The following is a 144,179-nucleotide window of genomic DNA, read 5'->3' as shown; positions in this document are numbered from 1 at the left end:
AACTTACTTAAATTCGGGATGGTCTGCAAGCGCTTGCATCGACAGTAACTACCGGCGTGAAATTGGAAATTTACACTGACTCAACGACAGCGATACGTGATCTACGTCGCGTTGCGCGTAGCACCAGCATGTCGGCACGTGTTCACGAGATCCTGGACACATACCCATGCCCTGTGCGTGTTTTGTGGGTTCACCGGGACATGCTTCCTGCCCACATAGCGGCGGATCGCGCCTGTCGCCGTGTACGGCCGCTACCACTCCTTCCGGTGTCCACAATAGAAGAACTGCTGGTGGAAAAGGAGAACCTCTGCCGCGCCGCGCGTGCTTTACTTCCACCGCGAGGAACTGACCTCCCCAATGGGCTCGCTCGCTGGGAGGAGGTCCTGGTGCTTGGCTTCGAGTTGGGGTGGCCTTATCCCCAGCAGTGACCCACGCTTGGCCTGCCTGCTATCACGCACATTTTGCGGACATCTGTCCCTTTTGCACGGTCCCTGCGTCCGAAGCCGACACGAGCCATTTTCTATGGACCTGTCCTGCCCTTCAAACCTCTCGCCTGCAACACCTCCGGGGCACAGGGCTCCATCCTGGGAGACCCGCTGACCTACAGCGGTGGATATGGGCCCTCAGTACCGGTCAATGCTGATTTTCTGCGTGAAACGAATGTGATGTTGTACATATAACTGTTATGCCGTAAGGCAAACTATCGCAAATAAACAAATTAAGCGCTATTAAAGGACGCAAAACACGCACCAAATCACACGCACAGCATAACCCAACATAGCCGCATACACGCCGCGGGGCCCCGAATATTTACATACGATCATCACTGACTGTGTTGCTTTTCTAGTGCGGGGGTCGTCAAATCTGAACGCCGACACGACAGTTTTGACTTTAAATGGAGTTAGACAGCGAGACAAGAACAGACAATTGGCGTCCTCCAGTTTAATTGCCCCCCCCCCCACCCCATGTTCACACTTCGCCAGAGTATTGTCAAATATTATTTGAAATTCGCTGAATTTTTTCTCTTTGCATTCAAAGCACCCTCCTCCCCCCCCCCCCCCGATTTGCCGTCCAGCCCTCCGCCGTGTCGGCTGCATGGAACTCGGCCGTTGCTGACCCTCATTCTAGGCTATTAAGTGCGAACTGGGAATGTATGCTGCAAGAGCATAAGTAAGTAAAGTGAGAGCAAACAAGGAAAGCGAGCGGCCTCTTAGTTCGCTAGACCACTTTGTTTTACGGCCACTAATTTCGGAATCGCAAAACAGATTTCACGCTTCTGACGGTAGCGGCATTTTGTCACTGAGACACGCAACAAAACGACAAGCTAACGCTGCACCATGTATTCGTAACGGCGACGCAAACGAGCACTGTTTAATGAAAATGCACGCATAGTGTGCAGGTACACAAAAGAGCGGCGCACCGCAGCAGGAGAGCCTGCGGTCCGCCGGACTCGCTGGCTTTTTAAAGCGCGATCATAGCCGATTGCGTAACTCTTCTTTTTTGATCGGCTGTTTTGAGAAGTCTTTGTCACCTAGAGTATTAGTTGAAACCAGAAATTTTACTTAAAATTTCACTTCGTACGACCATCGAATCGGTGAACCTGCGAGTAGTAGACGCCGTCACGGTACCGGCACTTTCGTCGGCGCTGTAAACGTGTTTAGCGCTGCAAAGCCTTTTCCCCTAATGCCAAGTTGATCGCTGAAATAGATCGGACGCGTCGGGGATGAGCTGGTGACCACGTCGCAAAATAATCGGGAGCGTCGAGCTCATTTTGCTTCTGTTAACACGGGATCAGTGTTGCCAACCAATGTCGACCGGATCGCCCCACAACGCAGCTCAAAAAGCCCTACATCGCCCTACACAATATTCCCGATAGCCCTACGCTCCGCCCTACGCCAAAAAATTGCAATTTCCTTATTTTAAACGGTTTTACTTGTATTGTTTTTTTAATCTAATAATTTTTGTTTGTACTACTTTTAGTTATTTAGCTTCGGCTACCAAATCTCTCTCTCTCTCTCTCTCTCTCTCTCTCCATATATATATGTATGTATATATATATATATATATATATATATATATATATATATATATATATATATATATATATATATATATATATATACACAGTGTGTTGCAACGATAACTGGAACACTTTAAAATTTTTTCCTGAGCGATCCGCCGCTCTGTTCACGCTCAAACTTCACACAAAGGTCGCATTTTGTGGTCTATTTTGTTTGACACCGGGAACAACAACGGTACTTACCTGTTTATTCTGAAAATAAATAAAAACGATTTTCGCCTATGGGAAAATGGCGGCGATTTGTACGTGCGAGCCCGAAAACCGGGTTTTCTGATCGTCTGTTAGCTCATTTCTAGGTGCATTTTCTGATCGTCTGCTGCACCATTTGGCTCCGTACGTGAATCCCAAACGTGCGTTTCACTCTGCAGGTGGTTCCGTCGTTCCAACATCAACTTGCGCTGGCTCGCACGTTCAAATCAGCGGCCGTTTTCCCATAGGCGAAAATCGTTTTTATTTATTTTCAGAATAAACAGGTAAGTACCGTTGTTGTTCCCGGTGTCAAACAAAATAGACCACAAAATGCGACCTTTGTGTGAAGTTTGAGCGCGAACAGAGCGGCGGATCGCTCAGGAAAAATTTTTAAAGTGTTCCAGTTATCATTGCAACACCCTGTGTGTATATACAGTCGAACACGGATATATCGAACTCCAAGGGGATCGCGAAATAGTTCGATATATGAAAAATTCGATATAAAAATATGGGCTGCGAGACCTCACCTATGGCGAACGATCACTTACCGATGGGCGCATTCAACAATGACAACTAACTCCGCACTCACGACGCAACAGGACGCCTTATTTCCGTGAAAAAAAAATCGCTGATCTTGGCCTGCTTCTTCGTCCTGGAAATGAAATTAAAGACGCTGGTCTCAATCTTCTCGAGGCCGTCCAGGTGCGACAGCCCAGTTCCTTCCATGTCGCCGCAACAACGGCGAATCAAGCTGAACGCAGCGGCCACTTCACCCGCGGAGTACGATCGTGTAGCCGCCTCCTCGTCCGGACGATCTTCACCACCCGAGCTATCGGCCTGGGTTCATGCGACCGCAGCTACAATATCCTCGTAACCGAGGCTCGAAACAGCCTGGACATTGGTGTCAGCGTTCACGAAGTCGTCGGCAGACACTCCGGCTGGAACAGCAGCCGGGAAAAGGGACGACAACTCACGAAACGTGTCGCCCATGCACTCGTCGTCGTCGTCGCCGTCTTCGCAAGCTTCGGAAAGTTCGGCCGTCACAAAGCCTGCCTTCCGGAAGCAGTTGGCCACGGTCTCCTTCTTCACGCCGTTCCAAGCGCTTGTCATCATATGTATGGCTCCCAGCAGGTCAACCTTAAGCTCGGTGCCCACGCGGAGGTTCATCAAAAGCCTATCGAGGAGTCGCCTCCTGTACCCGACCTTCGCCATGCCCGCGCATTCCTCCACATCCTCCTCAACCTCAATCGGGGGTGCAGCGACCGCCGAAGAGCACCTACCAGCTCCCGCGGCGTTCGATATACCCGATGCCGAGAAAAATTCGGTTCGATATAAACGTACGAATTCCTATACTTTTACACAGAATTTTCAAGGGGATAATTTATGAGTTCGATATAGACAATAATTCGATATACCCGTGTTCGATATATCCGTGTTCGACTGTATATATATATATATATATATATATATATATATATATATATATATATATATATATATATATAAACTGGAAGCTACAGTGAAACCTCGATATATCGAACAGCGCGGTTCCCGCGAAATAGTTCGATATAACCAGAATTCGATATATAAAATCATGTAAAAAACGCGTCATAAACTGGTACAAATCAATAAATGAACGAATTGTGCAGTAAATACTCACTTGGCGCTTCAAAGTATTTATTCTTTTGGCTTAAAGTACTGCAGCAGGGTAGCCTGGCGTGTTATACACGACTTCCTCAACGTAGTCCAAACGTTCCACAAGCGAAAGGCCGGTGCCTTCTATACCGCTGCAGTAGCGGTGCGGTAGGGCCAGAACCGCTGAAGCCCTAGTCGAAGTCGGGAGCGGCGCACTATCAGCGCTTGCGGGTGCAACCTCAACAGCGTCTTCGTTTGTGCGCTCAGTAGTAACCTCCGCTAAGATCTCCACATCCGTCAACTCCGCCGTCGTTCCGATGCTGTCGTCACCGCCAACAAAGTCATCAATGCACATGCTTCGTGGCTCAGCACCAACAAAGCGCTCTAGCTGGCCCCAGGTTTCTTCAAGCTCGCATTCTTCTTTTGCACCGTCCAATTCTGCTTCGGTGCAACCGATGCGCAGCAGTCGGGAACGCCCATCGCGCCACCGCTATCCTCGAGGGTACCGCGGGATAGCTCGCCGCCTGTCAACAGAGCGCGAGCGGTCTGGGCAGTCTGGGGTGGGGAGTTCGATATACCCATTTCATGTCCGTCCCAGTTCGAAATAAAAAATTAAAAATGCATGTAATTTTCCGCGTGATATTGAAAGTGTTTGATATAGGCAATAATTCGATATACCCGTGTTCGATATATCGAGGTTTGACTGTATAAAGTTTTTCAATGAGCTATTGAGAAATTCTTATGATGGAAGCATTTCTCTCGTACTTGGCTTGGCTTGCCACATAAAATAACAAAAAAGCAACGCCTCCTAAAATGAGGCATGAGTTGCATGAGTTTCGTACTGGACCCTGCGCAGCGAGGCAGTTGCGCTGCACGCAGTCAACGTCCGAATTGAGCGCGAACGCGATAACTGCAACGAGTAATAAATGTTTTCACCACCACCACCACCTCGCAAATGAGGCAGATCACAGCTGATTTATGGCGCAACTAAATTGTGATATGTCGTTACTTCGAATCTCCAACTAATACGGCGCAGAAATTCTAGCGGCGGGATGCGGCCAGCTAGGCCTGCTTATATTACGGTCACCGTCAGGGTCGTCAAAGATATACCCAAAGTGCGCCTCGCGGCTTGCTTCCTTCGTGCCCCCCCCCCCCCAATATTTTAAGGCGAGAGTCTTGTATGTCTCACTGGAAGTTGATCTCTAATGGCCTCAGCGTCGGCCTGAATGATGCAAAAACCTAACTGAACCAAGGAAGGACGGAAGCGAACCAAAACATGCCAGCCGTGTTTGAAAGAGAAATAATGATTACTAAATGCATTAATGATCCATTAGTGATTAATAGTAATGATTAGTGGGGTGGGATAAATGTGGAATAAGATATATTACGGTGGATAAAAATGATAGAGTGGAATAATGCTTGATTACGGATTGGTACTAATGATCGCTAAGGTATAATTAAAGTAGATTAAGGTGGATAAACGAAACAAACATGAATCAGGATGAATTAAGGTGGAACAAAATTAATTAAGATAGAATAATGACGTATTAATAATTGATACCAGTGCTTACTAAGGTGGACTAAGATGAATAACGCGAATTGAGGATGACGGTAGGACAAAGGGGGGTTAGCATAAATTATGGTGGATTAAAATTAGGGTAGAGAAAAGTTGACTAAGAATGATTTGATTGGATTAAGTTGTATTAGGACGACAAAATAGCTTGGCTGCTGTGTCGATGTGTGGACGTCACAGTAGTACGTCATGCTTTCGACTAAGAAGCTAATAAAAAGACTTGAGTGTCCGGATATTTTTTTTTTTTTTCCGAGCAGCGCTCGTAAGCGCGACGGTTATATCTGCTGAATGTCTCCCTTCTCATCTTCCCCGCTTCGGTTACTACCAAAGCAGCCTGTCAGCGGCTTGAGGAGATGGAGGAGGAGGAAAAACTTTATTGTGAGCCTGGTGATGTGGGTGTCCATTGGGCGACCGTGCTGTCTCGGCCCTGGACAGATACTTATTCCTCAAGTTGCTCAGCGCGCACGCCCCGGAAGCCCAAGCAACGTGCTAAGTCGCGAAAGTGCACGCCCTGTTTGTGAGCGCAAAAAGAGCACGGGATCATTTGAGCGGAAGGAAGCAGAAGCAGCTGTGGAAAGCCGGGCTAGATGAATATGGTTCATGGCTGGAACTGCGCGAAAAAAAAAAAAAAAAAACTGGACCGGGTGTGTGTTTTCTCCCCTGGTAGTTTTTTTTTTTTTTTTTTTTTTTTTTTTTTTTCAGTGTGTGTGCGCAGTTTCAGTCATGAAAAAGACAGAATGACGGCTGAGGGGAGTTTTTATTATGCACTGGCAAGATATCGATGTGCTAGCCACTAATAGCGCACTGCTCATTTTTTGAAGAAGCCGCCATTAAGAAAACTAAGCGAATAGTGCAATAACCTAGGGGGAAAAAACGATACCCTTCCCTCCGCTATGGAGGTCGCCGGCGGCGGTGCAAACCGGTCATCGCCCTCTCCGACGGGGGAGAAGTGAGCACTGCCAAGCCGGGAAGAACGGGTGACGGGACTCTGCGGCGCCGCGGCGTCGGCGAGCAGCTCGCCGAGTCGCCGACGCCGCGGCGCGCCGAGGCCCGAGGAGCGCACGTGACTGACCTCGTAGTCTCGTGACCCGGGCGCTGATTGGCTCGTTGAGTTTGGCTGGCAGAGAAATCTTGCCGCCAAAATGCAACCTCCCTCCATCTGCCAAGGGTAGGGCGTTTTGCGGCGCGCGTTTTTGCGCGTGCGGCGCCGCGAGTATGCTTCATAAGTTCGTAACTTATAAATGCCTCCTTGCGCGCCAGAGAAATCTTGCCGCCAAAGTGCGACCCCCCTCCATCTGCCAACGGTCGGGCGTTTTGCGGCGCGCGTATCTGCGCCCGCGGCGCCGCGAGTATGCTTCATAACTGATAAATACAAAACGTCATCTTCGTTCATTTTGCGTGGTGAAGAGACGCTCCCATTACCACGCGATGAAACGGGTCGCCAGGCGCTCTCCCACCGCGCCGCGTAAAAGTTTGAACGAGAAAGTTGTGGCTGGGGAAGGACAAAACAGCGAGTGGCGGAGTGCGCAGAAGCTGCAGGCTGCGGCCATGAAGGAAAGAAATTTTCTTCCCCTATGAATGCAAGTTCAACCACGACCAGCAGCCGCGGGCGGCGGAGACGGAGCAACGTCGGCTCGCAAAGTAGAGAGTTTTAGTATAGCGGAAAGCACCACTTTAGCGCGCCCATAGCGTTAGCGGGCACGATAACCGTAGCCTAACGAGGCGCTATCCGTTTGATTGCGGCCCGCAAAACGTTAACGCCACAGCTAAAACGCTATACTAAAACTCTCGAGTGACTCCGACTCCGCAGCCGGCTGCTGCGCTTACGCGCCAAAACATGCGACAGCCCCTACCAATTGGTGCCGTCCGAAATTAGAAAAACATAAAGTTCAGTTGAAAATTTTGTAGCCGGTGCCCCACGATGTGCAAGATCTCCAATCGGCGCCTTACCCGGGTGGACCACGAAGCAACCCGAACGCGCTTTGCCTCAAAATCACACTCTCAAAATAAACTGGCTATTTCCCCTCGTGTTCAAAATCCCTCTAACAAAACAGCGCGAAGCACGGGACAAAGGGAAGAGAATACTTTGTGCCGTGCTTCGCGCTGTTTTGTTAGAGTTATAAACCAACTTGCCCAACTACAAACCCTGCTGCGAAATCCCTCCTCTCATTGCACATGTAAGCAGTTGCCCCCTCTCGTGTCCCGTCGACGTCCTCCCTCTCCTCGGCAAAAACGAAGGTTGGTTCGGCTTTTGTTGCCGCCAAGACGAACAAAGGGGCAATGGCTGCCGTGGGGCGCACGCCGTACAATGCGTGCGCGGGGACGTACAGTGAGTGCTTCCCTGCTATGAAGCGCTAGACACATGGACGACAGGTGCATGCGATTCGCATGCGACTGATCGTTACGACTGATTGTTAGGACCGGTTTTGGCGGATCAGTCGCACGCGAATCGCATGCATGATGAGGGGGGGTATGCTCTCAGGCTTAGCAATCAGCCCGTATTTAGGCCGCGTCCTCAACGTGTAAGTTACATGCTATTATAGATTGACTGTAGGGTTTCACGCGCCGACGCAACGCAGACGACGAGGCGCGCCGGATAAATTTTGACCTCATGAGGATATTTAACGTGGGCCGAAATCTCGTACACACGGGCGTTTTGGTTTTCGCCTCCATAAGAAAAGCGGCCGTCGCGACCTCTGCTACACCCGGGAAAACCAGTTCCGAAATGGTTTCGACAAGTTTGACTGCGGCGCTGGCTCGAACAGACGCGCTGCACCGTGGGAGTAGCCCTACGGACATGGAGGAAAGAAAAGTATTATTTCCTCCATGCCTACGGAGGTCCCATGCTAGCCCCCATAGCAACCGTTGTAACTTGTACCGCTGCGCCGGTAGCAATTCAAATCGTGCGCGCGCCTCCCGCTCCAGCAGGGCCGTGCTGGCCGTGCCCTCGCGCCCCCAACTATTGCTACGCCCCCTACCAGCGGTGGAAAACAACTTTGCGGCGCAGCAGCCTGTGCATGCCACAGCCACAGGCCATTCACAGGGACACACCAGAGCACGCACCAGAGTTTGATCTTTTGGGGCTTTCTGCAGAGTGCGCTCCCCCAATGGCTCGCCATCTTCTCCCTCTCTTCCGAAAGATCGGGTTCTGGAAACGTAATGTAGCGGTCAAAATTTGCGTTACAACCAGTTAGATGAGGACATAATTTCAGATTTTCGCGGCTTCATATGCTTAAAATTGGAAGTTGAACAGAAAAATTCAAAATCGCCCTACGCTTGGCGGAAAAATGGCTGAACGGCCCTACGGCCCTACGGCGAGAAAAAAAATTCCCAAAACGCCCTACATGTAGGGCGAAAACCCTACAGTTGGCAACACTGCACGGGATCCTATGGGACCCACGCAGCTTTGTACTACCCGGAAGTACTGCCCGGAAGCCGCTTGCGCAGCGCCCCCTGGGCAGCGCAGGAGGCCTATACCACGCCCAATACCTCTTACACCGTCACCACGCCGATGACCGCGCGACAGTCCACTCCGCCGCCTCTCCTTTCCGCCGGGGATCTCTTTCTTTCTCTAGTCATGTCGCCGCTGCCGCGACTGAAGCCGTTCGTACGTGCTCGCGTATGCGCTGCAGCTGTGTATACTCCACAACTTGTTGGATCACGGTCAAAGAAGAGAGCTGTGTTCGCTACAAGGAGCTATACCCAGCTTTCTCGCTCAAAATTCCGATCTCTCAGGAACCTAGGGAAACCACTTCAGGACAGTGATATTTGGCACAAAGCAAGAAGTCAACGTGGAGATGAAAACACTAGAAGAACTTTCCAGGTTTCTGAATATTTTATGTGCAATTCGCTGTCAAATCTTACTCCCCATGCATTTCTATGGGATAGTTTCCATGGCTCAGGAACCTAGCCGCAAAACGTGCAAGACTTGAAACTGTGCGCAAAGCAACTTTTCACCCCCAATATTAGCAGCGCAAAATAACTTTCAATTACGATAAATAACGGCAAAGTAATCGCTGTTGAAAGGACTGCCATGAGCGGGAAAGCTGCACCGCCGCGGCAGTAATAATGCGGATGTTATGGATGAACCCCCGGCGAAAAGACCTCTGTAGCACGTAGAATATGCATATACATATATTAATGCGTACGTGGTACCGCATTTTCAAGAAATTTGGTGCAAGAAAAGTAAAATTGATTTTTGTGGCGCCTAGGAGCCACCCAGCCACTCGCTGTTTCAAAGGAAATTTTCCATACAAAGGTAGTTGCTTCTCAAAATCACGCAGAAAATGATTCGCGAATGAGATACGCAAACCATGCCCCTTAAAAAAACCGCTCAAAAAAAAAAAAAAGACTGACCTCACCAGGAATTGAACCCGCAACGTTGAGCGAGTGGGCGCGACGCTAGATCGAGACCACTTTGCCACCGCACAAATGCGTTTTGGGGGCGAAGCTCCTAAAGCCATGGGTCTGTCCATCCTTTTTTGTTTTGTTTTTTTTTGTTTTGTTTTTTTTAGGCCACGAGCCTTTTTTTTGTCTTTATTTCCTTTTTCTAACATTTTTACAAGTCAGCGATGTAATAAAAAGCGCCTGCCATGTTTTGGCTGGCAGAAACTATTGTAAACATCAAATGATGTCAATTTTTGAAGCACTGGCAAAATTCCCGCGTCAGGATTTTCAACTTCGTACCACTCGCACAGATAGTTCACTTTTTTCCTGAAATATGCGCTCACAGTTTCCGCATTGACATCCGCATGGCGCACCGCCATTCGAGAGCGCCAGATACTAAATAAAAGCATAATCATATCATGATCATGATCAAGCATGATCATGATCAATACTAAAAGCATGATCATATCATGCGGTACATCGTCTTCATTGTTTACACTGAGGAACCTGATTCCATAGGGTGTCACCGGGTACTCCTTCTTTAGGGTTCTCATGAGGACGTCCCAAAAGAAAATGGCATCCCAACAGTCTATAAACACATGTTCTGTAGTTTCAGGTTTTTGACAAAGAACGCACAAGTTGTTCCAAGCAACAAAAAAACCTCGCTCTTCCATCCATGTTTTCACAGGGAGTGTGTTGGTGTGCAATTTAAAAAAGAAGGTTTTCACAGAGGCTGGGATTACCATAGCTTTCACCCTGGACAACACATCCTGTCCTCGGCCTGCAGAGTACACTGCTCGGTACAGAGGTACAGGAAAGAGAATTTCATTCAGATCTTTTTTCAAACCCTTCCTGGTAACATTTGAGAGATAATCCAAAGAAAAACGCACAGAAAGGAATCTAACTGCGTCAACTACTTCTTTCAGATAACCTCTAATTGTAGGCCGTTCCTCGTTGCATGAAGAAACGATGAACTGCGGTAAAGCATTGGCAAGTGCAACTTGGAAAAAACTTCGCAAGAAAGGGTCATTTGAGTCCCTGAAGAACATAAAACGATTAACAATTTTTCTTACGTATATATGCGATGGCCCGAGCCCTCCCAGCTTCACTCTTCGAAAAAGAGAACTTCGGCTCGTGCGTTCCCATGTTGAATTCCAAATAAAGACAGCAAAAATACGATGCAACTTATTCAAATGAACACGGGAACAGTGAATTGCTTGCATAACGAACCACACTTTCGCCAGAAAAAACAAGTTGCAGACAGTGGCCCTTGCAAAGACGGACAATGCACGGCCTCCCCACTCTGTCTGTCCATCCCTTGTGTCTCGTGGTACGTGACCGCCGCATGCTTTCGGAGATGTCGCAAAGTGGGCCGCGTTGCACGCGCAAGAACCGGCTGCAACCGGCAGCGCAAACTCGGCACCGGGAGCGCGAGCTTGTCTGTGTTCGCCAACGGAGGCGCGAGCGCACGTGCACTGCGAGGGGGAGATCACGCAAGAGATCACGACACGAACGCAGGCAGTCGTTCTCGGAGATCGAACGAGACGCAAGGACCTTTGCTCGTTTCCTCTCGTCTTGTTCGGGCACAAGTTCGCCCTAAATAAAAGTTCTTTCTTTACCGTTGTGTCCCATCCTACGTGACAAATTGTGGTGGAGGTGTGGGGTAGTCCTCGATGGCGCGGGTCTTTCACCAGGTCTGGGCCTGGGAGCATTGACTCCGAAAATAAAAGTTGATTTGTACAATGTACGCACACAGTCTTACGTCTTTCTTAATGATGTAATGGGCGAACTTTCACGGGAGAGTTACGGTTACCGATGATCTCCCCCTCTCGAGCTTCGCCCCACTTATCATCATTCATTCCGTGGATATGGCGTGATTTTTTTTTCTTTACTGCCGGTAGGGGCGCAGCCAGGTAGCCCTATGGAGCCCCATCCTTCGTATCATACTATCATATAACAGCACAAAATGGTACAAACAAGAGTGTGATCACGCGAATTTTGCTTGCGTCCATGCTAAGAACAGGCGCCAATTGTTTAGCTTAATTAACGACGTCGCTGCTTTGAAACCAATTTTTATTGTCAGTAAACAAAACTATTTTTCTGCGGTATATACAAGGAAAACAAATTTTAAAGGAGTACTGACACGAAATTTCAAAGCTGAGATAACTATGTAAAACGCTTCCTTTTTATCAGGAGATATCTCCCAGCAAGTTTCAACAGCAACCGTTCAGCGAAACATATTTAAAAGCCATTTTAATCTTCGCCCGCACGAGAAAGCCCAGAGCGGGCCGACGTGACATCATCTGCTACGTGCCCCAAACTGCCGACGTCGGGGCTCCCGTGACGAAGCCGACGCGCTGGCTGTGGTTGGCGCGCGCTGCTCGGGCGTGTGTACACGTCATGGTTTTGGGACTGACGTCATGCTGCCCGGGCCTGTGGGGACGGCGAAAACCTCGGCCGGTCTGGGCGCGCGCGTGCGCTCGCTCGCGCGCGCTTCCAGAGAGGCAGCGATACGGCAAGAATGGTGACGTCATGTTATACATGCTGTCATGGCGGCCGCTCGGCGTTTTTCAGACGAAACCGAAACTGGCACGAATAAACGACGCCGTAAATGAATGTTTACGCTGCGCTCGACCGTCTAATCTGTCATTCTATGATTAGTGGGCTGGTAGGCACGCATAGCAGCGAAAAAAACGTAACATAAAAATTTCGTGTCAGTACTCCTTTAAGTGAAGAAAAGTGTGCGCAGGGTGCTTTTCTTTCAATAAAAATAGACATTTGTACTATTTACTGTGTTCCATTGGTACACTTTTACTTATTTCGAACTTCTACATGAGCAGTTTGGTATCTCATTGTGGGTGACGTCCTGAGTGTTTTCCTCCTACTGTTATTACACCATCGGCTTTTGAAAATGGATTCAAATAATTGTACGTTCTGGACTCACACTTCGAATGAACACTCGTTCAAATGATGTGTTGGTCAACTTTCTGATGTGCGCTGGTGCTTTTGTTCTGTGGAGAAATCGTGGTGCTGCATGTCTTCGAGCCCGGCCGCAACGGGCAATCCGGTCGATTCTGATGAGTCATTTGGAGCATGAGTTGGCAGCTCTAGGGGAAGAAGCCTTCCTCTTGCGTTGGTCTACGCTCTTTATAGTGGTCAGGAGTAACATCCTGAGCGTTTCTCTAGTGCCGTACTGAGCTGAGTTAGTTTATGAGCTGTTTTTCTGAACACTGGTGAAGTTTGTGTGACTTGATTTGTAGTGGCTTGTTGACCACGCCAAACATTTTGTGCAGTGTGTATAATGACCATGTTACATGCAGACTGATTGGATAATCTTATGTTCTTAGGGCAGCGCTGTTATCACTAGTCGCTGCGCCCTGATATGTGGGTTATAATAAATTATCTTTATAATTGTGTAACCGACCCTCAGCGTGATGTACGGGAACGTGGGCAAGGTAGACCCTATAGCGGTGCCCGGGAGTTAAAGGACCTGATCGGTCAATTCCATCTGTCTGATGCGTGGGTGCAGCTCCACGGCGACAGGTTTGCAGCTACTTGGGAAAGGGGACAATCTGGCAGTCGGCTAGATAAGTTCTATTTCCCACCCGAGTTGAGCTGCTACTTGGAATGCTGTGCCGTCCTCTCCTTCCCAACTGGGGCTCGTCGAGTGTCCGATCACCGGCCCGTGTTAGCGACGCTTAACCTTGGCAACTGTGCGCCACGCCACCAGATGTGGCGAATGGACGAGCGTCTGCTGACCGACAGGGACAGTTCAGCAGCACTTAATGCTTCGTTGACCGCTCTGTGCGAGTTCGGTTCTCTGCCTTGGGATGAGTTGAAGGACCACTGGCGCGTGCTTTTAGTAAAGGAGGGTCGTGCGCGCAAGGCGCGCATCACAGCCGCGCTTAACGACACGTTGTGGAGGCTTCGCATCGTACAGAGAGGGGGCACCTTAACCTTCGCGATGCGGGACTACGTTAACCTGCTAAAGGTACGCTACGAGTCCCTCTTATGGCAGTCATCGCAAGCGGTGAGCCGGGCGCAGACCTTGGGCAGGCCCGTCTCGGACCCCTCTGTACTCCGGCATATTAGAGCGGGCTCTCTTGACGAGGGTGGGCTAGCTACGGTTCCAGAGGTTACACTCGCTGACGGGTCGGTTAGCACGAGGGCTGAAGATATAGCCGAGGTCTTCGTGAGACATTCTGCCACCCTTTTCTCGACCGAGAACGCGTCGTGGGATGCAGAGGATTTTGAGGACAAGCTTAGTGCGTTTTGTGGGGTGCTGCCGTGTGTGCCAGACCACCTTGTTAATTCGCTGTGTGCTCCCGTGGATGCTGACGAGCTCGGCGAGTGTGTTAAAAAATTGAATGGTGCGTCGGCGCCTGGGCCTGACGGGATTCCTGCTGGGTTTTACAAGAGGTTTTTCCCGGCCATTCAGGGTGCGCTCCTCGACATGGTGAACGGCTTTTGTCTCCATGGAGTAAGGCCAGAATCGTTCCGTGAGGGTCGCGTGATCTTGATCGCGAAGCCAGGCGGGGATCCCACGCAGCCCCAGGCGTATCGACCGATCACACTCCTCAACACGGACTACAAGATCGTAGCATCCATTTTGGCTAGACGCACCAGTGCCGTTTTACCCGACATTATCAGCCAAGCGCAAACGTGCAGCGTGCCAGGTCGCACGATTTTCTCGTCCCTTGCATTGACGCGTGATTTATTCAGCTATGCGACGAAGATTGGCACCTCTGGCTGCTTCATCTCCCTAGATCAAGCGAAAGCCTTCGACAGAGTGGAACATCGAAACCTGGCAGGCGTTTTGCGTCAATACGGCTTTCCCGCCGACTTTGTAACGCTGCTTGAGCTGCTCTACTCGAACGTGAGGGTTAGACTCCTTTCAACGGACTATTAAGTAGTCCGTTCTCCGTTACCCGTGGGATAAGGCAGGGATGCCCCTTGTCGCCTCTGCTCTTTGTCATTTGTCTAGACCCGCTGCTCCGCCGTATCGATGCAAACACTGCCATCCGCGGCTTCCCGTTGCCTGGCATAGGCCAAGTCAAGGTGTCTCCGTATGCGGACGATGTGTCCCTGTTCATTCGGGACGAGGACAGCTACCAAGCGTTTATGCGACTATTTTACGAGTACGGTGAACTGTCTGGAGCTCGACTGAACAGGGGCAAAAGTATGGCGGTGCGCTTCGGCACATAGCGGGCGATATAGAATGGGTTACGGGTGTTCGAGTACTTGGTGTGGTTTTTCATTCCTCGGGTGAAGTGGCGCGTAGTACTTGGAAGCGCCTCCTCGAGACAGCGGAGCAGCGTCTTGAGGTTGCGTCAAAGTTCAGACTTTCCCTCGCAGAGCGCAGCTACATAATTAAGTCGTCCGTCCCGGCGGCGCTTTTTTATGTAGCACACGTAGCGAAACCGCCGCGCCATTTCACCCGTCAGCTCGCCACGAAGTTCGGGTCGTTCTTTTGGGCGGGCAAGACAGAAACAGTGTCGCGTGCGCTGTTGAGACTGCCCAAGTCAATGGGTGGTTTCAGTCTGCCTTGCTTGCAAACCATGTGTAGCGTGCTGGCCGTACGCGCAGTGTTCGACCTTGTGGACTCAACTGAGTACCCAGGGAGAGCGCTGCTGGCGGCTGAGCCGTCTTTTGAGACAGGGCAGCCTGGATGTAGTGTAGTCCTGGCAGTGAGGAAGGAGAACGGGAACACACTTCGGTCTTCGCGTGCCGAGGCTGTCGCTGAAAGCGCGAGGGACGACGAGGTAGTGACTGTTGGGAACTACAAGTTGTCTAAAGAGCTCGTCGTGCCCGTTTCACTCCCAGCTGATGCTCCCGATGATAGGCCAACATCGGCGGAGCTAGTTGAGGTTGCGGTGTCGACTGCGGCTGAGCCGAAGTCGGAAACCGACCACCAGAGCAGAGCAGAGAACGTAAACGCGTTCCGACGTTTGCTTGCCAAACGCGTTCGTAAAAAGGCGAGCAAGAAGGATAGAGGGAAAACCTCTGCGCGCACTTGCGGCGCGTGTTTAAAGGAGCCATGAAGAGAAAACACAAGTTTGGTTCATTCGAAAGATTGCCTCGTTAGAACCATAGCGACACCACTTATAACGCAAACTTCGCTCAAATAAGCTACATAATTAGGAAAAAAGGAAATGACCATGCGACCCACCAGCTCATTGTCCGCAACAGAACCTGTGATGACACTTGAGAATGCTCTGCGATTGGCAGGCCGGCAAAAGCAAACGCATGTTAGGCAGGGCTTACAGTTTGCATAGCGAGCTAAATGCCCGTGAAACATACTGCACATTCTTTTTATGACAAAGAACTGTGGAGTAAACAGTTGAAGTTCCGAACGAACACGCAAGCGTGTATGCCAATGCGTACGAAACTACCGTTGGCCGAGCTCGACATCTCGCCGTTGCCACCGTCGCGCAGACGAATGTTCGGGTTCAAGGCTCTTCGGGGCCAACGAACCGTCCAAGCACGCACAGCCGCGACCTTACTTGGTATCGTAATCCCTTCACAGGAGGTTGGCCGTCATATCGCCAACCAGAAAAGGTAAAAATAGAAACAAGGGGAGTAAGGAACACAGAGCAGCAACGAGATAGTGCCACTCGTCGCACAGGTTTCGGTATGGAGGTCGTGTTGGCTTGCTGCTATCGTTACGAGCTCGTTTACAGTTTACAACCACTGAAAACTTCAGTTTGTTCGAGTACTTTACAATGAAATTTCGTTGCTGTGTTTTCAAATACCCATGTAGTACGGGCCAATCGTCGAGGGAGTGCGACGTCCCCGCCGGTGAGATCTCCTTTCATGTGCTGCCCAACGACGAACCTCGGCGAAGCAAGTGGCTACGTTTTGTGAACTTTGCAAACGGAGGAGAAAGAGAGCTAAAGGAAGTACGAGTGTGCTCGCTTCATTTCCGAGGAAGTGATTACGGCAGGGACCCGGACATGCTGGCGCTCGTCGCCGACTTCGTCAAAGCGCTCTGACCTTGGGGAAAAAAATTGCCGTACACACCGCGCATTGACGCTCGAATCTTTCTGGTCGGAGCAGAGAGCTCGAGCGAACGGCTTTCCATACACGACACCGGCCAACTGACATAAGCGATACTGCTACTGAAACTGAAAATACGGCACATACGTACCAGTCTGTATTCGTCCGTCGCGACGGGGCTGACGAGGCAGCGGTGCCGACGGCTGGGCGTTCGTCTGTTGTGGCTATCGCGGAATGGTCGCTTTCCCGTCCACCGCGTATCCCACAACTCTTGCCGCTCGTGCACTTAGAAGCATTGAGCGTTAAAGTGGTGTGAGGTTGTTAAATGCAAGCCCGAGCTCCTCGGCGAGAGTTTTGTTCTCCGGATCAGGCGATTCCATGACTAGGTTTGCGGGTGCACTAGGTTTTACTAGTATTTTTAAAATGGCCGCCGTCTCGGTCGACTTCCGCGTGTGGGTGCTATATGGAGTCGACATACCGTATAAACCGGATTATAGGTCGACCCGGTATATAGGTCGACTCCCTACCTTGAGATGGGAAAATTTGACAAAAAAAATAATTCGGCACAGAAGCGCACTCACAATGTCTATATTTATTTTCGACGCCCGTCCGTCACTGCCACTCACTATGCCTGCTGAAGTCACTCGTCCGAGCTCTCAGAGTCGTCCGAGGATGGCTGCTTCGCACTGTCATCTTCCATGCCATCAGACGCGTTGCTGATGGAGCACTTCCTGAACACTCGTGTAACCATGTCGTTGGGCAGCGACTGCCCAGAGAAGGACACCCAGCTTGACACGGTCGCAACCGGCCCGTATAGGTGTTTTTGTTGTCGCCGGCTATCCACTCATTGTACAGTTCGCGGAGCCGGTCCGCGCATGGCCTCCGGAGCGATCGTGAGCGAAGTTCCCGGACAAAGTTCCCGGACGAAGTCCGCCACTTTGTTCTCCAACTCGGGATGCACCGCTTGACGTCCACAGAACGATCGGTTTCGGGGGTTGCACGCGCACAGCTTAGCTTTTTGGCTCCGCCAGTACCGCACACTTTTCTCTGAAACGCACAGCTGGCGTTACGCCGCCATATTCCCATTCTGCTCGGTGACTCAATCGCCGTCAGCTTAAACGCCGCGGTAAACTGGCGTCGACTGCCGCCACTTATCTCGGAACAGAGACGTACAGAAATGTACGCACGCAGGCGTAATAGACGAGTAAAAGACGAAAAACTAGAGAAAAGCGAAATCAAATAAAGGCCTGATAGAGCGAGAGAGCAGTCCGACACGAATGGCGATGGCGATTGGCGACGGACTACGCTTGCACATTGTTGCCAGACAACGATTTACATTCTGCCAATGACCGCTATATAAGACGGGGGGTGACTTTTGTGCGGATTTTTTTGGCAAAAAACTCGACCTATATTCCGGTTTATACGGTACTAAGTATCTGTTTCATGGACCGGCTCATGTGACGCCATTGTTCACGTGACAAAATGTGCAATTTTAGCGGGGGATTTAAAATTTTGGCTTAAATTGCCTTATTTCTCAGTGAATAAAGCATCATTTGCTTCCGGGAAAGCACTTGGGGTACTATGAAACACCTAATCTTTCGAATAAAACAAACTTTTGTTTTCTCTTCATGGCTTCTTTAAGGGCAGGCACGGGAAGGGGCAAAGCCGTGAGCTCGCATCGCGCCAGGGGGACGCCGCCTCCAAAAAGGAGTGCGCGCCTCACGTTTGAACGTTGGAAAATCTCGTTCGCTCCTCCGCGCGCGCGACCTTTGTCGAACAAGACGACCGGTGTCCTTTCACGCGGTCGCAGCAGCGTTCAGAGAATGGGCGCACCTAAAGTACGGTACAAAAAGGGGAAACTGAATGTCAATGCTGATTGCTTAAGTCGGAGTCCTTAAGGCAAGAAATGGCCTGTAGACGCCTGACTTTCTCAAGTTCATTGTTTTTCCTGACGCAGGTTTCGCCCTTTACGATTACATTTTTTTTGTGTGTGGGACATTTTCAATCACGCGAAATGTCACCTTTCAAGTTTGCTCACTTGTCTAAAGTACTGCTGGGCAAAAATATAACTAGAGTAGTTAGTTATTCGCGTACGTTTTCGCAACTAAAAGCCTGGTACAGCTTCAGTGTGGATTTGTCTTCGCACTTGCCGGCGATGCGGTTGTGTCTTCCTGTGTTGTTCTGTTGCTTGCCTGACCAAGCCAGGGACGTTCTTGGGGAGCCACTACTCGTCCAGTGACCCGCCCGGTGAAGCTCCAGCACGGTGTCGTACAGACAAGGCCTGGAGTCGAGCGTCTGCCGAGCACTTCACTTCGAAAGCATCCCTCCGGACAACGGTTTAAGACCCTTGTCCATCGGGATCTCGGACCCCCGGCGGAGAAGCTGTTACGAATCGGCCAGCGCCGCCGTACTGTCCCGCACCACTCCTCGGCTGTGCGGCGAAGCCCCTGCGTGCTCCTTCGAAAACAGGCGCAACCATGTCGGTGGCAAGTTGCGACAAGCCGCGTCAGACGCTTCGCTCTCAGCCCATCAAAACTTCGGCGGCTGGCGGCGTGGCTCGTCTCCACGCTCTTCAAGGACAGAGAGGCCCCGTCGATCGCAACGGAGTTCTCCTCTCTCCCCTCTCTCGGACTCAACGTGCCCGAGGCTATGAACGGCTTACGAACTCTGGAAAGAGTGTTGTGCGTGTTCCCACTTGTTGCGTTTGACCGTTATCGCTTTTTGGGTATAAATAGAGCTGCCCAAGCGTTGTAACTCATTCCTGTTAGAGCAGCGAATCGATGTTGTCGCTCTGCTCGAGTCCTGTTTTGTAACCTCGCCCGTCGGGGCATTGTTCTTTGGCTTCGGCTCACCTCTCGCTATGAAGTAAACCGTTACGTTAGCCTACGGCTTCTGGACTTCTTCACGGCTGCAACAGCGGCTGGCCGCTCACCTCATACACGCTACAACTCGTATGTCGGAGGCCACGGAGCTCGGATCGGGTGCCCCCGCCCGGTCGCAACAGACGTCAACGCGGGTGACATCGTGAGTTACTGAAATGCTCTGCATTTAAAAAATAGGCCTATACAATCAGCCTGCAGGTATTGGGGCGTGACGCTCGTTTAATGGGTTAGTCAGAAAGTCATATTAATGTGGGTCCACGCAGAGCTTGGAGGAAATGAGACACACTGAGGCGGGTGAAAAACATTAACAATTAGTTTAATGGGGTGCCTCAGTGGTGCCGGCTTCCTCAACAAGTTGGGCGGAATCGTTCGGGTTGCAGGGGGGGTCAATCATCGACGGGATGCCGACGGGCCAAGTGGGTCTAGGGGCCAGGAGATGGAGGCAGTGTGGGGCCGGTGGCTCGAAAGGTCTGCGCGGTGAACCCGAGGGCAGGAACGGGAGGCAGTACCAGACCGGTAGTTCGGCGAGCTCGAGCTGTTGGCCACGGTCAGGAAGGGGAGGCTGGGCAGGACCGGTAGCTCGGCGGGCTCGAGGTGTAGACCGGGGCAGGAAACGCTGGCAGCGAGCGGACTCCTGGGAGGGACGCGCTTTCGGATGGCTCCTACGGCTGCGTCCGAATGGCAAGACGGTCGTCCCAAGTCTAACTTCGATCCCCTCCGTTCGCTCCTCTTTATCTCCTCCCCCTCCTACGTCCGAGCAGTGGCGGGGAAAAGGGGGAGAAGGGCCGGCTTCAAGCGGCGGTGGACGATGTGGCTGTCTGCCCTCCCGCCAATGACGCGTCGAGCGGAGAGAAGCCTGGCTCGCCCCGAGGAACCATGTCTCCTTAGCGAAGCGGCCGCGAATTCCCACGGGAAAGCTTCCTGCGGCCAAAGTTCTTCCATCTGGTTCGTAGTAGCCGGGGCAGACACACGACCGTCAAAGGGGAAACGGTTACCGAATTATATAACAGGTCACATAGACATCTCAGCACGTGCTCACGCGACCCCCTTCGCCTCAGAGCGCTCGCGATCCCGCTGCGAGACTAGGAGGGCACGGGCTGGTGCGACTCACATTGCGCCAGTGCTTGTGTCAATATTTGGTCCTGCATGAAGTCGAAAACGGAACTCCGTGGTTGATGCTTGTTGACGTTCACGGTCAGTTATCTCTCAAAACACAAAGTTGAGCTTTATTATCATCTTCTGTCTCGCAATTGTAGCCTTGCTTGCAGGAATGAGGTGTGACGCGCTAGAATCGTGCCCTGCAAACTTTGGCCGAGCAGCTGTTGCGCGATAAAAAAGATCAGCACAATGAGCCTTCTCTATTGCAGCGCCATCTAACTTTTTTGAAATGAAACGGCACAAAAACTTATCGGAGACTGCGTCCCAATAGACAGTTCAACTAAGCAGCAATACTAGACACCCGGAGATGCCCTCGTGTGGAAACGAAACTGGAAGGCGAACAGCTGGCAGTGTGTGTAAGGCCGGTTTGAAGCGCTGTCCTCGTCGAAACAGATATCTGGCGACTGGGTGGGATCTTTTGACTTGCATCTGCATTTCTTATCGCTGAAATCGGGTTATGGTGGGGGGAAATAAGGAGCGGCTTGCTTTGTTCGAGGATCAGTCGCGGACGCTCAAGACGCCATGGCAGGTAGCCTTGAAGTTGTGTAACGCGTAGTAGTGGTAGTAGCGCTAAATATAAATTTCGCGATGCAGAAACGAAACCGAAACTGTTGTAAACTGTTAGCGAATGGTCCTGGGGTAAGTACAACTACCACACAACTTAGTACAACGTGTGCAAAGGCAATTAAACTGCCTAAAATCATAAAGTAGCTTTGCAAACAGGCACTGCTTGACATTTTCATCTGATTTCCATGACTATTACTGTCAGAGTGCGAACATGATGATTGAAAATCGTTTGCTATGGTTTGCTAGTTCTCCATTCATGCCCTAATATATAATGGGGCCGCGGGGCGGACTCCGAGTGAGCGAAGTATCCCGGCCCGAATTAGCCGAGTCGTCAAGACGGCAGCGCAGGTCAGCGCCATTGATGCAAGAGACGATGTCATCTGCCTGAACAACCAGCAGAACATTATAATCGTGAGCACACCGGTAAAGGAACGAGCGGACAAGTACGCGGCCGTGGAGGGCATCGATATACGTGGAACGTCCCACGCGGTGAGCACCTATGAGTCCACCCCTCGAGGAACCGTAAAAGGAGTGATACGCGGCGTCCCGTTAGAGGACACGGCCAAAAAAATTCAAGAATTGATAGTGCACGAGAACAACCCGACGGCGCTGCAAGCGAACCGGATCGGGAAGACATTGCAATGTCCGTAGTGATCGCCTTCGCGGGCCACAAGGTCCCGAACTACGTCCGCTACGGAAACGCTCTGATGGAGTGCACCCTCCATCGGAAGCAAATCGACGTGTGTTATCAGTGCGGGCGCGTCGGCCACCGAATGGACGTGTGCCCAAATCCTCAGGACCGAATATGCCGGGGTTGCGGAGCGGCCAACCCGGACGAAGACCACGTGTGGAACCCCAAGTGCGCGCTGTGCGGCGGCAAGCACCTGACAGCCGATCGTAAATGCAAGGCAAGGTTCAAGACGCCGTACGTGGTTCGACGCCGGAGGTGGGAACGGCGCCGGGCCGAGGAAGAAGACTACGGCTACGGTAAACAAGCGAAGAGAGGTCATGCAGGGCGACCCCAACGCAGCTCCTCGTCGCGGAACCGGTCAAGAACGCCGACCCGCGGCGGCCGCCGCCGCTCGCGGTCCCGCTTCCGCGGCCGAACGCCATCATCGGCCGGCCGCAGGGGTGGCGGCAACCGCCGCTGGGGGACGACCGGAAGAGATCCAGGCTCGAGCGGAAAACAGAGAGCTTCACGTTCGAGGTCCAGGGGAAGCTCCAGGTCCCGCGCCGGTTCGAGGTCTCGGGCCAGTTCGAGAGCAGCATCCACTAGGACGACGAGGGATTCTCGCCGAGAAAAAGGTGGGCTGGACGAACGGGTCTCCCGTCACCCGAGTAACGAACGACAAGAACTTCCCGCCCCTCAATCCCAACCCCTCCCCTTCCCACTCTAACCAGAACGTCGCGAAGCAAAGCGACGAAAGTGCAGAACTAAAGAAAATAATCGAGAGGCAGAACGCCCAAATTCAGGAGCAAAACGCGCAGATCAGAGCGCTTATGAACAAAATAGATGCGCTAGCTAGCGGTAGCTCGGCAAACGCAGTAACCAAGGCGAGTGTAGCGTCGGAGGACGCCACAGAAAAGCAACGAAAGGTGCCGCGGAGGGACCTCCCCTCGACCCGCCTAGCGCAGGGAGAGGCGGCGAAGCCCACGCAAGAGGCACCGGGAACGCAAGAAGCGATGGACGCCGAAAACACCGTCGACCGTGAGACGGTAGCACCGGCACAGCAGATATCGAGACAACCAACACCGCCGCAAGAGGGCGACAAGCTGGCAGCGATACTCGAGGCCATCAATCATATAAATGTCAGGCTCGAGGGCATCGAAGCAGGAGTAGGGAACGTGTGGGCAAAGGTCAGTAAAGCATGAAAGACTGGCGGCGGAGGTCGCCAACCTAACAGTACGAAACCGTTTCGCGGCCATGAGGAAAAAGCGAATGGATAAAATCAAGGAATCGATCGCGTACAGGCGCGGTCACATCGAAACATCTGAAGATGATGAAAAAGACAAGTAACAAGAAAACTAATCACGGGGGGGAAACCACGATCATTTATCAATGGAACTGTAGAGGCATACGCAACAAGGACTGCGAATTGTTATTTCATATAGAGAGTCTGGACCAGAAGCCGGACGCGGTGGCGCTGCAAGAGACTCACGGCAGACCGCGCCTGCCGGGATACGTGACGTACACGGACCCGACAGAGTGCGGCACGAGAGTGCGGCACGGCGATTCTGGTGCGGAACAACGTCGCCGCAACGCAGCACGTCACCGCGCAACACGGCTGCGATCCCACTCTGGTCGAGTTTCACTCAAGAACGATCGGTAATGCTGAGAACCTGTTTGTAATGAGCGCCTACTGCAGGCCGTCACAGAGGCATAACGATTTTGACAAGACCATGAGGCAGGCGAACAGCTTGGCGGGGAGCAGGCCGCTCCTGATCCTCGGCGACTTCAACGCCCCTCACCCAACGTGGGGCTACACCTAGGCATCAATCGAAGAGAGGAAAAAGCCTAGCCATGGCCATGGAGGATCACGACATGACCCTCCTGAACGAACCGGGCGTCGTCACCCGCAAGGGGAACAGCGCTAGCCGAGACACCACGCCGGACCTATCGTGGCTCGCAGGGACGGCGGCGGTAACCTGGCAGTGCGAAGACGTGGACTTGGGCTCCGACCACAACATCATAAGCCTAACGATCAACGGACCAAGGTATCGGGCAACCCTGGGTAAAGCCAGAGTGACCGACTGGGACCGAATGCGCAAGCAGACGGACCTAGAGAACGAAGAGTCGTCCGAGGGATTGGAAGACTACAGCAACGAAACGTACGCAGAATGGGCGCGGGCGCAGAAGAGCGCGCTTGACAAGTTCACCCAAGAGATCGTGACGACAGCGCGAACCCCTTTCGTGGACGCCCGACTCGCACACATGTGGGCAGCGCGCCACTCCCTAACGCGGAGGTGGAAGCGCCAACGTCACAACAAGAAGCTTGTGAAACGAATCGCGGTCCTGAACAAGGAGATCGCGGAGATCGCAAGCAAGCTCTGCCGCGAAAACTGGCTGAGCATGTGCGACCGACTGCAGGGCAAGCTGACGGCGCGCAAGACCTGGTGCCTGCTGCGGCACCTGATCGGCCCGCTGAGCAGCAAGACTGCGAGCAACCGTAATCTGACCAGGTCCTCGACGCTTACGACGGGGACGGACAGCGACTGCTGAAAGACCTGGAGAAGACTTACCTCAAGACGGAAAAGGGCCAATACCAGATACCCGAAGAGTACGCCGGTCCCGAGAACACAATTCTGGACGAGCCATTCACAATCTCGGAGATCCTCTCAGCCATTGACGATAGCAATAAGAAGAGCGCGCCGGGAACGGACGGTATTACGTACAGGCTGCTCGGGAACATGAGCCACACGGCGGCGCACGGGCTCCTGAGTCACATCAACAAGGCCTGGGAGAGCTCACGATTGCCTGCCGAATGGAAAGAGGCCGAGGTACGTTTCATACCAAAGCCCGGAAAGCCACTGACGATAGAGAACATGCGCCCGATCTCGCTCACGTCCTGCGTGGGCAAGGTCGTGGAGCGCATGGTTCTCAGGAGACTTCAAGCGTTCTTGGACGACACGGACCAAATGCCGGCGACCATGTACGGGTTCCGGCAACGCCTGAGCACCCAGGACGTCCTCGTCCAGTTGAACGAACTAGTTGTCAAGCGAGCCACGAAGAACGCACCGCGGGGGATACTGGCACTTGACCTCAAGGGGGCCTTTGACAACGTGTCTCACGCGAGCGTCCTGGAGAACCGAAGGAAGACGGGATGCGGCCGCAAGACCTTCGGCTACATCAAGGACTTCCCCACAAAGAGGACGGCTACGATACGGGTAGGCGAGGAACGGTCGGAACCCGTGGAGCTCGGAGACAGGGGCACCCCTCAGGGGTCGGTACTGTCACCTCTGCTCTTCAACCTGGCCCTACTCCCCCTACCCGAACTACTCAACCAGATTGAAGGCGTGGACCACGCGTTCTACGACGACGACATCACGGTGTGGACGAGTCGCGCGAGTTCAGACGCCTGGGCGGTGAGGTACTGCAGAGAGCGGCAACGACTGTCCACGAGTACGCTAAGTCCTGCGGCCTGAGCTGCGCTCCACAGAAATCGGAGCTGCTCATGGTGCAACCGGGCAGACCGAAGAAGGAGGCGCCGCAGAACATGACCATCTCCATTGACGGCAGGCACATCAAGCCGACCGAGCAGACCCGCATTCTGGGCCTGTTGCTGCGAAGCGACGGCAGGGCGGCGGTGGCTTTGACAAAAATCAAGAACACGTCAGAACAGATTACGAGCATGATCAGGAGAGTTGCCAACCGCAACAGACGACTCAAGGAAGAAGACACCTCGCGCTTGGTGCAGGCTTTCGTCGTGTCGCAACTCACCTACTCCGCCCCGTACTTGCGGCTGACGAAGGCGGACAGGGAAGCGCTCAACGCGACCATGAGAAAAGCAACAAAGACCGCCATGGGCGTGCCGATGTACTCGTCGACGCAACGTCTGATGGACATGGGCACGCTCAACACCGCGGAAGAGCTGATCGAGGCTCACCTGTCGAACCAGCCAATACGGCTGAGCAAGACCGAGCACGGCCGGGCCGTCCTGAGAAAGATCGGATGGCAGATCGAACCACAGCCAGACGGTAGCGCTACCCAAGGAGTGGCCAAAAATTGATCGAGACTAAACCCCTCCCCCGTAACATGCAAGCGGGAAGGCACGACGAGAGCCGATCGCGGGCCAAAGTTCTGGCCCGGCAGCCGGAAGAGGACCCTCGGGTACTCTACGTCGACGCTTCGCTCCCGAAGACCGTGGTAACCGACTCCAAGACGGCATACGCGCGCTACCGGAGGGGGAGAGTCTCTCCCGCGGCACTAGCCATTCTGAACAAACGAAGACCACCGGGACGAGCGATCAAGCTCGTGTGGGTCCCGGCTCACTCGCAGGTGGAAGGCAATCTCCTTGCCGACCACCACGCCCGAGAAATGTCAATCCGGGCCGAGGACGAGCTACCGCACCCCGCCACGAGCTACAAAGACATCGTCCAAATCTACCGAAACGAGCGATGTAGGCTTCCCGGTCCGCATCCGCAGCTGGACAGCGACAGCAGACGATCGTTCGTCGCATGCAAGCGGGGTCGCTATCCTGTGCTCCTGAACAGGATGTACCCGGCCGAGCACGACAGCTCGTGCCCGTTCTGCAAGGAGAAGAGAGGCACTCTCGCGCACATCATAGGGGAGTGCACGAAACTCAAGACCTCCCCACCTTCCCTTCCACCCACCCCTATCCCCAACCCCCTCGAGCGATGGGAGACCTTGCTGTCCAGCCCCGACCTCGCCACTCAGTACGGACTGGTGGCCAGGGCCCAGGAGCTGCTGGACACATATGGGTCCCGTGACTAGGGAACCACCCCATCTGGTGCCTGCGCGCACACACCTTATTTAAAGGGCTCAGTAAAAGTTGATTCTCTCTCTCTGATATATCTACAAAAAGAACGCTGGTGCAGAGTAATTACGAGTGGCACGCATTCTTCGTTGGTAGCAGTGACGCGCGATGCCCACGCCCCTTTTCCACACCCAGGGGATTCAAACGCGTGTCAAAAATCACGTTTTTGTTGAAAAATGAAAACAAAACTGATTTTGAAAGGCCATTTTATGATCTAACTCCAAACAGCTTTACTTGTTCGAGCAACGCCTTGAACGCTATGAAAAGGCGCTCCCAAAGTATCGTTCAAGTTGAATGATTTTGAACAGGCGCGGTCGCGATCGAAAGAGTTAACGCGCTGAAGCAGCACATCGGGTGTAATTAAGGCGCGCCGTTGTGGAGGGCTCTGAATTAATTTCGAGTCTCGACCACATGGGGATGTTTAACGCGCGCCGAAATCTCAAACCACGCGAGTTTTCGCTTTTCGCCTCCGTTTGAAAAGCAGTCACCGCGGCGGGGATCGAACACCGCGCATTTGGGCTGGTCAGCAGCACAATGCCTTGGCAACTGCGGCGGGTGTTTTCGCATGGTAAACCACGCATGAACTTGGCAAAATGACCATGTATAAAAGCGCTAATACACATGTTGGAATATGTACTTCGTATGAAAACAGTTTTCGTGCTGAAGTCTGTTTGGCATCAAAAGTTGTTGCCCAGTTGTAACTACGCCCGGTGCATCGACCTGTCCTGAACCATTGTAGAACGAGCTAGGTTATTACCTTACATTGCGCCCCAAACAAAGGTGTGTGTGGTTATTTCTGCGCGCAAAAAGTTTGCAGAACTAAAACGTTTTCATAAGCGGTTAGTTGTGAAATTGATGCGATGAGCAAGGCAGCGCCTGCTCTTCACGTGTTTCGTAATTAAATTCGTCTTGTTTGCTCCTTTTTGGTCATCTGTTCTGCTTACTTGCTTTCTGAACACAGTACGAACGTCTGCAGAATTTGGGCTAATACTCAGACTGAATCCCCCGCCAAACATCGGTGACGAGTACAAAACGTGGACACCTGTCTACGGCGCAAGAGGTATATATAAATGAACGACAGAGAATGAGCCAAGGAAAAGTACGAATAAGGGCATGTAGGGCTAGTGTGAAGCGCTTTCCAAACGCAATTGAAACGCGACGCGGTTATGACAGCGTCGACTGGTCTATTTAGGCACGCAGGTCATACACGTTTTGCGGGACCATAATCTAAACCTAGCTGAAAATTCACTCGAAATGAATAAGCACGAGCGAACGCTTACACAGTCACCGCGAATTGCCTTTAAACCACAAAGACGTCAGAGTTGTTTAATGATACAAATCTCAGAACGCGACTTGGAATGGGCCTCGCAAAACACGGTCTATGAAAACCGGGGGAAAGTCAGGCGTGCACAGATATTTTCTAACTCGTATGGAAGGAATTGTCTACATTGTCTACACGCGCAAATCCACCTACGGCGAGCTCTTTAACCATAGGCAGATAGCGGAGCTTTTTCTCCGCGTCTTCGGCGCTCACGGAGGAAGCTACGGACGCGTTTTTCCGAGTGCCCATTGGTTCTCGCGAAAGCGCACCAGGACCGACGTATTGCGCACGCGCGCAGCCCGAACCTTGGCCCTTCTGGGACGACACACGATTTCTTACAAGATGGCGGCGGCTTGTTACATGGGAGCCGCGCACGTTGGAGAGAGAGGCATCGAAGCATTTTTCGACGATGCTATGCCGGATTGACAGCACACCCACTGTTCGCCATTCTCCGGAGGTAAGTGCGACGTGGTACAGCGCCGGGAGAGAATAATTCTCCGTATCTTTTCGACCGCAGCCCGCCATTCAAACGCCGTGCGGACGCTTCGTTTTGCTGGCGCGCAGTTATGACTTTCCGACCGCTTGCCCTAACGGTCTCCTTTGTTGGTCGAGTTTGGTGAATAACTGCGGACAATCTTCAGCGGTTATTGTTCTGCGGATGCGTGTGGTTTTCTGCGACAAGTCAGTTTTATGGCAGAACATCTCGAAAACAGTTGCTTCGCGTTTGCAAAACTTGTATCTGTTCGACGGGAAGCTAAGTAGGCATGGCGGCGTCGTGAATTCGCCATGACGTAATTATCGTATAATTGTGCATCACGGTGTGTGACGATTGGCGGCCCGATTACTTCGGACGAAAACATCTCGGCTTAGTTAGTCGCAATTTACTTGGTTTGCGGTACGTATGTAACATAAGTCTAGTTTTAAAACGGACCAAACGCCTGACTTTTAATAAAGATGTGAATCTAGGAATTGCACGCGTTCCTCGATTTTTGCGTCTTTCCGACTGAATAATTGCTGCAGTTTAATTTCTTAATGACAATAAACCCCATCTTGATATTTTAGATTGAGGCCCTTTACTCCCATATGCATTCAGTTCTTTTAGTTATAGTATCATAGTCATACCATACACGTGTTACACTTAAAATGACAACACCGAACACAGCTTAGGCGCTCTGTGGCATTGTCTGCTAGCTTTTGCGCCATAAACACACGCCTACATACATACAATACATTTTGCTACCGTGCCGTAGTCGTTTTGGTACCGTGCCGTAGTCGTATGAGTAATTTTGTTGGGGAACTCGTCGCATACGCCGAAACGTGCCTGCGAAGGTGTGCGGGTGAACAGCTGCGACAGACGAATGTGCACGGATTAAGTGGGCGCTAAGCAATTTGCTTTGCGTAGTTTGGGTGTCGTCGAAAGCCTTTGTGGTGTTTGTGTGATGAATTACGTGATGTGTGATCAAAGTGCTCCAGTAAAGCTATCTGAACTTCGCGGCAAGGTTGTGTAGGCTCATAGGTACCCCGTTCCCTGCTTTCCGTGCCGCTCGAAAACGCAGCGCGGCCGCTCCCGCCACCGTAGAGCGCACAGCTGCAGCTTGTTAGCGTTTTTCCGGTGGCTGAATTTTGAATGGGCTTATGGAGCGTTTGTAGCGGTATGAAACTGTACGGCTTTTCCTCGAAGGCGCTTTGCCTGGAAGAGTGTCCTATGCATTTGAACTTGCTTCCACGACACCCATTGTTTACGTATGTGTGTTGGTGTCGACGACAGTCATGACAAAAAATATAAACGTTGGTCATGACGACAGTGGTACCTTGTGCACTCGATCGATGTTTATACCACCGTACGTGGATATTGCACTTTTTCTGTTCTCTCCGATGAACACATTTGATGATTTCCGAAGCTGCAAACGCAACGACCTACCCGCTGGCCGATAATTTTTCATGTGGCTGCGGCCGAGCGCACCTTCCGAAAACCACGTTGTAGACGCGACGGGCGCACTCTTGACGACGACGATGAACGCTGCGCGTGCGTCCGCGTGCCGCCGCACTAGGTAGTTGTGGGCCAGGTGGTGCCTGCGTCGCCGTCAGAATCGTGTTCTCAAGATGGAGGACCCCTGTTCGTCGGACGCGACGGGGTCGCCAGGGCCGCTGCAAGGACGTAGTGATGGCGCCCACTCGGGGGTCGGCGGCGCGGAGGCGTGCAAGCTGGCCGCCGTCCACCACGAAGGGCTGTGCGTCGGAGTGTGCGACGAAGAGCTCTGCTCCAAGGCGGCCGCTGAGTTCCTGTCGCTGCGCTCGAGCAGCGGCTATCCTTTCCAAGATGGCGATGAGGCGCTGGACGACGCCGTGTACGACGGGAACGCCGAGGCGCTGCTGTCAAAGAAGGCCCCGGACGAGTGGGCCCGCAGCAGCGACCTGGCCAACATTGTGTTCGGGCTCAAAACGGAGGAGGAGGAGGAGCTCTTCGACAACGTGGACCGATTTCTCTGCGAGCGGGACCTGTTCGAAGCGGCCGGCACCAAGGCGGCGGCGCCTTTCGCTGAAGCCGACGCTGCTTCGGCCGATGGTGCTGCGGACGCAAATGACGCCGATGTCAAAATAAGCGAGTCTGGCGGCCCGACCCTCGAGGCGCCGGAAGATCCGGCGCTTTCAGAAGGTAAGCAATGCTGCCTCCTGTGTTAGCGCTCCCGTGCAGTCCTTCAGTAGCAGGGCCATTCTCGTTCCAACGAGAGCCCGAAGCGCATCTTTTTTGGTGTGTCCAGGTAGCCGCGTTTTGAGTGAGGTATGGGAATTCGCGCACACGCCACACGGCCTGCGTTCCTACGTCTCGCGTCAGACGTGCGCACTAAGAAACGTTTTTTGAACGCACTCATGGACGCGGAGTCCGTGTGTGCGGTTCGATTGGCGGTTCAGTTTTGATAACCCGCAGTTAATGTACTGCGTTTAGCCCTCATTCCCACAGCCGTTTTTCACCCCGTCACGTCACCGTCTTCCCTTATTCCCACAGCCGTTTTTCACCCCGTCACGTCACCGTCACGTCACCGTCTTCCGTCATGGGCGCCGTTTTGCGGCCGATTTCTCGCTGAAAACGGTGCGACAATGACGGGAGGCCGAGCTCTACGTTTCTGTCACGTCAACAATGGGACCGGACCATGCCCCGCGCTAAACCAGCTAATCAGAAAACAAATTTTTACGGCTAAATTTAGCGAAAAGTGAGCACAAACCATTTTCTTTACTTTTCAGATTAAAAGCGCTTAATTCTAGGCTAAACTGATCACTAGGCAGACGACCCTGTAATCTGACGGAGACCTCCAGTACGAACGCTACTCGTTTACGTCTCCGTCGCGGTTTCTTGACGTGACGGTGCCGTGACGGAGAAGGTGACGCCTGTGTGAATGAGGGCTTACGCTGCGCGGCCACTGTGATCATATGCCACATGACCAAGTGTGCCATGTTTACTGCACGTTTTTTTTTCCAACGCGCGTTCGTACCCAGTTAATACCCCTCTAGGGTGAGGACGAGACGCCGTTCTTGGAAGTAGTGGCGGGCTTTCATACATAACCAATGGTTGGATGAAAGGATGAAACGTCGAGCCTGTTATTGAAGAACCCATTGACCTTTTTGGGTTTGGGGCAAAAATATATGAATTATGTGATTGAAGGCCTTTTTTTTCTTTTTATGGTATTCGAGGGGGGGGGGGGGAGGTGCAGTTCCTCTGGCCTTTCTCTGTTGTGTGTAAATCCATATGGGATAGCAGACAGCTAAAAGCTGCTTCTGTAGCTGGTCCTTTTTTCGCTCACTGGACCAAGCAGCGACATAATACCCTTTGGCACGTCGATGAATATGTTTCGATGACGTGGCAAGCAACGTGTCATGTGCTGTCACTGATAGTACTTTAAACTGCCAGCCTAGTTTTCAGGCAACTAGAACAGAGGGAAGGGTACATACTAATCCTGTGAACCAAAGGTTCGGCTCTCCTAGATAAGTTCGTCGAAAAACTGTTTGGACTTGTCCGAACGTGTCCTCAATCTCGGAGGTGTTTGGGGTGGAAGAGCAAGTGAATGCCTGCTTTCTTGGACATCCCCCCTTAATGCTGTCCCAAGTCATCACAGTATGTGATGAGTTGGGTCACAGGGTGAAGCAGTTGGACAGCTGGTGTGCGTATACCACTGACTAGTACTTGCTCAAGCCCTGTGTGCCTACTGCTGCGTACGTGTGGCTCTGGAATTTGGGGGTGCATTTTTTTTTATTAGCGGTTTCCTGGAACACCAAGGTGGCATTGTTATAGAGACGGGGAAATTCACAGGTATTCATGATGCACGTAGGTAGCAGAGACTTAAAACATCATTAATACCATCACATACACACACAAAATATTACAGGTCTAGCAGAAACTTCGCTACACTATCAACTATGCCACTGTGTCTGCTTCGTGTGTGCAAATGAAATCGGTTGAGAGCATTGTTACGGAGCTGTCAAGGGACAGCAGGTGTCGGGCGCGCTTATGTTCGCACACCTTTGTTGCCGTGGAATGGGCCCCCTGTACGCACCTCCAACATCAAGGCCCAAGAACCAAATTTCCTGTTCACACTTTGAACCGCCCCGGGCATTTTTTTAATGGCTGCGTTCGCACTGAAGCACTGGACTGCGCACCTGGGCAGCTTTTCCGGCGTGCCCGCCTTGACTTGCGAGGCGGCCCGTTTGCAGTTGGCCAGCCGCTGTTGGCCATCCCAGGCCCCAGTGGCATCCGTGGGCGCACTTTTTCCTGCCCCGTGGAGGACTGTGACCGGGTGTTTGAGCGCAACCGCCAGCTGCGTGTGCACCTGATCAGCCACACGGCACACCGCCCCTTCAAGGTGAGCGATGGATGCCTGCCCCCGGTGATGTGGCAGGGGGCTCGAAAAGTGTGGCCAACTCTATAACCAATGCGTACTGAACCACTTTGCGCCTTGGTGGCCCCCATCAGAGCCTCTTACTGGGTTGTTTTTGAGCAGTGCAGCTAAAGGGGTCGCTCGGGGAACGCTCAGACGGTCAGGCAGGGTCCTAGTGGGTTCACTGCAAGTCGCTGGTAGTTTACTTTCTACGTCCAGGTTGCGTTTCTGCAGTGGCCCCAATGTAGCTTGCTGAATATGTACTCTAAAGGGGCTGGGATAGGATGTCTAAGACCAGCGTGTGTTGTGAAGCAGTGCTGTGAGTGGGAGCAGCCAAAAGCAGCACACTATGTGCAATCTTGTTGTGCCACCAGTGAGCAAGGTGCAATCACCATTGTTTATGGCAATGCCGTGGTGACAGCTCCTTCCCGCTGGTTTCCTTTTTTAAAAAGGGTACCATGTTGGGCTAGTTGGTGGTGAGATACAAGGAAGGAACAGCACACATTTTGACAAAGGACGGACAGAAACACACGCCACAGTGCTTGTGGTGTGTGTTTCTGTCCATTCTTCGTCAAAACGGTGCGCTGTTCCTTCCTTCCTTTACTTTTTTTTTGCAGGTGTTTATCGCATGATAAGAGCCGGGTGTGAAACGGTGCTCAGAAATGACCTTTCTTAGTCGTGCCACTTGGTGTATGCTGTATATGTGGCCGTAGTCTATGGGACATGGTTGCAGCTGTGATGTGGCATTTCTGCGTTGCCTGGTGGTACACCGGTTTGCTCCTTGGCTGCCAGGTTGGGAAAAACGTGATGTAGATAGCCAAAACCAGCCCCTACAGGCTTTTGTTGTGGCCTCCCCATCTGCGATGTGATGGTGCAGCATCTGGAGTGAATCCTCCTCCTCCTCAAGGAAACTGTGCCTCAGTTTTTCTCCTCAGCCACACTTCAGAAATGGTACGCGTCTGAGCTGTGACTGCACAAGCAGTGTCAACACTGGCATGTGGCATCTCATTCATTGGTGGCGTTGATACGCTTAGCGGCAGAATTTTGCAACTTCTCGTGCGAACAGAGTAAGTAAGCTTAGTTTAGCTTAGGCTAGCTTGCCCACTGCTGTGCCACATGGGATATCCTGAGAGTTTGCTAAAAAAAAAAAATCTAGTCTCCAGATCTAGTCTCCAGATAGTCTCCAGCTCCGCTTCTTCATAGCACTGCCAGCTGTAGGCCTGGACCGAGCCGTGCATTGACCTGCCTGCCTACTTTTCTTTTTGGTGGACAGGTCTAGGATAGGATGACAGCGCGTGTCTGCCCTTGCGGGCAGAGATGCATGTACATTGGTATTGCAGTATGGGGAAATTTTATTAATGCCAGGTTACGACGTGTCGGTACTGCAAGTAGCAGCACCTTTCACATTGGAGCACTGCATCACTTGCCCTAAGCTGTGGCTCGTAGTCAAGCCTGGGCTTGGAAGTTGCAGGCCGCATACTGTATTTTGTTCACATCTGTGGTCTGTTTATAGTTTTGGGAGAAGTTATGGTGGCTGTCGGCCTGCGGATTGATTGGGTGGGTGGCTGCGTTGTTCCCATGCAGTGCCCCGTGGATGGGTGCGACTGGGCCTTTGCGACAGAGTACAAGCTCAAGCGCCATCTCGAGACCCACCAGGGCAAGAAGGCTTTCACGGTGAGCCTGCCAGCATAGGTGGCTGTGTCTCTGAAAACAGGGAATTCTTAGGAAAAAAGTTGGGGAATGTTTGACTTTCTTGTGGAAATACTCTGGGGGCAGTGCATCCTTGTCATTTCTACCCAGTTTGTATGGCAACCTTGAAGTATGGCCTTTGCTCTCTTCCTGCTAGCGTTGAGGGGCAATAAGGGCACCTCCTCTCCGAATGCGAATGCCTATATGAGGTGCGGTCTTTGCGGGAGGGGTGCTTTTTGCACCCCCCCCCCCTCTTTTTTTTTCGCGCCTTGCATTGCCCTTGTGCCTGTCCCCATCTTTGACTGTGCAAGCCATGCACTGTTTCCACCTTACCCTAACATGAAGGCTGTTCTGTGGCTGAACCAGTGACCAGCAGAAAGTTAACCATGATGAGTTTATTTTGGGCCTTAAGGCTTCTGTGCACAATTGGGGAACATTTTCAGCTGTAGCTTCAGTGTTTCTTCCTGTGGCTACCAACCAGAGATAAGGCATGCAGATGCGGGCACAGTGCAGGAACGGTGTGCATGACACACGTTTCAGTGGTGCCACTCCTGCGCCAAATTGAACCAAATGGGTGTTCTTGCACCATTCTGATAAAAATCTATGAAATTGTGCCGAAGTGCTCCAAATGAACTGTCGGGGCTTTAGAGGGTGTCATTTTGTGCCTTCACCGCAACCTTGAAGGGAATCTGGAGGCAATGAGGAACTGGGGGAAGCTACTGGAGGACATCTAGCGGCACCGTGGTCAGTCGGAGAGATAGCAGAGATAGCACGTAGTGGCATGTAGAGCCACAAGATAGCATTTAGGGGCCCTAGTGGCATGTGCACGGCTTCAATTGGCTTTGTTGCTGCTGTCTGGGCTGTCGGCCGGGAAACGACTCTTTACTACTGTTTTGAGTGCGTGCCAACTGTGATGGGATGGGGTGTCATTGAAAAAAGTTTAATTTATTTACAATTTGCTCTCATGTTTTGCGTCAGTGTACACATTGGGCCGACGCCGCAGCACACCACAAGCGCCATCGATTTGGGCGCTAAAATTCGCAAGGATTCCTACGGGTTCTGGTCTGATTCAGGAAAAGAAACAAATAATTGAGGCACATAAAGGTCAAAATGAAACATCCTGATCCCTTATTGACCCTCGATAACATTTCAGTTGCTGACCTTAAACCTAGCATGCCTGCATGCAGTTCCTGACTGGCACTGATTTTCGCTGACTAAACTTTGGTCTACCTGATTAGGAGAAGACAGCGTGGTTTATACACGGACACAGGGAAGAGTACTTGACACACATGAGCACAAGTACTCTTCCCTTTGTCCGCGTGTAAACCGCGCTGTCTTCTCCTAATCATGTTAAACCAACACGCCCAGATAGCCACGTTTAGTCTACCTGATTTTCTTGCCTAGCTTTCTTGCCACAGAAGGTTCTTTTGTCAGGATATCACTTCCGCATGCGAATTGTGTACAGAAGTGCCGAGCGGCAGCTCAACGAGGAGCACCAGTGCCTTTGAGGCTTGTGTTTAACGCAGCTGTTCTTAAGCAGCCTGCTGCGTAGATTGAAAATCATGCAGCGCTTTGTTTTGATGTACGTGCTTTCGTGACTGTCCTTGTAGTCATGCCTTATCGCGGTGCGGGTGTGGAAACCTCGTGCACAAAGTGTTCGGGATGCCGTCAGGTTTGCACGTACAAAGTGGTTATCTCTGATTTTAGACTCTCTGCCGACTCCGTGCTGTTATACACCGCTAACATGCAGATAGCTCAGGGATTGCGGGCTATTTTTGAATATTTGCCGGCTGTTAGTAGGTTATAACGTAGCATATAGTACCACCGTGCGCGGAGTAGTCGCGACTATGATTGACGTGCACAAAAATGTGAAAGGTGAGGTGACGCTGTTTTCGGACTATATTCAACATCCCAGGCACCTGCCAATAAAAATTCCCCGCATTTCCCAGAGGGGAAGAATGTGAAAGTGCGAATGCACGAGTTGAATTTGCGCAGTTCGGTAATGTTCGCGAAAGAGAGATCACACACACACACACACAACTACAAAGAAAGAAAGATGCATTTATTCACAGACACCTATTTGTGTTGTCGTTGTACTTGATTGCTAGAGCGGATCTCAGCTTTGAAATTTCGTGTCAGTACTCCTTTAAGCGGGTGCATTAGCCCTTCTCACGCCCGATTCCTGGCCAATCCCCCACGTGGGTATGTGCCATGTCAGCGGCCAGGCAGCGCGCGCCCATCTCCCCCCGTTGCCAAGGAAGACGAGGAGATTGCTGGCCAATCCCCCACGTGGGTATGCTATGCGGACATCGCCGGTGGACGCAGGTTCAGGGTCGCTTAAGAAGTGCATCGCACTTAATAATGCTCGTATCAGCCATGCTAACATAACATGAAGCAGTATGCAGTAGTGTCGGGTATCTAAGACTTCTTTATAAACAAAATTCTTTGCAGACAGGGTCGTCATTTTTTATATTATTGCAATTGTAATTTTGCAGCGAGAACATAGTTTTTTAAAAAAATATTTAAAGGGGGACGAGGGTCTTAAAACTAACTTTTTTATTTATGGGTAGAAACTTATGAAAATTTGCACACAAATGTATTTTTCTCTGTAGATTTCAAATATGCAATTATATTATATTTGAGCTGCTGCTGTTAGTTTGAAAGTTATCATGCAAAGTCTAAACCGTAATTAGGTAATTTCTTATGCAGCTTTAATGAACTTTCGCATTGCATTTTGTAGCTTTTTATTGCATGAATTGATAGCCAGAGAGTTCCCATACCCGATGACATTGTTCGTTTTTCTCTAAAGTCATGGCACCCCAAAAAAATATGTCAAGTATAATAGATGGCAGTATTCAATATTTTGGCTCATCAAAATAACTGCAAGTTATTATTTATGCATGACCTAAATAGAAAAACGAAGAATGTCATCGGGTACCTCAGGTTGTACTGAAAGAAATGGTACCAAGATTAACCTTATGAAGCAAAAAGAAGTTTCCAAAAAGCTGCGTAAGGCTGACGTAAACGACCAAAAATATGAAACTGAGAAAACTGCATTTGAAGTTTGGCCATGTGTTATGAAATGAAGGTCAGTAGTATAACTGCAGTATTTCCCTATAACAAAGACATGTTCTCCCCATTCCCAAATATGTCTTTGGATTCCAAATATGTCAACTACAACTGGAGATACCAGAGAGATTTTCTCTAAATCGACATTTTGGCCATTTCTGACCATTCTAAGACCCGCGTCCCCCCGCATCGTGTCTGGACACCTTTAAAATAGAATATATTTTTTTTCACACGGCTGCTCAATTGGAATTTTGTTTCACATTTATAGAGTTAAAGGAGTACTGACACAACTTTTGAGCATTAATATTATTGCACAGTTCGCTTCCTTTACTCTGAAATATGAGTGGCTGAAATATGAGCGGCCTGCGACGCGAAGAACATACTTCAATTGGATCTCATTTATCGCGCCGACGGAACAGCACGCGGAGCGGCACTCAGCAAATGGACATCAGCGTGACATCATCCCGTGAAGCCAAAAGAAGTGACGCGACAGCGCTCGTCAAAAACTCGTGACGTCACTTCACGCGCGCGGCCCCGTGAGCGGCGACTGGGCGCCGGCGCATTCTCAAACGGTTGCACGCAGCCAGAGCTACAGGCATACCGCTGCCCAGAAAGGCACTGTTGGCAAAAATTAAGCTACACACATGGGAAAGGAAGCGATAATATAGCCCAGGATCGCAGTAGAAGTCGCTATCAGGACTTTTATATCAGGAAAGCGGTCATCGAATTACCGCAGCAATGGTAGGCCTAGCACCTTCAGGCAGCTCAGCCGTTCAGCTTTGGTGGCGGCGCGGTCGAAACAACGCCCCCACCGGTCTCCGTAGTGTTTTGACGTCAGCACAAAGCGGTGAGGTCATGCCGGGATTCTGTCATATATGCCTTTCGGGATGAAAGCGCGCAAATTTGAAACAAACGATTTTCAGGCCGTTCAGTGTAACAGGGTTTGCACATGTCCTTGAAAACCTTGAAAACCCTTAAATTTATAAGTGTCAATTTCAAGGCCTGGAAAGTCCTGGAATTTTTAAATGGTCCTTGAAAACCCTTCATTTTTCTGGCGAGAACCAATGGCCCTGTTTTTTCACAAGAATTTAAAGTGTTTGTCGTGGATTTTAGGTGCTATCAAATGTAAAGAAACATTGTAACAATCAAGTTTCAGTGTACTGCGTGAAATTGCAAGTTCGGTGGATTTTCATTATTACGAGAGAACACTTGGGAGCAGGCACTTCTCAATCCAATCAATGTCATAATACAATCCAGTGAAAGCCGGTGTCTGTTCTCTATCTTGCTTCTTCCATCTAGTCTGTGGACGCTTGCTCATTGCATGTGTTCTGTGTTTGCTCTTACGTGCAAATGGTGGACGTGTGCTCCTGCCTTGCAGCAACACTTGCTGATTTAATTTCAGCTGGTACCCTTGCTGACGAAGCAGGCGATGCAGGCAACATTAACCAAGTTTTGAACTCAAACAGCCTGAGAAAAACACTAAGAAAAAAGAAAAACCTCTAAATACCAACCATGAAATAAAAATAAAGCTGGGGGAGCATTCACTTACCCGTTAGCGCCTATATAAATGTGCACTAGTGTGCTTAGGTATTGTGCAATAAAAAACTGTTGCATTGCGTTGAAAAAGTTATAAATAATCCCAGATAAAACATTAGATGGGGACCTTGAAAATGTGTTTTCTGGTCCTTGAAAGTCCTTGAAAACCCTTGAATTTTCGCTTTTGAAGCCTGTACGAACCCTGGTGTAATTACTTATCGCGCACTGAAGTATTTAAAGTGCTGTTTGGGGTTCGCCAGACCATTAAGCATCGATAAAAAGCAATAAAAGTGGAACATAAATTTTCGTGTCAGTACTCCTTTAATCTGTTTCATTCCTTTTCGGTTTAATTTTCCGTATCTTTATGGTGCTTTTCCCTGTTCCTTCTACCTTTTTTAGGCATTTATCATAATATATAACTTACCAAATAATGTCATCTTTCTGTTCACTACCTTCCTTTCCTCATTAGCATGTACTCCCCCTTGCCTTCTATGTTGTACAAATAAGATAAATTCTATACGTTCACAATACTAAATGATTCTCAGAACAGCTGTAAGGCTAGGTTGTAGCCCTTGTGGGCTTCTTTTACAAGTTATACTGCCAGGCCATGTGATGATTGAAACTACCGAAATCCCCTAACAACGTTTCTCAGAATTTCTGGTTGGGAGATGCTTTGGTGTGCATTTCTTCTGGCACTTCAACAACCTCAAAAACTAATATTGGTTGTTCGAAACTGTGCCAAAATTGGCTTTTTGGTGCTCCAAACTGCTCCAAAATAACTTTTTGGTGCTCCAAAAGAATGGTGAAGAAAAGGACCTTTTCTTCATTGTTCTTCGGGGGCAGAAAAAAGTCGTTTTTTAAATGGGAAATGCAGGAATAGATGTTTCCCCTTGTCACCCTTCCTCAAGCCCTGCCCCCACAAGCTACGCGGGTCAGGTGTTTCTTATTTGGGCTAATGGCATGCACTGAGGATCAGCCAAGATTTTGGCACCAGCTACTGTTGTGCACTTGATTTTCATGAAGCCTTGTCTCTTTTATGGTGGGATGTTCCATTATTTTTATGGAGCTCTGGCTCACCGACATCAGGCAGCAGAGCGATAAATCAGTCGCTTGGATGCGTTGCAGTTCTTCGAACAATGGTGGTGGAAATACTGTCACTGTGACCCAGTTGGGCTTGTCGGGTATACATGACAATACACATGGCACGTTTTCTTAGAAACACTGGTTATCTGGCATGACTTACATCGACATATTATGTTTCAAGTTGTAGAGGGTGTCTGATGGGCAACGTTTGTTTAATTGTTGCGATCATAGCTTGAAATAAGTGCTTGCCTGTTGCCGGCGACACGAACAGGCAGTTTTTCGGCGCATTACCTGCATTTCCCTAGAGGCTTCTGCTTTGTGCGGCTAGGTATGTGCTGTTCCTATAGTCTTCAGTAAGACTGCTCTGTAGCCTAGCATGTGCACACTACTCAGGAGAGCCCACTAGTCTGAGTCTAACTTTCAAACTTATTGTAGTCTGTGAACTAGACTATACAGCCGATAAAACTACCAATAAGCAGGTTTGTTTGAGCAAGCAAGCGAGCCCAGGTTGACGTATATAGCCCCGTTTACATTGACCCGACGAGGGCGCATTGAATAGTTGAAATAAGCAGGTTTTTTGGACTCGACGCACTCATGTATAAGTGGACGCGGTGAGTCGAAAAAGCCGTCGGGGCGAGTCCGTTGGACTTGCAAACAGGGGGTGGGTTGACGCGCTCGTCGGGCTGAGTCGGCGGGCCATGGGGAACTGAAGACCGTATTTGCACGATTATAACGCGCCACCGATTGTGCCGCGCGGGTAGGTTCGCGCAGGAAAATCCGAAAAAAATAATTGGACGTCGGCTTTACCGCGCAAGTGTAAAATACATGACACTACTTACCCAGAAGAAGGAGATTTTATTTTGCACACGCAACTGTGGCAGCCAAAATTAAATTGTGCTTCGTAATCTTGCTTATCCAGCTCCTGCAGGGAATAAAACTATAGTGGGAAATATTAAAGCTGTTTGCGATTTCAAGTGTCTTGACCTTCATAATTCTACGTGTGACGGGCTAATTGCAATAGTAGAAAAATGAGTTACAGCTGACCAAGGTATGTCATTCAGGAATGAGTGTGCCGAAATTCACTCACGGGATATTGACGGATTTTTTTATTGGATTGAGTTAGAGTTTGGGAGGACCTCGTGCCCATGGCAATGTTGCTGGCCGATTTAAAACCTGTTTCGGTTTTGAGCCCGATTGTAACGCGCACACAGATTTCAGGGCTGGCTTTTAGCAAGAGAAGGTGCGCGCTAGAATCGTAAAAATGCGGTAGCTCCTTCTCCGGCAATCCCCCGGACCCCTCGCCTCGACTCTTTGAATGGGGCTCATATATACGCGTGAGGGTCGAGGTAGCTGAACCCGCCAGTCGACTCGACCCTCCCTCGTCGGGTCCATGTATCTGGGGCTTATATAGTGTCAATTAGTATTCTTTTATACCTGAAGGCAGAGAAGCTCGGAGGTTCACGACCTAACGTCATGGCTTTTGAGGGATTGCAGCAGTTGAGTGAAGACCGCAGTGGAACTGCGGTCTTCTTTTGTAGGCCTTAAATGTTGAAAGAATAAAAGAGCTGGGAAAAAGGCATCAGAAGGGGCCCATTAAGGCAGGCCCGTGGTTTTGCTAAAATTCGTTCCATTAAATGCCTGACGTTGAGTTTTGGTACGGACTAGCCTTGAAAGGGAACAATCTGGTTAATGTTAGTTGTCCCTTTGGCGACAGCATTCCGTATTGCCCGACATAAGCCACTGTGCGTTATTAGGACCTTGCCTGCCTGGGTAGCATAAAGAAAGTTGGGTGAGACAAGCAAGTGCTCAACAGGTGTCCCCGAGCAGCCTGGCCTTGTGGGGCAGAGGAGAGAGAGAGCAGTCCCCTCCCTCCTTGGTACAGTGCGAGGTGGACGGCTGTGGGCAGAGCTTCACGACGGTGTACAACCTGCGGTCGCACCTGAAGCTGCATGGGCGGCCCACCTTCGAGTGCCCTGGCTGTGGCTGCTCCTTCGGCACCCGGCGCAAGATGGAGCTGCACCTGCGTGAGCACAAGGAGCTCGACGCCCCCTACAGGTGGGCAGTGGGTACTTTGCCACAGGCGAAGGGGGGCCAAGTTACGTCAGCTGACCCAATCGCAGGATACGTTTGCGCACTTGTCCCCACTCTTGTGGTCCAACCCACACGTCCTTTTCCTTCCAGGGTACTTTCAGGGAGGGCTGTGTGGCCGCTGCTGCCCCTGTGCCGTGGCGAGGGGGCTTGCGTACGCTTGCACCCTTTTGCTTTTCGTTGTATAGTTGTGCTGCCAAGTCTGAAAATAGCAGGTGACGCGCACTGCCTTGCTTCCGGTGTGCGATGATCGTAGTGGGTGAGAGCACGAGGAATGCAGAGGAGTGAAAAACTACTTTCTCCCTGCCGGTATTCTGGTGGAAGCTATTTGGCTGTAGTGGTTTTTTGTTGAATATTCAAAACCCTTTGTTGTTTTTTGTCATTGCTACTTCCCAAGTGCCATCTGCATATTTCAACATTGTGTTTCCAGGGTGTCTAGCGACAGGGAAAACCGGGAAAAGTCAGGGAATTTTGTGCCGCCAGGAAAAGTCAGGAAATTGTCAGGGAATTTTTTAATCAAGTAGTGTCAGTCAGGGAAAACCACTTCGGGGCCTGCCCACAGTTTCAGGATAGGGGAAACCAGTGTTGGGGGCCCCGAAGAAGTTACCGAACGTAACACGTTCGCGCGCGACGAAAGCGTGAACCGCATGAAACGTTTTCTGGTTTTTCTGCAAGCGAAAACGCGCCGCGCACGCCTGAGGCGTGCTCAGCGCGCCTCAGCACGCCGCGAGCTGAGGCGTGCAGCTCGCGGCGTGCTGATGCCGCCGCGAAAACCACCCGCACGGTGCGTGCCGAGCGGCAGGCGCCGGCAACATGGCGGCTGCAATGGCCGCGGAGTAGTGCGGTAGCTCCAACGACTGCTTCTAACCGCTCTTTAACCCCTTAAGTGCTTTATTTTTTTTAGAATTTCCCGACCAAAAGTGCCTATTTTTTTAATTGCTGGTTTCGAATCTGATTGTACTAAAAAGTAGCTAGTCGATGTTGAAAAAATATTTGTACCCCACAGTTAGTCAAATCAACACAATAAAGTTTATTTCTGAAGAATACATAGGAAACCAGCTACCTGCTGCTAACAAAATTAAAAACTTTATAAATAGAACAGTTGCAGATGCCACATCTTTCTTCACTTATGTAGGCTAAGCACCTTTGCAATAGCAGGAGTGCAAGGAATACCCACATCTCTTCCTTTGTCACTGGTACCCATTTTTTGAGGCGGGAGTGATCACTGGGAGGAAAGCATTTCAACTTTTCAGCCACTTTGCGATTGGTTTCATCTACCACAAATGATATAAGTTCATCGTCCAGAAACTGCTGAATATATTCCGTAATGTCACCCGGCGATGAACATATGAAAGTCTTGCCTGGAATGGCCAAGAATGGAAAGCGATGAGGCTTCACAGGAGGATTGTCCACATAAAGCAGGATCCACTCGCGAGCACTCGCGATGTTCGCTTCCCCGCTGTCTTTATCATCACCGGAGGAGCTGCTCAATTCACCGTCATCGCTGTCTTCACTTCCAGAGACAAGATAAACATCTGTATCTGAATCAGCATCACTTGAAGAAGATGACGAAAATGAAAAGCTTCTTTTTCTAGTTGACAGGCCAGCTATGCATGGGTCGGCGCCACCGCACGCCATCTTTTCATAAAAAAAGCGTGCCTTGCCGCAGGAGAAAACTAATTCGTCGAGTAAATGCTGCCATCTAGTGGATGGCATGCAATCTAAGCCGCAGACGAGCGCTTCTCGTCCTGAACAGTATAGGGCAGTACCTATTCCGCTAAGACGAGCTCTGCTCGTCCAAAGCACTTAAGGGGTTAAAATGCTACTCAAGGCACAAACGCACTTGCTTGTGCAGGAAAGGAGCCACCGCAGGCACGAAATCCTCGACGCGGCCGTGAAAATACCGCGCACGAATCGCGTGCAGAAACTCGCCGTGCGGTTCACGCAGCTGGCTTAGGTTGCTGGTTGCACTTGCGCAGAGGGGCGATGTAGGTAGTGCCCAAATCGCATGCACACCGTGCTTTTTTTTTTTCAGGGAATTTTAAAAGTCGGCGCTTTTTGGGAGCTAATCTTGAAAGAACTTCTTTCTTATGACATCAGGAGCCAGAATTACCTAATCAAAAAGGAACATGGCATGGTTTAGCGTGAACTGCGTGAGGCGTTTTCTGCTCGCGAAAATGCGCTTCGCATGTATGCTCTGACGCTGCCGCGGAACCGCCTGCACGCTGCGCGCAGTGCTGCCGGAAGCGGAAACATGGCGGCGGCTTTGACCACGAAGTGGTGACGGGAGCTCGAGCGACCGCTTCTAAGTGCTCTCTAGCCGCACAAGGCACGCACGAAGTTGCTTGCGAGGTAAAGGAGCTTATAATGTGGGCGAAAACGGTACTATAAAACATCATCTGCGCCGCTAGTGAAAGCACCCATGCAATACCTGCCGGGGTGGTAAGCCTAAACATCTGTGGCGGGGCCATCCGGTTGTCTCGAGAGCTTGGAAACTGCCTCCATGAGGCGTGTGGCTCTCCATTGGCGCAAGTCGGCAGGCTCCTCCCACTGCCTCGAGCAACGTGCGTCATTTTCTGAGCGAGGTCACCACCCCCCCCCCGCTCCGCTCTCAAAAACCTCATCGCATATCGCATCGCATTGCAGAAGCTGCCGCGCGCGCGAATCATCGTCGTGGGCGTCAAAAAATCGCACGCGCAACGCCGACGCGCCCGAATCGCGTGCAAAAACGCACCATGGGGGTCACGTTGCATGTCAAACCAGGGGCGGTATTCTCGAGTTTTGTCCCTTTTGCGTCCCTTTCAAAAGTGTCCCTTTTGGCGAGCCCTGATTGGCTGAAAGCAAACAACAGGAAGTGACGTAACGCAAGCGCAGCAAACCTACTGCCAACGCCGGCTGCTTAATTAACCGGAAGTACGTCACGATGAAAGGGACTCAAAAGGGACGTTTTCAAAAGGGACAGTTACGAGAATACTGCCTTAGGACTCTCTGAAGCCGTAACAGAAAGCAAGCAAACCTCAAACTGAACAAACTGAAGTTAAAGTGCATTTTGAGAATTAGGGCACTTGCAACAAATGTGTCTTTCCTTATGATAGAATGTGTTTTGCATATGCTTTTTATATGCTTCACGGACCATTTCCACAGAATGGCGCCTGTTGTATAGGTCAGGGAATTTTGTTTAAAATGGTCATGGAAAACATGGAAAAGTCAGGGAAATTGAATTAGGCAATTTGCTAGACACCCTGGTTTCAAGAGTACCGAAACACTTTTCTTCGATTTTGAGGTGTTCCAGTCATGCAATAGCAATTCGCTGCTATTTTTGTCGCCAAGCATGTTTACTTTTTGCATTAGAGATAGAGGACTGCGCTATTGGTATTTTATTTAGTAATGGTTTAAGTTTCTGCCAATGATGTGTTACAGCATGTAGTGATGGGAAGTGTGCATCCCAGGGTCCTAGTGAAGAGCAAAAAAAAAAAAAGGCCCTGAAAGAGACTACACCTCCACAACTTCCAATAGTTTCCTTCACGCTTTTGCAAAAGAAAATTTTGGTGCTAGGGAGCTAAGCACTAAAACACCATTGGCACAGCACAGGCTTTGCAGATGTCGCAGGCTCTCCCTTCACAAGCAGGGCTGGCATCGCCAGTCGGTTTTGCATGTTTCCAACAGGCGGTCTCTGACCTTAGTGTCTGGCACGCAGTCCTTGCTAGCAGTGAGGAGTGTACTGGGTGTTCGTTTGCCTTCAGGAGGATAAATAGCCTGACTAGGCTCAGTCGAAAGGAACGGGGGCTCACTGCGGTTCTGTTCCCTGTGCCTTGCAAAGTGTTGTGTGCGTCAACAGTTGCGAGCAAAAAGTACTGGGCCGTGATGTCCACGAGCGACGTTCAGTTGCAACGTCTAGGTGGCGTACTCGTCCAGCTGCCGCATCTCGCCATGCACACTGGGGGAGTCGCACCAGTCACGTTTCTTTTGTTTCTTTTTCATTTTTGTACAGTGACATAATTTTCCCCATGTTTGATGCAGTAAGTAGCATTGCCACAGTTGTCTGTCCACTTTACGGCGGCATACCCACGTGTCAAATGCGTGTTTGCTCGCTGCACCGTTTCCGTTGATTTAAAAATGGGTGGCAGGTTTTCCTCCTGGAAGAACGGCTACCCCAAAAGTCCATTTTCGAAGCACCTTTGCATCAACCAACTTTATGAAAAAGCCCCTGCCAAAACCGAGACAAAATGCCCAGAGACTGAAACAGAATACAGAAAACAAAGTTTCAGAACATTTTTAAACCTACTGTGTAACCACTTTCTTTTTTTAAATTTTGATAGGCACATAGAGCATTTGTGCGGCATGGGACTTTTCCGCCCTGCTTATACAACACACCCACATTTGGTGGGAAGGAAAAGTAATTACTTTTGGTACATGTTTTGTTTTTCTGGTGTTTTTGTGCGACACTATGAATTTAGTGTCTTCATTCTGCGCTAAATGTGAACCTCAGAAGCATTTTTTTTGTGCTTGCATTGGTGCAGGCTGGGCGATTTTAAATTCTGTGCGTGTTTGAAGGTGTGTCCTTGAATCAAACTACATTTATCACTTCGTTTTTCCTTTGGTAGAAGTGCTGCTAACTTGCACGAAATTGCTGAATGATTGGCAGCCCATGATCAGCTCAATAGCAGCTGTCTCTTCAGTACAAACCATATCGACAGTTCCTGAAATCATCTTGTGTAACAGCGCTGCGCTTAAAAGTCAAATGACTGTTGTACAAACCCATGAAAACATTGCTACGAAGCACTGGTGCCCTGTTCTGAGGGATGGAATGCAGTTTTTCTCACTATGGCTTGGCTCTTGCTGGACACAAGAACCGTTTTAGAAGTTGACCTTAGCTACGTCACAATTTCCATCACACAGGGGCGCTCTCCAGAACAGTTAAGGGGGGACGTGGCTTTCAACTTGGGAAACATAACAAAAAGAACGTTTTTTTTTTTTTTTTTGAAAGCCACATATTAGGCTTCTATGTTTCCTATTCTGTGCGTCTGCAAAGTTTTGCGCTGAAAAGCGTCGCAATGTGGCATAAAAAAATACTTTTGCAAGGCGCGGTGACAAAATATCAATGCAGAAGGGAGAAAAAACTGCAATTTTTGGAGCGCTGTATCTCCGCAACGGTGCCACCGAGCGCAGCCATTTTGATATCGTTCGATCAGCCGAGTGATCATCTTTCCTGTTCCGCTCGTCTCTTTTATCTTCGTTCATTCACAAATGCACAAATGGCAGAAAAGAAACGGCGCACAAACGGAGCTAGAAATAGATGCTGAAGCGCTATTGGCCCTCCGGTTGGGGCGCGCTAAAACGACCCTCCTGATTGAGCGTCGTGGCGGCAACGCAAGATGGCAGTCCCCTGAACTACGTAGTGTGCGTTCCTGAGTTCATTTTCGCTGCTTCGCTCGGCCAAGTTTCTGTTCAGTCTGTGGTATTCAACACGGAAGTTATCGCGATGGGGATGCCTGAGATCATGAGCCAGATTACGGGAACTTGTGCGGCTCAAAAGGCGGAGGTCATCGAACGCTTCGTGGTGTGCGCGACTCTACCGTCGCCAGACCCCGAAGGGTGACACGTGATGTGCGCGCTTGCGATTGCGGTTCGCGAAGTGAACTTTTAGTCAGATTTGCGATGTTTACACGCTTAGTTATTGCTATGTTTGACTGTGGGCTCGCTAGCCTTTGGAAAGAAAGGGCCGACGCGTCAAACTCCGCGTTGCGCACGGCATTGCCGCTGCGCATTGGAGCATCACCTAACTGTGCAACCGGCTACGATTGAACGCCAGTAGTTGTAATTAGTGTCTGCGACGATAGATATAATCTTGAAAGCGACCTGACCGGCCATATCAGGGAAAATCAAAGTACGATATGTCGTGGTAAGCGTGCTCTGCGATGCGCGTGAGCCAAATCGCCTTTCTTGCGCAACGTTTCCTGTGCACTTCTAATAATCATGCGAACAGGTTTGAGTTAGGAATATAGGAATAAAAATATGTTCTCTGCGTTAACAATGTACCTTACTGTTGCAGCATGTAACAGTGAATTATTAGTAAAATTATTAATATTGATGCATACATCTATGGCTTAGGGCAGGGGTTCTCAAGCATGTTGGCCCCAGGGAACCCTGCTAAGTTCCGTTAAGTGCCAAGGAACCCTCCCGCCATTCTTCATTCCGTTCATGCTACATTAACGTGCAATAAATTTAAAAGCAAGCTAGGGTATCGTTTTTTTTCCCGTCGACTTAACGCGAATACGTACGCTAGCGGCACCTATCTCCAAACAGGAGAAATGCACTTGGGGGTAATATAAGGCCGAGATTCAAGTGCAATACCGTAAAATTCCGAGCAAGCGCCCCCCCTCAGCAAGTCGGAATTACCGGCAAAGTGGAGGAGGGGGGGGGGGGGGGGGGGGCGCTATCCAGGAACGGCACGGAAATTCAAGATGGCGGCGACAATTGTTTTTACGAGAAAAAAAAACGCAGTGCGCGTGGTTTTAAACTTTCATTAGGAAGATGAACTTTATTACGCAAAAGATGTTACTGTTAGTTACTTTGGAAACCATTGCAAAACTTAGCAGCAAAAAAAAAAAATTGTTCGCAGCACTCTGCTGCCCCAGTCTTTGGGTGCCACGGCTTGATCTTACTGCTGTTCGTCACTTTCGAAACCATCAAAAGACTCCTCAGAGTCTGTAGCAAAAAAAAAAAAGTTCGGCGCACTCGTCTTCCAGTTCGCCCCGGTCTTCTGGCACCACGGCTCCGACATCTGCCAGCCCGGCGTGCAGGTTGCCGTCCTCGGAGCCATCGAGTGTGTTTGCAATGCCGCACCCCTTGAAGCAGCGCGCCACTGTTTCCGGTACAGCAGCCCACGCCTCGGCAACAAAATCAAGGACCTGCTGCCACGACGGCTTCTTAAAGTTGCCTTTTGGCGTCGTTTCGCCATCGCGGGGAGTTCGCGGCAGTCCGGAAGGCGCTTACTGCTTCCGCAGATTCCTCGGGCGTCCTCTGGCTCTCGTTCATGGCGCGGCGCATTGCAATGCCAAATCGCTGCTTCCACCTGCTTATGTAGTGGCTGGAAGCTACAAAGTTACCCAACTGCATGCTGCTTGCTATTTTCACAGCCTCTTCAGACAGCAGCCGGTTGCTAACGGCACGTCCCGCGCTTCTTTCGCGCGCTAAGAACTCGAACAGTGCATCCTCCACGTACTCGCTGAACAGTGGGACGCCGTTGCTTAGCTTCCGTCGAAGTTTTGCTTTTCCGAAGTTTTGCTGAAGGAGATTGTCGAAATTCTTCACCCATTCCCGTATGCGCTTTCGGTCGAGCTTGAACTGTCGAGAGGTCTGGTGCACGTTTTTCCCGTGCTCTCGGTGCCATCGGATCACCTCGATTTTCTTTGCAACTGTGTAGGAATGCATGACCTACCACTGCCAAAACAAAGTAACAAATGGCGCGTAGCGTTCGGTTGAAGCAGGATTGGATTGGATTGGATTCTTAGACTGGCTCCGGCAAGCCAGTGTTGCCTGCACGCGGTGCGTGATAACTGCGCGGAGGGAGGGGGGGGGGGGGGGGGGGCGCTTTCCCGGAACGGCGCGGAAATTTTAAATTTGCCCTGAAGTGGTGGGGGGGTGCTTGCATGGGTGGGGGCGCTTGTTCGGAATTTTGCGGTAGTTTAACCACGTGGGCCGTTTTCGGAGTCTGGCTGGCTACAAGCTGCTGGCGAGATTTATTGCGCAGCTCGCGCGTTTCTGTTATGCGCCGAGATGTGCTTACTGACACTGGGCGTGAGTAATGGAGGTTCCTTAGATCGATCGCACCTCAAGTTCACCATATAAGGCTTTGCGACTGCGGAACCAGGGAAAATTTATCAGTGGCTCGCGGAACCCTGAGGAGGGGCCTGCGGAACTCCAAGGTTCCGCGGAACCCACTTTGAGAAACCATGGCTTAGGGCATACTGGCTGTGCTGCGAGAAATTTTGGATGCCTTGAATGTCAAAAGTAGTAACAAAATGCTCGTGTATTGAAGTTAGAGTTATGCAGAATATTATACCAAGCTTCGAAGCACCTCATTTGCATCCTTGTCGATGCGAACTTAACTGCACGTATGAGTACTAAGTTGCTGCGCCAGGCAAAGTAATAAAACATAAAAGAAGCCAAGAGTCGTTTTCAAATTTAAGTAAAAAAAAAAAAGAGTGCTTCACTTGTTGCCATGGTGACAACACTGCAAAGGGAAGTGGTCCAGAGCGATAGAGCCAACCAGATAACCTACCTTGCATTGAAAGCCATTGAAAACTATATCCCCCTCCATTTCAACTGCAAACTTGGCTATGTACTCTTCAGAGAGGATCTGAAAATGTTTTGTGGAAAGAGAAAGGCTGTAAAAGGCACTCCAATGTCAAGGCAAGGCCTTCCAAAAGCTCCACGTTCAAAAGGACATGAAAGGCTACAACCCTGACAACTTTTGATAAGTGAAACCTATGTTGCAACTTCGGAAGCCGTTTTCTTAAAACAGCTTTTTTTTGCCACCTGTGTCGCTTGTTCCTAGGATTTCTTCGTGACCGCTGGGTCTATTTTGAATCCGTTTTTTGCATTACATTCCTTGATGAGCAGTTCAGGTTGTGACACTCTTGGTTTTCCAGATTTGTTTTTTGTCATTTTTTTATTAATCTAGTCGTTCACAGTTGACATGCCTGTTGTGCATTAACCTCTAAAAAAATGAAACTAAAAAAACGTTGTGTTGTAAAAAAAATTACAAGACTGTCACGACCTCGTCCATTCATTTGGGAATTCAAAGCACTTTGAACAAGTTTTCTATCGTGTTTTCAGGGGTGGAACAGCTGCACCATTTGCTCCATTGAGCGCCAAAATTGTTTACCTGCGCCATCCTGCGCCGAACACCAGCTGTTGCGCCAAACTTGGTTATCAGCACCGTCCTGCGCCGCAGCGCCTGAATTGAGCCGCGAGATACGACGGCCATGATGCCCAGCGCGCGAAAACTTGGCCGAAACATCGCATTTTGTGTTTCATCAAGGGGTTTATGGGTTCGGTTTTATCAAGGCTATGGGCGGCTATGGAAGTTGGCCTTGGCTTAGCCGTAAGGCCGCAGGCACTGCCCGCCTTCTCCGCATACTCTTTGCATTTCTTTGTGCTGCATTTGCACAGTTTCGTTTGCTGATGTCGACCGCTGCGTCACAGTCAATTGAAAATGACCAAAAGTTAAATGTTTTTGTGTCTCATCGCGAACAGCTAGAATAATATTCACATGCAAAATTGTAGTTTATTGGAGGTGCACATCAATTTAGTCGCCCGTTTTTGGCGATCGTAGCTTTGCTGCCCGCAACTTTCTGTAGCTGCATGTGTCGAACAAACAGGGTCTTGGATGCTTTGCCCGCGCTTGTTAATTCGGTTTGCTGTTGTGAGGTGATTACACATTTTCGCCTGTGAACTTTTGGGCTAACTTTGGTCAGTTAGAGGATGGTCCAACATTATACATGTCTTCTAACACGCTCTAGTTACGCAGTCTACGACCTAAGCTCGTCGACTCTCGCAACCCTGTGACAGGCCAAGACAAAGCTATGTTCAGCTTCGCACGCACTGAAACCACTGTTCGATAGAGAAAACTGCATGCAAACACCTTGTTTTCCGGAATGCCGCAGTGTGTTCCCATAAACACTGCCGTTTGCGTGACACGAAGCAAGGCCTGTTATCTGATCTCTTTCGACTCTGCGTATTAGGTTTGACATTTGAACGGCAACAACGTGGTGTGCTCGCTGGGGTCGAGGGTAGAAAATCTCTGCATTTTGTAAACCTCCAGATATAGTGCAAGAACTGCGTTCCTGGTTCAGAGTAGGTTCTAGTGCATGGTAGAAAGCCTGAAATAGTAGATAGATAAAACGTAATTGGAGGGGGACTTGCACAGCGGCCTGTAGGGAGATAAAGAAGGCACCATAATGCTGTGGAATGGTGTTACATCTGCTCCAAATGGCATTTCTGGCGGCTCAAAGCCTGCTAGAAAAGGCCTTTCTGACTGCTCCAAGCCTGCTACAAACGGCTCTATTGCCTGCAACCAGGACTCTTCCCAAACCCATGGACCTTGCCACCCCTGTGTTTTATAAGCTGCTCAAGCTCAGTACAAGCGGAACAGAAAGAAAATTTAATAAATAAAAAAGTTCAAAATATTCCTTTGAAATTTCTATGTTGTTATCACAGAATCATTTCCAGTTGCTGTGCCAATTTTCATCGAAATCCACAAAGAAATAAAAAAGTTGATTTTGAAAGCCTGGGGACTGTTACTGTGGAAGCTGCTATGCACAGCAAGTGTACAATTTTAAATGGTTTATGTCAAATATACGGAAAATTCTAACTTTTTCTTCACGAATTTTGTTGAAGTGAAATTGTCTAAAGAACATTGGAAAATAAATTTTTGTGCATTACTTCTTGAGGCAACTGATGCGAAATTGGAAATCCTTCATTATAGCCTGAATTTCGCTCTACGGGACTGTTGGGGCGGGATCTGATTGTACAGAATATTAATAGTGTTAAAAAATACTATGATTGCAGCATGGTTTAACTTAGTTTTTTTTTTGTGTGTGAAGTTTATTTTTCCTATGGCTATGCTGTGTCCCCTGTACAGTTGAACTTGCAGCTGAAAACTTAGCGTGAATTTGTGGTTAGTACATTTGGGCATTTCAGATATTCCAGCAAGTTCTTCGAACACTCCTGGCATTAGCACGAACAAATTGCCCAAGAATTGATAGAAGTGAAGCTAATAACTAGGGGCTGTGTGAGTTCTTGCTGTAGACTCGGGCAGTGGTGTCGGCAGTCTGGTTTCAGTCTTGTTTCACATGCACTGGCAGCAGCAGTGCGACATCCCTCCAAACACTGGTGGTCGATCTGTTTGCTTACGTTGTTTGCTCACGCCTCCTCCCCGCATTGCGTGCAGGTGCCCCGAGGAGGGCTGCGGCAAGGCGTACTACTCATCCAACACGCTGGCCTCGCACCTGCGCGTCCACCAGCACCGGCCTGAAGAGCTGCGCTGCCCTTTTGTGGACTGTGGGAGGCAGTTTGGGCGGGCCTGCAAGCTGCGCCTGCACATGCGACAGCACACGGGCGAGCGGCCCTACGGCTGCCCCGTGAGTGCGCTTTCTTCCTTCCTTCCTTCTTTGCTCCTCCTCCCTCGTCCCTTGCCATGCGGAGGAGCGTGCTGAGCTTTCCGGTCTGTCTCCCCTTTGTTTCCCTGCCGCAGGAGTGCGCCTGGACTTTTGCCAGTGCAAGCAAGCTGACGCGCCACATGCGCAAGCACACGGGTGACCGGCGCTACACATGTCCCGACTGCGGCAAGGCCTTTATGCGCCCTGAGCACCTGCGCGGGCACATGGTGGTGCACTCAGGTGGACGACCCTTCGCCTGCACCGAGCCCGGTAAGGGAGGGGGCCTTCCTTCCTTCATTCCTGGCTGCATTTTGCGCCACAGCTTGTTTTCTGACCGAGACAGGTTGGGCCAACACCAACTGGAAAGGAAGAAGGCCTTAGCTCTTTCCGTGACATCACACGATAGGGCGGCTTGGTAAAGCTTTGGAGCGCTGTTCAAGAGTGGGTGTGGTGCAGATGCACAGCGCGGAAACCTTTTTTTTCTTGAAGAACGAGCATGCGTGTACTTTAAAAGAAATTTGATGCAAAGAAAATTATAGGAGCAAAACATTTATTTACAGAAACCAGTTTCAGTTCGTGTCTGTGCTAGATTGGGTGCAATACTTTTCCGCAGCGTCGACAAGTTTGTCGTTCAGTTTGCCATTTAAGTTCTTCGGCAAAACGTTCGTGCTGCACCGCACAATGTGTTTTAGCACTGCTTCACTCGTGGGACCATTCTTACAGGCGTCGAAGTTGGATTTTTCTTTGTTGGCCAGCAGTTGCAGTGTCAGCTTCGTGATGACCTGGCGCTGTTCGGGCATTAGAAGGAGTTCTGGCTGCGTAACGGGCAGTTCTACGACAACATACCTGTGAGCAACAGCGTTTAGTGCAAACATGGATGGGTACACTAGACCTCCTCGGTCCAACTGCTTCACAACAGCGTTTAGTGCAAACATGGATGGGTACACTAGACCTCCTCGGTCCAACTGCTTCAAGATTGTTGTGTTCATGAGTGGCAGACACTGTGATCGTCTTATCAACAGTCAACTTGCCCCCTACATTTTTCGCAGTTCAACTTCTTTAGGGCCCCATAGACTGCGTGTCCTGCAACTCAGACCAGGACTGGAAGGACGTCCTGCACCTTTGATGCAGTCTCGGGGCTTACAAGTATGTTGCGGCTGGGGAGTAACGCCTCGGCCTGCTTCCGAACACATTTCCCATTGCTGATGAGTGGAAACCGTTGGCAAAGTGCTCTGAAGGCGCAGCTTGTTTTCCACTTCATAAATATGCCTGATGGAAACGTGGTACTGCACACCTGCCAGTCGTCTATACTTCCCGAAGCAGTTCTCGAAGCAGTCAGTCTCAGTGATGTGATAGCTGCGTCAATTGCGGCTAACTACGCCGAGAGGTAAATCCTGCTACATCCTGCTACAAAGACTCTGATTTCAAGCAATCTGCGCCAATCTTGCGCCGAAGCTTCATTTCACCGGGCTTCCTTGATGTGGCGTGCTCTTTATGCCACGAGCGTTGAAGAGGAGGGAATCCTGGAGTGTTCTTTGCTCGCGAAAACGCGCCGCGCACGCCACAGGCGCGCTGACGCGGAACACCCGTATGTACGCTGTGTGCGGCACGGCCGGTGGCGGCTTAGGCCGCGAAGTGGCGTGGGGATCTCGAGCAACTGCGTCTAACAGCTCTCTAAAATGCTGCTCAAGGTACATACGAAGTTGCTTGTGCGGTAAAGGAACTTATTATGGGGGCGAAAACGGCACTATAAACCATAATCCGCGCCGCTAGTCAAAGCGCCCATGCAATATCTGCCATGGTAGTAAGCCTAAACATCTGTCTGAGCCAGCTGGCTGTGGTGCGCGCCTCCCCATTGGGGCAAGTCGGCAAGCTCCTCCCACTGTCGCGCGCATCGCGCGTTCGTTTCTTACCGAGGTAGAAGGTGCCGTGGGCGCAATATCGCGCTTGCAATGCCGAGGCGCACGAATCGTGTGTAAAAACGTGCCATGCCGTTCACGCTTTACTATCTACTTTGCAATAAAGCTTGGCGAGTTAGCACAGGACCGGGATAATTGGAGATTAATGGGAGGGGCCTTTGCCCTGCAGTGGGCGCAGGTAGGTTGGTGATGATGATGATTAAAGCTTAGCAGGACTTCAGGTGACTAACTCCGAGGGGTCGAGATGGAGAGGGCATTGCAAGGGTAGCTAGCCGGAAAGGGCAAAGGGACGAAAGTTCAAGATAGCTTAATTTGGGATTGGCTGTAAGCCGGTTCATTGAACAGTTATGAGCTTCGAAGAAAGTGATATTGCCTGACTCAACATGTCGTTTAGGAGGAACGCTACAGGACCGCTTCAGGAAAGCATTTTATGATAAAACTTTTTTTGCAAAGCTACTCTTCGTGAAGAATGGGGTCGACGTTTTTGCTTTTTGTCTTCGTTTCAAATAAGTTAGCCATTGGTCCACTTACTCAATGATCATCATAGGTGACTCTCTTTCACACAAGCTGGGTGGGCGCTTCATGAAGACAGTCTTAGCGCTCAAAAAAGCAGAGAGTTGCCGTTTTTGCAAACCTAATCCCCTGCAAATTGGAAAGCGAGTGTAGAAGTTGGAGAGAACATGTAGCATGCTGTTTCATCTTGGGTACCCGGAGAGAAAGACATTTAGGCTGGACGCTAGAAGCTTTGGCATAAAATGCACTCATTACATTCTGTCGCATGTCACTCTGTTTCGTTCATTATGGTTTTTCGAAACGTCCTGTAGCCTACCGATCAGAAGGCTACCCCGATAGTCATTTTTAAAATAAAACTTCAAGTTCTCTTATCATCTGTTGGCTCATGCAGTGAATGCATGCACGTGCTCGCACGAACTCTTTTGGTGCTTGTCTTGAGGCATTTCATAGTCACTGCTAAAAGACATCTGTGCGGCAAAAACTCGTTTAAACATTTCTGTGTGCCCAGGATGCTGCTTTTGGGGCTTTTTTCGGTTGTTTTGCTCCCCTTCTAGCAATATTTTTCAAATCTTAATGCTCGTTCTGGCTGCTCCAAAAGCTGATTTTGCTGCTCCAAAACCTACTTTTGGCTGCTCCAAAAGCTGCTCCAAAATAACTGGACCCAACCAGATCACTGCAGTCTGTATCTTTCCAAAAAGAGCATAAGACATCCGAAGCTCTTCGAAGCTGTACCCAGCGAGCTCCACAAGCGCGTAGGTGGTGTGCTCTAGGGCAGCGTGGGTCTCCTTTGTCAAAGTACCCTTGTCCAGGCCTTTGCTTTTCCAGTCGTCCAGCCGTGTGAGCAGCATGCGCAAGAAGTCGATTTTCGGATCGTTGTCAACGAAAAACACGGGTTGTTAGAACTGGTCTCTCAGCCTCTTTCCCTTCCACGGAGTTTTTACATTTACAATTTTCTACCACTTGAGGATGATTTCAATGAAAGTAGCAGTGGCATCAAAGGAGAAGAGGTTGTGCTTCGTTCCAAGAGCACGCAACGCCCCAGGCAAGAAATCGTTGAATATTTGGAGGGCAAGCTTTACGTTCTGCCTTTCAATATTCGAAGGGTAGATGGCTTTTCTTGACAGCCCGTACCCATGCTTCAACAGTTGGTCAGTCTCTTTGCTGTGAAGCTCTGTGATTGTCGCAAATGATGCTGTTTGCATGCGCTGTGGCTGCGCTCCGTCTGTTTGAATATCACGGAAGTAAAAGCAAACTTGGTCATTCTTCTGGTTTACTGAGTTGTAATAGTAATAATAATAATTATAATAATAATAATAGTCTTTATTTTCATCAATACAAGTGATGGAGGAGGTGGGAGTGAAAGCGAAAATCGCTTGACGGAGCTCCCACCACCCTTACAGCTGGCAGCGACAGCAAACCGCAGTAGCGGGCAGTTTGACAGTGTACTCCGGTCTGCGTAGTGAAAAAAAAAAAGAGAGAGAGAGAGAGAGAAAAGAAAAACATGATATTCTACTACGCTCGGCTTAATGAAAAAAAAAAAAAAAGGAAAAACGACGCTCCACTACACTCTGTGTATTTCGTATGCATTTAAGTATGTGTACCGGGCCAATAACAAAGAACAGCGGCATTGCAGGGTCTGACGGGTGCTGGTACACAATTCTGTTAGATGGAGGCGATTCGAAGAGGGATATCACTTTTGTGTTCGGAGTTGTTGTCATTCACGATGCACACGACCGTTTACCCAATCTTTTCCAACCCGCAAATCACATCTTTAAGCGTCTTGCGCAGTGCACGTCTAGCCTCCGCGCACGTCTAGCCTGTGGTACGATGTGCGCAACTTCTTTGAATTTGCACGTGAGGCTGAGCACCATGATAACGAGCGCACAGTTTGCAGCTTCATTTTGGTTGAGCGCAACGCCGGTAATGTTACCCCCTTTATAATCAAAGTAGGGTTTTATGTGGATTTCGTCTACCATTACGGTCACAGAACGCTGGTCGTCTTTTTGGTCAGAAATTCTCCTTGCCATTGCAGTGAAACTAAGGATGAGGGCTCATACCATATGCAAAGCACACTGACCTGATTGTCATAAAATGTGGCAAGGTGATGCTTCCATGGCTGCGTATGTAAGCGTACCCATAGGATGATATCATGAAGAGAAGGCAACAAACACCATGAAATCAGATGAGTAGCGTTTGCGCTGTTTTCTTGCTAGTTATAAAGTGACCTGCTCTTTCAGGAAACGAATGCAGGCCGTGCTGTCTTCCTCTTGGGACGTAGACAACTGATCGAGCAGTAAGCAAACAGCGTCGTAAATTTCTGCGGCTGAGTTGGACTTCACACCGCCATCCCACGCCACTGTGCACGATATCTCTTTTGCTGGTGGCAGTGTCTGGAACGCACACATTTGCGTCTAGCTTTTTTATGACTTTTTTCATGACATGTACGTTCACGCTCAAGTCTCCTTTGACGCAAACAGAGTACTTCAGCTAGGGCGCTTCATCTTTGACGATGTGAATTATAAGAAATCTTCCATTTTTCTTGATTACGAGCCAGAACTTCATCTCCAGCTCCTCAAGTGGCTGGCTAGTTCGCCGGCTCTGTCAAATGGCTTGTTGGATTCAGCAATGTCTTTCTGCAGGGCAGCGTGCTCCATGTGCGCCCACTTAGTCAGGGTCTTCCTTCTCTCTTTGTGGCTTCCCTAGACATATAGGCCGGGCAGTTCGGGAACTTTGTAGGTACAGCGTCCTGGCGAAAGCGCACGAGTTAGCGGCACTATGATGGTGCGGCCAGTGGCTTGATCTGTATGCGTGGCTACATAGATAATATCCGCATCGGCAAAGTGAAGTTCGCATACCTAGAAAAAAATTACCTCCAGTAAGCAAACCCATCGGTGCTTGACATACAAAAGTGCGGCTTGTGAGTCAGTTACACGTGCACGTGTATCCTCTTACAATGAAAGAGCAACTCTGCACCAAAATGAAAAAAAAAAAAAACCAAAAAAAAAGCTTACCCTGGAATTTTCAGTTACAGGGAGGTTTTCTCGTGGCACCGTGTATATCCAAGCATTCCTCAGTTCTTCCCCCGGGAACTTGAACATGTGTACCTTTGTGTACCTTCGGTGTAGTTGCCACGGCATCGTGGTACACGGCACTCGCACGGCATCTCAGCGTTTTTCCTTCGACAATGCCAAAATTTGCAAACACGAAAACACTCGCAGGAACACGCAAAAAACGAGCGTCTCGACGGCGAACAGATGCACGTGGAAAAAGACACACCGGGAAATGCCGAATCTGCGGGGCAGTAGGGGCACCCTGCAGCCGGACGTGTGATTCCGCAATGTCGTGGTGACAGGTGGGGTGATCGCCTCCGTGGGGCTTGTCAGCCGTTCTATCCATCCGCCCTATTAGCTGACGTAGCGCGAGTGGAAAGGGAGAACTAAGGCTTTCTCTCTTTCCAGTCGGTGTTGGTTGGGAAGGCCTTCTGAAGAAGATGAGGGAAATTGTAGCGGGAAGGTGCTCTGCGAGCTCGGCTTGGCAGGGTGCTTGAGCCCACGGAGTCGGAAAGGAGGGGGGGGGGTTGAAACAGCCCATTGCCGCAGGCACAGGGAAGGGACCAGATAATGTCAATTAAAACGAACGCGGACTAAAAACCTTCATAGTTGCAACGGTGAAAGAGGGCAGCAGCACCTGATGGACAAAATGATTGCGGTCACAATTTCTTTCCATGGCTGCACAGCGAAATGCCAACCACAGCAGCTGTGCAGTTTCTTTGCCCGCAACAGATGTTGATGTTGCAGGCCTCACCTCTGCTCAGTGCTTGGGACGTTATCTGGCCGCCCTAGGAAGCGACGTTTCCCTTCTGTCTGGCTCTTTCTGTATGCTCGAGCCCAAGTAAATGTTCCTTTGTGGCAGTGTGTTTCAAGCAGAGGCACTGGTAGAACTCACTTTTGTGTACTAATTTTTTCCTAATCTAAATTACTTGTCTAAAAAATACAACTTGTATCTGAAGTAGTTGCTGAAATGTCACCCTTAGCCCTCTACTACAGCATGCCTCGTAGTATAGGTGTACCCTTGGCACGTAACCCCCTCCTCTTCCCCGCCTTTCATTTTTTTGTGGGCACCATTGGTGGAGCACATAAGGTATTTTAGCACTCAGCAAGGAGACTTAAAAATTGTGGCATAGTAAAACATGTTGCAATATCATTCTTGAGCCGCCTAACCAAGAACTGATTGCAAATAATTTGGACCCGCCGCGGTGGCTCAGTGGTTAAGGCGTTGCGCTGCTGAGCATGAGGTCACGGGTTCGATTCCCGGCTGCAGCAGCCGCTTTTCTGATGGAGGCGAAAAGTGAAAACGCCCGTGTGTACGAGATTTCGGCGTACGTTAAAGATCCCCAGGTGGTCAAAATTAACCCCGAGCCCTCCACTACGGCGCGCCTCATTGCCTGCATTGCGTCAGCGCGTTAAACCCTACAATCAATCAATCATTGAATTTTATTTTGAGCGATGCGATCCTCTGCCTGATGGTAGGTTGATTGTGATTACGCTCTCTTCTATCGCGACAATCCCTTCGGTGTCTGGCGTGTAACCTTTGCTTCGTAACGGTTGCTCTGGTATCGGTGGGGAGTAGTTGCTTTGCTTGCCCCATGCATCTTGGGAGGCGTACTTCCATGGTTGACTACGTTTCACAGCTGCCACTGAGGTAGACGCTTTCAGGGGTGCGATTGCGTCCTCTCATTATTGTCGTCATGGTCCTCTTGTTGCCGTTGTGCCGTTTTCTTCTCTGTTGCTGTGACTGGAGATGCTTAGCCCTTGTTGGCCCCCTCATATACACTATTAGTGTAAGTGTGTTTCGCTGTTTTTGTAATCAGCGTGTTTGAAATACAGCTGCAGGATGTGCCTCTAACACACGGGCCACAGCACATTCACTAGGTCCACTTTCAATCGGTAGAGCCAAGAATCAGCTGTGGTGCAGGCTATCTGTGCAGTGCTCGCCCTGGCTTGTGCATGTCATTTCTCCCTTGGGGCCTTTGCTTCAGCTAGCCTCTTTGCCAGAATTGAATCTCTTGTGTGAAGTTGACTCCCGTTCCAGTTGGAGCCTTTCCGTGTTCACAACACTGCATTAGCTTGCTGTATGCTGGCAGGGCTAATGCACTCGGGCAGGCTGCAGCTGCGAGGTGGAGGGGTTCATTTAGTAGGGCCTTGCGCCAGTAATTTCAGAACCCTTGGGGTGCAGCACATTGTTCGTCTTGGCTTCTCTTGGTGGTGGTAAATTGCCAGGGAGGGCTTTGTCAGTGTTGCCCTGGCAGTACTTTAGTGCCCAGCCATAGAGGGCTTTTGTGATTAGGCAGCCCTGTTTTTGTTTTTTTCCCCACATCTGGAAATGTTTCCGTGATAAAATGTCGTTAAGCGCTTGCTACATTCTTTGTCAGTGCTTGCTGATAGCTGTGGAAGTCCCAAGAATAGCTTCAAACAGACAGTTTGCGTCTCTGCGCACTTATGAACTCCATGAAGTTGCAACTTTTATGGGAATATCTCGGCCTATTGCGAGCTTCACTCTGTACCATGTGAAGGGCAAGCCTCAAAATGAGCTCGTTTACTGCTGTCAGTGTCTTTGTCTGTTGTGCCCGTTTGTTTTAGTGTCTTTGTCTGTTGTGCCCGTTTGTTTTCTCAAGGTCGGATGCAGCATTCAACTTCCAAAAAAATGACACTGTTTTCTATTTTTAAAGCCACATATTTAGCTTATATTCCTTGATTGATTGATTGATTGTGGGGTTTAATGCGCCGACGCAACGCAGGCGATGAAGCACGCCGTAGTGGAGGGCTCCGGATTACCGTATTTACTCGCATAATTCTCGCACTTTTTTTTCAGAAAAGTCAATGCAAAGTTAAAGGTGCGAGAATTATGCGGGGAAAAAAAAAAAATCCGGTGCACAGTGTTGCCACTTTGCCTTATGCTAATCCCGCTAAATGTAGCGGTCGTTTTTTGTATTGGTAAGCTCAGTGTTGCCAACAGCAGCTATTTCTTTTTATTTTATTATTTACAACGTAAACATTCTCCCGTCGATCAGCGATCATGAAATTGCCGCCTTTGCTTTCTGGCGCGCGCCTTATCTCGTCGTCGTATGTGCGTGCCCTACTCCAGTAACGCACGTTGAAGTCGGTGACGAAGCGCCTGCCTGCGGCACGGTTGCCGTGTTCGATCGCGTACCCTTTCGCTTTCAATTTGAAAGCGGCAGTGTAGCTCGCGTTCCTCCCCATGGCGAAGCGGCACCAAGCACAAAACAATTAGATCAAAAAGTTCTCAAAACGGCAGCGAGCTATCCACCACTGACGCGAGTGACTCACTGATTGCTGCCGCTCAACGGCGGGACCACGACGGCGACACGACGACACGACAGCGGGCTGCGCGAACACCGTCTAGTTGCGCGCACGCAAAACATGCGCGAAACCGGCTCAAGGACAGTGTAAGTAGCGTGTTAGGTCACCTGTTAGGGAGTAGCCATGCAGGTTGTTAGGGCGCCTGGATGGCCTTGGATACACAGCGCTCTCCGCCGAACGGAGAGGCGGCGGGGGAGGGCGCGCTTTGGAGAGCGCGTGCACCATGCGGGTTTCACGAGCAGGCAACTTTCGCCGCTGCAAAGTTGGGGGTGCGAGGATTATGCGAGGAACCAAAAAATTCAAGTTTTGGTGGCCCACATTAGGGGTGCGAGGATTACGCGAGTGCGAGGATTACGCGAGTAAATACGGTAATTTTAGCCACCTGGGAATCTTTAACGTGCGCCGAAATCTCGTACACACGGGCGTTTTTGCTTTTCGCCTGCTTAATTCCTTGTAGTCCAAATATTTGTAAAGTTTTTCTGCTGAAAACTCGCTTATACAGTAAAAGCTTGTTAATTCGAACTCGGTTAATTTGAACTAACGCCCTGGTCCCGGCACAGATGGCACCCCCTGGCATGGCCCATTTAGTATCATTATGATGGGCGAACCTTGTCTTCAGTGTTTCGGCCACCTCTATTATTGTCACTCACAAAAAGCACTTGTATGGCTGGAAAAGATTTCGTTTCACTGTCTGTCTTCTCTCATCCGTGCATTTGGGTGTGAGTGACGAAGGCAAGTGGGAAAGGGAAGCCGACAGCTTGACAGGTTTAAGATGCTAAGGTGGCTGCACCAAGTGGTGCTGTTCTGTTGGTATAGCACCTCGAGAAAAGGCCTTCTAAGGCATGCGAGGAGGCCCTGGCCACTTTTTAAATCTGCGTTTCATTGGTAGCAAAATCTGTCTTCAAAAGGCACAGTGCATTGCGAAAGAGGTATTAAAATAGTGCACAACTAACTGGGTGGTCTGTTTCCAAAAAGTTTGATCGGGATTTCAGCATGGATGTGGGAAGGCACAAAGTTTGCACTCAGGGACCTTTAGGGACTGGGGGAGATAGTTGTCTGAAAGGAAGTTGGGGTTGCTTTCAGAGAGCTGTAGGCAGAGTGGGATGCATTACAAGGTGGCAGTGCCTCGCATTGGTGGGTTTGGCAAAAGATCGTTGTTTGCAAGTGGTATCTTTTGCTCTTGCCTTCAAAGGGGCCATGCAGACAAAATAGAATTTCGTTTTATTTGAAAGATTTCGTGTTTTATAGTGCCCCCAGGACTTTTGTGGAAGCAAATGATGCTTTATTCACTGACAAATTAATAAATTTAAGTTAAAATTGATTCTGCCACCAAATGGTGTGTTTCTGTGATGTCTGCAAGGACATCATATGTGCTGGTGAGCCTTGTTTACCGTTAGTCAACCCAGATGGCGCTACCATACTGCAGCGGGCCGTTTTCTGCCTTTGTTTTGTTTTTGACCATATTTGTACCTGGCGTGCTTTTTGTTAAGGTAGAAAAATCATTTCGTGAAACGTGGTGTTAGCTCAACAAATATGGTCACGGAAGACACCGTTGCTTTTGCCAATTGGCCAGTGTGGTCTGAAATAACCCCCAAGCGCCGCATCAGTATTTCTATGTTTACTTTCATAACATCCACTCCCACCATTCTGCCTGCTATAAAAAGAATGTGCCCTAAATGTAGGTGCAAATATCTCGTTCAGCATGTTATAAGCCCTGCCTAATTCGCGTCTGCTTCATATGACACAGGTTCTGTTGCGGGAAACGAGCAAGCTAATTATGTAGCTTATTTGAGTGAAAGTGCGTTAAAAGTGGGCTCAGTATGATTCTAATGACGCAATCTTTCAAATGAACCAAACTTGCGTTTTATCTGCATTTCCCCTTTGAGCCAAATGCTCTTGTTTAGGTTTTGCACTCGTCTTATGGGGGTCGTAGCATGGTTCCACAGTATGCCATCGAGAAATAACTAATTTCTGGTGTTACGAGTGTGCCCGTAGCTGCCACGTCTTGTGCTACTACAGTCCTGCTTACTAGTGCACGCTGAGCCTTCAGTGGGTGATGCCGAAGGGACTGCCTCGGTGCGTGTGTGCATGTATGTGTACGGGCGCAGTAGTAACAGTGGCGTGTATGGTCTCCCCGTGCAGGGTGCAGCTCGCGCTTTGCAGCCAAGTCGAGCCTGTACGTGCACCTGAAGAAGCACGCCCAGCAGGGGGGCGAGCGGCTGGTGTACGCCTGCCCCGTGGGCAGCTGTGCCAGGCGCTTCCTCTCGCGGGGCGCCCTGTGCCAGCACATCGAGCGCTCGCACTCGCTCGTCGTCCTCGGTGAGCCACACTGCGGGACACTGGGGTGATGGGAGACACTAACTAGCCCTGGTATTCAGAGTCCTTCCTCCACTCCATCCTGCGGTCGTGGAGATCCTTGAGATCGATTTCCCCATGCATAATTGTGGAATCCTCCCCTCAGCTGAGTGGAGGGAGCAAATGGAATGGAGGAGGGACTTGGAATATGGCCCTAGGACTCCTACTCGACATGGAGCCTGGCACGGCACTGCTTACGGGCCTCGTGTCATTGTGGTTGCGCGACCGCTACTGGCACTGTACACCAGGGCTGGGCGGAGTGCCAAAAAAGCAGTCCGGAATGGACATGCTTTGTAAAAACCTTTGCCCCCGCGTCTTTAGTTTTGGAACTTTGAAACTGAGCGAAGCCAGAGTGATGGTTCATCATTGTTCCCTCGCCCAACGTTGCTACTGTGCAGGCTAGTATAGAGCCTTTCTCCTGGCTTAATTTTCTCATCCCTGTTGTGTGTCCATAATTTTACCAAGCCAAAAATTTAGTTAACTCTTTCGTTACGGCAGAAAAACGGCCGATTTTGATTGCTTCCACAAAACGTTTTTTTTTTTTCTCTTGAGCTACTGCACACACTTAGCCTTGCTATGCATGAAATTGTAGCTTATAGATTGCTCTTCCAAACAAAATGCAGCAGTTTTGTTAAAGGTACAATTACTTACAGTTTATTCGTCAAGTAATCAGAAAAAAGCCCCCAAGAAAAGTATACGAAAAGCACAAAGCGGCAATTTTACCGAGACTAAAAATTATTTCAGGAATTTTAAGATATACAAATTGTTCCTACGTTCTTTGGCTATGATATATACAAATTGTTCCTACGTTCTTTGGCTATGATCCAATATATAAATCAACAGTGTACACCACGTTATCGATTTTTGAGGGCCTGTCAAACTAGCGGAACTGGCGGCTGTACCACGCTGCGAAGGCACTCAAGGGTGAGTGAGTCTCTGTAAAATGCGCATCCAAGTACAGTTAAACCTGCGCATAACGAACCTCCATACAACGAATTCCTCTTTATTACGAAGTTTTGATATTCCCCGGCGCTACTGCATAGAAGCATGTGTATTTCTGACCTCTATGTAACAAACTAGCAGCGGCGGGCACCCTGGAAATAACGAATTTTTCCGCCAAATACCTCGCCATTTTGCACCGTTTTTTTTTTTTTAGCGTGATGGACAGCCGCATTCATCTGCTGCGCGGCTGCCCTGGCGCCGACAGCGCGAAACGATGTGATCGCGCACGGCGCGCACGAGCCGCGGCAACGGTCTCGCTGCTGAGCTCCCGCGGGGTGCCGCGGTGCCACCGGCGCTGGCGCAACCAACACCCTTTCAGTAGAGAGGGTGTGGGTTGCGGAGAAAGAGGAGAGGGCTGCAGAACGCGGCTGCCGCGCTCTCCCCTCTTTTTTCAAACTGCATTCCGTTGCTCCCGGACCGGTGCTACCCGTGCTCGCGGGTTTTCAAAGGCTTTCGCGCCGGCTACCGGAGTCCTCTTCAATCCGCTATCCCCGCACCACGTGACACTAAAAGAAAAGCTCCATGGAGAAAAAAAAAAAAAAAAAAAAAGGAGGGGCAGGGGGGAGCATGGCGTCAGGCGGCCAGCTTTCGCAAGCGACCCTCCTCTGGCACCGCTTTCTCCTCTCTTCACGATCGTCTCTGTTCTGTGGCTGCGTACTGGAGAAAACACACGCCGCACTCGCTTTCCGCGCTTTCCGTTCTTTGCTCCCTTCTGCGCATCAGTACTCCTCCGGCATTTTTTTATTCGCGCGTGCGAGTCGGCTCTTGCGTCCTCGCATCTAGGAAGTGTACGGTTGTAAAGATGAGTGCCTCGATAAAGAAACGAAAGACATTGACTCTTGAAGACAAGGTAGCCGTTTTGGACGCCGTTGCCGCAGGTGAAAAGAAGAAGGACGTCGCTGCAAGATTTGGCATCCCGGCCAGTAGCCTGTCGACCATTCTGAACACCAAAGATTCGATTCGCAGTGCAGTGGAGGCTGGCACCAGCGGCAAGAAGAAGAAGCTGAAGCAGTCCACATACGCCGACGTTGATAAGGCCGTGTATATGTGGTTTATGGATATGAGGGCTCGGAATGTCCCCATCAGCGGCGCCGTTTTGCAGCAGAAGGCAAAAGACTATGCTTGCATCTTGGGATGCGACGATCTGAAGGCGAGCAACGGGTGGCTGCAAGGCTTCAAGAACAGGTACGGGATCGTCGGCAGGATGATAAGCGGCGAGTCGTCCTCTGCGGACAGCAAGGGTGCTGCTGCTTGGGTTGAGCAGAAGCTGCCAGGAATTTTGGAGCGGTACGAGCCTCGCGACACGTACAACGCTGACGAGACGGCTCTATTTTATGAGATGCTCCCAAACCGCACCCTTACGCTGAAAGGAGACCTCTGCCACGGCGGCAAGCAAAGTAAACGTCGCCTCACTGTCCTCCTGTGCGTAAATTCAGACGGGAGTGACAAGCGGGTTCCGCTGGTCATTGGCAAGAGTGCCCGACCGCGGTGCTTCAAAGGGGCACACAGAATGCCTGTCACATACGTGGCAAACGCCAAGGCATGGATGACGCGGCACATATTCAGCGACTGGCTGAAGGAGTTCGACGCGGACATGACGAAGCAAGGACGCAGAATTTGTCTCTTCGTAGACAACTGTACAGTGCACCATGTCGAAGCCCTCCAGCTGACCAACATAGAACTGCAGTATCTGCTCGCAAACTGCACGTCGCTGATACAGCCCCTCGACAGAGGAATAATCAACAGCGTCAAGTGCTCCTACCGGCGGAGGCTAATTCAAAGGCTGCTTCTGGACCTTCGTTTCCAGCGGGAGACCAAAAGGGACATCTTCCGTGCGGTTGAAATGCTTGAGGCATCCTGGCGTGAGACGAGTGCGGACGTGGTCTTGAACTGCTTCAGAAAGGCCCGGATAACAAAAGAGGTTGAAACAGCTGAGGAATGTCCGGAAACTGGAGACGAGGAGTCTTCAAGCCCGCCCGATCTCGCCGAAGCTTGGGTGTCACTGCGCGCAAATGGAGCAGTGCCGGGCGACGTGCAGCTGTGCAACTTTCTGCATGCCGACGACTGCGCCGTCACGACGGAAGAAATGTCCGATGAGGCGGTCGTCGAAAGTGTTCGAGATCAAGATGACGAGGACGGACCTTCGGAAGTCGAGGGGTCACGTGACTTGCCGTCCGCGGAGGAAGTGTTAGATGCGATTGACGTTTTGCGCCGCGTCACGGGATCGCTGGACGATGGCGGGGCAGCGTTGTGTGCGTTAATCTCATGCGAGCGTTCCGTGCTGCCGTCCCTCATAAACAAGCAGCAGAGCAAAATAACTCAGTTTTTTTCCGCCAAATAAATGTTCTAGGTGATGCCGACCTCCAGTTATACTTTTGTTTCATTTGTGCATTTTTTCCCCGAATTTTTATACCGAAACTGCATATAACGAAAACCTCCTTATAGCAAAATTTTCCGAGAATTTGTCAGCTTTGTTATATCCAGGTTTAACTGTATACTCTTTTGTGTTCTGCACAAAATCCTTATCAGTTCGGTAGTAAAAGACAAGAAAAAAATATCCAGCGCTCTCGAGAAGCGTCGCACCTGATCCCTGCACCGCTAATCTGACACGAGCGCCAGGTTATCTTCAAGGTAATAGCGCGATATGGCGCGGTGTATTTGGCAAAATATCCTGGCCGTACGTTGTCGAGACCCTAAACACAAAATCAAAACCACAGTTGTCAGAGAAGAAGCACGTTTTGTTTATAAATACAGCGCCGAGTCACACCGCAATTACCTGCCAGCGCTTGTTGAAGTGCGAGGCACCTGAACCGGAGCTTCGTCGTCCGAACTGAACTCTGAAGATCCCACATCATTGCTTGACCCCTCACTGCTGCTGGAATCAGAAAAATCTGAAGTGCTTGCTACAGCAGTCCGACAGTGCGGAGCGCGGCGCGAACCCGACGCCATTTTTTCTTCTGCTCCCCTCTACCTTCGGTTGAAATGTCTCTTGCTACACTGCCACCACACGAGACACATAAACAAACGAAACGGAAATTGAAAGAGAGAGAGAGAGAGAACAAACTTTATTGGTCTCTGAGAAGTTGCCAATGAACACACCAGATGGCGATAGTTGTCTGTGGAGCGTGGGTTTTAGATTTTGCGGGAGACTTGAAATGATCGGACGCCAGCGTCCGATTGCCTATTGCATTGTCGTGAAAGAGTTAAATAATGAATACTAGTGAATTCTTGACAAATGCATGCAGCAATCTTGTGTAAGTGAGATTTGGTATTGGTAAAGATACATCACTTATAAAAAAAGAAAAGAGGCTTTTTTTTCCTCGACACCATTAGCTTGGTCTTTGCTGTGGGGGAGGCTACCCTTGAAGGCTAAGTTTTTTGTTTCTTGAGATATCTGAATGAAATTTTCAGGGTATTGTTATAGCATCAACATTAGAAAAAGTGCAAAGTTTCATCGAGCTATGGAGGTTAGTTCTCAAGTTATGACTGTATACCACGGTGGTTTGTATGGGCTTCTTATCCCAGTCCTGGAGAATTAGCCAAGCGTGCTGCGACTATGAAATTCATTATGGTTATTCCTGAATGTGTACCTCAGGGCAAGACAGAGCCCTTTTTCTAAATTTTTCCCCAGAAAAATTTTAGCACAGCACTAAAATTAGTGTTGCTGATCAAAGATGCAAACATGGTTTTGTTTTGATTTTTTAAAAATAAAGAGACAAAAATTTTCAGAAAACGGGCTTGTCTTGCCCTCAGAAATTTATTAAGGAACAGAATAAAAAAAACTGGATGCAAATCTGACAAGCACTTCTTGAGATATCACTGGAACAAGGAGTAACAAAAGGGAAAAAGTTCATTTTGAGAAAACGGCCTTCAAAGATTGTGTACTCATTTTCACTTCTAAAAGGACCCCGCAGCATAGCTAGAGAGGTCTTGGCGCACTGTCTTCCTCCTCTGTTGCTTTTCTATCTTCTCCTGCTTTCGTTTGCTGGCCTTGTTCATGCGCAGGGCGTCTTTTTCAGCAGCTCGCTGGAGGGCTAGATGGCCTGGTGTGACGAGCCCCACAGACGCTGATATTTCTCGAGTAGCCCTGTAGCAGCCCGCATTGTACCTCAGCATAGCTTCATGCAGTGCTGTCTCGACAGCAATCAATGAAACATGCTGCTCCATGGGCATCAGGGACCACAGGACTACCGTATTTACTCGCATAATCCTCGCACTTTTCTTTCGGAAAAGTCAATGCAAAATTAGGGGTGCGAGAATTAAGCGGGGAAAAAAAAGCCGGTTCACAGTGTTGCCAATTGGCCTTATGCCAATCCCGCTAAATGTAGTGGTCGTTTTTTGTATATGTAAGCTCAGTGTTGCCAACAGCAGATATTTCTTTTTATTTTATTATTTACAATGTAAACAGTCTCCCGTCGATGAGCGATCATGAAATTGTCGCCTTTGCTTTCTGGCGCGCGCCCTATCTCGTTGTCGTGCGTACCCTACCTACTCCAGTAACGCATGTTGTAAGTCGGTGACGCCGAAGTGCCTGCCTGCGGCACGGTTGCCGTGTTCGATCGCGTACTCTTTCGCTTTCAATTTGAAAGCGGCAGTGTAGCTGGCATTCTTCCCCATGGCGAAGCGGCACCAAGCACAAAACAAAGAGATCAAAAAGTTCTCAAAACGGCAGCGAGCTATCCAGCACTGACACGAGTGACTCACTGACTGCTGCCGCTCAACGACGGGACCGCGACGGCGACACGACGACACGACAGCGGGCTGTGCGAACACCGTCTAGTCGCGCGCACGCGAAACATGCGCGAAACCGGCTCAAGGACAGTGTGAGTAGCGTGTTAAGGCGCCTGTTAGGGAGTAGCCATGCAGGTTGTTAGGGCGCCCGGATGGCCTTGGATACACAGCGCTCACCGCCGAACGGAGAGGCGGCGGGGGAGGGCGCGTGTTGGAAAGCGCGTGCACAATGAGGGTTTTGCGAGCAGGCAACTTTCGCCGCTGCAAAGTGGGGGGTGCGAGGATTATGCGAGGAACCAAAAAATCAAAGTTTTGGTGGCTCACATTAGGGGTGCGAGGATTACGCGAGTGCAAGGATTACGCGAGTAAATACGGTATTTGCATTTGCGCTAAGCGAAACTTCCCACCTTCACCTGTAACGATGGTGGGCACAGGGTAGGGCTCCGTGGCTTGGAACTTCCTCTGGGTCGCCGGCATAGCACCAAGTTCGTTTTGAACTGCAGCATGTTGTCTGTTCGCTGCCTCGACCTCCTCGCATGGCAGGAAATGTGTCTCCAAGTTAACTGTACGCGACACGTTCCCGCTAGTCGAGGTTGATGCGAGACCGGCGACAGAGGCCACGGTCGCAGAGGTCGATGTGCTCGAGACGCCGGACACACTCGCAGCATCGAAGTCTTGCACAGACAGGGCAGGAGATCGTCGTTGGAAGCGCGGACACTATCATTAGTGATGCTCTGCGCCACCTTCTTCTTGGCCATGCGAACGAGTTTCGTGGAACGCTTCTGCGCACCGAACGCGTGTAGCGTCCTGAACTTCACTCCGCGCATCGTGTCCGATCACGTACACAATCTGGCAGGCTACTCCGAACTATTGAAGTACGTCAGCGATCGTAAGCACGGCAAAAAACTAAGTAGAATGAGCAGACAAGCGAACGAAAAGGTGGTAAACAGTGAGGCAGAACAACAAAGGAGCAGCGAAAAGCAGACGATGGTGCAGGGCAGGTATCTGGTGAATGCGAGCGGCGCAGGCCGCCGGCCGGGGAGAGGCACGCGTCATCACGCGCAGCAGCCAATAGCATTCGTGCGTCAGCTCGCTTGCCCGGGCAGCGGGCACACGGTCCAATTGTAGCTTCACACACGGGACGCGGGAAACTCGAAAGCGCTGCAAGTCCCCCAATCACAAGTGTATCACGCCTTGGCCATGCCTCGGCCGCGAGCAGTAATGGCGGGAAAAAAAAGCGCAATAATCCACAAACAAAACAAGATAAAAATGGCGGCTCTACGAAAAGCAGCATGGCAGCTGCGTTCGCACGAAATTTGGGTTCGTTTCGTGTTTGCTCGCTCCTCGGGAGATGCCGTGGCTGGTTATATATTCGTTTTTTGACATTTTTACGATGAATTAGGAGCTGATAATTTCAGAGAAGCTAGTTTATGACATATACAACCCAAATACATGGTTTTCCAGAAAACACTTATTTCGCGATTTTTCGGTTTTCAAAGGCCGTGTCCCCCCTTAAGCCTTTCTACACTTGTTGACCACGAGGAAGACTGTGGTAACGGATATCATTCTCTTGGTTGGTAGTTGAGGGTTGCAAAATGGAAGACTACGCCCGATGCAAAAGCTCTGCTCGGTCATATGTGTTCCTGCAATAAAAACAGATAGTTTCTGGCAGCACTAGTAACAAGATACCTTTTGTCTGGCAGGATGGTGCTATATAAATGGTGCGTCGAATTATTTTACTACTGGGATGCACTGTTGTAGTGCTGTAGACCACTGGCAAAATACAAGGTGCCGCAGAAGAACCTGCGGCATCTTGGCCAGGTTTCAAAGATTGTGAAAGGCCAAAACTGGCACATAATGGCTGAACAGTGTCTTCATTATGATAGGGCTTAGTGCATGTAGCAGTTGGCACCTGCTGCCAGAGGAATGGAAACCAAGGGCAGTTTTCCTGCCAATAACGCTGCATTCTGAATTGAAGTGGGTCACTTCTGCCTGTACCACGGGGGATTGCACTGCTGCAACCACAGCTCTAAGCACTCCGTAGCCTCAGTCATTTTCAGTGACTGTGACCTTGCTGGGTTGTTCTTCCGGCAAAGAGTTGCACCTATTGTCAGAGTGCGATGTCTGCCGCTGCTAACATTAGAGTAAAAAGCGGCACGGCAGCGAATGACAGCTTTGTTGCCAAATGTATCTTCTTTTGATCTGGATGAGGTGTTTTGTCAGCTTTGAAGTCAACAGCAAAAGTCTTTTTGGCAGCTTCGAAGTTGACAGGAAAACTGGTTTATATGCGCTTAACGGTGGGGGTGGGGAAAGGGAGAGGGCTTTTCGATCTGAGGATGAAACCACTTTGCCCAGGAGCTCACGTCTTACAGTGTGCTATAACTGTGCTATGCTAACTGTTTTACACTGAGTTATGAGGTGCTGTCTAGTCGTTGTCCATGATTGATTGATTGATTGAAGCTTTATTCATTTTTTGCAGAACAACATATGCAAAAAGTGTTGGACCCAATAGCCAGAGGCTAGTTTTAGGGTCCACAAACAAAATACAATGGCATCAAATGGTAGCTTCCTAATTAAAGTGTTCAACAAGCATCAAGTGTGTGTGTGTGTGTGTGTGTGTGTGTGTGTGTGTGTGTGTGTGTGTGTGTGTGTGTGTGTGTGTGTGTGTGTGTGTGTGTGTGTGTGTGTGTGTGTGTGTGTGTGTGTGTGTGTGTGTGTGTGTGTGTGAGAGAGAGAGAGAGAGAGAGAGAGAGAGAGAGAGAGAGAGAGAGAGAGAGAGAGAGAGAGAGAGAGAGAGAGAGAGAGAGAGAGAGAGAGAGATAATACAGGCGAGGAAGGCTTATACACCCACTATGCAAGAAGAACATGGGCTTTTAAAGAATATACATTGCACATATACAAAACAAAAGATGTTGGTACATATACAAAACACATTCGCACTATATTTACAGCCAACTGAAACCTCGCACGGGCCTCAAAATAAAATGAATGTGGGTTAAGGAGGCTTGTACTTAAAACATAGTGTGTGGGCGGAATGAGCAGTTAAGTAGCAAAGGCTCCACACTCGTATTATCACTCATTTTTGCTAGGTTTCTTTATGCGAGTGTATTTTCATACTGTAACTAAACCTTTGATTCTTTTATTTCTTGGGGTATATCGTTCCATATTTTGGCCCCAATTAACTGTAGCAGTCGCTGCCCATACACATTACTAACAGGTGCCAGGTTAAGGTTGCCTACAGCAGAACTTCTTGTTTGGCGCAATGAAGAATAAAATATTGAGCTGTCTAAAGGATGACTATAATTTAATATACTGTATACCAATTCAGCTATATTTTTCAGATGGAGTTGATCAAATGTCAAAACTTGAAGAGCATCAAAAAGGGGTTTGCTAGGTGCGTCTCGTCTTGAGCGTGTGATTGTTCTCAAAGCCCGTTTTTGTAGCCGACGTATAGGATTAAGATAGTCAAAGCCCGTTTTTGTAGCCGACGTATAGGATTAAGATAGGTATTGTACATCCAACCCCAAGAAACCATGCAGTACGACAGGGGACTATTGAATAAAGCGTAATAAAGCGTTTTTAGTATTTTTATATCAAATAACTCACGGGCTTGCAGTAATGTGTAGCAAGCAGATGCTAGCTTTGCACAGACAGCATCGTCATGATTCTGCCAATGCAAATGAGCATCCATAGCAACTCCTAGGTATTTAATTAACTCCACCTGTTCAAGTAAGCAGTTGTTCACTGATATTTCGACCAGTTCTTTCGAATGTTCTTTTTTAGAAAATGAAATATCAGATATTTTGTTTTTTTCGTGTTGATAGTGAGTCTGTTAAGCGAAAACCACCAAGCAATGTTTTCTAATTCCGTATTAATTCTTGCTTGTATTTCCTGCTCGTTATCACCGTCGTACATTACTAAATCTGCGTGCATTAATGCTTTGGGAAGGTCATTTACAAATAATGAAAATAGCATAGGCCCCAGCACCGAGCCCTGCGGAATGCTCATGCGCACTAGCTGTGGGCCTGAGCTGATATCGTCCATCACAACCACTTGCTGACGATTTTCAAGGTAGCTAGAAAGGAAGTAGTACATTTTATCTCTTTATTCATAGCGTTGTAATTTCTTCAGCAAGATTTGATGATCGACGGTACCAAAGGCCTTTTTTAAATCTACAAATATCTCCGTAGCAAGTTTGTTGCCATTTAGTGCCGTGTTGATAATTTGAGTGAGCTTGATTATAGCAGATGAGGTGAAATGCTTTGAACAAAACCCGTGCTGTTCTGGGCAAAGGATTTGGTACTTATCAAGAAATGAAGTAATGCGTTTTGCAAGAAGCTTTTCAAAAATTATATTAATCGCACTTGAAACTGAAATTGGCCTGTAACTTGACGGGTCTGAAGTTTCCTCGTCTTTATATATTGGTGTAACCTTAGCCATCTTCAGCGAAGTAGGATAGACACCATCTCGCAAGCAGTGGTTAAACAAATGGCACATGATGGGGCTCAGAACGTCCACATTATCTCTAATTAGACGCGTAGAAATGTTGTCTATCCCGGCCGCTTTGCTTAGACCTATATTGGAGACCACAGACGTTATTTTCTGCACTTCTATGTCCTGCATTACGAAACTGTTAGCTGTATTGCTTGAAAATGATGGTTCATCAATACCGAACTGAAAATGTTTTGACAAGGAAAAGCCTATGGTTGTAAAATATGTGTTAAAAGATTCTACGGTATTTTCACTTATAGTAGCTGGGGCAATACACTGTGCAGTGCCTTTCCCGGTGGCTTCCCTAATTATCTTCCGAATTTTCCTGGTGTCACCGGCTGCTTGATGAATAAGGTGTGCATAGTACTGTTTTTTCTGCGTTCTCAGTGCCGACACACAAATATTGCGAATATTCTTGTACTGCCGTAAGTTATGCTCGCTAGCTAGCTTTATTATGTCGCCATTTGTTGTACCAGTAATCTTTCTGCTTAAGCATTTCAAGAATCTGACTGGTCATCCAGGGGCATAATGGGTTCTCATATGAATGTTTGGGCACCCTAACACTTCTTTTAGCTTGGGTGTTCATAAGGGCATGAATGAAATTGTCAGCCTCTATGTTAACGTCCTCATTAATAATATCAGCAGCATTAATAGCCAATATACGCTCCCGTAACTGTTGGTGGTTAGTTCGGACTGAATGTTTCAAGCAACTGTACTGGGTGTCTGTTCTGTGTTCAAGCTTTACAAAAAGAGGAAGGTGGTCTGCAATAGGCTCGTTAAAAACGCCTGCTCGTACACCAGTTGGGATGTTTGTTAATGCATGGTCAATTAGGGTAGCCGTCGTACTGGTGATGCGCGTGGGCATTGTAATTAGGTCTCGGAAATTATAGGAATCTAGCAAATACTAATAATCTCGATTCGTTGTGCCACAGGAGTCGATATTAAAAGCGCCAACAATCACCACAGGTGCATCGTTGTTTAAGGTTAACGTAGACAGAACGGTTTCAAGTTTGTAAAGACTGGAAGCTAGGTTGGAATTTGGAGTTGGAATTTGGAGTTGGAGTTGGAATTTGAAGTTATAATTTTGAGGTTGGAATTTGGAGAATTTGGCTAGGTTGGTTGTAGTACAGCTACTCTGGTGCAAGTCTTCTTTTTTGGATTCCTGCAGTACCGCCTCATAGTGGTTCGGTGACTGGACTGCTGCGAATGAGTTGAATACTGCGTTCTCCCGTTTGAAAAAGAACGTCATGACTTCCAAAACTAGAAGTGCAGTGTAGACTGTTTATAACGGATGTCATAGGAGCCACGAAAATCCCCACTATAAGCAGTACCGCACTATCCAATCATATTGCAAGCTACCTTTCAGTCATTCTTTGTTTATCATCACGCAAACGAGCGCCACCTAAAAACAAAAGTATGGTCTTTCGCATCAGCGCTGCTGCATAGTCTAGATTCCGAGCATGGCTTTAACTTATACTTTGTGTTTCGGTTTTTGAGGGATCTACGTTTACTAGCCTATAGAAGAACGGATGCCGCAGAGAGGGAAGCAGCTCAGGTTATGCCGACGACATGTAATAAAAAGGCAAGCCTTTTTTTTTTTTTTTTTTTTCCCTCTCGCGTCTAGCATTTACGATGCTGAAGGTGGTTGCTTATCAGCGCAACGTACAGGCGCAGGAGACGACCGTTGTTTCGGACTCTGAAAATTCGGACTTGCTGGACATTTCAGACTTTACCGAGGAACCCCCAGTTGTCCCATGCGAGTAATGACTCACGGATGTTTCGGACTATTTTTCATTCCTCTCCGGGTCCGAAAAATCGGTCGCCTACTGTAGTGGAAGCCTCCGGTGTCGCAGCTTGACTTGCTATCTCCAGATGTTCGAAAAGGAAAAGGGTGGTTGCTTGTGTGGGGGGGGGGGAGCTCGCTTGCTATCTTCAGAGGTGGGCCGAGTGCAAGGACAGTTGTGCTTATCACGCTAGTGAAAATGGAACACTCGAATTGAAGGGTGCTTATTTGTTTTTTATTTTCTATGTCTAAGTTAGAGGAGAGAAGGGAGTGCAGATGGCTGAATCCACCTTCTTTCTTTTCTGCGAATGTAACGTGTTGCCCCAGCTGCACTGGTCGATCAGCAGACCCGAACTGCACTATGAACGGTATTGTGCTTCGGGCACTGCGTTATAAGTGGTATGCTTACGCATTTAGTTCTGAGAGGCCTACCGGGGGCCACAAAAGCCCGCAGTATGTCTGGTCTTGCACTATAGGCGGTTGCGTTATAAATGGTCTACACTTGAGCTTCTGGTGTTGTACAAAAACCTGTGAAAAATTGAGGGCCGTAAAAAAATCATATTCGGTATGTGGTTTTTATTTCAAATTCAATTCGATATTCGATTCAAAAGTTGCTATTTTGTATTTTCACACCCCTACTAATTAAAGGGACACTGAAGTGATTTGTAAACATTGCGGGATTACTAGCGCAAATTGTAGTTCGGAGTCCGTAGGCATTGTTTCGACCACTCTGGCCGCGTTTATGCGAATTTATTTAGTAGAAAAATCAATTCGAAAATGCTGTCCTCCTCTCTTTACGCTCGCCCATTTTCTGTGGCGTTTTCGTGTGACGTCAGCAGGAGATGAGCTGGAAAATGGCTGCGCTACTGCACGGTTCGCCGACCTACCGATCGAGTCAGTCGGCCCAGCGTTTCGTCCGCCGGCCACCGACGGGTCGTCGGGGTCGTCGCTATTCGCTCGCTCAATTGAAACTAAGCCAAAACACCTTTGTGAATGAAAGAATGTGCCTTTCCTTACTTTGTTAGTTTGTACACTGTGTCAAACTCAGAGTCCGGGTCGCTCCACACAAGCGCTGCACAAGTGCACATGCGACGCTTCGCTGACTTTACGCTAGTAGGAAAATCTAAGGCCAATTGAAGGCGGGAGAAGAGTCAGCGAAGTCAATATAGGTACTAAGAAAATAAAATCAACTGAAACTTTTACCGTACAGCGCAAAACTAGGGAGCAGGAAGCACTTTTTGCGCTGGGTAAACGAGCACAGCGGTCAGCAGCACGACCGCACATCTGCGAACGCTTTTCCGTCAAAGAAATGCAATTGCTAGACGTGAGATATTGTGGAAGTTTGGGGGACACTTACTGCAGGAGTGATATACAACAAATAGTCACATAAAGTACTTAAAATGCTTAAAATAAATAAAAGTGTAAACTGGTCATACATTACAAACCTTGTATATCCAAACCCGGCCAGCGGCGGCTCGTGGCCTAGTGGTCTGAGGCGCTGGAATCTGTTTTGAAAGTCGCAAGTTCGAATCCCCGAGGGTAAGTTGTAAGTTGTTTTGTAAGTTGATTTTTTCGTATGCGGGCGATGTTTTCTGAACTGAGTTCACCATTTTTGGGCCGTAACGTTCACTGCTCCACGAGCGAGATCGCAGAACGCGCGCATACTGACCATGACGCGCTCGCGAGTTCTCGTTGGCGTGCTGTTGCCACAAGCACCGACTGCTTGCGGGCAGTGGGCCCAGGCCTGAATTAGCACACCCTTGGCCTGGTGCGAACTAGCTTTTGAGTGAGGCAAGCTCCGAATATGCGGGAAAAGCGCATGGCATTTGAGAGTCTGCGGTGACGCGGAGGGCGTTCATCCACTGCGTAGGCCGCGTCTAGTGATTTCTACGATTCCAAGCCGCCCTGGGAGGTTTATCTTAGACATTTCACAGCCGACAACATGGCAGAAGCGCGGTACGGCGATAACTGAGATATCGAGAATGCCCATCCAACAACGCCATCAGATGTCAAGCATGTTGTTTTACAGAACCGAAACCGAAACCGAAACTTGTTTGATTGCTAACCTTGGGCATCGTCCAATCACGGCGCCCCCCCTCCCAACATCACAGCCTTAGTTGGTGCGGCCGCCGCAAACCGCACATAGTAGTTTTTCTTCTTTCGCGCTTTGTAAAATAATTACCGATTTGTCAACCGGATAAACGATGAAAAGTGTGCTAATTTGAGCCAGTCTACACAGTGCAAGCAAAAACGGGAGCTTGACAAATTCACTTCAGTGTCCCTTTAAGCTAGCGTGGTATCCTTGGTAGAACCATTTGTGCACTGACAACTATGACAGCAAATCTGCAGTTTCAGTGGGCATCTGATAGGGCTGGCTCATTGCAGGTGTTCCCACCATCTATGCACACTTCAGTAGGTGGTGTGCTGAGTTGGAGAGCACACCAGGATGTGTTTCGCAGCGGTCCTTTCTGCTGCTTTGCTGCTGCTGCATCTTCTGGCTGCACGGAGGCGCTGACGGCCTGAGCTCCCTCCAAGGTGCTTCGCCCCTAAAAGGTGCGCCATATCCCGTTTCAGACGACGGGCCGTCCCGGGAGGAGGAGGAGGCCGCAGCCGTGGCCTCGGTCTCGTCGAGCCGCCCATCGAGTCCCGACCTGTTCACCGGTCTGGTGCAGGAGAACCAGAGTGGGGCAGCCCGCACCGACTATGCCCACCACGGACACCACCGCCTCCTGCCTGGTAAGAGGGAAGGGGTAACGGAGGAGACGGAACAGCTGAGGGGTCATGTGCAGGTCAAAAGCAGGCCACCTGCAACTCTGCCTGCGTGGTACTGTGCATGTACTGTAATGGTAGGCGGGAGTCTTTCAGGGACCTGGTTCGAGCCTGCCAGTTTGGGCTGAGGGATGCGGAGTATCAATGTGGGAAGTGATACAGCAGCGAGGCTATGAACATTTCACTAGAATACTTGCCTATGTACTGCCGCTTTTGCGCTTGCTTTTGCAGGACGAGCTCAGCTCATGGTGTGCTCGTCACTGTTGGGAGGGAGTAACTTACATCGTCAGTACGCTCCCCTAGTTGATCATCTTCTGTGCCATTCATGGCGGGACGGACAACACTACATGTTCGGGGCTCTTCAGTCGGTTGCCCCGTCCCGAGTTTTTTCGTGGCTGCATGCAGCCCTCCACTTGGAGTAACACTGCTGAAATTCTATTTCGAATGGCCAGTTAGAGAAACATTTCGTGGCTGCAGCTGTGCTACTCTGGAGGTGGTACACACCACTTCTGTAGAATACCCACAGCAACTCTCCGGTCTGCATTCCGTAGGCCTAATGCTTGGGTTTGGGGTGTGCGGTACAAATCGGTACCTGCTGAGTACCGGTTTAAGGTGCTAAAACCCAAGATGTGACGTTAGGGCTAACGTCCTATACCTCAAAATGGAAGTTAGGCCTCACGTCGTGTGGCTAACAGCCTTATGGCATGCAGAGCATTGCCATTCTTCTCGTGACAGATTCTTTGGTTGTCTAAGTTTTCCAAGCCGCGTCAACCATGTCGAAATGGAGCAATCGTATAGGCGCCGGCTTCATAACGCGTGGGACCCAGGTTCGTTCTGGCCACGGGAAGCGTTTTTTTCTTTTACTGCACCAACAATCATTCATCGTCATCAGAGAAAGTTGGCTTTCCAGCGGGGCGTATTGGCGTACAGCAGCAACAGTGCAGACACTAAAGCAGTGCTCCCACTCCTGCACCAAATGCGCCAATTTGCGCCAAATGAGGTATCCTGCGCCATCCTGATAAAAAACCACGATTTTGCAAGCAAGTGCGCCAAAAGTGCGCCAAAATTTGTGTCGCGCCAATCGCGTGCAGCCTGTTACAAGCACTACTTCGCAGTGGTCTCTAGACATGTATAACTAAAGAACTCCCTCGCACCCGTAATCGTGTTTTCCGCGGTGAGTTTGGTTGGCGCTGTCACTGTACCGCCGATACAGTGTTTTCGTCTAGCAAGTCATTGCAGCACTGGCGTACCGCAGGTAAAAATTTTCCTTCTTGTTGTAGTTTCCAATAATTCCTGCTATAAACAATAGGTAGTTTTAGGTGGCGTTTATTGTCGGCCCTCTCCGCTCTGAGAGCCAGCGGGAGCGCCGTTTCGCGGCATGCGTGACGCGGTCGGCTGCAAGCTCTCACTTCGCTTGTTGGGCTCGCAGAGGGGACCGCCGCAAGTGAAGCGGGCCGTGAAAAACATCCAGTCTCTCTAAAGCACGAACCTCATGGAGCGTTTTCTGCTTGCGAAAACGCGCCGCGTAAGCACCCGCACGCTGCGTGCGGCACGGCAACATGGCGGCGGCTTCAGCCGCGAAGTGGTGTGGGGAGCTCGAGCGACCACTTTTAAGCGCTCTCTAAAACACCGCTCAAGGCGCGCACGAAGTTGCTTGTGTGGTAAAGGAGCTTATAATGTGGGTGTAATCGGTACTATAAAACATCATCCGCGTCGCTAGTGAAAACGTCCATGCAATACCTGCCGGGGTGGTAAGCCTAAAAACCGCCGACGGAGCCAGCCGGCCGTGACCGGCTGTCTCGAGTGCTTCAAAACCACCGCCATGAGGCACGCGCCTCCCCATTGGCGCAAGTCGCCAGGCTCCTCCCACTGCTGCGCGCGACGCGCGTCATTTTTTGAGCATGGTAGAAACTGCCGCGTGCGGGCGTGAAGAAATCGCATGCGCAACGCCGACGCGCACGAATCGCATGCAAAAGTGCTCCATGCGCACTTCTCGTGCACATTTCCAGCTAGCTTGGAAATGCGCACGAGGACTGATAGCAAGTGCCTGCATCTAATAAAATGAAAAAGTAAAACATGAGGGCTTGCCTCAACAATTAATAAACTAGAAAAGAGGCGCATTGTTTTTTTGCTAAGCAGGTTTGTCGAAGCCTTTCAATATTCATTATCGTGTTGCATGTTGTCTTTTATCCACACCAGAAAGGAACTAAATACCTTGAAAATTATGTTTTGTTGCATTTTTGCTATTGCGTGGATACTTAAGGGATTTAATTGCATCAAACTTCTGGCGACTTCTAGCGACTGTTTCGAAATAAGTGGAAAAAAAAAAATCCCATTGCCCCAGGAATGGCAGGTTGGGCTATAAAGAGCCAAATATGGCTACTTTTTCTTGTGGTTGTAGAACTTTACTTTATTGGCTATTTCGCTATTCTTGGGCTATTGGGAGAGCTGACTGTGAAAGCTATTTTTAATGCATGTTCGAGCCTGCCAACTATGAAGCGTTTTCAGTGACTCCTTGAAAAAAGACTTCCCCTAGCAGGGACAAGAAGACCATTATTCTTGAGCTGTGCCGTCCATTTGTGATCGCATGTGGGGAAAGCACCTTGAAGCACATTCCATGACGACCTCCACATCAATTACTGGACGATACTGGTCAATTTTTAGTGTTGAAAGATGCTTTGGACACATCTAGCAGTTGTTGTTTAGTACTTCCTTTAGCTCTCTTTCTCCTCCGTTTGCAAAGTTCACAAAACGTAGCCACTTGCTTCGTTGAGGTTCGTCGTTGGGCAGCACATGAAAGGAGATCTCACCGGCGGGGATGTCGCACTCCCTCAACAATTGGCCCGTACTACATGGGTGTTCCAAACACAGCAACGAAATTTCATTGTAAAGTACTCGAACAAACTGAAGTTTTCAGTGGTTGTAAACTGTAAACGAGCTCGTAACGATAGCAGCAAGCCAACACGACCTCCATACCGAAACCTGTGCGACGAGTGGCACTATCTCGTTGCTGCTCTGTGTTCCTTACTCCCCTTGTTTCTATTTTTACCTTTGCTGGTTGGCGATATGACGGCCAACCTCCTGTGAAGGGATTACGATACCAAGCAAGGTCGTGGCTGTGCGTGCTGGGTCGGTTCGTTGGCCCCGAAGAGCCTTGAACCCGAAAATTCGTCTGTGCGACGGTGGCAACGGCGAGATGTTGAGCTTGGCCAACGGTAGTTTCGTACGCATTGGCATACACGCTTGCGTGTTCGTTCGGAACTTCAACTGTTTACTCCACCGTTCTTTGTCATAAAAAGAATGTGCAGTATGTTTCACGGGCATTTAGCTCGCTATGCAAACTGTAAGCCCTGCCTAACATGCGTTTGCTTTTGCCGGCCTCTGCCAATCGCAGAGCATTCCCAAGTGACATCACAGGTTCTGTTGCGGAAAATGAGCTGGTGGGTCGCATGGTCATTTCCTTTCTTCCTAATTATGTAGCTTATTTGAGCGAAGTTTGCGTTAGAAGTGGTGTCGTTATGGTTCTAACGAGGCAATCTTTCGAATGAACCAAACTTGTGTTTTCTCTTCATGGCTCCTTTAAGAACGGCACCACTGCATGTACTGTATCACTCCGCCGAAGCGCCGGACCCGTGACGTCAGTGCGCGCGCGTTTTGAAAGAGGATCGCGGTTGTAGAAACTTTATGGACAATCCTCGCTGCACCTGTCATCTCGCGGGAGCAGCTCAGGCTCGAGCTGCTTTGTCTTCATCTCATTGCCATGTTGTAAAATAGAACACCGTCATCGCATCACCGGGACGTCTCGGCGCTTGGTCCTCTTATTCCACATTTTGGTGCCGATGAACCCGGGAAGAAGGCCCTCTGCGATTCGGAGGCATCCGAACTTTGGCCTATTCGAAGGAGGACCCCTAGATACCGATGACGGACCCTGGTGATGGCCAGGTCGACGGTGCTACCCGAAGCCGAACAACGCGATTGGCGGACGAGACGACGGTGACTCCTCACCTGCGACGATTTTCCCCGATGACCTCTGGCAGCGATATTCTAAACGGTGAGGAGAACTCCGCTTCTCATCGCGCAATGGAAGATTCAGCACCTTATATGCACGAATGGAGTATTCCTCTATCTATGACGCGGCTTCAGGAACTTAACGCAAGAAGAGAACAAAAGCGGTTGATCACTCGAAGGCTATGCAGAGACGCGAAAGCAGCACTAGAATTCTCCGTAACGACCAGTGATGTGGACGAGGTGGTGAAGAGTTGTCTGCACGAGCTACGCAAAACTGAAGTGCAACTGAGAACATTAAACGAGGAAATCGAACCGCTCATCGACATTGACCACCTATACGAAGAATGTGCTACAAATATTGAATATGAAGACGAAATTAGGCATGTTATGATTCGATTATACTACCGATTCAAAGACAAAATATCTGAAACCAATGACCAGTGCCAGATAATCAAAAAGTTGCAGTCCTCAACAAGCTTCAGTGAGTTTTTTACACTGACTGAACTACTTTGCGATGCATGCTGTTTGAATTACTCCGAGGAACAAACCATCTTACAAGAAACCTCGCCTCCGTCGCATTTGTTATCTCAAACCGAATGTGAAAATAAGACCCCCTTTCGGGCGACGCCTGACATCCCATCGAAACATTTGTTAGTATCGTGTTCGTTTGAAGAATTGCCCCAGATAACCGAGAAAAAAGCAAGCTGCTTGTCGGAGGCAGCAACGATGACAGAAGATACCTATGCCGTATATCCTGAGCACAAAGACACCGATGTTTCTGCTGAGAAGTTGAAACGGCACGGCGGCATTCAAGCGTTTGTAACTTGCGACCAAGCGACGCTGCAAACCAAAGAAGGAGATCTTCATTGGGTTGTAACAGATGCAAAGAAGACTGCTGCGGCACTCACCCGACAACGCGCTCGAACGAAGGGAGCACTTGGCAGGCACCGTTCGAACAACCAAGATACATCTCGCTGCGCCAGCCGGATTACAAGACTTCAGCGTTCGAGAGAGAAGCGGAAGCCTTCAAGGCACTTTTATCAAACCCCACTGAAAATACCTGAATCCGCACCAGAATTCAAAAGCGCCGAGGACAACATACGAATTTTAACCTGGCTGCGTGGACTGCGCCGACATTGTATGCGTGGGTTTAAAAGACGGCACCGGCGGAAGTTTCCCCGTCTGACTGCCTCATCGGATCGAACTGGACCGAACTTCAACTACCGACAGGACGCAGACTCGCCACCGATTCTTTGGGGCTGCGGAAGATGTAGAAACTTTATGGACAATCCTCGCTGCACCTGTCATCTCGCGGGAGCAGCTCAGGCTCGAGCTGCTTTGTCTTCATCTCATTGCCATGTTGTAAAATAGAACACCGTCATCGCATCACCGGGACGTCTCGGCGCTTGGTCCTCTTATTCCACAGCGGTAAATGCGTGACATCATCTGCTTTTCTCACCGAGTTTCTTTGTCGTCACTGCAGTAATTTATAGGCAGATTAAGTCCGAAAAGTCATGGAAACGACTCGTTTTCGGTGTGGTTATTGTGTGCGTGCGCTGGCGGTGATTGCTATCGGTTGTTTATCTTGCGTCTCTCATTTCAGAACTGATCGATTGTCCACACCTCACCCCACCAATTCGTGGACGGTGCAAGATTTCTTAATTATGACATACGAATGAACAAATAAGTTTTAATATAGGGCGTAAAAGAGCGATAGCGTCGTTAATTTATATAAGACTCACCATGTTACAAAGATCGATGCAGTTATACGTACGTGAAGTACTCGATGTGCTGAAGCATTAATTTTGCGAGGTACGCAACATTATGCGCGTTCGACGACGACGCGGAGAACAATTTTAGATTTTTAGATTATGTTGATGGTTAATAACAATGGCATCAAACACTCTTGTGTTTAGTAATGTGTGCACAAAAGCCACACCAATTGGAGGTGCACATAGGTAGCGCACTGTTTGTAAAAAGAAAAACAATAACAATTGCTCCTTTCAGATCACGCGTGAAAAATAGCTTCGCTTCTGCTTCATTATTACGCCTTAGTTTATTACTTTCTATTCCTGGTCATTGCCTAAGCACTGCCGTCATTTCTACGACTGTCCTTAATATCGCACTGTTACGCGTTTTTTTACGCAGTCTTGACAAGAAAGCCTGCAGTTTACAGGAAGCGACCATGAAGTGTCTGCGAGTAAAAACCGTGCTTCACGGTGCTGCACATTTTTGGGAAAAAGCGCTTTTAAGCTTAGTTCTGCTCAAGTCTCAACGCAATGCGATTCTGATGGAGTCTCGAAAAGGATGGTAAATTCTCCATTCCTGAAAAATGCTCTTTCGCAGCTGCCATGGCAATTGCGTTTTTGACAACGCCAATATAGGTTATAACAGGCTATTTCACTTCTTTCAGATTGTTATACGCCCTAACACATGGCATTAGGAGTGTCATTTTACGATACTGGGGAAAATGCCTGTGCAGGGAAAATTTTTTGGCGTCATAGTTAAAGCTCACCTTTTCATGCCCATTGCTTGAATTTACATCTGCTGGGGCAAGCTCAAACAAATCGCAGGCCAAATAGCAAAAAAGTTTGCTTTTCTCTGAATGTGAAATATTCAATTCACACTTATAATTTGGCTAGAGAACCGCCACTTATAAACAGCATTTGTTTTTATTCCCTTTTGCGCTGAAATGTTTATGAACGAAAGTTGTAGTGTGTTCTATGCAAATTCAAGTGCCAAAACAAGGGCATGGTGCAGACAGTCTCACTGGCAGGCATACTCATGCATACGAGCTTGAGGTACCAATTTACAAATATAAAAAGGTTTTAGAACCCAGAAACATTAGTAGGCGCTCCCCCCCCCCCCCCCCCCCCCCTGCCCCCCCAAACTAAATTGGGCTAAAACGTGTTGTGTGGTTTTGGCATGGAGCTCCAATGAACAATAGAATGCAGAGTGCGACAGGTGATTCCCAGCAGGCCTTCCATCTGGATTTACCACTAGGGCACTACCGCAGGTGTATGGAGACATTCACAGTGCCCGTACACAGTTTTGTTCAATGTTTCCTCCACATTATCACAATAACGCACTGCTAAGAACCTCGATATCTCACATTTCTCTCTGAAGTATGCTTTACAGTCCAGATGTTGAAACAGCTGCTTACTATGGAAGCGTGGTATATGGCTCAGCCAGCAAAACTGCTTTAAAAATGCTAGACCCAGTTCTACACCTCGGGCTCCGTCTTGCGTCTGGCGCTTTCCGTACAAGCCCCGCTGAGAGTTTGTACGTAGACTTCTATTCAGCTGCTTATTTATATACGTGAGGCACTTTCTACAAACTTGAAACTCGGTCTTCTTTATCACATTAAAACAAAGTTGCATTCAATGACCTCCCCATGCCCGTAATATGAGTCACATTTTATAGTGTCTTACAATGAGCCTGAGATTATTATACATGCTTTCGTTATAAGCAGTGTACTCAACATGCACAAAAATAGCAATGGCTGCTTTTTTGATACCATTCAACACGACACCAAGCCAGGGATGTGTTGAAAAATTGCAACTGCAGTGTAAATTGTAATTTTTTAATTACATATTACATACATTGAATTACACTGCAAGCTTTGACTTGAAATCACATACAAGCACACCTGTAGTCAGAGGAAAAAGTACACATCCTCAGTGAAAACACAACATCCCATACGTGGCGCTGCCATGAGAAGTCCATTCAAGCACATAAGTAGCATATGATGCCACTTAGAACACTGCAGCGATTTCCCTTATACAGTGAACCCCTTTATAAGAGACACGTACCGGGGAGAAGTTTCTGTCTGTCTCTTATACGAGATGTCTCTTATAAGCAGGGAACCATGTTTCCACTTACTAATCAGACCCTAGTTCAATGTGGGCACCGTATGACTAAAATAAACTCAAAAGAACGCTACAGCATGTTTCAAAAGATTCATTCTAATTAATGCTTGGCCCAAGAATTTATGAAACTTTGGTTGCTTCATGACTGTATTTACACTGTTTTTTACAACCGATCCTACAAGCTTTTTTTCCTTTCCTTGTTTGTAAGAGATCAATCGTAGATGTTGAGTGCACAAGCCTGATGAATAGCCAGAGCACACAGCTTCTTCCGTTGTGTACTCAGGCTATTCATTACGCTTGCAGGACTCAACATCTGCGATGCTTCTTGATTGGGAGCTACGCGAGTGGGAGAGCCCGCATGTGCGATCGCGCTCCATCCAATGGATGGCAGTAAGTTTCAACCACTTCTGTCAGTTGCATTTCCATTGGCAGGGCTTCTCATTGTCATTTCATAGCTGACTGAACCACTTTGTGTTTGCTGAAGTTATAATAAATAGTGACTGCAGGCCTCTGTCGTCCACCTGTGTTTCCACAATGGAAGCAACTGAAATTAGTGACTGGTGGCACTGCATCTGAAGTTCAAATGCCTGTTACAAGCGAGATTATTGATTAAACTTCAAGGATGACTTGTCCCTTATAACCAATCATCTACATCTGATGTCTGTTATAAAAGAGGTCGATTTAATGGGAAAGATAGGGCAGCCAACCATGTGGGTTAATAGTGTCTCTTATACCCATTTGTCTCTTACATCAGTGTCTCTTATAACGAGGTTCAACTGTACCTTACTTCCAAATGCTGCCCGTGCAAAGGGGCTTAGTGAGATTGTTAAAGAAGTCGTTTTTTGCCTCAGCACCTCGGCAACTCTTCATTGCCAGCAGTTTCAAATGAAATAAAATCACCAAACAACGAGAAATATGGTTGCAGGTCACATAATGCTGCAAGACAATTTCAAGCTTATGCGCAGAAGGTTCCTACTCATCAGGCACAACGCCACAAATTAGACGTAAAGAGAACAAAACGACATAAGCACATTTTGTACAGCAGCCAGTCATCGTAGCAGCCATTTAAAAAAATTTTCTGTACTGCCGCGAGGCACAGTCCCCTCGTTGAAGCCTGTCGCTGAAAGTTTCAGGCAGTCCGATAACTCAATCTGGCAAGCCTTGCCCTGGTGGTATTCAGCTTATCTTGTGCATTGTTGCAATATGTTGGCATTCGTTCCAAGGGTAGAAGAGTGTATTGTGGAAATGCAGGGCACACATGGTAGCAACGTCAGAAAATTTGTTGGTTGGACAGTAAGTTAGCCTGCTAAATGTAGTCGTGCGGGCAGAACAGCCATTCTTATAGAAAAAGAGACTTCCTTGAAATTGTTGACTGCAAGCTTGGGCAGATGGTGGTTTCTCCCTGGTCGATGCAAAAATGAGCGGGAAGTTTTTCTGTTTCCTTTGCGTGCATTCCCCCGACAAGGCGCAAGCTCGTACTGACCTGTTTGCTTCCCCACAAACAGTACCACATAATGTAACGGGAAATGTATTTCTTCTTTGTGAGGGGATATTAACTGTGTAAAACTAGGGAGAGGGACTAGGGAGAGCAGAGCCAGACACTCTCAGCTTGTGCACTAATGTTCGTTTTGTGGGACAGTGATAGAATTCATGTGGACCCGGGACGTCAGTGGGGTGCCGCCCCGCAACACATGGCGGTATGGCACGTCTCAAGCTCACCTGGACCGCTTCTGCGTTACCAGGGACTTCTTGCAGTGGGTGGCTAGATGCGGTGTCGCACGTCTTTTCTGACCATGGACTAGTGTCTTTCTCCATATTAATCAGTTTGGCTCGTGTGGAAAGAAAGACCAGCAATCGCCGGATAACGAATCCTGACGCTGTTCACAAACCTCAACTCGTTGAAAAGGTAAACAAGACCATTGGAAACCTTGAAACCAACACTGCAGACGTGGCCGCATGAAAATATTTTAAGGCAAGAATTGAGCGTGAGGCCACAAATATAGGTAGGCGGGAGGCAGCCGAGCATTAAGTTGCAGAGCGTCGCCTCAATAATACAAGATTGTCTTTTCAATAATGCAAAATTGTGTAACCATCCTCCTTAGTTTTATGTTTCATGTTGCTCAGCCCTACATTGTTGACCAGCTATCTAAAAAACCTTGGTATTGTACCAGAAAAAAGTTGAATTCTGCCTGCATAAAGCAAACATGGTGGGATGATACACAGGTGGCAAGCTCGCTGTAGGCCAGGCCGCTATTCAACATTTGGTGGGCTCTTAAAAGAGCCGTTTGGAGCTTCGGAGCTGAAGACTGCAGCATGGTAAGCCTCACTCCATTTGCTCGATGCCGGAGAGGGCGTCATCTGCACTCCCACAGCTGTCGTCGTCTTCCTCCCCAAGGTTGATGATGATTGGCTCCACATGGTCACTGAACCCACGCGCCTCTCGGCACTTGTCCTCAATGCCAATGACGTGTTCAACAGCCTTGGCCCAGTTGCTTGGAGAAACATTCTCAGCTGCTGTGATGAGGAGCTTCCGCACACTGTCAATCTTGAAGCCTAGCAACTTCACCTTTCATCTGCTCCCAGATCAGCTCGATGGGGTTAAACTCGCAGTGGTATGGTGGCAACCTCAGAACGACGCACCCAGCCTTTTCTGCCGCGACATCAACTCTGAACTTCACAAACTGGTCTTTCATTGGCGCCACCAGTTCAAGAAGCTGCTTTTTTGTCATCGTTGCATCACACGGGATACCTTTGGATGTCAGCCAGGCTAGTATGTCAGGCTTGCGTGAGGACATGGTCCGGACAGTCTCCAGGCACCTTGGAGTGGTAGGACGCGTTGTCCATGACGACAACACTACCCTGGGGCAGCTTAGGGAGAACAGAGTCAAACCAAGCCTCGAAATGCTCGCCGTCCATTTCCTCGTGATAGTCTCCTGACTTCGTTCCTTTGAAGACGGACAGACAGCCGTCAACAAAGCCGTCCTCGTTGCCGATGTGGGTGACTATCAGCCGCGCTCCTCTTCCGGATGGCTGTTTGAGCCCAGTCGTCAAACCACGCAGGAAAGCGTCCTCAGACGTTTTCACTGTATTGTCCCTCCAAGCCTTCGTCACGGTGTGGCCAGCGTTTACCCAAGTTTCGTCTGTGTAGAACACCTTGCGATGCTGCTGCCTGTACTCAGCGATCTGACGAAGGTACCTCTGCCGCTAAATCAGCACATCCTGACGCTCGATCATCATCGAGTTTCGTTCGCGTTTCTCGAAGACGAAGCCGATGTCACTCAGGAGGCGGCGGATGGTCCACGTTCGAAAGCTGGGAAGATGCTCACTCCTCCGAAATTCTTCTGCAATCTTCTGTGCAGTAGGAGGCTCGTTGCGCCGGAAGAGGTCGTGCACAATGTTTCTCAGCGCGCACAAAGTGAAGCTGTCATACATCGCAGCGCAGCGTTTGCGGTTCTCGCTTCCAGGCCTTTTCCGCGAAGGTGTTGTCAGCTTCCCGCCCGTTGCCTTCGATTTGGATTGTCCAAAATCTTCCGGAAACTGACACCGGTGTACTCACTTGTCTTGCGGCAAGTTTCTTTCACGCCAACGTACGGGTGCTCCCCTCGCAGCTTCATGTAGACTTCAAAACTGTCTGCTGGACGTGGCGACAAAGAACAAAGCCGCTGCAGTTCTTCCTGTACAGATGCTTCGGCGTTGATGGGCTCTGAGGGGGAGGTGAACTCGCCCCAGACCGCAAACGCGACGAAGAATCTGGAGTCGAAGAAACAGTAACAAATGTGGCTGCAGGTGGTACTGCGTAGTCATGCTCCGCCAAAAAATAGACCTCGTACGAGACGTCCATGTTGGAGAATGAGATGGTGTGAAATGTGGGGACAAAAATACAATGCGTGAAGCAAAGAGGCCACTATACGCTAACACATCGTAATTTCAAAGCTAGTGAATAATGCATACGTGTGTAAAATACAACACGTAAGCCATAAAAAGTAATTTTTTCTTAATAATGTTCTGTTTTGTCATTTTTCCACCGTGTTTTGACTGGGAATGGCAATTTTTTTATAATATTTTTACGTTTTGATACACGGTAGTTGTGATAATGTATTTTACATTGAAATTTTAAAATCCCAAGAACATTAAGTTTACTTGTTTTGTTTTTAGGGGTTCTTTTATTTTGTGCTTCCAAAAGCATTTGCAGTAACACACTCTTTGCGCCGAGCGGAGGAACAGCCGGTTGCGGTGAAGAGGCGCGAGGTGCCGTTCTTAAGTTGTAACCGGGTATACTTATGTAAGGAATCTTTTTTTTTTCTTTTTTTTCACAACATGCTAGTGGCCCCCGTATTGGCCATCGTCCCCCTACTCGCCATGGAGCTGTGCTCCTCACTGAAGTCGCTTGCTGCTTCACATTTGTCATAGGCCCACAGTGCATACCTTCCGTGCCGTGCCGTCGAGGCTCCCACATCAGGAAATTTCCAGGGGTGAGACAGCTGCGCATATTGCGCAGATTTGATACAAATTTGTTTTCCTGCGCCAGGCTGCTCCAAAAGCTTGAAAATTGCAAAAATTGCACCAAAGTGCTCCAAAACAGTCAGAGCCAAGGATTTTAACCTTGGCTCTCAGACTGTTTTGGAGTTTGGAGTAGTTTGCCGTACTGACGGCATAATTTTCCAGCACCCCTAAGGTGATGCGTTTGTAAAGGTTTAACTCTTTCGTTACCATGCCTATTCAAATCGATCACCGGTGATCGATGATTAAATTGCCTATTTCAACATGTTGTAGTCGTTTCTCGTACACCTAATGCGGCCAGTGGTTAGTCTAGGCACTGCCCTTTTAGAATCAGTTTAGAATCAGGCGACATTGAGATTTTTGGCGGCGTTTTTTGCGAGCTGAGGTGCGTGTGTTTTTGAGGAAGGGGGCGTGGCTGCTGCACTTAAGAAAAAAGGATGCAGGTCGTGGTTAGGCTGCATTACCATAATATTTTTTTTGTCAAATGGCTCCTGGCAAGTCAAATACCAAATAATGGGGTCAGCTTTGTAATCCGACAGCGTTAAGAGGTGATAATTACTTGAAAATGGCCCCAGCTATTCACTAATGATCTTTGGTTCGGACAAAGCGCAGCTTTATTCTCCCAAAGCTTATTTCTGATGGTCCCCCGCATGTCTAGCAAGTGTGCCTGATATTTTCAACCAGTTTCCAGCAGTTTCGATTTCGTTTTCGCATTGCGAAATTCATATTTGGCGCTACTACGCAGTTACCCAACTACAAGCTCATTTGCCATGGCGCCTCCGTTGCCCGCTACTGCTGCTCAAAACAAGCATGCCGCTCGCGCTTCCACTTTATCTACGCCTTGCTTCTGCGATAAGAGCTTCCACTGAAAGTCAAACGATAACACCAAGTCGTCGGGTATCAGTTCAGACGAGGAGAACGCTTCCAATTGGCCTTGAACACCGCCAGCTGTTCACCGGCCAGTTTCGGTTTCATACAAGGGTATTTCCGGAGGTCTAGTGTCGCTTCCTAGTAGTACTGTCTATTCTGACAATGTCTCCAACAGCCTTGTATTTGTTTCTTTTCGAAATTGTTAGGTGGCGCTGCAATGTAGTAGGCTCGTAGTGCTGAACTCGCTTCACAGCCCGACGGCGGCTTGGTGAAAGCTTGCTGGACATGATTCTAGCGCGTCGTACCTTATTTCTGCAAGAAGGGCTACCATAGTGAGTCAGAACATTATAATAAACCGCAAATGAAAGTTCTGACTGATACGTGATAATCAGAACGTCAACAACCATCCACCAAAGAGTTTGGTTCTCAACTCCAAGCGGATTTTTTCACATCGCTTGCTTGCCTTCAATATTGTGCCGGTCATAATCATTGACAAGGTGTTTTTACATCACCTGGAGGCTAATTTGGGCCTTTAATAATGTCAAACCACCAGATTTCTTCTAGAGAACTATCCAAAATAGCAAAACTTGAAATAGAGGTTGGGCTTCACCACATGGCACGGGCACCACGTGGGCTAACATTTTCTTTTATATCTGAAAATTGTACAGCGCAACTCAATCTTTTTTTTAGGACGGGTTTTTGAAATGTCTACCTACAAAATGTATATTCTAAATTTTTTCTACGACTCGTGGTTTATTATACACAACTTACTTTTTCTGATTTTCTTCGACGCGTGGACAAAAATTTCGAATTCAACAATTTTTTTCGGAATCATTATTTAGGAAAACATTATTAAAACTGGTGTCGTTGGAAAGCACGTGGAATAATCTGCATTTTATGTCACTGCAATGTGTGCCTAACCAATATGTATAGCACAAAAAAATGTTTTGTTAGACCCTTCAAAATTGGTCAATTTCCCGCGGTAACGAAAGAGTTAATTGATTTTTCAATAAAAAATCCGCAAAAAATTGACCCCGAGATTTTTTTTTTTCGAAAGTCACAATGTCGGGTTGCACATGTTATAACCTGTGCGTTTTTAAAGTTTTTCCATCGAAAACCATTGCACAGTCCAGTAGAAAAATTACTTATGTGTACTATAACGACAAACTACTTATGGAAGTGGATGAAAAAACGGCAGTTTTTGGAGCGCCGTATCTCCGGAACGACATTACATGGGCACCGCCATCTTAGTGTGGTAAAGTTTGGAAAACATGGCCGTCGGGCGAAGCAGTTGCTCGTGGTTCAGGCAGCAAGTGCTCTTCGCCGAGTTCTACCGGGGTTTTGGTTATGGGGGTGGCTGGGTTTACATTTAGTCGTTTGATCTGTTGTGGGAAGTTGCGCGACTCGAAAGATGGGAGTGCATTAACAACAACGTGGTGCCCACGAATTCGCCGTGTTTCGGCCTTGAGTGTGAGGTGCGGTGCGTGCTTGTAGGGATGATCAACACTGCAGAAGTGGCGGCGCTGGCTACATCGCCGCAATGTTCAAGCGTGTCCGATAGAGCTACAGGCTAATATTGAAAGCTAGAAATAATGGTTCATTTATCTGATGTGAAATTTAATGCCAAAAGCGAGGTGGCTAAACATACCAGCGCTACTTAAATTACGACCGTAGTGAACGTGCATCTTGGGGATTGAAATGGGAGGGCTGGTGGGGTGCGATGACTGTCACCGCTCTTTGCGCAACTTTTGGGGTGGCTCTACACTTGTGTGCGTAAAGCCGAGTCTGGGATAACAAAAATAATAATTTCGGCATTCACATGATAATAAAAATGCCTTCCCATTGATTAGTTTTTAAATTCGATATTTTCAACGGCACTCCACGCTATCATGCATAGAGCCTTTAGTAAATCTGTGCAAGAATTTAAAAATGGTTTGTAAGAAGGTAGTGCAGTTCCTACCTTGTGATTGATACTCTGGTAGAAACAAAATTGAAAGGCTGTTTCATGTTATGTACATTCAAAACCGATTGAAAAATGCACTCCCCCCCCCCGAGTTGCCGAAAATTTGATTTTTTAGGCTCCTAAAATGACAATAAATGTTGTTGTTCTGCTCCAAAATCGAGATTTCGCTGCTCCAAAAACTGCTCCCAAATCTGAGTCAGCTGTCTCACCCCTGAATTTCCCTTCTTTTGGCCCACAAAACACACTGCGATCCCTGTTCATTGTCGAAACCTCTTGTTTTCTCCAGTAGGGTACACGCATTGGGTCAGCTGTGAAGTGCTGCGCAGCCATGCCATTTCAATGTGCTTCTTCAAGGCATGCTCCACCACCTTAGTTTAAAACTGGCTGTGTAGCTCATGTACTGACCTATCATACGCCACGCACCGTGAGCACAAAAAAGGTCGAAACACCGCTGAACAACACAACTATGGAGCGTAATGGCGAAGTTGCGGAACAGCATAGAGTAGAGAAGGAGTGCAGAGTACGTTTGGTGCTGTGTTCACACGCTGCGCGCTTTCATAGGCTTTATTAGCGCTATATGCAATAACGTTTGTTTTGTGTTCAGCAGATGGTGCTCCACAAGCATGCAATTTTTAAATTATGAGCCACGGCATTCTCACTCGCATCTCCGGCTACTGTCGAGATTTTTTTTTGTTAGAATGCTCTTTTACAATTTCTGCACGTACTGTTGTGTGATATCAAGTTACTGTGATCATCTGTGGCATCAGCAACCATGCCGATATAAAACCACATGCATTTTTTATGCAAGGTGAAAAGAAAGTAAATTATAAAGGAAAGTGAGGGGGAAGAAGAGCTTCATTACGCGATTAAATTCGGTACCTTCCATTTAACAGCTGCACGTGCACGGGGCAACTATAAGCAACCACGGCGCATTACGCAAACTGTTACAATTGCCGAGCCTTGCTTTGCTGTGCTTTTGTATGTGGTGTGGCATTGTGCCCATGATGTGTTTCTGGTGCAGGCAAATGCTTCCAGAATAAAGAGAGCACAAACATCGTAATTAGCGCCAGAACAATAGCCAGAAAGTAGCCAAGTAGCAAACACTGTTTTTTTGTCACTGCGGCCTCCTAAGAGTAAACAGTTTGGCATAAAGTAGCCACATCTGGCAATTTTGGAGGTACACATGGTACCGCTCACAGGTTGAATCAGTGTCGATTCCTTAGATAACCCCGACTGAACTGCTTCTCGCCAGGATGAGGTAGCATTAGGAGTGAAATTTGTTTAATTTTGGAAAACATGAGCTCGCTTGGGTTTGTCATTACTTTGTGACCGCGTGAAAGTTTGCAGAGGTTGCTATGCAAATCCACGTAAATGTGGCACGACCTGCAGGCCTCTCTCTGAAGGAGGGCTGTACAGTTGTGCTACTGAGTGGAAACGTTGCCTGCCTTGTCGTGAAGTGTATGCTGAGGCAGTAGTCTGGAGCCTCATCCCACCAGTGGCCTTTGAGTGCATGCGTCTGCTACAGAAAGAGGCTGTGCTGTGCTGGAAAGGTGCGAGCAGACTGTGTTTTGCGCAGGTGCAGTGGATGTGGTTCTGACGTCATCGGCCACCACGCCTCTGCAACAGGTGAGGTTGTCTGGCTGCAGCTTTTCCTTTGCTGAGGATAAAGCTTAGGTGATGTAGTTGCAGGCATCTCCTCTGGCCTGCCAAATGCTGCTTGCAGTGTTATTATAGGGGGGGTTTTGGTTAGCTGGTTTGTCTCAGCCTGTTTTTTTTTTTAACTTTGTCTGTTAGCTTATTATGGGGCTTGACGTGCATGTTGTCTTCAGTTGCAGGTGAAAGCCTGAGCGTTTGCATTTTGTGAACAGAACACATGAAACCTTCATTATCAGGGCGTGAGCAACTTACATTTATGCGTGTTTTCTGGCCTCAATTTATGTAAGATGTTTGCCTGAAGTCATGAAAGCTTTTCTGTTTTTTTTTTACACAAAATACATAAATCAAACCTTCATTCATTGTGATTCAAGTAACTCATTTTAAGCCCTGGTTCCGGAGAGTGCATTCTTTCAGCCATACATAGACAGGTACTTCCAAATACAGTGGAATCTCGGTGATACGAATTCGGTTGATACGAATTTCGTTGTGATACGAATTTTCAAAATTCCCCGGCCAAAATGCATTGTACGCAATGTAAAAAAATTCGGATGATCCGTTCGCATTTATCACCCGGTGCGGGTGATACGAACACGCGAGCCGCGAGCAGATGACTGCGGCGTGGACGGGAGGCGGGAGTGTATGTGCGGCCGTGTGGCCTTGGTCGCACGCAGGCACAAAATCATTAAGCGTGAACTGCATGGAGCGTTTTCTGCTCACGAAAACGCGCCGCGCAAGCCACAGGCGCGCTGACGCCACCGCGAATACCACCAGCATGCGGCGCGTGGCGCGGTAAGCCGCGGCAACATGGCGGCGTCAACGGCCGCGAAGTAGGGCGAGTGGCTCGACCGACCGCTTCTGACCGCTCTTTAAAGAACAAAAGAAGTTGCTTATGAAGTAAGGGAGCTGATGAGTCCGAAAGCGACACTGTAAAGCATCGTCCGCGCGGCTAGGGAAAGCGCCTATCAAATATCCGCCACCGTGGTAAGCCTAAACATCTCCGGCGGAGCCAGCGGGCTGTCCGGAGCGCTTTCAAACTGCCGCCATGAAGAGCGTGCCTCCCCGTTGGCGCAAGTCGGCAGGCTCCTCCCACTGCCGCGCGCGTCGCGCGTCATTTTACGAGCGAGGTAAAATCTGACATGGGGGCGAAATCGTCAGCGCGGGCGCAAACGCCGACGCGCCCGAATGGCATGCGGTTCAGGCTTGAGTTCGTGTGCGCGCGTCGCGTCGGCGATGAGCGCGCGTTCTTTTGACGCCCGCGCTGACGATTCAGCCCGGCACCCAGGCGCCAGCCCCTGCCTCGGTTACCACTAACTGCATTGGGAGGAGCCTCACGACTTGCGCCAATAGGGAGACGCGCGCCTCATTGTGATTGCGGCAATTTCGGAGCGCTAGCAGCAGCTGGCTGGGCCACCTCTGCAGTGGATATTTGGCATAGATGACATTTTATTGTGCTTCTCCCATACTGTCAGCTCCTTTCCCGCATGAGCAATTTAATTTACACATTGAGCTCCGTTTTAACAAAAGGTTAGAAGCGGTTGCTGAAGCTACCTGCACCTCTTCGCGGCAAGAGCCGACGCCATATTGCCGCCGCCTGTCGCATGCGCAGCACATTTCCATTTTTTCTCGTTTTCTGATGATATGAATTTTCGGGTGATACGAATATTTTTGCCGCCCCTTGAGATTCGTATGACCGAGATTCCACTGTACTACATAGACAGGTACTTCCAGATACTACATACATAGACGGTACTTCCAGATACTACATACATAGACAGGTACTTCCAAAAAGGGCACGTGTAGGGTCAATTTCACTGCGTATGGGCTCGATTTGACTTTTGCTGCTGGGTCACTCTGAGGCAGCAATTTTTGTTGGTCTAAATTTCTCCGAAAGCTGCTTTAATGTGCCCTTGTCACCTGGGTGAGTGGTAGGTGGCAATTCTCTCAGTACCACATTGTGCCATTACACAAGGCATTGCTTTAGAGAGCCAATTCTCAGCCCTGTTCGCAATATTCATCAATCCGTTGTGTGCCTATGCTGCAGTTAAATGCTTCACGGTATGGATGCATTCCCATTCGCATTACATCGAAAAGCTTGTATCGCTTGTACCGGTTTGCTTGTTGGTTATTTTTATTAGTTATGCGCAAGCCAGAAAATAGCTTAAAGGAGCCATGAAGAGAAAACACAAGTTTGGTTCATTCAAAAGATTGTCTCGTTAGAATCATACTGACACCACTTTTAACGTAAACTTTGCTCAAATAAGCTACATAATTAGGAAAAACGGGAATGGTCATGTGACCCACCAGCTCATTTCCCGCAACAGAACCTATGATGTCACATGAGCTAAGCTCTGCGATTGGCGGAGGCTGGCAGAAGCAGACGCAAATTAGGTACAGCTTACAAACTAGACGAACGAGCGATTTGCGCTTAAATTTAGGGCACCTTCTTTACAAAGCAATAAGAATGATGGGACAAACAGTGGAAGTTACGAAAGCACATGTAAACATAGAAGCACTGATGCGTTCTGCTATTCGTACTTGGTTTAGCTGCACAGCACTACGGGGCTTGGGGTTGTCTCAGACGACACTGGCCGATTGACGCAAGCAACGTAGTCTTACGTGACCCCATTTGTCGAGCGAGCACTGTTTCAGGGAACGAATATTTTCTCCCAAACAAAAACAAGCCAGGTTTAAATGCGGGCAAAAACAAACCAAACGCTTGCCACGGTATAGTGGCGCCATCTAGGTTACGGAACGTAAAGAAACGCGGGAACAAACCAACACCGCTGTACAGGGCGGAGACAACCTTTGAACGGTCCCGTGCCGCCGCAATTGGGCCAACGGGCTCAACGCGTTATTCTTTTCGTTTCCCACGAGACCTAGCAACGCGAAACAGACAATATGATTCAAACTTCTTCAGTAAACCGCATTGCGGCGATAATTTTAGCGCGGTTTTGACACAATGACTTGCTTCGGCGGCGAGCGAGCAACCGAAAATGGCGGCGCCAGCGTATACGTGTCTCTACCCTGTACGGCGGATGCGTGAATGAAGGTACTCTAGGCTGCAGAGCGGTCGGTTCCTGTGATGTCATTTGGGACCACGAAAACGCACGATTGAGCGGGAAAATCAAAATTTTAACCTGAATTGTTTAATTTCTCAGTGAATAAAGCACCGTTTGTATCCGGACAAGCGCTGGGGGCACTATAAAACACGAAATCTTTCGAATAAAACCAACTTGCATTTTCTCTTCATGGCTCCTTTAAAACTGCAATCCATTTTCCTATAGTGTGCATACTTTGAGAAAAAAAATTTACAAAGGGTGGTGGGGTGACGTACGATTTCTGGCCGCTGCAGTTTTTTCCAACTTTGGGGTTTGGCGCAGGGCAAGGTTTTATCGTTCTTGCTAAAATTTGTTATGAAACAAAAACTACACTAATATGATGAACAGGTCAGGAGAAATTTTAAAGGGACCCTGCAACACTTGCCATCGACTACTAGTAATGTATTTTGGGATAAAGTCTATTGTCCCAGAAATCTCCTCCCGCAAGAATTATGAAAATCGGTTTACAATTAACGAAACTACGCGCGATGAGAAATCGCGCATAATCGTTCCCTCTCAACTCGACCGCGGACAACGCGACGAAAGCTGCGCGCTCTCTCCCGGAGAGGGGATGCGGCTCGCGGCGTTCTCTTCGGCGGCCTTTGATATATCACATGCCGGGTAGTTTTCTCCTTTTCTCCGCAATGCGGAGGGGCCTATTTCCGGTCGGTGCCACAAAAAAAGCAGGCATGGGTGCCTGCTCGCAAGTGCGCGCTCGGGCTGGTAGGGCGTTTTTGAAGCAATAAACGTTTGTAGTCGAGTGGTTCCGTTGAAAGGGAAGTATTGAGCTCATCGCTCAAACTATGCACGCACTCAAAACACAAAAGAAACGGCAAAACTGTGCCTACAGGTTCAGGCATAGAAGAGGTTCGTACACAGCGATGACGACGACGGAAATGGGAGAATCTAGCCGCGAAGTTGACCAGTGACAGCCGATCGGGCGGCCATGGCCTATGTGACGTCCCTTAGGCCATGCCAGGGGTTGCATAATGAGAACAACTGAAGAGAGACCGGTTGGTTTTTCCGCGTCTTTCACATCGATTTGCGCGCTCACCGCTTCACATGTAATATTTGGTTCAGGTATTCCTGGCAGTGTAATCTAAATGTCGCGCAGGTTTACTTGCACTGCTCAAAGAGTGTTGCAGGGTCCCTTTAAGTTCTGCTGTGAACAAAAAAAAAAAATAGAAAAAAATGTGAAATCGCACCAGACGTTAGATTGTTGCCAACTTTGATGCCCCTTATCTCCGTATCTGTAATTGTTACCCACTTGTAAGTGATAGGTAATGTCGACGAGAAATTTTAAGCATATCTAAAATATCGCTTGCCTAGAAAAAATAAATATACGCAAAAAAGTGACTGCTGTGCTTTTTCTAAAAAGTGTAACCTTAAAAATCGAAATAAAAAAAAAACCCAGTCTCGATTTCCTTAAACTTAACTTGGGGGGAAAAGAGACTCCTCAAGACGGTCAACAATACTGCTGAAGAATATGTTGAATGATTTTGTTTGTACCGAAGTTATAAGCGTCTGAAATCACGTGTTTCAGGCACGTCTCCGTGCTTTGAGTTCCGCTACTGACGCTGCTTTTCTGGCTTCGCGCTTTGGTAAAAAAGTGTCTGTTCGCATTTGGCAGCCACACAAGGGAAAAACCTTTGACGTCCTTCGAAAGAGAAATCCACGTGTTTTTTTTTTTCCTTTCAATGTTTTACTGAAGTAACTCCTCTTTTAGCGAAATCGAAAAGCAGGGTAATAAGACTTACTTAAGGTGTCGACTGCCATAACTGACCCCGTGCCAGCCACTTGTTAAAAAGGGGGCCCTGTTTAAATGCTGAAAGATTAAACTGCAATTGATTTGGATGATGGAAAAACACTGACATTTACCCGGACACGCCTAAGCGTGCAAAAGCCCGCTGTGCAATTTAGTTATAACAGAGTTCAGTAAACTGACACAAAGTCGTAGGCGTGAGCGTGTTGGCACGATTAAACTGAAATAACGCAGATACCTGGAAATTTGCTTGATGGCATGGCAGAGATTCAAAACCATTTCTTTTCTATGGCCAAAAAAATGACCGAAACATCGTTTTTTTGAAACCCACATATTCGGCTTCTATGTTTCCTATCTGTGCATCTGCAAAGTTTTTCCGCTGAGAAGCGTCGCAAAGTGGCATAAAAAAATAGTTTTGCCAGGCGCGGTGACCAACTATCAGCGCAAAATTGCGAAAAAAGGGCAATTTTCGGAGCGCTGTATCTCCGCAACGGTGCCACCGGGCGCGGCCATTTTGATATCGTTAGATCGGCCGAGCGTTCGTCTTTCCGGTTCCGCTTGTCTCTTTTATCTTCGTTCATTCACAAATGCACGAATAGCAGAAAAGAAACGACGCACAAACGAAGCTAGAAATAGATGCTGAAGCGCTATTCGTCCTCCGGTCGGGGCGCGCTAAGACGACCCTCCTGATTGGGTGTCGCGGCGCAATGCAAGATGGTGGCCGCCTGAGCTGCGTAGCGTGGGCGAATTGAGTTCATTTTGGTTGCTGCGCTCGGCCGAGTTTCTGTTCCGTCTGTGGTATTCAATACGGACGTTATCGCGATGGGAAGGCCTGAGATCACGAGCCAGATTACGGGAAGTTGTGTGGCTCGAAAGGTGGGGGTCATCGAGCACTTCGTGGTGCACGTGATTCTACCGTCGCCAGACCCCGAAGGGTGACACGGTGTGCGCGCTTGCGATAGCGGTTCATGAACTTTTAGTCGGATTTGCAATGTTTACACGCTTAGTTATTGCTGTGTTTTGACTGTGGGCTCGCTAGCCTTGGGAAAGAAACGGTCGACGCGTCAAACCCTGCGGCGCGCACGGCATAGCCAACGCGCGCGCATTGGAGCATCACGTCGCGCAACCGGTTACTATTGAACGCCAGTAGTTGTAATTAATGCCTGCGACGTTAGGTTTAACTTAAAAGCAACCCGATGAGCCATATCAGGGATAATCGAAGTACAATATGTCGCGGTAAGCATGCGATGCGATGCGCGCGAGCCATATCGCCTATCTTGCGCAACGTTTCCTGTGCACTTCTAATAATCATGGAAACAGGTTTGAGTTAGGAATATAGGAATAAAAATATGTTCTCTGCGTTAAAAATTTACCTTACTGTCGCAGCATTTAACAGTGATTTATTTAGGGAAATTATTGATACCAATGCATATAATCTATGGCTTAGGGCATACTGATTGTGCTAAATATACAATGCCTTGAACGTCAAAAGTAGTGAAAAAAAAAAACCCTTCCATCAAAGTTGGAGTTATGCACAATATTATACCAAGCTTCAATGTAGCTCATTTGCATCCTTGTGGTATGCAAACTTTAGGCAATGAACACCTGTACGTATGAGTACTAAGTTGCTGTGCCAGGCAAAGTAATAAAACATAAAAGAAGCCAGAAATTTTCAAATTTAAGTAAAAAAATGCTTCACTTGTTGCCATGGGGACAACACTGCAAAGGGAAGTTGTCTAGTGTGATACAGCCAACCAGCTAACCTACTTTGCATTGAAAGCCATCTCCCCCTCCATTTGGTCTGCTAACTGGGCTATGTACTTTTCACAGAGGAGCTGAAAATGATGTTTTGTGTAAAGAGAAAGGCTGTAAAAGGCACTCCAATTTAAAGGCAAGGCCTTCCAGGAGCCCGATGTTCAAAAGGACATGAAAGGCTACAACCGTGACGACTTTTGATAAGTGAAACCTGTGTTGCAACTTCGGAAGCTGTTTTCTCAAAACAGTTTTTTTGCCACCTGTGTCGCTTGTTCCATGGATTTCTTCGTGACCGCTGGGTCTATTTTGATTCCGTTTCTTGCATTACATTCCTTGATGAACAGTTCAGGTCGTGACACTCTTGGTTTTCCAGATTTGTTTTTTTTTGTGTGTGATTTTTTTATTCAAATAGTCGTTCACAGTCGACATGCCTATTGCACATTCACCTCTAAAAAATGAAAACTAAAAAACATTGTGTTTTAAAAAAAATTTCTATAACTGTCACGACCTCATCCATTCATTTGGGAACGCAAAGCACTCCGAACAAGTTTTCTATCATGTTTTATAAGTCGCTCAAGCTCGGTAGAAGCGGAACAGAAAGAAAATTTAATAAATAAAAAAGTTCTCAAAACATTACTTTGAAATTTTTATGGTGTTATGACAGAAGCATTTCCCGTTGCTGTGCCAATTTTCATCAAAGTCCACAAAGAAATAAAAAGTTGATTTTATTTCTTTATTTCTTTGATTTTATTTTTTTTATTATTTTAACCCTTTAAAGGAGCCATGAAGAGAAAACACAAGTTTGGTTCATTCAAAAGATTGCCTCGTTAGAATCATACTGACACCACTTTTAAAGGAGCCATGAAGAGAAAACACAAGTTTGGTTCATTCGAAAGATTGCCTTGTTAGAACCATAACGACACCACTTATAACGCAAACTTCGCTCAAATAAGCTACACAATTAGGAAAAAAGGAAATGACCATGCGACCCACCAGCTCATTTTCCGCGAAGAACCTATGTCACTCGAGAATGCTCTGCGATTGGCGGAGGCCGGCAAAAGCAAACGCATGTTAGGCAGGGCTTACAGTTTGCATAGCGAGCTAAATGCTCGTGAAACAACATACTGCACATTTTTTTTATGACAAAGAATGGTGGAGTAAACGGTTGAAGTTCCGAACGAACACGCAAGCGTGTATGCCAATGCGTACGAAACTACCCCCAGCCAAACTCGACAGCTCACCGTCGCCACCGTTGCGCAGACGAATTTTCGGGTACAAGGCTCTTTGGGGCCAACGAACCGTCCCAGCACGCACAGCCACGACCTTGCTTGGTATCGTAATCCCTTCACAGGAGGTTGGCCGTCATATCGCCAACCAGCAAAGGTAAAAATAGAAACAAGGGGAGTAAGGAACACAGAGCAGCAACGAGATAGTGCCACTCGTCGCACAGGTTTCGGTATGGAGGTCGTGTTGGCTTGCTGCTGTCGTTACGAGCTTGTTTACAGTTTACAACCACTGAAAACTTCAGTTTGTTCGAGTACTTTACAATGAAATTTCGTTGCTGTGTTTTGAAATGCCCATGTAGTACGGGCAAATCGTCGAAGAAGTGCGACATCCCCACCGGTGAAATCTCCTTTCATGTGCTGCCCAACGACGAACCTCGGCGAAGCGCTCTGACCTTGGGGAAAAAAATTGCTGTACACACCGCGCATTGACGCTCAAATCTTTCTGGTCGGAACAGAGAGCTCGAGCGAACGGCTTTCCATACACGACACCGGCCAACTGGCATAAGCGATACTGCTACTGAAATTGAAAATACGGCACATACGTACCAGTCTCAGGGGTGAGACAGCTGCGCATATTGCGCAAATTTGATACGAATTTGTTTTCCTGCGCCAGGCTGCTCCAAAAGATTGAAAATTGGTAAAATTGCGCCAAACTGCTCCAAAACAGTCTGAGAGCCAACGATTTTAACGCTCCCATCAGTTTCAGTGGGGAAAAATGCTTACTGACCACATAATTTTCCATTACCCCCAAGGTGATGCTGTTTGTAAAAATTAATTGACTGATCATGCAATAAAAACCCGCATAAAATGGTCCCCGAAATAGTTTTTTCGGAAGTCACAATGTCGGGTTGCACATGTTATATATGTTTTTAAATCTTTAATTCCCATCGAAAATCATTGCAAAGTCCTGTATAAAAATAGTAATGTTTACTGGGGCGACAAAACTGGTTCAAGCTAATTACAAAACGGCAATTTTCTGAGCGCCGTATCTCCGGAACGACGTTACGTACGTATACAGGCCGCCGCCATCTTGGTATGGTGAGGATCAGAAAACATGGCCAGCGGGCGAAGCAGTTGCCCGTAGTTCAAGCTAGTTCACTCTAGTTCAGACAGACGGCTCTTCGCAGATTTCTACCGTGCTTTTGGTTATGGGGGTGGCTAGGTTTACATTTTGTTGTTTGATCTGTTACGGGAAGTTGCGCCACTCGAAAGGTGGAGTTCATAGAAAACAACGCGGTGCCCACGAATTCACCGCGTTTCGTGTGAGGCGCGGTTCGCGCTTGAAGTGAAATTTCGGACTCATTGCGTTGTTATAAAACGCGGAGTTATTGCTGCCTTTGACAGCGAGCTTGCGAGCGGCGGGAATGGGATGGTCGACACTTCAAAAGGGGCGGCGCAGGCTACATCGCCGCAAAATGTTCAAGCAGTCAGTGTCCGATAGCGGGACGGGCTATTATTGCACGCTAGTAATAATGGTTCATCAATTTGAAGTGAAATTTAATGCCAAAATGGAGATGGCTAAACATATCAATGTTACTCAAATTACGATCGATCGTAGTGAACGTGCACCTTAGTGTTTGAAATGGGAAAGCTGGTGGGGTGCGACGACTGTCACCTCGCTTTGCGCAACTTTTGCCGTGGCTCTACACTTGTGCTTAAAGCCGAGTCTGGGATTACAAAAATAATAATTTCGGCATTCCCATGATAATAAAAATGCCTTACGATTGCTTAGTTTTTCAATTTGATATTTTCAACGGAACTCCATGCTATCTATACATAGAGCCTAAGAATTTAGAAATGGTTTGTAAAAAGGTAGTGCATTTGGTACCTCATGATATTCTGGTATAAAAACTTTATTAAGAGGCTGTTTCAGTGTTGTATACATTCAAAACCGGTTAAAAAGTGCTCTTTCCCCCCAGAGTTGCCAAAAATTTGATTTTTTGGGCACCTAAGGTGACATAATAAATGTCATTAACTGCTCCAAACCAAGGTTCTTCTGCTCCAAAATCGAGATTTTGCTGCTCCAAAAACTGCTCCCAAACTTGATTCAGCTGTCTCACCCCTGCAGTCTGCATTCGTCCGTCACGACGGGGCTGACGAGGCAGCGGTGCCGACGGCTGGGCGTTCGTCTGTTGTGGCTATCGCGGAATGGTAGCTTTCCCGTCCACCGCGTATCCCACAACTCTTGCCGCTCGTGCACTTAGAAGCATTGAGCGTTAAAGTGGTGTGAGGTTGTTAAATGCAAGCCCGAGCTCCTCGGCGAGAGTTTTGTTCTCCGGATCAGGCGATTCCAAGACTAGGGCTGCGGGTGCACTAGGTTTTACTAGTATTTTTAAAATGGCCACCGTCTCGGTCGACTCCCGCGTGTGGGTGCTATGTGGAGTCGACATACTAAGTATCTGTTTCATGGACCGGCTCGTATGACGCCATTGTTCACGTGACGAAATGTGCAATTTTAGCGGGAGATGTAAAATTTTGGCTTAAATTGCCTTATTTCTCAGTGAATAAAGCATCATTTACTTCCGGGAAAGCGCTTGGGGTACTATGAAACACCTAATCTTTCGAATATAACAAACTTTTGTTTTCTCTTCATGGCTCCTTTAACGTAAACTTAGCTCAAATAAGCCACATAATTAGGAAAAAAGGGAATGGCCATGCGACCCACTAGCTCATTTCCCGCAACAGAACCTATGATGTCACACGAGACAGCTCTGCGATTGGTGGAGGGCGGCAAAGCAAACGAAAATTAGGCAGTGTATAAGCCTGCCGAACGAGCTATTTGCCTTAAATTTCGGGCTGTTAGTACTGCTGTTGTTAGTACTGCACGCACTATTCTTGTTTAGCTGCAGAGGAGGGCGGGGCTTTGGGGTTGTCTCAGACGACACTGGCCGTTTGATTGACGCAACGGTGTCTTACGTGAACATATTTGTCGAGCCAGCAGTATGTATCAAGAAAGAATTTTTTCCCAGAACGAAAAAAAAAAAACAGGCAGAAAACGACATGCCACGGTATGGTGGCGCCATCTAGGTTCAGTAATGTAAACAAACGCGCGAATACCTCGATACCAACTGTGCTGTACAGGGTAGAGACACCCTTTGAATGGTCCCGTGCCTCTGCGATTGGGTCAACGTGCTCAGCGCATTATTCGTTTCATTTCCCACGCGACCCAGCAACGCGAAACAAATCAGTTGATTCAAACTTCGCCAGTTCACCGCGTTGCGGCAATACTTTTAGTGCGATTTTGATACAATGACTTGCTTCGGCGGAGAGCGAGCGATCCAAAATGGCGGCCCCAGCGTGTATGTGTGTCTACCCTGTACGGCGGATCGTGAATCAAGGGATCCTAGGCTGCAGAATGGTCTGTGGTGTCATTGCAGCTATGAAAACACACGATTTAGCGGGAAACTCAAAATTTTAACATAAACTGATTAATTTCTCAGTGAATAAAGCAGCGTTTGCATTCGAACAAGCGCTGGGGGCACTACAAAACACGAAATCTTTCGAATAATACAAACTTGTATTTTGTCTTCATGGCTCCTTTAAATGTCGCACCATGAAGCAATATTAAAAAAACTGAAATTGGTGCTGATAATTTGTATTTGGCATCTAAATTACCACTGATAAAAATTACAGCCACATTCACAATGACTAAGCACATTTTTCGGCATGTTCCGTTTTTGGAACATTGGCGTTTCCCATATACAAAACGCAAAAGTGGTCTGATACAGCTTTTATTGACTCTAAAGTGGGGATAGCTTGTCCTTGCGAACTGAAGACAGGTTTTTATCTTCCTGCAATTCCTCTGAAAAGTATAGAGTGAAAACAATCATCTAGAAAAATCATCTCGCTGTTACTGCTTCACTGCTCAGTTACTGCTTCACAAGCCGTGGTAAGCTGCGAAGCATTTGCTGTGCAGCCGCTTTTGGCACTCCTGACACTGCTTGGTTGTGTTTTTCTTGCAATGCGTACACGTCCCCTGCGTAGCTGGTATGATATAGTGGCCGTCCGTTTTCCTATCTTCACTTCTTGGATGAACCCGAGGTCCAAGGCACACTGTGAGTTTCTGTTTGAGGTGCAGCAAGGACATGGTGACGTCCCGCCTGAATGCTAGGTGCGTCATGGCGGCGTTGCTTCCCTTGTAAAGCTCGCAGTGAAGGAGCCATCCTCCGACGACAGCCATGTTCAGACCATTGCTGAACAGGTTCCACCACCACTTTTTGCTTCTCAGCTTTGGGCGATAGCTTCCGAGGAGGCGGTCCATAACGTCTACTCCCCCCATGCCCTCATTGTATTTTTTTTTATCAAATATGGTTGAGGAATGTCTACCTTCTTGTTTGCGCGTCATGAGTAGCGTTTTGCTGTACCCACAGGCTCGTGGCTGAGGTGGTTTGAGCAAACTGTGACTACTGCATTGTCGTTCCACCTGCATGCGTAGACGGCCCTGTCACACTTGTAGTAGAAAGTTCCTCTTTTCTCTTTTCCGACCTCTTTCACGCTCTTTAGTGGACAATCACCGGTTCTCATTTCTCTTACAGTCCCAGTTGCTCGCATCCCTTGGTCAGCCAGCTTCATCAGGAGACTGTGCGAGGTGAAAAAGTTGTCAAAGTAGACTTCGTTTCGTGCTGTTCAGGGGCGGGCAAGACAGATATAAAATCGCTAACAACCCTGAGCCCGAGAGGTGTCCGTTCATCCTTCTCACTTCTCCCACAGTAAATGTCCATCGCATAGGGGTACCCATTGGAAGAGCATAGCATCCATATCTTGTAGCCAAACCGAATGGGTTCATTGCGAATGAACATTTTGCACGAGTGGTGGCCGTAATAGGGTACCATTGATATGTTAATGCTGAGGCTCTTGTGAAACACTCCAAACTGGCGGAAAGATTTTGAGATTTCGCTGTAAAACGGCTGTATCTTTCCCATCTTTTCGCCTGCCTTCAACTGAGTGTTGTCCACAGCATGGAAAAACCTCTTGAGCTGCCGGAACTTTTTCTGAGTCATCACTGTCGCGTCTAAAGGCATACAAAGGTCGTCAGCCATGCTCCAGTATGAGTCCTCGGATGGGACGGAGTGATATCCGCTGAAAAGTAAGAGCCCAAAAAACTGTCCTATGTCCGCTCCTGTGACCTCCACCTCCTTCCCCTTTTGGAGTGCGTACCTTGCAGTCAGGTCAGCCAGTAAACCAAGGTATTCCGGAGAAATAATTTTGCTGAACTGCTCAAATGGGCTCATGTTCGCAAGCTCAGGAAATGTTTCTAGCAACAGCGGAGGGTTCTGGCTGGGCAGTGTTTTATCGAACGTGGCATGGTCACCCCAGACTGCCTTAAGAGAGGGCTCTGGGTGTTTTGTTTTTCCAGTAATGGTTGAAGACTTGCCGCCTTTTTCTAGAGTCAATTGCCTTCGCGCTGGCTTCTTCCGTCGTGGCTCAGAACTCGAACCTTCAGTAGGCGACACAACACCTTCATCGCGGCACTGCATAACTTCTAGGTATCCGCAAACATCCTCGGGAACAACTTCAGAGAAATCATTTTCATGCACGTGCTCCTCGTCAGTAATGTTGCCATCTTCATCAGGCAGCAAGTGGCATACAGATGCTCCTTCGCGCTCTTCGTCAGGAAGGCTGAACAAAAGATCAATTGCAGCCTCCAAAGTCAGGAAGTGTTGTGCCATAACCTAAAAAGAAAAATTCTGCTGTACACAAGTGTGGTAGTACAAAATATAACCAACCGTAAAGTCGTTCCGTACTTACATTCACGAGGATTGAAACGGCTATTCGCTGCAGTCGAATGGCGCTCGTTCAACGTGGAAGACAATGTCAAAAAATTGCCAGAGAAAGGTATCATTCAAGTTTCTACAAGTGCCAACGAGATGGCGCCACCAACACGCGAAAACGAGAAGAAAAAGCGAAGCGAATTGCGGGGGCCGCTTTCCGCGGTTTTTTCAACTATGAAACACCAATGTTCCAAAAAAAGAACATTTGCATAAAACGCTCGAAAGTGAAACCTAGCTTGTCTGTATTTTTTTTTTATTATTCGCTGAGTAATGCCGACTATCTGCCAATATTTTAGTTCTGCTTTGCTCATTGGAACATTGCCTTTTCCAGCAAAATATTGCAACAAACATGTGGTGGTGAAGTAACGCAAAATACGCCTTTTTGTAAACATTAATACGGAACCTCTAAACGGCCTATTGATATAAATTAAAATTGTTACGTTTTCCACAAGCATCACTGAGTATGCGAAAACAAAAACTAAAAAATGAGGTACAGTTGGAAGGAAATAAAAAAATCAGGTTTCGTGTGTTCCAATTTTGGAACATTGGCAAGTAAAAGGTTAAGCCTCTCAGAGGACATAGTCAGAGCCACAAAATTAAAGTGAAAGCTTGTAACATTTTCATTAAAATTTGGACGTTTGCACGTTCAAATACAGCACACCAAATTTATTGTAAGAGGCATATGAAAGGCCCCCCTTGCTGCTGTGCTGTGTAACCGAAAAATACACAGGGCTGCATCATGAAGACTACAAAATTTCGCACAGTCCCCGGTATTTAGGGCGTAATTTGTGTGTGTTCCATTGAGTGGCACTGCATGCCTTGGATCATCAGTGTGATGCATTGTTGAGTGCTTCTATGTAGGAGGAGGCCCCCGGGGACCTGTACGCAGGGCTGTCTGTGCTGGCTGAGCATACGGACATTGGCACCACCATCCGGCTGCAGGACTTTGACTGAACAAGTTGCTCAAGATGTGTGGATGTGACTGCGTGTGCATGTGTGTGGTTGGTTGTATGGGTCTTGTGCTGGTTTTAAAAAATAAAATGCACTTGTGAGTTGTGTCTTGGTGGTGTGCTGTTGGAAATCAAGCAGCACGTACCGTATTTTTCGGTCTATAAGTCGCACCTTTGTATAAGTCGCACCCCCCTCAAAATGACAATTTTTCGAAAAAAAAAAGGTATATAAGTCGCACCGGTGTATAAGACGCACCGGTATATAAGACGCACTTGTTAATTTGGTAAACTCATAGTGAATCAGATCGTTAGAAAGTGCGACGAAAGTATAGCCGTGAGCTGAAATAAACAGACCACGGGAGCAGTGGCCAAAACTAATCGCTGCGCCGTCTGGTTGCATGGTGCCTGTTGTCTAGACCACGCACAGTGCAGGCGCGGCCTACCAGTACAGCATACATGCCGCTATCTCTCGCTTCTTCGCGATTGTCTCAGGCTCCGAAAAATTGATGCCAGAGGAACCGCGCAGCCTTTTTGCTGCCTGCTTGTCAACAAACCTGTGGAAACGAGGAGCTGGCGCAATCGGTGGCAAGGCGGCTCCACTGGCAGAGTTGGCACGCTGGTGATTATATCGTGCTTGAAGCTTTTTTTTTCACCCCCCCCCCCCCGGCGTCATATATTGAAGCAGAAAAAGAATCGCTGTGCAGTCGAAAAAAATAAAACAAAACACCATCTTTATCGGCTTTGAGGATAAATTATAGTCTCCCCAGAATATCAGTGAACTCGAAAAATTATTGATGCTAACCTTACATGCCAAGGTTTTGACATGTGCTGCTGTGTTTAGGTATGTACTGCATTGCTTTATGAAACTTAGTTTGCCGTATGCGGCATATGTGCCATTTTGCAATTGCTCTGGAGAATCCAGCTTCGCAATTTTTCAAGTTCGAAGCACCGACAAATACATTTAATGTTCAAAAATTGTATTGTGATATGAGATTCCATTGAATCTCGCCTTCCGTGATCAGCGACTATCGAAACGCATGCACAGTACATTTTTCTATTAGCAGGGGTGAGACAGCTGCGCATATTGCGCAGATTTGATACAAATTTGTTTTTCTGTGCCAGGCTGCTCCAGAAGGTTGAAAATTGTTAAAATTGCGCCAAACTGCTCCAAAACAGTCTGAGAGCCAACGATTTTAACGCTCCCATCAGTTTCAGGGGGGGAAAATGCTTACTGACCGCATAATTTTCCATTAGCCCCAAGGTGATAATGTTTGTAAAAATTAATTGATTGATCATTCAATAAAAAACCGCATAAAATGGTCCCCGAAATAGTTTTTTCGGAAGTCATAATGTCGGGTTGCACATGTTATATTCTGTCCGTTTTTAAAGCTTTCCCATCGAAAATCATTGCAATTTCCTCTATAAAAGTACTAATGTTTACTGAGGCGACATAACTTGTTCAAGTTAATGACAAAAAGGCAATTTTCTGAGCGCCGTATCTTTGGAGTATATTCCAGCCACTATAACATTACGTACGTATACGGGGCGCCGCCATCTTGGTATGGTGAAGATCGGAAAACATGGCCAGCGGACGAAGCAGTTTCTCGCAGTTCAGGCTAGTTCACTCTAGTTCAGGCAGACCGCTCTTCGCAGATTTCTACCGTGCTTTTAGTTAAGGTGGTGGCTAGGTTTACATTTAGTTGTTTGATCTGTTACGGAAAGTTGCGCCACTCGAAAGATGGAGTTCATAAAAAACAACGCGGTGCCCGCGAATTCGCCGCGTTTCGTGTGAGGCGCGGTGCGCGCTTGAAGTGAAATTTCGGACTCGTTGCGTTGTTATAAAACGCCGAGTTATTGCTGCCTTTGACAGCGAGCTTGCGAGCGGCGGTAATGGGACGGTCGACACTTAAAAAGGGGCGGCGCAGGCTACATCGCCGCAAAATGTTCAAGCAGTGTCCGATAGCGGGATGGGCTAGAGTTTTAGCATATCGTTACCGTGTTTACGTTACCGTTTACCGTGTTTGTGGGAGTCGACTGCGCAGCGCGAGAGTTACCGCGAACGGTAAGTTACCGGCACAGGCTTCACCGTCACCAGCGGCTTCCGGTAACACAGTAAACGGTAACGCAAACACAGTAACGATATGCTAAATCTGCCTGTGCTAGTAATAATGGTTTATCTATCTGAGCGAAATTTAATGCCAAAAGGGAGATGGCTAAACATATCAACGTTACTCAAATTACGATCGATCGTAGTGAACGTGCACCTTAGTGTTTGAAATGGGAAAGCTGGTGGGGTGCGACGACTGTCACCTCGCTTTGCGCAACTTTTGCCGTGGCTCTACACTTGTGCTTAAAGCCGAGTCTGGGATTACAAAAATAATTTCGGCATTCCCATGATAATAAAAATGCCTTACGATTGCTTAGTTTTTCAATTCGATATTTTCAATGTAATTCCATGTTATCTATACATAGAGCCTAAGAATTTAAAAATGGTTTGTAAAAAGGTAGTGCATTTGGTACCTCGTGATACTCTGGTAAAAAAACTTTATTAAGAGGCTGTTTCAGTGTTATATACGTTCAAAACCGATTAAAAAGTGCTCTCCCCCCCCCCGAGTTGCCAAAAATTTGATTTTTTGGGCACCTAAGGTGACATAATAAATGTCGTTAACTGCTCCAAACCAAGATTCTTCTGCTCCAAAATCGAGATTTCGCTGCTCCAAAAACTGCTCCCAAACTTGATTCAGCTGCCTCACCCCTGCTATTAGAATTATTTGCACTTATTGACAGTTCTTGCGCACTTCTGTGACATGAGTTGAAACTGAAGGATTTGATCCAAAGTGGGTCGTTCAGTCGATGATTGAAGATAAAACGGTTACTAGTATATGGTCGATGGCATGCAGCAAATAAACGATGGTATACTTGTTTATTTACACGTAATATTTTACAAAGCATTGCACAGGGCCATCGTTCTCAGATGGAAACGTGAAGACACTTTGGATTTTGTGGGTTCCTCCGCGATACTCCGAAATTCCTTTTTTAAAACCCTGCTGCGAACTAAAAAAGTGTAGTTGCCACATTACATGCTAGACTAACGCCTAGACTAGTCTAGCATTACATGCTAGACTAAACTCCACAACGTTTAAATTATGCAGTAAAGTCACACTTGTCTATGAGCGACTTTGGATGGAAGGGTTAATTGTGGGACTATAGGGCACGTATCACCATATTTCATTTTGGGGTCCCCAACCACTTTTGCAAGCCCAGGAGTCTTCGGCACGCTACTGGCCGAGTATTACTGGCATAAAAAATCGGGTCGGGCGAATCCCAAGTCCTGCGGGCAGCCCTATTTCCTTCACAATGCCATAAACTTAAGTTTAATTTAAAAAGTCGCGGGTCATTTCAGATAAGATCGAACAAAGCATGGCTGGTCGACCTCTTCAATTTGCTTGAAATTTTTTTACCTCATTCCCGCATGTATGTAATGTGCGGATTCACAAATATTTTCGGCAGAAAAAAATTTGGCGGGCTGAAAAAAAATTTGGAACCCACCCGCGTGGACCCCGGCCGCTACCTGCCCATGCGCCGCGGCCAAATTTAGCGACGTCTACCAAGAAATATACTAATCAGGCGGGAATGGTAATTCATATGCTTAATCTACGCCTGGAGCTCATTTCGCGCCCAAAATATCGTTGGCTAGAAAAACATTGTTTGTAATGAATTTCCAAATCTTGCTCAGACCGCATTTTGTTGTGTACTTTGCGGGCCAGTATTATCGTAAGCAATGGAGCTAGAGCGTTCAAATGTTAGTGAGGGCTGCTTCTGGCAAGCACAAATAAGGGCCGTAAATATCGTGTCTGTGCACACTACGGTTAAAAAGTAAATGGCGCACAAGTGTGAAGAAAAAACTAAAATACTCCGAGTTCAGAGGCTTATTAAAAAAAACACACTTCGATTTTGCTGAAATTCTCCCCAGATGTTAACCTGTGCATGTACTTCAATGATCATTAAAAACATGTTGCATCATTTTGTTCCTGACGCGCCTACAGCGTGAGAAAAAAGCCTGGTCGGCCAGGTCTTCACAAGATCCTGAGACATGAAACAGTGAGAGCGACTTCCATTGAATGTGCAGACATTTGATAATTTTTTTGTACCAAAGGCAAACGATTACTTATTGATAGCATTACAGAGGATTCTGAAGCGAAACTGAAATTTTTATGTGAATTTTGGAACGAAAATAAACACTGCGCACCGCTAAACGTGTACTCTTCGAAGAAAAAACGGAGGAACTCCAGATTCACGCGCATTTAAAAAAAAACGCTTCGTCGAGTTTTATGAAGCTTTCCACGGATATTTTCCTCCTAATTTAATTGCGTGAGCCATTAAAAAAATTCGCATCATTTTGATCACTGAAAAGCAAAAGAGCCTTGTCAAGCATGCTCGTGAAAAGGAGCTGAGACATAAAACGACGATTGTGACTTTATGAATATCTCCCTTATTTATTTTGTAGAAAGGGCAGAATATCTTCTGAGATAAGGAGAATAGAATATCCAAGTGACACTAACGAAGTCAACGTTTTACATGACAGAGTTCCATCGGCACCCCATTAATACCGTGCAGCTACTACCTGTTCATTTACACATTGCTTGCTGCATCAATGTTCACAGTTTCCTCAAAGGGGCACAAACAGTCCGTGCTGCCTATAGTTCGCATATATCTGCTTCTGATGACTTCCTTAAACGCCAGACGTGCCAGTACTGTATGCCGGGAAAGGCACGCACTGTTCGCCATTCTTCCTTTTTTGTTTCGCGATAGCTGGAAACTTCGTTCCCCTTGAGGTATATGAAGTCAACGCCCTTGATCTTCTCCGACAACACAGTTACCATGTCTTCTGCCGTCTGAGTCGCATTTCTTAGTGGTTCTCTTAGGTTAGGTTGTAAATTGTCGCCTGGTGTTTGACGATTCCCCCAACTCCGTCGCAGGCATTCTTTCCGTGCCCATTGCGTTTCAGGCACGTCGCTCTTTCGCAACTCATGAAGCTGGTACCTGTTTTTAAAGGGACTGGCAGCTCCGTCACTCACATAAGTCACCTTGGAGTACAGTGGGAGATTGTCGTCTACCCACACCCTGATTTTTTCTAAACCCAAGCAAGCATGCGGACAGTCATGGCAGACGTCATCGCTTGCAACCACAAAACTATGACAAAAGAGACTGAGTAACAAGCTAAATATATACAAAAAGAATAATAAAATCAGAATACTTAAAAGGAATAATAAAAAAGTGATGAAATGAAGATTAAAATGCGACCGTAGTCAAATAGCGGGGAAGCAGCGCAAGGCACTCTCCCAGTGTGACAGAACTGAAAACTTGTAACCGTTCGAACGCATGCAGCACCTTTTCTTCCAGTCCCCTCTTTCGCTCTTTCTGTCAGCCAAGTCCCCGCCGCCGCATACGGTTGAAAAAGCCACAAAAAATACTCGACTGAACCAGTGCGTCCGGAGGAGGACCGAAGAGGGGCGCGCTACCTGGAGACGTTACCCGCGCCAGGATCGTGTGTGGCCGATGTCCGTTTTTAATACTTGCCATGTGTGCTGCCGACCGACGGGCTTCCGTTAAACCTTTGATTTCAGGGGAACGAAAGTTACGTCCAGGCGAGTTAAAAAACAAGACTGCGTGCACCTTGTCAAATAGCTGATCTTATGAACCAAATATGCCGCATCACGGCAGCAGTGCGCAAAAAAAAAAGAAGAAAAGAGCGTTGATAATGAAAGACAAAGAGCGACCGTGGTTGGGGAAATCTAGAGGAAGCTCTAAAAATAGACCCGAAGACCTTCAAATTGCGAGTTTTACCACCATACATTGCAGTGGTTTCGCCACCGTATGACTATTCGCGCTGTGCTTAGAATGACGCACGATATTTCTATGGCTCACACAAATGCGTTTCGAGGAAAATATCCATGGAAAGCTTCATAAAACTCGAAGAAGTGTTTTTTTAAATTCGCGTGAATCTGGAGTTCCTCCGTTTTTTCTTCGAAGAGTACACGTTTAGCGGTGCGCAGATTATTTTCGTTCCAAAATTCGTATAAAAATTTCAGTTTCACTTCTGAATTCTCTGTAATGCTATATATAAGTAATCGTTTGCCTTTGATACAAAAAAATTATCAAATATCTGCACATTCACTGGAAGTTGCTCACTGTTTCATGTCTCAGGATCTTGTGAAGACCTGGCCAACCAGGCTTTTTTCTCGCGCTGTAGGCGCGTCAGGAACACAATGATGCAATATGTTTTTGAATGATCATTCAAGTACATGCACAGGTGAACATCTGAGGAGAATTTCAGCAAAATCGAAGAAGTGTTTTTTTTTTAATAAGCCTCTGAACTCGGGGTGTTTTAGTTTCTTCTTCAGCCTTGTGTGTCATTTGCTTTTTAACCGTAGTGTGCACAGACACGATATTTACGGCCCTTATTTGTGCTTGCCAGGAGCAGCCCTCACTCAAAGTTGAACGCTCTAGCTCTATTACTTACGATAATACTGGCCCGCAAAGTACACAACAAAATGCGCTCTGAGCAAGATTTGGAAATTTATTACAAAAAATATATATTTTTCTAGCCAACGATATTTTGGGCACGAAATGAGCTCCAGGCGTTGATTAAGCATAAAAATTACCATTCCCGCCTCATTAGTATATTTCTTGGTAGTCGTCGCTAAATTTGGCCGCGGCGCATGGGCAAGTAGCGGCCGGAGTCCACGCGGGTGGATTCCAAATTTTTTTTCGGACGGCCAAAATTTTTTCCGCCGAAAATATTTGTGAATCCGCACATTAAATACATGCGGGAATGAGGTAAAAAAATTTCAAGCAAATTGAAGAGGTCGACCAGCCATGCTTTGTTCGATCTTATCTGAAATGACCCTCCCGCCTCCCAAAGAGACGTCACACCAGAGAGTGAGAAGGGCCTATCAATTAGTCAACACTAGGCCACTGAGCAGCCACAAAGACAGTCAATTGTTGTGTACACAAATAGCCATTGGACCCACGTCTGTCACGCTCACGCCGAAACTCGAAACTCGAAAAACACGTTATTGAACAAGCAACAACACAATAGACATTGTAGGCGGCCGATGAGGTGGTGCGGCCGAGCCCACGTTTATTGTGCTTGCGTTGGCTGTGCCATGGACAGGACGCGTAGAACGAGGGTGTCGTTCCCGACGTGTGCCGGGTGCCGAGTGTCGCGTGTCCCTGCGAGCCAGCTGACCAATCTGTTGATGATGATGGTGGCGCTACAGGGCTCCCCCCCCTAGCGCGCAGCGCGATAGAGAAAACTGATCTTGGTGTTGTTTTGTGCAGCACTGCAAGTTAAAGCAGGGGGGGGGGGGGCAGTAGGAGAAGCACTTATCGCAGTACACAGGCACATGTAATGTTTGTCCGTACCTATAGAGAGTCCGTGGGCAGTCAGTGGTTTAGGGGCCGGGTTTGAGTAAATGGCAAGGTCCTGGTCGTCGGCGAGGTAGCGTCCGGCTAAGGGGCAACCTCTGGTGGTCGAGGCTTTGAGTGCGGCCGCGGACGCGTTGCGGGGTGCGAAGTGGCTGAGCATGGTGCAGCAGAATGACGACCGGAGTGAGGGGTTGACTGAGCCCCGGTGTGGGCTCTGTGGCTTCGTCGCTGTCTGGGCTGCTTTCGCAACCGCGGTGGGAGGTGGCAGAGCGGAGCCTTGCATTGATGAGCTGCGCTTGAACTCCAATGATGTCGGATCCCCATCCTGCAAGCTGGTTTCGTCTGTTTGATTTGTAGACAGACGGCTGCTCTCCGGTTACTGCGTCTACCTAACACAGTCCTGGAGCATGAAATCGGCCGACGTCTGGGGACCAGCTTTTGACGCGTCTCTTGATTGCATGGGGTCATGCGATACCTCTTTCGGCGACGGTTGTTAGGAGGGGCGTCCCGCAATCTGCTCCGGTATCGCCATCGTAGCCAGGGTGTGAAGATTGTGAAGAGGAAGCTGATGTGCTTCGAAGGAAGCTTCGATTCCCGGAGTTCTCGATCTGTCATTGGCTGCTGGAGCCTCTTCCACCTGAGGCGAGGAAGACGGCTGTCGTACACCGGGAGTACAGCGCTCATGAAGATCGCTCTCAATCGTGCCGTGCAGAGCAGTTTCGCAGCCACGAGCGGCAAAGCAGTCGACACTTGCTGGGGTCGGTGAAGCCGACGCAACAACCTGTGGCGCTGCGGCGTGGTGGTGCGCAGATTCCACTAAGCTGAAGGCCGACTCTGTAGTGCTGCCAGGCGTAGCCGGCGCTGGCGTTTTCTGGCAAGGCGAGACTGAACACTGCGGCGAAGTTGTATGCACAGTTGGCGTTGGAAGGTGTGGTGTTGTAGAGGATGGCGTCGGCATCGGCGTGACGCAGGTGGTCGTGTCATCACAGCCATCGCTGTAGTACTGAGATATGCTGTCTGAGACGCCATAGTGCTTCAGAACAGCCTTCAAGTCGTCGTAGGTCTGTGGGCCAGGTGGCGGGAGCCGGAGCTGCGCGAGGAGCCCGTCAGGTTGCCGTGTCGCTGCGAGGTGATAGCGCAGCGGCTGGCTCCTTACGTTGTTTATGACAAAGTGGCTCTCGAGCTGAACAAACCATATGTCGCAGCGAGGGGTGTAGAAGTCCGGAAGGCCACTGAGGTCTGGGAGGTCGAGATACGCGCCCATGATAGCAGACCCGTCACCTAGTGAGGGTTCGGGTGCATGGGCCGAGGGCGGTGTCGGAGGAGTACTGGTGGTGGTAACGGCTGCAGGTTCTGTTAGGATTGTCGTATGCCGGGTTTTCACGCCGTAGTGGTTGAGGACAGTGTCTTTTAATTTGTCATACGCACTGGGGCCTGGGGCCGGCAGCTGGATCTGCTCCACGAGGTCAGCAGGTAGCTTCTGTAATGTCACGAGGTACCTGATTTCCGGGGAGCAGATGTCATGTACGTAAAAATGGCTCTCCAGGATGACGAACCATGCCGCGTGGTTTGAGATGGAGTCAAACTGGATCAGCAAGGAAAGGTCTGGGAGAGCGGGTCACCAAATTGTAGGCGGCCGATGAGGTGGTGCGGCCGAGCCCACGTTTATTGTGCTTGCGTTGGCTGTGCCATGGACAGGACGCGTAGAACGAGGGTGCCGTTTCCGAGGTGTGCCTAGCGTCACTAAATAAAAGCGTAGCTTATTTAGTGACGCTAGGTGTGCCGGGTGCCGAGTGTCGCGTGTCCCTCTGAGCCAGCTGATCAATCTGTTGATGATGATGGTGGCGCTTACGAAGATGATGATGGTGGCGCTACAACATCAACTGAGAAACTTCATCACTCAAGAAAAACACCTCCCGCTTTCCCGCTGCGACCTTGTGGTACCAAAGAATAAAACAAGGCTATGGGCCCAACGCAGCCACAGCACGCTATGTGTGGCAGCGTAGCACCATTGCCACATATAAGGTGCGTCGCATCGTTTTCAATGAGAAGGCGGTGCCCCGCAGTGTTCCTCTAACTGCGCAGCGTGATTCCCCTCGCGCTGATTTATCGAAGCAAGAAGCACTCGCAAAGAAGCGAGTGATAGCGGCATGTGTGCTGTACTGTACGCCGCGCCTGCGCTGAGCGCGGTCTCGACAGCAGGTGCCGCGCAGCCAGACGGCGCACCGCTTAGTTTTGGCCACAGCCCCCGTGGTCCGTTTACTTAAGCTCACGGCTGTACATGGTTGCAGCGGCCGCCGCCTATTAAAGGGACACTGAAGTGATTTGTAAACAATGCGGGATTACGAGCGCAAATTGTAGTCCGGAGTCCCTAGGCCCTGTTTCGACCACTCTGAGCGCGTTTGCGCGAATTTATTTAGTAGAAAAATCAATTCGAAAATGCTGTCCCCTCTGCCCTCTCGCCCATTTTCTTTGGCGTTTTCCTGTGACGTCAGCAGGAGAGGAGCTGGCAATTGGCTGCGCTACTGCACGGCTCGCCGACCTTCCGCGACCGAGTCAGTCGGCCCAACGTTTAGTGCGCCGGCCGCCGAACGGTCATGGCAATTCGCTCGATCAGTTGAAACTAAGCCACAACACGTTTGTGAATGGAAGAATGTGCCTTTTTTTTACTTCGTTATTTTGTGCTCTATCTAGCTCCAAGTCAAGGTCGCTTCACACAAGCGCTGCACAAGCGCACATGTGACGCTTCGCTGACTGGTACGCCAGTAGGAAAATATAAGGCCTCTTAAAGGGGTAGAAGAGTCAGCGAAGTCAATATAGGTACTAAGGAAGTAAAATCAACTGATATTTTTACCGTACAGCGTAAACGAGGGTGCGGGAAGCACTTTTTTGCGCTGGGCGAACAAGCACAGCGGTCAGCAGCACGACTACGCATCTGCGAATGCTTTTCCGTCTAATAAATGCAATTGCTAGACGTGAGCTACTGTGGAAACTCGGGGGACGCTTACTGCACGAGTGCAATACAACAAATAGTCACCTAGGCTGCTTGAAATACTAAAAGTAAATAAAAGTGTAAGCTGGTTATACATTATATACCTTATATTTCCACTGGTGGCAGCGCTCTCGCCCGTGGCCGTGAATTGGAATGGTCCCAGTCCAGTGATTTTTCTCATGTCGGTAGTAGCGCTGAGTGCCGCTGCTATGTCATCGATCCTGTAGGGCCGGGCCGACGGATCGCCGTGAAGGAAAACCGAGTTTGCTTGCCTGTCGGCAGGATCGGAAGCAGCGTCCGGTAGCCTGTCGCAGCGGCGGGCACGGAGGGCGGCGCGGGGGACCGGTTCGACGAACGCGCACCTTCCTCTCTCGAGGAGCCGTCTCCCTCCATGACTGCTCCCTCTGAGAGCTGGGGAGGGAAAATGTCAACGGGAAAGAAGGCACCGCCAGCCAGCATGAAAGCGTCCAGTGCCACGCCGAACCCCGGGGACCACAACGAGGGCGGCGCACCCTTCGGAGGCAGGCAGGCCAAAAAGACGGCGCCATTCCAAGCGTCAATAGCGGCGGCGACCGCGCTTAACCCGAAACAGGTGGGCCCTCTCCCCCCAGCGAGCGATGGCCCTTTCCAAACAAATTAGCAGATTAGCTTCCATTAACGTAGTCAGCCTTGTCTCCGCAAAACGGATGCGCTGGCTTCTCGATTTATTGAATGACCAAAGAATCGATGTGGCCCTTCTTCAAGAAACAAAAATTTCAACTGCTGATGACGCCAAAAATTTCGTGCGCTGCTTTGGACATGACTTTTGGTGTTTTCACACACGAACGCAAAGTCGTGCCGGCGGTACGGCCGTTCTTATTCGGAAATCAGAATCCTGTAGCATTATCGACTGCGAACTGGGGGGAGATGGCCGATTCTCACTCGTTGACGCCATCTTGGGCGGTGAGATCGCACGTTTCGTTTGTGTGTATGCCCCCAATGAACCCAAAGCTCGGCAGGCATTTTTTTCTACCCTTCGCCCAATCCTAAACGTGGCGGGAAATGTCGTTCTTGGGGGAGATTTTAACTGCGTACAAACCGCCAGCGACAGGGCGGGGAACCGTGGCAACGCCGACGTCGCGGCTCGCACTGTCATCTGTACTACGCGAAAGCGACCTAACTGACGTGACACGGGATCGCGACTGGTGTGCACCCCACTACACGCGGTGGCGTGGCGCGTCCCAGGCACGGCTGGATCGCTTTTGCGTTAGCGGCGACTTGCTACAGCGGGTAGCTAGCTACAATGTCATACCGATCGCCTTCTCCGACCATGGGCTGGTGTCCTGCTCAATATCAATGGGCCAAGCGCGCTCACAAACGAAGTCCAGCAGTCGCTGGATAATGAACGCGAAGTGCATCGAACACCCTGATTTCACCGTAAGGGTAAGGGAGGCCTTGAAGATCTTGGAAGACAGCTTAGATGTCGCGTGGGAAAGTTTTAAAACCACGGTTAAGGAAGTGTCCATGGAGATAGGTAGGCGTGAGGCGGCCGAACAGAGAGCCAACGAGCGGCGCCTTATGGAGACCCTCCGTGGCCTCATCGAGGCGGAGGAAGAACAGCCGGGAGAGTTCCGAGAAGACATCCGCCTAACTAAAGAAGAGCTTCGGAGTGAGCTAGAGCGGCGATACTGGGGCGCTCTTGTCCGCAGCCGCGAGCAGAGGGTCGAGTACGAGGCGCAGCCGTCCAAGATCTTCCGAGCTTTCGAGCGCGAGCGCATCCCCCGCAAAAAGATCAACGAGGTCAGCCTCGGTGGCGGAGTCGCGCAGGGGCAGGAGGAAGTGGCGGTAGCCTTTTGCGACTATTTTAAAGACCTTTTCCGGTCTAGACCGACGCCAGACGGCGTGCCCACCGAGGTACTCTCTTCCTTACCCTCAGTGCCGGACGACGCAAAAGACCTAATCAACGCGCCTATGACCGCGTGGGAGGTAGACCGCGAAATAAAAAAAACTCCCTAAGAACAAGTCTCCAGGTCCGGACGGCATCATCGCCGAATTCTATCGGGCGTTTCGAAAAGAATTGGGCCCCATTCGAGTGACCGTTTTTGAAAAATGCAGGCAGGAAGGTCGGCTCCTTCCCTCCATGCGGCAAAGCCACCTCGTTCTGATCCCCAAAGAGACTAGCTCCAGACAGGGTTCGCACAGACCCTTGAAATCCTTGAATATCCTTGAATTTGATAACATTCATTCAAGGGCCCTTGAAACTCCTTAAATATAAGTGAGCTCCTTGTAATCCTTGAAAATTTAGTGGACTTTGTTTTAATAAAGCAAATGAACGACGTATTTCCGTAAGTCCCACTGATTTCAAAAACGCGTTTACTGAGGAATGACCGCGAAAACAAGTAGCCTTGACAGAAAAGCAACAGCAGCAAGTTTCGGTTTTGAAATCGGCAGCGCCTGCATCGTCTGGCAACAAATGGGAGCCAGAAATCCAATGCAATCCAACGCAAGTTATATCAACGGTCGGTCGGTACTCTGTCCATGCGTCGGCGTCGCGCGTCATTTCTCGGCGAAAGTTTGCGTTTGTGCTGAGTGCAATGCCTGCAACTTTACTTTGACAGGATGCCAGGCGGAAAGTGCAAGTTTCAGCCTGCGTGGCTGGAGCACAGCGAATATCGTCACTGGGTGAGGCCGGAGACAAGCGACCCTTATCGAGCTTCAGCATCAATAAGCAGGTTGCGGTAGAGAATATGGCAGAGCTGTCGTATATTTCTCAACGAGTTATCTGCAAGGCTGTGAAAAACCATGGCGGCCTGCTGAACGTTCCAATTTCAAAAGAGTTGGAGGCGTCAGTGCACCAAGCCCGGCATAGGTATGCTGCATACCTAGACGAACAAAAGAAACAAGCACTGTCACGGCAGGCAACTTCAAAGAGAAAAGAGCTCGAGAAAGAGCTTGATAAGATGCAAGGGAGGAAGTCAAAGCTTCAAAAAACTCTCAAGTGCCTGCTGGAATCCGCGGACTGTTTTTCGGAAGAAGCTGAAGTGAAAAAAATTGGCGCCAATCCACTCGGTGAATGTGGTTTGAAAGCAAAGCTGTAAACGGCACCCACAACGATTATCGATGCGACATCACAAATTCACTCACGTCGCTCTACAAATCCTTAAACCAGAGAGAAGTGAAATGTACTTAACCACACCCTGTATTACTTCAAAGAGATATTCTTGCGCAGGTAAAATTATTGCATGAGGAATGAACGGTGGTTGGTTGAGTTGAATTGGTGTAGCACATCAGTGGAAACTTTTTTTATAAAATAAAAGCTCAAACCCGGTGTCAGACGATCTCACTTCTCCGTCTTTGCCGTAGCGGACGGAGGCGATGAGATCGGTGGCATAGACGGTGGAGGAGGAGGAGGAGGAGGAAATGAGAACGAGGAGGAAGAGGAGGTGGAGGCGGAGGAGCTGGAGCTGGAGGAGGAAACACTTTATTAGGACTTCTGAACGGCCCAAAGTGCGGTCCAGGAGAGTGGTTCCTTCTTCACTGTAGGCCATATTCAGTCCGCGCCGCCTGTCCACCAGTTGAAGTTGGGTAGAGAAGGGCTGGATAGCAGCATCTCCCATTGCTCTTGTTAGGTAGCTGACAAAAGGAGAGGAGGTGCTCAGGGCTAAAGTTGCACACCCCGATTATGTGGCAGAGTGTTCCTACTTATGAGCAAAATTTACATGCAGCGTCTTAGCGATTCGGATGCATTAAGTGAACACGCATCCGCTGTGGGAAGGAGCCGGATTATATGAGCCGTAGGGTAGTTTGTTCTTCTATGGAAAGGTTAGTGTAAGCCAAAGGTAGAGTCTGCCTCAGATAGCGATAATTCTGGTTTATGTCCCTGATTGAGACAAGCGGGTGACTGCCCTCGTGCAGCTCCATAGCACTGAGGGTGAAAGTGCAGGCTTGGTGGGCGTATTCGTTGCCCTCCATAGAAACGTGAGCAGGTGTCCAGATGAGCTGAATGGAACCATTTGAGGAGTGGTTTTTTAGCACACGCAGTGCAGGTCGGGACACCAAACCCGACAGGTAGTTCTGTTAGGCTTGTTGGGAATTTGTGACTACTTTACAAACCCTTGGTTGAGAGCCAAGGCGACGGCTGCCTCTTCTGTTGCCATCATGTCTTCGGTCTTGAGTGTGGCACAGCAAGGAGGTTGGTTCTGGAGGCAGACACGATGATGACGTACTGCTGCACTCTATGTTTGGAGGCGTCAGTGTAGAAAACTGCATGATCTCCACCGCTGGTGATGTTGAGCGCGTGAGCCCGTGCTTGTCGGTGACCCTCGTCGTCTGAGGGGTTCATATGTCTAAGCAAAGGGAGCATATTTTTTTCTTGTCGCCAAAAGCCCAGGAGTACATCAAGCGGAGTGATATTCGGTGCTGCCCAGCCAATCTGGTGAAGGATTCAGCAAACCGCCGCAGTTATGCTCATTCGGAGCTTCTGGATAGAAAGATGACCACGTCTCAGCTTTTTAGAGCCCCGTGATAAGCAGCCTCTCTGGGCGCCCTCATGGGAAGACAAATGGCGTGCTCAACCGCCATTCTAATCATTATATAAAGCATCTTTATGTCCTCCTTGCCGAGAAGAAGACAGGGGGTTGACGTAAGTGATTCTGGAGAAGACGAAAGCTAATCGAACGGTGTCGAATTCCTTGAGACCTCGCGTCTTGGTTGTAACTCGCCGGATCATGTTTATAATTTATTAATGTCGTGTTTGACGCACTGCAAGGATATGTTACTCTTGGTGTTGTCCTGAAGATGTAGGCCCAGGATTTTGATGCTGGGGCATGGAGTGATGGCCTGGCCATCAAGGAGTATTTGAATGTGTTTCTTGAGGTATCGCCTGGCGTGATGGCGGACGACAAGGAACTGATATTTTTTTACGCGAACACTGCAAGCCACAGGCCCATTGATGTCGTACTAGAAGTGAGACGCCATGGGTTAGTGTGTGCTTCCTTTAATCGCTATCGCGTAGAATTTAGCGAGAAGTCAGGCGTTAAGCCGTAGATGTGCTTGGTAAGTGCACCACTTGTCTTTGCAGTCTCTGTGTGGGCTCGTAGCTGAATCGTTAAGACTACGGGCTCTTGGTTTGTTATTCTGTTAGTTCCAAGTTCGATCCCTGGCGGTGCAGTAAATTCTTTTATTTCTTTCCGGGAGTTTTCTGGTGACACCAACGGTCGCGAAAGAACCCTTGGGGGGTAGAGGTAGAAAGCTTTGCTTTAAAACGACCTCACCTACTTAGTCAAGGCAAACAGCTTCCGTCGAACTGCTAAAGAAAAGGAGCTGGAGATGGCTTCTGTGGAAAAAGAAATCCATGCGAAAACTGCGCTGCTTTCATAAGTCTTGTAAGCATATAAAATTTTGCTAACACTCCTTGAATTTTGCCCATTTTCATCCTTGAAAAGTCCTTGAATTTTCAGTCAAATATTCTGTACGAACCCTGTCCAGAGCTTTACCGGCCGTAACCGACTTCCGCCCAATCACACTCCTGTCGACCGACTATAAGATACTCGCTAGGATCCTAGCTCGACGCATCGAGATGGCCCTCCGAGGCGTGGTTGGTGAGCATCAAACCTGCGGGTTCAAAGGTCGCTCAATCAACACCAATTTACATCGGATGAGGACCGCCTGCGAGGCTGCAGAGATGGGCGTGATGCCTATTGCGGTACTGCAACTAGATCTTCGAAAAGCCTTCGATCAAGTCGATCGCACATTTCTCTTCGCTCTACTTCAGCACTGTGGGATAGGGGAAACAATGATGGAATGGCTAGAAACGTGCTACGCAGACATCACAAGTGTGATGTTGGGGGGAGCACTCGGACCACCCATAGAGGTCAGCAGGTCGGTCCGCCAGGGATGTCCAATGTCTCCTGTCTTGTTCGCGCTCTATCTGGAACCGCTCTGTCGAATGATCACTACTTCCAATTAGAACTCCGCGTGCTAGCGTACGCGGACGACATCGCCGTCGTCTGCACATCACGAACCCAGGTGAGCGAGGTCGCGGAGCTCGCACGTCGCTTCTGCCGCTTTTCTGGAGCGGAGCTAAACCTCTCCAAATCGGAGGACTATTGGCTGGGTGAATGGGAACTCGAGCCCCCCAGCTTCTGCGGCGCTCGCTGGAAGGATTCAATACACCGCTACCTGGGCGTGAACATGGCCCTATGGGAAGCCAACGCAGCCAGATGGCGACCTAGGCTAACGGCAGCGGAGGCCAAGTTGCAACCATGGAGAACACGCCACATCGCCTTGGTCGCCAGAGCACACATCTGCAGTGTCGTAGTGTACCCGGCTACCCTATACTCGGCGCGAGTCACCTCCATCGACAAGAAATCGGTGAACAAGTTGCACCGACAGTGGGCGGTCTTCGTCTGGCGCTCCTCGTACGAGCCTATGAGAGGCACAAATCTCTTTTGGGGACTAGATGCCGGCGGCCTAGGTCTGGTCCACGTGGAGATAAGCTGACAGTCCAACGTTCTATATATTTCCGAGACCAGTCCGACCCTTTTCTCCGTGGAGCACTCCAGTTAATCGGCTCTGCCCACATATCAAAGTGGCAGGTTACAACTGTCCAACTGCACCATGGCGCGCGAGCCGCCCCTTTCTATACAGAGAGAGAGAGAGAGAGAGAGAGAGAGAGAGATAAACTTTATTGCGATACGTAGTTAGGAGGGCGCGGTGACCGGTAGTTGCAGTTTGCCGGTGACCAAGGCAGCCCGTTCCGTCAAATTTGTTTGCATCTGCGGGTCGGAGCTACCCAGCGCCGCCTCCCATTGCTCCGTGGTACGTATTACTGGGAAGGGGTCGTTGTTGCATGCTCACATGGTATGGATGATGGTGTCTTTCAAGCCACATGCGGGGCATTTGGGGGACTGATACAGTGTGGGATGAATTAGGTGCAGTTTGGCGCGACAGGGCAAAGTGTTTGTTTGAATGAGGCGCCATAAGCGTTCTTCAGAGTGAGAGAGGGTAGGATGAGCCGGCGGGAATATGCGGCGGGCGAGGCGGTAATGCTCAGTTATTTCCCGATAGCTAAGCAAGCTGTCTCGGGCTGATCGGGCTCCGTGTAAGGGTACGAGGCTTGGGCCTGCTCGGACAGTGAGTTCTCGAGCTGCTTTGTTGGCTGCCTCGTTGCCCCCCAGCCCTGTATGGGCAGGAGTCCAGATCAGCTCGACGAGGTCGGTAGGGGGATTTTGAACAAGAATTTGGAGGCCTGAGGAGAGATGGTACCTCTGGCAAAGTTTTGAATGGCCGTTTTCGAATCAGAGATGATAATTGTGGGGGTTGGCCGTTGCGTTAGTGCTAGGGCGATTGCCGCTTCCTCCGCCGTTGCTGGATGACGGGTGCGTATTGTGAGGGAGGTGAGTGGTGGGGAGTTAGGGCTGAATATTGCTGTGACAGCGTACGCGTCATGATGTCTATAGTCTGCTGCGTCTACGTAGAGGGTGCTCGGCTAATGGGATATTTCTCAGTCAAGGCCCGTGCTCGCTGTTCCCTGCGTGCTTTGTTGTGCACTGGGTGCATATTGCGTGGGAGAGGGCGGATGCAGAGGTGCGCATGAATGCTTGGAGGAATGGGGACTTTGGGATCAGTGATTAGCGGAGCTCGGAGATTTAATCTATGCATGATCTGTCGACCAGTGGATGTTGTCGATAGGCGCTTAAGTTGATTGAGTTGATGGGCCTCGACTATTTCTTCTGCAGTGTTGTAAACGCCCAGCTGTTCTAATCTGGCAGTGGGAGTGCTGTGGGGTAACTGCAATGCCGTCTTATATATCCGGCGAATGAGACAATTAATTTTTGCCAACTCTGCTTGAGAGGGATTGAGGTATGGCAGAGAATACGTAATACGGCTTATTACAAACGCCTGTATGAGGCGGATTCTCTCTGCTTCTTTAAGGCTTTTGTTGCGAGCGGAAATTCTACGTAATATGCCCATGGTTTGAGTTACCTGGGATTTTAATTGTGTTATAAAGCAGATGTTCGCGCGGTTGCGCTGGAGAGTAAGGCCCAGAATTTTAATGCTAGGCACCTCCAACACTTCCACGTTCCCAACGTGGACTTTTATACCGGGAGGCGTTTTTGAACCCGATTTAGCTGGAAGGACAAGTAATTGTGATTTATGTGGGGAGCATTCTAATCCGACCTTACGAGCTTCGTCAGTGACGATTCGGGCACCCGTTTGTAGGGTGTCTTCGATTTGGCCATCACTGCCTCCTGACGCCCACACGGTAATATCGTCGGCGTAGATGCTGTGTCGTAAATTGGGAACCTGCGCAAGTTGCCGAGGGATGTTTAGCAGAGCAAGATTGAAAAGAAGTGGTGACAGAACTGCGCCTTGTGGGGTGCCTATAGAGGGCAGAGTTATGGCGTCCGAGGTGATGTCACCAATCTGGAATATTGCCGTTAAGAAGTTTTTGATATAATTGTACGTGCGATATCCCGGAGCTAGTGATTCCAAGTTGCTAAGTATAGCTAAATGGGATACTCTATCAAATGATTTAGTGAGGTCTAGTGCGAGTATGGCCGCTGCATCGACCTTTGAAGGGGGGATGATTATGTCATGAAGCAATTGGAGATGCGCATCTTGCGTAGAGTCCTGCCCTAAAGCCAATCATGGTGTTGGAAAGTGCACCTGTTTGATCTATGTGTCTTATTACTCGTGCGTGAATAATGTGTTCCAGCACTTTGCCCATACATGAAGTTAGAGAAATTGGCCGTAGGTGTTCTAGGCTGAGGGGCTTTCCCGGTTTAGGAATGAGGGATATTTTAGCATGTTTCCACGCGGGGGGTAGGGTTCCTGAGGACCAGTAATGATTATAGTATCGGGTTAGCGAGGTAATTGAGTTGTCATCGAGGTTTCGTAACATCTTATTGGTCACACCATACATACCTGGCGCAGACCCTGGACGGAGACGAGTCAAGGCTGCTCTGACTTCAGCTTCAGTTATATCGAGATCCAACGCGCTATTGTCTGGTCCTCGATAAGGAGGTAAGGGCTCAGATGAGCCCTGCGCTATGTAGAAGGTTTGGATTTCTTTATTAGTTCTTGATTGGTGCCTGGGTAGTTTTGGATTATTTGTGTTAGGCGATGGTGATGTGCCGTTTTTGACTGCTTAGGATCGAGCATGTATCGGAGTATGGCCCATGTGCGACGCATGCCAAGATTACCCCGCATTTGGTCACAGAATTCACCCCACTGTGCTTTCGCCAGCTCTGCAGCGTGAGACTCAATCTTTTTGTGGAGCTCTGCTATTTTGAGACGAAGACGCCGATTTTGTTTCTGGCTTCGCCATCTGCGTTGCAAGCTTGTGTATGCCTCCCACAAATGGTGTAGGTGTGCGTCTACTATTTCCGCTGGGATATCCGGGTCTAGTGGTTGGTCGTGGTGTCGTTTGGTTTCGACTATTTGGTTTACCCAGCTGTCCAGTGTTGCGGTATTGATTTCAGCGGGAGTATTTTGCTCGCATGTGCGTCTAAACGCATTCCAGTTGGTGATGTATTGTTGCCTTAAACGTGGTTTCAGGTTGGAAGAGAGGGAGATGTTTAGTTAGACTATGTAATGGTCGCTGCCCAAAGTGTGGGATGTGCAACTCCATTTGGCGTTTTTGATTCTGTGTGTGAATGATAAGTCCGGGGAAGTGTCTTTCTGCGCGCTATTTCCAATTCTCGTGGGTGTAGATGGATCGGACTCAATCGTGAGCCGTTGGGTCTGCGCCAGCTCCCATAGGAGGCGACCTTTTCGCGTAATTCTGGTATAACCCCACGCCGTGTGGGGAGCGTTGAAGTCTCCCAGGATGGCTAGAGGGTGGGGACCCGCTGTCTGCGTTGCTAGATTAAAGAGCTGAGAGAAATTGTGTGTATGAGCACGAGGGCTGCTGTATACGTTTAGTATGTACATTCGGGAAGCAGTGCGTTTAGGCGGATATAGCACGACAATATCGTGGGGTATTTCTATGCTGTCGAAATGCATACATTCAGCAGGCATGTTTCTATGCACAAGGGTGGCTGTGAATGGGTTATCGGGACGTTGAAATGTTTGATATCCTAAAAGTCTGACATTAAGGTCTGGTTCTTGAAGAGCAATTACTAAAGGGGTATCCAATGTGTTCGATAGGAGCATTTGTAGGTTTGGTCGTTTTCTGGTGTATCCCCTACAGTTCCACTGCCAGATTGTAATCATTTCATTGAGCTTGACCATTGAGGAAGGCTAATGATGGGGGTGCGCTATTGGCAGGTGCACCGACGTTGGCAAACTGTTGCATGCAATTGTGCATTTCGGCTCTAAGTTCCTGAATGGTAGCCTGAATTGTGTTCTGATTATTTAAGAGAATTTGGTGGTTGAATGTATTCTTGCTTCTGTTCGGCCAGAGCTTGTTTGCAGGCGTCTTCTACAGCGGCTATGCGACCCTCGACGTGTATGGGAGATAGAGGAGCAGTCTCGTTAGACACTGCTTTCCTTTTGGTAGGTGGTGGTGGACTGGAACTTTCGTGAGCAGCTGCTCCTGTCGGTTCACTTTGAGGGGTAGGTTTTGTTATGCTAGCGGTAGTCTGTTTCTTCAAGGCTGCATTTTCGCGTTTGAGCGCTGTATTCTCCTGGCGTAACAGGGTCATTTCCGCGCGGATCGCACGAAGCTCTTTGAGGAGGTCAGGATGAGGGGCGGAATGCAGTGTGGGGTGGATGGGAATTTGAAACAGTGGTGAGCTACTGGGAGGCGTGCGCAGGTAGCTCACCTGTTTTCTTTCGGTGTCTTCTTGTTGGGGTAGTTCTCGTTGTGAAGTACCCATGGTTGCATTCCGCTTTCGGGGAGAGACGTCGGTAGGAGCCTGATGTGTCTTGCCCGGAAGAGGGGGGAAGGCGTGCTGAGTAGGTACTGCGTTGTGCATTGCCGCCGCCTGTGCGTAGGTGAAGGGAAGGCGACGTGGTTGATAACGTTTTGGGCAGTCCACAGTTACAGTGAGATGAGGGCCTTCACAGATTATGCACCGAGGTACACATTTGTGGTTCTCAGGGGCATTGATGGTTCCGCAGGTGGGACAGCGTGGAGGAACCTGGGCGTTGGGGCACACGTCTCGGCGATGAACTGGCTGCCAGCATGACGGGCAAGCTTCTGACTTTCTGCGAAACGGTTTGCAGCGATACGTTGCCGCCCAGTAGTGGATCCAGTAGGGAACTTTGGTGCCATCGAAGAGAATTTGGGCGATATTGGAGGTATTAAAGGCCAACTGCACTCAAATTTCACCTCGGCCAAATTTGTTTTTAATGCGTAGTAAGTACCCCCAAATAAGCTGAGACACAAGTGGTAGCCCCGTGAAACGCCTCGTTAATCAGTCAGAAGCGTTTAAAAGGGCTCCGCCGCAGACCACTCTGCACCTGCCGGCTGATCGCGTAAACAGCCATGACGCGCCTGTGACGTTCCAGCCTACGGTGACTTTTTCCTCTGGCCAACCACGCAGCGGGAGAACCGGTCGAGCTCTGCTGCCCCGTGCGCGCGTCGAGCTTGCGCGCAGACATTCTCCCGAACTGGTGACCGTCCGGCCGCTCGCTGGACGGCTGCAACGTCACTGCAATGGCCGCGCTCTCCTCGGTTTCGGTTTCAAAATCGCCGATTTTTGCTGGCCGCTTGCGGCGTCCACGTGCGTATTTCAGCTGTTGTATTTTGCATGTAGCTTTCTTTTTAAGCAGACTATACGGAAATAGGGTTTTCAAGAAGTCGAAATTTTGAGTACAGTTGGCCTTTAAGGCGTTTGGCATCCAGTATCCGGAGGTCAGGGTTGAACTGGCAAATACTGTTAAGTACTTGTTCCGGCGTGTCGTCTTCGGGGATATTGAAGATTACCCCGGTTACCGTGTTGGCTGGGGCCGCTACGTGTGTAGAGACCCCATATTGCTGCCCTTTCAGCGTGAGGGAAGCGATCTTCTCGTACTTTCTAGCGCGTTCATCGGAGGGCGTGCTAACGATGGCAAAGTTGGCTTTTGATTGTATGCGGACCTGGTCGTCGCTACATGGATCAAGGCCCGCGTGCCTTTGAATGGTATCTGCCAACGTGGCTAGAGCAACTGTCGTGAGCGCAAGACCGCCGTGCGGGCGAAGGATTATTTTGATATCATTTTCAGGCAGTGGTTGGGCCGGTGGTTTGCGCCGGGCTGGTCGACGCCGTTGGTGTTGTGGGGAATTGGTGGGAACACGGTTCGCACTTGCCTGCATTGCAGTTTGCTGTGCTTGGAGGGGTTGTTGCTTTTGGCGAACGGAAGCCCAGTCAGGGTGGGCCAGCTCCGCCGGGTCGATGTCTTCTCCTTCGACGATGCTTTCCAATGGGGGCTTACGCGGCAACTGCAGAAAGCTGCAGTCGGCGTGCCGGCGCTGCCGGCTAAGTTCAAAGGCGCGCTAGGCCTGTTAGGCTTAGCTCACCGGAAAACGCGGCACAGTCTTTGAGAAGCAATATCTCGGCATCCAATGGTCCGAAAGGTCAACGGTTGATGTTCGGGGGGTCCGTGCACCTTGCTGTATCCTTTGGTACCACTCACGTTGTTGCGGGTAACCAATTCCCGCACTTGGAAGCGAAAAACACAGAGCCGACGTGGAACGCATGTGAGCGCCGCGGCCCCCTAGCGGGTTAGAAATCGCTGGCGCCATCACCCTACTGGAACAGCAGTTCTCATGGGACTACCTTCTAGCAGTTAAGCCCCGCCGGCTATACCGCGACCTTCTCGCAAAGCTCCTTCCCCCACCCCTGTACCGACAGCCACTAGTCACCTTGAAAAACAGCGCAAAAACACGGACGTAGAGAGGTTACACAGACACGTGCGCTGTAACCTCTCTAAGTAACCTCTCTACGTCCTCTCCTATCCTACGTCCTCTCCTCTCCTACGTCCTATGTGTAACCTCTCTACGTCCGTGTTTTTGCGCTGTTTTTCAAGGTGTCATGCATACCCAACTAGCCCAAAGTCAAGCCTTATTGAGCCACTAGTCGAGGCGGCTAAGCGGGGCGTACTAAAGCGAATCATGTGCCTGCCGATTCCGACTGGGACGAAAAACTTTTCTGCCGTTTCCACTTCGGGGTGCTACCGGTGGGATCACGGCAGGAAGAACGTGGCTTCTTTCTGCCGCGCGGTGCGGGCTGCTTCTTGTGCGGGAGGTTGGAGACGGCGGAGCACGTGTTCCTAGAATGCAACACTGCACGTTCTTTCTGGGACGAGGTGTAGTGTTTTCTGGGCGTCCACTGGGACGCTGACTGGGCAGGTCTCCGTTACCTGGACGTTCCGATAGAACACTCGGAGCTGTGCGAATGCGTCATTATACTTGGCCTACACTCACTGTGGCGTGCGCGAGTGGATGCGGTGGAGTGTACTCCCACCCCGAAGCCAGCGTGGAGGCATTTCGTCCACAAGATGGAGTGGACCGCCAGTGCGCTCGGGGCACCCGACTCAGACTCAGAACTAGGACAAGCCCTTGCGCGCTGCTGCCGTGCGACGGTATAGCTTTTAAAACAAAGGAGCTGGAACGCTTTAAGTGGATATGAAGCCAGCAACAGGCTAGGTTGCAACGGAACACAACTCCCCCTTTTTTTTCCCTTTTTTACCCGTAAATGCGCTTTCTATAGTGTATGAGTGTGATTTCTATTGAACAGCGTAACACGCCAATCAGGAACGTAGCATCAACAATTTAACAAAGGCAGCAGCATGTATAGTAGTGTGTCTTGCCCTGTACATATTTGCCCTGTGTCTTGCCCTGTACATATTTATGATGTAAATAAACCTGGTTTTGTAATAAAAAATCATCTTGCCCGTGGCCGTGGGGTCTGGAGCGCTAGGTATGTCAGCGCAAGGGTTTTACCCGTCACAAGTTCGAATCCCCGCGGGTACGAAGTTTTTTTTTTAATAAGGTAACTTTTTCGTTTTTCGCCGATGTTTTCTATACTGAGTTCACCTTTTTTTGGGCCGCAACGTTCACTGCTCCACGAACTAGTCCGCAGAACTCGCGCAGCCTGGCACTGGCGCGCTAGCGAGTTCTCGTTGGCGTGCTGTTGCCATAAGCACCGACTGCTTGCGGGCAGTGGGCACAGGCCAGAATCAACAGACCCTTGGCCTGGTTCGAACACGCTTTTTACGATACAGGCATGAGTGAGGCAAGCTCCAAATATTGGGGAAAAACGCATGCATTTGTGCGTCTGCGGGGACGCGGAGGGCGTTCATGCACTGCGTAGGCCTCGGCTAGTGAATGCTACGATTCCAAGCCGTCCTGGGAGGCTTATCTTATGCATTTTACAGCCGACAACATGGCAGAAGCGCGGTACTACGATTACTGGGAAACTGAAAATGCCCATCCAACGGCGCCATCGGATGTCAACCATGTTGTTTTACAGAACCGAAACCGAAACTTGTTTGATTGTTAACCTTGGGCATCGTCCAATCACGGTGCCCCCTCCTCCCAACGTCACAGCTTAGTTGGTGCTGCCGCCGCAAACCGCGCATGGTAGTTTTTCTTCTTTCGCGCTTTGTAAAATAATTACCGATTTGTCAACCGGATAAACGATGAAAAGTGTGCTAATTTGAGCCAGTCTACGCGTGCAAGCAAAAACGGGAGGTTGACAAATTCACTTCAGTGTCCCTTTAACGCATCCCCCTGTAAGGAGGGCTAGACACGGGCATGTAACATCCAAAGTCTATACAGAACTAACTTCTCAAAAATGGCTTATTGATACACACAGATGGCATGTACTTACGGACGGCGTTTAGGCAAAACCATCGAAGTCTTTTTCCTCCGACTCGCTAACAAATAATTCGGCAACTTCAAGTGAGAGTTCTGCCGGCGCATCACTGTCGTCCTCCGACTCTCTGATGTCTTCGCCAACATCGTTACCACTCGCGGACCGGATTACTCCGGTTTTTATCAACCCGGTTACAACTGTTTTTGTAGAAATGGAGTCCCAAGAGTCGGAGACCCATTTGACCACCTCTCCAAACGTCGCGCGCCTCTTGCGTGCTGTCGTAAATCAGCGCAATAAAGGTGTCATGGCGGACGGAAGTGACGCGACCGGAAGCAGCCAGAAAATCGAAACTTATCAGCAAGCTGTCATTCTAGAAATTAGCAGCACGTTTACCTCCTTTAGAGTGACTCTCTGTAATAATTTAAAAGCTGCATTTTGCTTTTGCAACCCAGTTTTATGGATGGATGAAAATGACTCTATTGAGTAAATCCTGCAGTAGCTAAAGCCCATTGACGGGCCGACCTCAACGTGGCGGTGTGTTGCGTCCTCTTGGGCAGCCCTATTCGACAGGGACCCCTTTGCGGAGTCTGTGCCTTTCGAGTGCCTTGAGAACCTGCTGGATGGCCCACTCTTGATCCGACTTGCTGGTTGAGGTGACGGCGATTTGGAGATCTGCGGGGTATCCTGTGAAGCTGATGCCGTCTTGTATGGCTGCACAGTCCCATAGGATGTGCCAGCGATTGCCCGTACCTTGTTTGCAGTTGTCGCACTGTGCTCTGGGATAATCGTCGGGGTACATGTGAAGGAGGAGCGCCGGTGTGGTCACCGACGCACTTTGGAGGCGTCGTAGGTGTACTGCTTCTTCCCTGCTTAGAGATTTGTGGGGTGAGGGGAATAGCTGGCGAGCAGCCCTCATGTTCTTGAGGATTTCTCTGTATCCATGTTGCTTTGAATTTATTCTGTAGTTACTGCGCATGGCATATAGTGGCGCGCGGTTGTTGCAGGCCATTATCATTGTTTTTGACTAGCAAAAGCTGCTAATTCTTTGGTGTATTGTCCTGAAGGAAGATATGGGCTATGAGAAACGCCGTAGCGGTGGGCTTCGGATTCATTTACACCATAGAGCTGTGTCTCAACGTGCGCTGGCCACGCGCGGCCGCCGTGAACTGGATTTATTCCACACATAAGTCGCACTGGTGGATAAGACGCACCAATAAAAATTTCAGAAAAAAACGCGTCTTATACACCGGAAAATACGGTACTTGTGACGGCTGGCATACATGGATGTTGCTGATAGCGTCATATGGCTACAGGACTGACTGAATAAGTTAGTCAACATGCTCATGATGTGTGTGGGAAGCTGTGTCATGCTGGTTTTAAGAAATAAAGTGGACTGTTGGTACCATATTTCTCATGTCGCCTGGGCTCTGTTGATGTCAAAACTGTTGGAAACAACGTGCTTTGGATGCGCAACTGCGATGTGCAGCTTGCATGATACACATTGACGCTTACCCCATACAGAATTGATTTTACTTTGGTTGCAACGTTGCTTCCAGCACTGGTATTCAATTCAAGGTATTCTAAATGATTGCCACCTGATTCGTTTCGTTTAACCTCGGAGGTTACCGTATTTACCCGATTCTAACGTGCACCGGATTTTACAGGCAAAAAACCGAAAAAACTTGCACCTGTGATTGTGACGGGCACGGAACTTCGTGAGCAAGAAAAATGAATGCGAGAGAAACGGGCAAATTATTTCCCGAAGTAATCTCAATCATCTCACTCCTCGTCGCACACAGCTGACCACATCTCGTTTTCGGTGCCGTCAAGCGCGTTCGCGATGCCACACTTCTAAACGAACGTTCAACCATGGTCGATGGGATCGTGGTCCACGCCTCGCACGCCCATCCCGCGAGCTTCTCGAGAGGCGCACGCTTCAGCCTACCGCTCGTTTTGAACGCGTGAGAGCCGCTGCTGCCATTGCTGTTATCAAGCGCGCAAGTGGAACTGTAGGCACCTATGCTTCCTGCATCCCAAAAATCGCTGCTGAAAGCCATGGAGGAAAGAAAAGGTGTTATTCTGTCCTCCATGCTAAAAGTTTTGGCGCCATCTTGAGATGGCGATGGGTAGGACGAAATTTCGGCTGTTTAGACGGTTTCGATTTCGTATCCGATTCTAACACGCATGCAATTTTTCGGCCCATTTTTCCGAAAAAAAGTGCGCGTCAGAATCTTTAAAGTATGGTACGTCACTGCTACAGACGATGTCACTCTTCGTTGTGACGTCATTTCTGGCGTGGGATAGTTGACCAAGCGTTAAGTTCGGTGTGCTCTTTAATTTTTTTTCTGGTGTCCAACCTCCTGAAGAAATGTTTCCCTCGGATCTGGAGTTGGTTCTGATGTCGTTTTTTGACATGACACATTTGATACCGATATATGCTGCCGTGTGGAGATTTCATTAAAGGTCCATAGATGGTCAAAATCAATCTGGAGCATTCCCCAACGGTTTGCTGCATAGCCCAAGTGTACCCACAACTGCTTTGCTATAATGTGTTTGATTTTGATGTCCGAAGTGCTGCCAACACCATTGCACTGAGAAGGCTTTGTGAAGTAGAATCATGCGTATGGATAAAAGAGTGTAACGTGCTTTTATTAATACGGGTGAATCTATTAGGTGTGCTTAGTACGAACAGTAGTTCTGCATGGCTATTGCCTGAAGTGTTGGCTCTTGCCTAAATGGCAAGCGCACTAGTCCTTGCAGCTCTACTGTGCAGCCTGTGCGCGGGAGGGGCTTGTAGTCGGGCCAGTACAGCAGAATTTGCTGCTCTTACACTAGGGGGAACTCTGCCCGGCCTTGATGCCACCGCTTACCTTGCGCCCTGCTGGTTTCTAACAGGATTCCCAACTTTAAGGTCAGTGTAGTTGTGTGGTGCTAGGCCCTGACATGTTAAGTCGTGTTGCGTATATTATAGTGGAGAACCACCTGTTTGGGAGGCAGCATTTGAAACGGGTATACTGGACTTCAAATGGTGTACACCACTAAGGTCTTTGCACCCACCTGGGGAATGGTCTTACCGATTTTTACTGTGGGCGTCCAGCTGTATGTCTCGTACCAACCATGTCCTGCAGTTGCGACAGCTTCCTGAGACCATTTGGGAAAACGCAAATTAAGCAAAGTCTGCACAGCGCCGCGTTAAGACTGCAGCAGAACTGAACTGTACCATTAGTGGGTGCACCGAGTAGAGTGATAAACACCTTCTGCAGACTCAGTCCTGCTTGGCTTGACATGTGATAGACCGCTATACTCGGTTACAACTCAAGAACGGCACCACCTCATATAGTGTATCACTCCGCCAAAGCGCCGGACCCGTCACGTCAGTGCGTGCGCGTTTTGAAAGGGGTTTGCTATGAGTGCGTGATATCGTCTGCCTTGTCTCAGGCAGTTTGTTTCTCGTCACTGGAGTTGTTTCTCGTCACTGGAGTACTTCTCGTCATATTAAGTCCAAAAAATTACGGGAACGGCTCGCGCCATGTTCAAAATATTCCCAGTAACGCCCTACTTGCGCCGCGCGGAGAAACATCCGGCTATGGTGATAAGGCACAGCGGCAACTAGCCTGCCATAAGCAGCGCCAGTATTAAACCAAGAGTGTAAAACATGGTTGTATTAGTCGTTTTTGGTAAGATGACATGTCATCACCCCGCTTCAAAGGGGAAACCAATAGGAATCATGATCATCATCATCGGTGCTGTTCTTAAGTTGACACCGAGTATAGTGCAGTAGTAGTACACCAGTCACTTAATGGTGTCAGTTTGGTGTTTTACTCGACGTAAGCTTCAAAGAAAGCTTTGGAGTACCACGACATGGGCAAGATAGGCGCTCATGTGGTTTTTACAAGTAGAGGACTTGCATGAACAGATATGGTCATGCTTAGCTTCAGGTCTCCTCCGAGGCCGTGCACTCCCGCGTTTGCTACCTTTTTCTAGCTGTTCGTTAGCTAGTGCAGTGCTCCCTGGCCAGGTGGAAGGAAGCCCGTCAACCGAACTGCAGGTCACGCTGAGCGTGAGGGCTTCATTCTACAGCCACGGTGCGACGCAAGTTTAGTGTCTTATTGTGCCCATTGAATTCGATGTCCGAAGTGCTGCCAACACCATTGCACTGAGAAGGCTTTGTGAAATAGAATCATGCGTATGGATAAAAGAGTGTAACGTGCTTTTATTAATACGGGTGAATCTATTAGGTGTGCTTAGTACGAACAGTAGTTCTGCATGGCTATTGCCTGAAGTGTTGGCTCTTGCCTAAATGGCAAGCGCACTAGTTCTTGCAGCTCTACTGTGCAGCCTGTGCGCGGGAGGGGCTTGTAGTCGGGCCAGTACAGCAGAATTTGCTGCTCTTACACTAGGGGGAACTCTGCCCGGCCTTGATGCCACCGCTTACCTTGCGCCCTGCTGGTGTCTAACAGGATTCCCAACTGTAAGGTCAGTGTAGTTGTGTGGTGCTAGGCCCTGACATGTTAAGTCGTGCTAGGTCCTAAACAAATACCGAATTGCCAGGTCAGTCGAGTGGGGCACTATATCGGTTCTAACCAAGCTATAGACGTTTAGGTGGTTCATGGATCGAACAAATAGATCAGTAATCTAGTTGTATTGCACCAATATCTGACTGCATCAATTCGGCATCGCAATTTGCATAAGCTTCGAAGAAAGCTTTGGAATATCACTGGTGCCAAAAAGCTTTGGCATGATTTTTGCCAGCATGCTGTTTTTACAGGTATGGAAATTTCGTAACGAAACTGTCCTGCGGAGTGTCAGGTCTCCTTTCTCATAATGCTCTACATTTGGTACTTTCAAGCTGTTTCTTTCTATTGTTACTAGTGTTGTGCTCGGCCAGGTGGAGGGAAGCACATGAATCAAGCTGAAGGTCATGCTAAGCGTGAGGTTGCCTTCTCCAGCCAAGGTTATAAGAAAGTGTGTGTATCGCATGTGGTTCAGTTAGCTCGTTTGTGTACAGAAAGTGACATAAGCTCACAGCGGTATTCACTTGCTGTGAATGATGGCTCTACAGGTAGGCAGTGGAACTATGTAATAGCAGGTATTTAAACAGCACATGTGGCTTGATTCTTAGTGCTGGGTATATTATTGTGGAGAACCCCGTTCGGGAGGTAGCATTTGAAACGGGTTTACTGGACTTCAAGTGGTGCACACCACTGAGCGCTCGCACCCATCTGGGCGATGGTCGTACCTATTTTAAATTCGGAGCATTTCTTAGGCTCGCGATGTCACTCGTCGATGTTGTCGGCGCCGTCCACACGCTCACTGCGCATGCGCGTCGCGTCGAGGCGCAGGTGCGCGTCTCTCCCCCGTACCCTCCTCGCTCTCAACAACAGGTGCGGCGGTGCGGGAGGAGCGCGTGTACCCCGTGCGCTCCGTCGCTCTCAACAACAGCTGCGGCGGTGCGGGGGGAGCGCGTCTGTGCGCGCATGCGTCGTAGCTACCCGAGCGCTACGTCGCGCTCAACAGTAACGGCGGCAGGGCGTGTACGGTGGGTGCGTGGAAAGTTCGCGCGCTTGTGTACGAAAGTGTGCGCATGCCCGTCTCTCCCTCGTACTCCTCTCCCTCGAACGCGGGCGGTGTGTATATAAGCGGCGGAGCGCGTGTTCGGAATTCAGTCAAGGGCGTCTTTGCTTGGCTTTCGCTTGACTTGACGCTTTGCTTGACAGCACCAAGCAATAAACACAGACTTTAACTTTACACTCCTTGCCTTCGCTTCTCCTTCATTCAATACATAAGAATAATAAAGACGAAATAACAATTAAGCATTCCCAAACCATACCCAATTACGCAACATTCACTCGATACCCCCACTACTCTGCGATGCATTTACTCGAGTTCCCCCCGTGGGAAGATGCGGGCGGGTTTTTTTTACTGGTGTGCGTCCAGCAGGATGTCTCGTACTGACCATGTCCCGCAGTTGCGACAGCTTCCCGAGACCACTTGGCCAAATGCAAATTGAAACAAAGTCTGCACAGTGCCGCGTTAAGACTGCAGCAGAACTGAACTGTACCATTAGTGGGTGCACCGAGTACATTCAGAGACGACGTGCAGACCGAGTCCTGTTTGACTTGGCGTGTGACTGACAACTAGTGCAGTAGTAGTGCACCAGTCACTGAATGGCGTCAGTTTGGTGTTTAACTTGACGTAAGCTTCGGATTACCATGACTGCAGGATAAGTGCTGAAGCTGTTTTAAATGCAGAGCATTTCAGTAACTCACGATGTCACCCGCGTTGGCGTCCGTAGTCCGCATCGCTAGTAGTCCGCATCGCTCCCCCTACACTATATAAAAATAAACATTTATTGAAATAAAAGCAGGGGTGGTGTCTTCAGCCAAGCGCTACGCGTTTTCCCGCGGCGACAGCTTTGTTTACCACCGTAAGATATACACACGTGAACTCGCTGCTTGAACCATATATTACGTCAATACCTTCGGCGTAAGGCAAAATTCAGGCTGCCCTCAAATATCGTAATCGATAAACCAGCTTACCGGCCGTTTTCTCCGTTGTAAAGCCAAAACATCCCCCTCGCGAGGGGCACGATCAAATGCAGAGCATTTCTGCGGGGGGGCGCGCCTGCAAGTCGTATGGATTGCGTATTGGTTGTTGTTGTAATTGTTGTCTTCCAGCGTAGACATTGTCGATGAAGTCGATGGTGAAACGTGCCGGGAACCCCCTGCCGCGGCTATGACGCAACGTGGAGCGGCTATGACGCAACGTGGCGCGGCTATGACGCAACACAATCCAACACAATCCACTTTAATCCAATCCAAATCCAATCGAATCCAATCCAATGCCCCTCGCGAGAGAGTGTTATAGCGCCGAAATCGCCACCACTCGAACGCGTGATGCTGACGTCACGATCACGCCACAGATGTTAGCGACCGCAGCGCGCGCGAACGACATGTCGTTTAAGCGCGAACCGACCGCGGTGAGAGAGCGCGATGCGAGCGCCCCTCCTGTTCTTGCGCGCGAACCTAACGAGGCGAGAGAGGGTGTTGCGCACGTCCCCACCTGTTGTGCGCCCGAACCGAAAGAGGGCGTTGCGAGCGGAGAGAAGGCGAGGAGGACGCGGGGGAGAGTGCGCACCTCTGGCCGACGGTTGAATGAGTCAAGGATATAAGGCACGTTCGTAACCTTCCGTTCTGTGTCGGCTTTGTGGCTCAGTTGGTAGAGTACCGTGCACCTTGCGTTCCGCCCGCAGAGTCGTAGAATCGAAACCTGGCGCCGGCAAGTATTATTTTTGATATAGTGTAGGGGGAGCGATGCGGACGCGGACTACGGACGCCAACGCGGGCGACATCGTGAGTTACTGAAATGCTCTGCATTTAAAATAACACCTTCCGGCGTCAGGTTTCGATCCCACGATTCTGCGGGCGGGGAACGCAAGGTTCACGGCGCTCTACCGACTGCTATACAAAGCCAACACAGAATGGAAGATTACGCACGCGCCTTATATCCTTGACTCATTCAACCGTCGGCCACAGGTGCGCCCTCTCCCCCGCGTCCTCCTCGCCTTCTCTCCGCTCGCAACACCCTCTCTCGCCGCGTTCGGTTCGGGCGCACAACAAGTGGGGACGTGCGCAACACCCTCTCTCGCCGCGTTGAATTCGCATCACGCGTTCGTGTGGTGGCGAGATTTCGGCGCTACAACACTCTCTCGCGAAGGGCATTGGATTGGATTCGATTGGATTGGATTGGCTTGGCTTGGATTTGGATTGGGTTGGATTAAAGTGGATTGTGTTGCGTCATAGCCGCGCCACGTTGC

At 49.1% G+C, this 144,179-nt stretch overlaps 1 protein-coding gene across 2 annotated transcripts; it reads left to right on the top strand.

The window, feature by feature from the left end:
- The first annotated feature begins 30,270 nt into the window (after positions 1-30,270).
- On the top strand, positions 30,271-111,322 carry LOC144175305 (uncharacterized). Of its 2 annotated transcripts, none has more exons than XM_077704391.1 (10): positions 30,271-30,938; positions 32,990-33,138; positions 34,738-34,827; positions 42,344-42,585; positions 53,576-53,765; positions 53,879-54,053; positions 64,738-64,914; positions 79,532-79,693; positions 96,513-96,562; positions 111,126-111,322. In XM_077704391.1, exons 1-10 carry the CDS (start codon positions 30,386-30,388, stop codon positions 111,216-111,218), a joined length of 1,881 nt encoding a protein of 626 aa, XP_077560517.1. In that variant the 5' UTR covers positions 30,271-30,385; the 3' UTR covers positions 111,219-111,322. The 2 variants fall into 2 exon arrangements, with proteins under 2 accessions (XP_077560517.1, XP_077560524.1); XM_077704398.1 differs by having other exon boundaries at positions 30,277-30,938; positions 42,413-42,585.
- Positions 111,323-144,179: the final 32,857 nt, after the last annotated feature.

This window comes from Haemaphysalis longicornis, unplaced genomic scaffold, assembly GCF_048455015.1.
Source record: "Haemaphysalis longicornis isolate Haplotype H1 unplaced genomic scaffold, Haemaphysalis longicornis Haplotype H1 scaffold_1, whole genome shotgun sequence".
In the NCBI taxonomy this organism is placed as follows: domain Eukaryota; kingdom Metazoa; phylum Arthropoda; class Arachnida; order Ixodida; family Ixodidae; genus Haemaphysalis; species Haemaphysalis longicornis.
The sequence above is the reverse complement of the archived record's forward strand: the minus strand, read 5'-3'. Positions and strand labels throughout refer to the sequence as shown.

Excerpts from the sequence above, each read along its gene's own strand:
- LOC144175305 (XM_077704391.1), top strand. The coding sequence starts at position 30,386 with ATGGAGGACCCCTGTTCGTCGGACGCGACGGGGTCGCCAGGGCCGCTG. Across the intron at positions 53,766-53,878 it reads AGCGGCCCTACGGCTGCCCC|GAGTGCGCCTGGACTTTTGC; the intron begins GTGAGTGCGCTT and ends TCCCTGCCGCAG. Across the intron at positions 79,694-96,512 it reads ACACCACCGCCTCCTGCCTG|GTGCAGTGGATGTGGTTCTG; the intron begins GTAAGAGGGAAG and ends TGTTTTGCGCAG.